At 39.6% G+C, this 106,279-nt stretch overlaps 7 protein-coding genes and 1 long non-coding RNA gene across 9 annotated transcripts; 3 read left to right on the top strand and 5 right to left on the bottom strand.

Annotated features, from left to right (window-relative positions):
* Positions 1-10,703: 10,703 nt before the first annotated feature.
* Positions 10,704-13,209, top strand: gsx1 (GS homeobox 1). Its single transcript, XM_080866811.1, is given in 3 exon segments — positions 10,704-12,047; positions 12,050-12,493; positions 12,600-13,209. Coding segments are annotated over 3 exon segments (969 nt in total). The 5' UTR covers positions 10,704-11,875; the 3' UTR covers positions 12,953-13,209.
* A 5,623-nt stretch (positions 13,210-18,832) lies between these two features.
* arhgap31 (Rho GTPase activating protein 31) lies at positions 18,833-32,782 on the bottom strand. The gene is made up of 12 exons (XM_080866597.1): positions 31,919-32,782; positions 28,495-28,597; positions 27,975-28,119; positions 26,685-26,767; positions 26,453-26,560; positions 26,216-26,352; positions 25,919-26,126; positions 25,699-25,820; positions 25,426-25,473; positions 24,585-25,217; positions 24,337-24,485; positions 18,833-24,027 (listed from the first exon to the last, which is right to left on the bottom strand). The coding sequence occupies exons 1-12, from the start codon at positions 32,016-32,018 to the stop codon at positions 22,027-22,029; spliced, it is 3,837 nt and encodes a 1,278-aa protein (XP_080722723.1). The 5' UTR covers positions 32,019-32,782; the 3' UTR covers positions 18,833-22,026.
* A 5,300-nt stretch (positions 32,783-38,082) lies between these two features.
* b4galt4 (UDP-Gal:betaGlcNAc beta 1,4- galactosyltransferase, polypeptide 4) lies at positions 38,083-47,955 on the bottom strand. Of its 2 annotated transcripts, none has more exons than XM_080867303.1 (7): positions 47,814-47,955; positions 46,010-46,554; positions 44,806-45,038; positions 41,773-41,960; positions 41,495-41,617; positions 41,300-41,404; positions 38,083-41,221 (listed from the first exon to the last, which is right to left on the bottom strand). In XM_080867303.1, the coding sequence occupies exons 2-7, from the start codon at positions 46,269-46,271 to the stop codon at positions 41,086-41,088; spliced, it is 1,047 nt and encodes a 348-aa protein (XP_080723429.1). In that variant the 5' UTR covers positions 46,272-46,554; positions 47,814-47,955; the 3' UTR covers positions 38,083-41,085. The 2 variants fall into 2 exon arrangements, with proteins under 2 accessions (XP_080723429.1, XP_080723430.1); XM_080867304.1 differs by lacking the exon at positions 47,814-47,955 and adding an exon at positions 47,553-47,789.
* Positions 47,956-49,070: 1,115 nt separating this feature from the next.
* On the bottom strand, positions 49,071-55,947 carry casr (calcium-sensing receptor). The gene is made up of 7 exons (XM_080866938.1): positions 55,815-55,947; positions 54,585-54,905; positions 54,200-54,506; positions 53,177-54,016; positions 52,854-53,084; positions 52,152-52,275; positions 49,071-52,069 (listed from the first exon to the last, which is right to left on the bottom strand). The coding sequence occupies exons 2-7, from the start codon at positions 54,767-54,769 to the stop codon at positions 50,934-50,936; spliced, it is 2,823 nt and encodes a 940-aa protein (XP_080723064.1). The 5' UTR covers positions 54,770-54,905; positions 55,815-55,947; the 3' UTR covers positions 49,071-50,933.
* Positions 55,948-57,075: 1,128 nt separating this feature from the next.
* On the top strand, positions 57,076-63,280 carry LOC308387061 (cationic amino acid transporter 2). Its single transcript, XM_080866939.1, has 12 exons — positions 57,076-57,209; positions 57,854-58,223; positions 58,342-58,497; positions 58,710-58,866; positions 58,956-59,089; positions 59,360-59,582; positions 59,764-59,900; positions 60,038-60,140; positions 61,306-61,439; positions 61,525-61,691; positions 61,881-61,989; positions 62,099-63,280. Exons 1-12 carry the CDS (start codon positions 57,138-57,140, stop codon positions 62,239-62,241), a joined length of 1,905 nt encoding a protein of 634 aa, XP_080723065.1. The 5' UTR covers positions 57,076-57,137; the 3' UTR covers positions 62,242-63,280.
* Positions 63,281-64,469: 1,189 nt separating this feature from the next.
* LOC308386803 lies at positions 64,470-66,239 on the bottom strand. The gene is made up of 3 exons (XR_013969852.1): positions 65,910-66,239; positions 65,618-65,758; positions 64,470-65,482 (listed from the first exon to the last, which is right to left on the bottom strand). It is a non-coding gene; the product is annotated as an uncharacterized lncRNA (long non-coding RNA).
* A 137-nt stretch (positions 66,240-66,376) lies between these two features.
* On the top strand, positions 66,377-74,491 carry kif20a (kinesin family member 20A). The gene is made up of 19 exons (XM_080866598.1): positions 66,377-66,533; positions 67,604-67,781; positions 68,392-68,502; positions 68,596-68,715; positions 68,915-69,053; positions 69,174-69,349; positions 69,577-69,670; positions 69,912-70,124; positions 70,508-70,619; positions 70,713-70,787; positions 70,894-71,037; positions 71,335-71,503; positions 71,598-71,750; positions 71,926-72,065; positions 72,256-72,358; positions 72,473-72,671; positions 72,758-72,849; positions 72,954-73,091; positions 73,578-74,491. The coding sequence occupies exons 2-19, from the start codon at positions 67,614-67,616 to the stop codon at positions 73,953-73,955; spliced, it is 2,724 nt and encodes a 907-aa protein (XP_080722724.1). The 5' UTR covers positions 66,377-66,533; positions 67,604-67,613; the 3' UTR covers positions 73,956-74,491.
* Positions 74,492-74,529: 38 nt separating this feature from the next.
* cdc23 (CDC23 (cell division cycle 23, yeast, homolog)) lies at positions 74,530-83,597 on the bottom strand. The gene is made up of 16 exons (XM_080866599.1): positions 83,442-83,597; positions 82,941-83,013; positions 80,311-80,448; positions 80,132-80,174; positions 79,936-80,041; positions 79,699-79,831; positions 79,308-79,485; positions 79,109-79,206; positions 78,823-78,904; positions 78,501-78,654; positions 78,253-78,372; positions 78,065-78,140; positions 77,901-77,962; positions 77,695-77,773; positions 74,997-75,116; positions 74,530-74,913 (listed from the first exon to the last, which is right to left on the bottom strand). Exons 1-16 carry the CDS (start codon positions 83,552-83,554, stop codon positions 74,761-74,763), a joined length of 1,728 nt encoding a protein of 575 aa, XP_080722725.1. The 5' UTR covers positions 83,555-83,597; the 3' UTR covers positions 74,530-74,760.
* Positions 83,598-106,279: the final 22,682 nt, after the last annotated feature.

The following is a 106,279-nucleotide window of genomic DNA, read 5'->3' as shown; positions in this document are numbered from 1 at the left end:
AAAAAAAGTTCTATCCTCCACAGGTGGGCTTACTGTTAAAAGTAAAAATAGAAAATAAAATAGAACACCTGAAGCATATCCAGCCTGATAGTTGTATGGAAACAAATTAAAGATATGTGGGAGAAAAACAGCTTTAAAAATGAGCGTCACCCAATATGGCATTGTTCGTAGACCACTTTAAAATATTATCAACAAGTATGGGTACACAGGGAGAGTGAAAAGCATTGATGGGTTCAAAGGCAGGTAGGATTACGCTTTCACAGGAATATACACAGAAACACGCAGCTTTTGAGATGGAATTTGAGAGTTCAAAATCAACCTAAATGGATCTGATGGTTGAAAGCTTGGGCGGAGAAAGTGGCACAACCCACCCCAGCTGCATTAAGGGTGTGTCAGGAACAGCAAAGTCTGAAGCTGTTTTCCTTCAATAGCAGGTGAACTTTTGTATCGTTAGAATGATCCAAGTCAGGGATGCACTGAACTGAACTGAATCAGCAGATGTCAGTGTGTTTTTAATTCAATTCAATTCATTTCAGTTCAGTTTTATTTATATAGCGCCAAATAACAACAGCAGACGCTTCAGTGAACTTTATATTATAAGGTAAAGACCCCACAATAATAGAGAGAAAACCCAACAATGACCAATTTTGAGCAATCACTTGGTGACAGTGGAAAGGAAAAACCTCCTTTTGAGAGGAAGAACTCTCCGGCAGAACCAAGGTCAGGGTGGGGCATCCATCCGCCGCTTTCAGTTGGAGGTGAGCGGAGGAAGAGAAGATAAAAGACACACTGTGGAAGAGAGATTAATAATTACTGATAATTAAATGCATAAACACATAGTGAGTGTAAAAGATGAGTGAAGAAGCAACACTGCCCCACCAACTTTAGCCTATTGCAATGTAAGTAAGGGAGATACAGGGTTACCTGATACAGCCTTTATCTAAAAGGAAAGTTTTAAGACTAATCTTGAAAGTAGAGGATGTCTGTCTACCGAATCCTGTTCTACTTTTAAAAACTCTTAGACCTGATTATTCAAAGCCTTGTGTGTGAGAAGAAGGATTTTAAATTACATTCTGGATTTAACCGGGAGCTGATGAAGAGAAGCCAGTTTGTTAGAATATGCTCTCTCTTTCTAGTCCCTGCCAGTACTCTTGCCACAGCATTTTGGATCAGTTGAAAGCTTTTCAGGGAGTTTTAGGACAGCCTGGTTATAATGAATTACAGTAGTCCAGTCTGGAAGTAATAAATGCATGAACTAGTTGTTAAGCATCACTCTGAGACAGGATGTTTCTCATTTTAGAGATCTTGCACAAATGTAAGAAAGCTGGCCAACATATTTGTTAAATATGAGCATTAAAGGACATATCCTGGTCAAAAATGACTCCGAAATGCCTCACAGTCTTACTTGAGGCCAAGATTTGGCCTCATGTAAGGGCCGATCATGACTCAAGAGTTAGCAATTCGTCTTGTAATTGGAAGGTTGCTGGTTCGTGCCCCGGCTCCGACAGTCTCGGTTGTTGTGTCCTTGGGCAAGATACTTCACGCGTTGCCTACTGGTGGTGGTCAGAGGGCTCTGTGTCGCCAGTGTCCAGCAGCCTCGCCTCTGTCAGTGCGCCCCAGGGCAGCCGTGGCTACAATGTAGCTTGCCATCACCAGTGTGTGAATGTGTGGACGACTGAATGTAGTGTAAAGCGCTTTGGGGTCCATAGGGACTAAGTAAAGCACTATACAAATACAGGCCGTTTATTACTTGTTATTTCTGTTTGTTAAAAAAAAAAAACACCAACTATTTATTTATTACTTTAAAAAAAAATCTGTTTCTTCATTGTTTTGTTTCTTTTCGTTCCAGGACCGTGTGTACATAATTTCGTTCCACCTCATGTTAACGTGTTTCGAATGACAATAGAATCCTTGAAATACTGACTAAAAGTACACCCAACTTCCTGCAGTAGCTTTTTAACGACCACAGAAACATTGAAGTGGCATTATTTTTCCCTTATACAAGAAAATAAATTAGCTTATTGAAAATTATTCCATTAAGGCTGAACAAAACTGCAAATCTTTTCATTGTATCACATTTTTTAGTGGGAGGAGATAACATTGCATTCATCTAGATACTGTAGATACATTCATTCATACATTCATCTATAACTTGTTGCTTGCATCTTGGCTTATACGCAAACATGTAACAGTGCACATATTTTCCTAAACGTGTGTTCATCCAAAAATGGGGCCACTTTATTTTTTGTTGTTATAGCATTTTGCTGGCAGCTCATTTTGTGTGTGAGCTGGGTACAAATGGGTATTATTCTGTGTGATGAGATCCATTTGGGGTTTTGTCAAGACTTCGAGTGGTGTGAAAGTTGGTGTCAGTGGACCCCTGGCCTAGAACAGCTGAAAGCCAGTGTGTTAGTTTCTATGGTAATGGAGAAATAGTAACTAACTCCCAGCAGCGTCCCGCCGCGTGTCGCCTCCTCAATAGAGCGCATCTGCAGAAAACTGGGGGACCCCATGAGATGGGCAGTGACCCGTCATCACACTAGCTCTCACATATATGGTTATATTATGGACATTGAATTAGCCTAAATCTCTTTTTCACACTGCTTACGTCATAACTCTTGAGAGACGTTAAGACGGAGCCATATATTCCCAGTTTTTGTCAAAAGCAGAGTGTCAGACTGAGTTAAAAGCCATTGCAGAGGTCATTAGAATGAGGTGGGGGGTGAGGGGTAAGACTAGCGCAACCACAACAACCACGAAGTGGGACAGAAAAAAAAATGAAACAAAAGCTGACTCCAAATCACAATGTTTACAATGGAAATTTAAAAAAAATAGGGGGGGGGGGGGGGGGGGGTACTCAGTTATGAAAATCACGCAGACGTCTACTCTCATTCATGCAAATGTTCTTCACTTTCTCGCTCTTTGCCCCGAAAGTATGCCTGCCACTCAGGAAACTCAAACAGTTAAAGTGTAGTTACAGTTGAAAAATCTATTTTTCCTTAAGGTTTTAAACAGAATCATTAAAAACTTTTCCCTCTGTTTTCATTACACGTCTAAAACATCATGTGCATAAAAAGTTGTACCATCAGAGTTTGAAAAAAAAAAAGTAATTGAAAGTGTCGACACTCAAACCTTTGTATCCTAAAAAATGAAAACAATTCCAAAAACAATAGTGACTCTTGAATGGAGGCTAATGTGAGATGAATGGAGAGGAAATGGGCCAAGCTGCAGGAGGTCATTAATGAAAAAAAAACAAACTTTAAAGAATCACAGTGGCTTTAGTCTCTGCTTCCTCATCTTGCTCCTTTAGAAGAAAACGCTGAGATGGGGGTAATTATAAACTGCTGAGCTAAAACTGAGTACTTAATGGTAACATGGGTAGTTTTGGTGGGTGTCTATTCCCCCTCTTTTTGCTGCTCTAAGTCTCTGACCTCCCTCCACCCAAACACTTACCCCCCTCTGTGATTTCCCATGGGTTTCCAATTGATTCAATTAAGTGAACACTCCAACACCGTATGATTGCAAGATTGTTTTTTTTTCTGCCAAGCGAAAACCAGCCAGGCAGCTGCATCAAGAAAATGCCCATCAATACACGGACATTTTTAAAAAGTTAAACACAAAATGTAAAATAGTTGTTAATTCAGTTGAAAATCTTCATCTCTAAGCTGTAGAAGAAATCCCACTGGAAACATCAAAGGATCAAAAATCAAATCTTAGAGAAAAAAAAGTGAATGAGGGGAGAGAAAGAGGGGAGGATCAGAAAAGTAAAGTGGTGAAAAGGAGGGAGGAGCAGCCCGTCACCATCAGAAGTTGTTCTGCACCGTAATTCAGCTTTGTTTTCTCTACAAAAAAGTCTCCAACATGCGCGCCTACAGCATAACATTCGGCGAAGAGAAATGAGGCAAACACAACATCGCAAAAGACGCTTTGCATTCTTTGGCTTTTGTACTTGTGGGACTTGTGAAAGCGCAACGGACACAAAATAGGGAACAAAGGGAGCAGTGTGGATGAAGGCACTATCTCTGACATCCCCAGCACTTTGAACAACTTGTCAGCGCAGACACTGAAGCAACTGCATTCTGTCACATTTGTGTACAAACCCCTTGAAAGGGCTTGCTGACCTGCCCATATCCCTTTATTGGGGTTCAAATGGCAAGAGGCATTCATTGTGTCTGGGAGAGTTCATTAAATTCATTGGTTTGACCTGTTATTTCTAGGCCAAAAGTCTGCTGATTTGGAAAAATGTGAGTCAGCCATACGTAATAGCCTACTGACCTCCGCAGGGTAACAAACCCTTTTGAAGAACATTTCAAGGCCTTCACATGAATAGGGTCAAAGGGAACGTTTGAGACATAACTATAGCAGAACCAATGGATTCACATCAAAAGGAAATTTGAAATCATCCAAAGATATTTAGACCTCTAATGGTTTGTCTAATAATAATTCTGAGCACAGCACGATTTCTAATTATTTTTCATTTATGAGGAGTGAGTGCAAGGACTGGGGCAACTTTGACGTTAAACAGCACAATTTGAAAATTCATTAGCGAACAAATGCTTTGTATACTGGAACGAACGGCAAAGTCGGTAGAAGTCAAAAAGTTCAGGGAAAAGTGCGCTTGACCATTTTAGTTCCCATAGCGTCGTCACATTTAGATGTAAATGGGCTCATTACTGAGGCCAGGCTGCCAAGTTAGCATCTATTTCTCATTTGTTTTTTTGTCAAAATAGGCAAAGGCCCCTTTTTCCTTTTAGCTATATATGACATTGAGTGAGAAAAATGCCAAAAGCCCCAGGCTCGTGATTAAATTATATGATCTGTACAAGTCTTCAATATGAAACAATACTATTTAATATTCACTGGAGGAAACTGTAAATTCTTATGGATTTTTCTCATTGTTTTTCCAGTGATGCGTCAGCATTAGTATACAAAACTAATCACAATGCTAAAAATAAAAGCTACACAAACCAGGGATTTTTGGATTGAACGGTATCAAAATTTGCAACCTCTAGTTAGTAAAGGGCAAAAGATGATGTACAGTAATTTTCAGAGGCTCTATGATAACATTTAGGTATATTGAATTTTTACCTGTATGTAAATTTGTTCATCATTTCATTCACACACACTCATACAAGCTTATTGTTGACAGGGAGGTTGAGCATGTCTTAGTCTTATGGGGTTTTTGGCACTTCTATATCTTCCTCTGTTTGATTTTTGGTCCACGTGTATTTCTTTTTACCTTTAACTGCCACGTTCTCAGCCAGGACAGAAAATGCATCATAGCTCACTTCATCCACACATTCATGCAAAAGATAAATCTAAATAACCACTTATTTTCATTTTTAATAGTTTATAAATAAATAGGTTATTCATCGCTGGTTATTCATCCATTCAAAACATTCCAAGGATCTGTTTTTGTCATAATTAGCAGTAATTCATAACTGCACCAGTCGCTGGCACTCACAGTGTGGCTGTCAGCGAGACGCTCTGTGTGGCCAGCTGTGTAGAGACAGACATAGCTTTGACGATGCACCTAGCAACAGCACTTGACCTGGACTCAACCAGATCAGAGAGGCTCTACATGTCTGACTGAGGGATCGATGCAGCAAGCAGATTCACCGTCAGGGAAGAGCCAAACTTTTTAACATGTCATCAACACATCCGCTGGTTTGCTGCTCATTCTAGAAACACTTTAGATTTGTATTTTTAGACCTATGTGTTCATACCTTCTGTATATTTTTATGTTCATCCCAATATTGATTCACTGTGAGGTTTTCAATTTGCTGGATGCACCTCTGTAAGTTAGTTTTTCCTGTGCCCCCTATGTGTTTCTGTGTCATCTCCTGTGTTAAGTCACTTTTTTCTTTGTGGTTTACTTTTTCCTGTCAAGTTCCTGTATCTTAGTTTCTGTATCAGTGTGCTTGTCACTTCCTGCTTTACTTTGACAGTCATTTGTCCTGTGATCTTCATGTTCAGCCTTGTTCCTGTCTCGTTAGTTAGATTACGTTCAGCTGTGTTCCCTCCTGTGGTGTGTTACCCCGTTTGTCAATAGCTGTGTCCCAAAACGTAGGCCGCATCCTCGCACTTCCGGCCTTCTCTGTCTTCGAAGAACCTGGCCTTCGCGGTCTACGTGGGCCGGGTCCTTCGAAGACCGAGAAGGACAGAAGTGCGAGGCTGTGAAATGGGACAGTCTAGCCTTCAGATTTGCGTCACCGCTGTCTCGGTGAAGTTTAATAAACTCAGCCGTCTGCTCCTTGCTATCTAAAATATAACAGGACACTGGCGTAAATTCTCGACCGTCTCAAACTTCTGTTTATTCAGTTTTCTGTTTGACGTTTATTCAGCTGTGTGAAAATCCTGGAGAAACCCCCCCAGAGGATTAATAAAGTTTTATTTAATCCAATCTAATAAGTTTGATCTCAGCCAAACCGATTTATTCCGCAACAAGTAAAACACCGAAAAAAGCCAAACAAGTTATCCGAGTGACTTATATATCATGTTTAACCTGAGTAGCGAAAGAGCGGGGGTCTGAAAATGACGAAGCCGGGAGTCCGCTGCTCTCGCCGGTTCGAGTGACCATTGAACCCCCCGGCTAGCTATCGAGCGGGTGGGTAACAGACGTCTCCGAAAACGTCGGAGCACTTTTGCAAATATGCGTGTCTTGATAAACCAAGCAGATATTTGAAGTTTACACGGCTACTTTCTCGCCTGAAAATATTATTTTGTGACCCGGCTGCCATTGTTGGAAACTGGAATTGGCTGGGCCGCGCTATGAATTCTGGGATATGGTGGGACACGAAGGAAACACCCGACCCATCCTTCAAATTCGGGGAAATGAAGGACGCATTTGTCGGCCGCATTTGAAGGAGTTGACGAATTGGGACAGCCTTCGTCGCCTGGCTGTGACGTAATCGGCCTTCAAATGCGGCCTCCGAAGGATGCAGCCTACGCTTTGGGACACAGCTCTTGTGTGTATTAATGTCTGCGTCTTCCTCTGTCCTGTGTTGCAATCTCCATCATTCCCGTGCTGTGTGTGCTGCCTGTTTGTCTAGTTTTCCTGTGCCTCATAGTTTAGTTTTGTATTTTTGGCATTCCAGCAATAAAGCTGCTTTTAAGTTAAGTTTTCTGAGAGTCTGCACTTTTGGGTCCAATCGACTCTTCCCTTTTCACACCGCCTCATTTGACACAAATATATATTTTAAAATTCTCAGCAGATTTAATTGTGAATATTAAATATATTAGCGAGCAACCCAGACATTCAGGCTCAGCTTGTGGTCAAATGTCAGACATTTATCCTGCAATTTGTGAACCTAGTTACAGTAATAAAAAATAACTAAGTGACAAAGATTCTGCTCATGTTACTGATGATTAGAGAGTGTAGTTGAGTATTTCAAGCAATCAGAAAACATTTGAAAATTACAGAAAAATGAATTAAGAAGGGAGGGACAACAAGTTATACACGATTTTAAAGGTTTTATTAAAACATTAAAAATGCTATATATTTACTTGGGACTTTGCTAACAGCTAGGACAGCAAGATAAGAAAGCAATGCTTCATATCAGGATGCAGTGATTTCTGATCAGTTATCAGCCAATAATGAGGTTACATTTAGACCACAAATGCCACAGTCTACTCCAAATACATCTTCACCGCTTGGCTGATCTCATCATCATTTGACTTGTTTATATTTTTTACTTCACTTGCCTTAATCATCAGTCCTCTTCATCTTTAGAGAGATCTGAAGCTACAATAAAAAGTGTTGTGCATGGTTTACACAAATCTAAGCTTTGATTTGTGCTGAAACAAAAGGGTTGTGTACTTGTACTTGTTTACAGATGAAAACTGATTGAGAGGGAATATTGTGGCAGAGCATTTGGATTGAATGTTTCTGGAAATGTTACATTCATATCAATAAAAATGGTCCAAGTTATACATATCAGTGTTGGGCCAAAGACGAAACTCCAAAGAAAACCTGACGTATTCCACTATTTTCAGAATGGAAACAAGAATGGAATAATCAGTTTTAATCACATTTCGACACATTTCTGATCTTCTGAATATGATTCCTTTAAAAATCAGTTTTACAAAAAGGCAAACCATAATGCATATGTTTTGTAATGTACTGATTTGTAAAATGTTGCTGGTTTGCCTGATCTCCTCTCCTGATGCAGCAACATTGAAACAGGGAATGTAAAAAAAGTTCATAGACATGGTATTTTGAGTTTTTCTCATCAGTAAAAAGGCAACCAGATGTCAACAAATGTACAAACCCGACTCAAGGACAAAACATTCATTTTTGAGACTATAAAAATTTCAACAAAAAAACCCAACATTTTTTAAGAACTGTACATCAGAAGTGTTGAAAATGTAAGTCTCACTTAGCAGTTTCTTGAAACTGTTAAAGCTTAAATTTGATCTGTTTAATTGTGAGGCCAAGCTGAGTTAAGTTGTGATTATACATTTTCGAATTTTTCCTCAAATCAAAATAATCACTGACATGCCCCTAAAAAAAGCTATCTATCTATCTATCTATCTATCTATCTATCTATCTATCTATCTATCTATCTATCTATCTATCTATCTATCTATCTATCTATCTATCTATCTATCTATCTATCTATCTATCTATCTATCTATCTATCTATCTATCTGAAATTTTCATTACAGATCTGTTTGAATGTTGAAAACCCATAAAAACATGACACTTACATTTTCAACAGAATATTTAACACAAAACTTCTCTGGTCTGCTCAAGTCCCAATTCACCTGTAGAGCCTTATATCTGTCACATTATGGTACCTTGACTGACAGCTTCTCTTTGTCCGTCTCCCTCTCTCTTAAGGATTCATTAGTCCCTATAGACTCCAGCAGCCTAAACATATTGCACCATTCAGCTGGTACTTACGTGTCATCTGTTATCTATTGGACTGGTGTTTCTGGTGAGCATATGAATGATAATCAGGCCTTTGTGCGTCCATAGAGGTGCAGCAGGATCTGCAGCCTGTGATGTTGCCTCAGGGGGAGATTAGGAGGGGCAGCCGGCCCTCTGTGTCACGTCGACAGTCACAGCGCCCATCCGCGGCTGGGCCAAACCCCACTGGGACCTTAAATCCTGTTACACTGTCAGCTAAAACCATCATTTGTATTAGAGATGTGTGGGTGTTTAAGTGTGTGTACATATTAAGTGAGGGAGGGATAGTGTCTTAAACTATGAATTATTCATACCAAAAAGAAAAGGAGATATTGACTACATCTCCATAAACAGACTGCTCTCTTTATGTCATCAGGCACGAGATCTTTGGGTATAATTGCGTAAAAGCCCCTGAAAATGTGCTTCTCCAACAGCACAGCAGGCACTGGTCAGTGTTATCATCAGGGATGAATTTGAGTGATGGCAATTGTTCCAACTTAATATCTTATAAATAATTTACTATTTCAGGGGTATGGCTTCCCCTCCCCATCAAACATTAATGTTAAGAAGCTTTACCAACCCACAGCTGCTAGTTACTGAACGCATGAAGCTATGCTGAATTAGTCCGGCTCACTGGTTTGTTACAAAACATTAAATAAATTAACAGAAAAAGAAAAGTGCATGTGGATGTGGAGGTGATGATGCATAAACCTTATAAGTGCCTACAGGTGTATTTTTGTAGCTTGGAACTAGTGCAAAAATGAGCCGTTATAATGTGAGCAGGCTATTTTCCCTCGATTACTTATCTCAGTAACAAGTGATTATGGAGGATGAGATTCTTTGCACTTCTGGCCCGCGCCTCCAGAGGGAGGTCAAAACTATTTGTCAGTCTCCAGTTGGGATTGCAAATTAGGATAAGCCTCCCCTGCGAGAGGACCCATGAAACCTCTATTCCTATCCACGGGATGACTGCTGCACATAATTTGAAAATTAGGGCCTCTGATAACATCTTTATGTTGAGCAATGCGTCAAGCTGCCACCGCGTAGGCTGCATATCTGAGAAAGCTTGATATGAGGCATAATTCTTTTCAAATCTGAAGCGATTAGAGGCCTGAATTGAAAAAGAGAGAGACGCGTTTTACCCCTCCTTTTTCATCATCATCATCATCATATCATCATCATCATCATCATCATCATCATCATCATTATCATTATTATTATTATTATTATTACTATTATTATTTTATTTTAGGGGGGCTTTAGCGCACAAGCTGGCAAGCTCTCGGTGAGTGTTTTGAGGTATGATGAAAACAAGTCATTAACGTATTAACTAATTAGGAATCGTAATAAAAGCGGCAGATTCGTATTTACAGGTTTCAGAGATTGCAGCAAGATTGACAGACTAGTTAATGGCTCATTCCTGGCAGGAAATGAAAGGATGGACTAATGCAAAAAATAAATAAATCTGAAAATGGCTCTCGCGCATATAACAGGTTTTTGTCCTAATGACGAGATCTCGTTAAAGGATTTAACTGCTCCTAATTTGTAACTACTTTAATGGCGCCACCTAATTACAGGTCTTGTTTTTTTTATTTTTTATGGAAGATTAGCGGTGTGAAGCTGAGCGCATTAAGCCTCTTTTATGAGGAGAGAACAGATAGCATCACACCGTCATGTGGCTGTGTTGTGTGGAGCTGAAGGACTAATTCCCTGGACGTGACAATTTATGGCAAATGATGCTTAAAGCATAACACGTAAACAATAAAGCGACAACGAGGAGCCTTTCTTACATTAAAAAAAAAGATGGCCTTCGTGTCAAGTATAGGAACATCAGAAGGAAAGAAAAAGAGGGGAAAACAAGCGTCGAGTTTCGCCTTTTATGTCACGTCTAGTCGTACTTTAACGTTGTGTGCTTAGGAAAGAAGCAGCTCTGCAGAAGAAGAATCGCATTCCACTATTTACTCACATATTACGGCTCCAAGTCTCTTTGAAGGTCTTGTTCAGAAAGCCTTAAAGTGAAAGAAAATGTTTTCCTATTACTTAATTCAATCAGAGCGCGAGGCGGGGGCTTCACGCACCGCGCACTGGGCTCCTCTATGACAGAGTCGCCTTTGTTGGGTCTATCCGCCGCTGTCACACACTTTAATTCGACTCTCTTTCTCTCTCATTGAAAACCCTCCACAATGACATTCAATAAGGGCCGCGGAGTGAAAACCTGGTTATTTTTACATATTCTTTCCCCCGACTCGGCAGGGGCCCGAGCAAAGGAATTAATCACTGCTCTTTAACAGCACTGGCTTCAGGCAATGACTTGTCCCTTTTTTTGTGCCCAGAAATGACACATTAACCCTAAAATGGATATGCATAAACTTTACATTCAGCTGTTGCGTTTATGTTTTTTTCTTATTCTTTCTGCACTGTCAGTAAAGTAGACACACGGACCTGCCGGGATGCAGACGCAAATAATGAGGAAAAAAGAAAGAAAGAAAAGACGTAGGTTTTGGAATCATGGGTGTTTTCTGGTGTTAATTTAAAAAAAGAAAAACTTTAACAATACTTGGCGGCTTTGCCTTGACAGCTCCACCAAATATAGACGCGATTAACTTTTGATTTTTAAAAGCAACTGCGGGGAAATCGCTCTCTAATTTACCTGCTGGATTGAAATATTTGAATAAATGTAAATGTGTGCCAGCGACTCTCCACCTCTACCTCTCGCCCCGGGACACGCAGACCTACTTTAGACTTTAACTCAGACACACTGGTTAATGTCTAAGACAAAACTTGAATGCACGCCGGCTCTCCAAATGTGACAGAAACGTTTTCTCTCGCAAATTTAAGCTCGTCTCTATGATAAAATGAGAATGATGATAAAAGGGAGAATGGGCTGTGCCGCCTCTTGCGGCGTGGGTGGGGCTGACAAGAATAGACTACATTATGCAGTTCATTTAGTTAACAAGTGAAATAATGGGGAAGCGTGCAGTGGGAATGCCGAGAGAAAGGCACAAAACCCTATTGAGAGCTCTTGGCCGCTTACAGCGTAACCGTCACATGGCCGAACCGAGTCCACGGCAGCTATTTAAGGAGAGGCTGTGCGCCTTCAGCACCACTTCGCTGTCCACAGTCCCGGAGAGAGCACGCTGACGCAACCAAACGAGCACGAACGACTTCAACTTTCGAGCACGCCGAGCAACAAGTTTGCAAACATGCCGAGATCTTTTCTCGTGGATTCCTTGATTTTAAGGGAGGCCAACGACAAAGGGAACGAGAACAACCCACCTTTATTCCCGTACGCTGTGCACTCGCCGCATCACGCGCACGGGCTGCCAGGCTCCTGCCACTCGAGGAAAGCCGGGCTTTTGTGCTTCTGCCCGCTGTGCATGACCGCCTCCCAGCTCCATCCATCTCCACCGACGCTGCCGCTTCTCAAAGCATCGTTTCCTCCCTTCAGCTCACAGTACTGCCACTCGGCTCTGTCGAGGCAACACTCTTCATCCAACAGCGTCAACCTCAGCCACGGACCGGGGATATACCAGGCTGCCTACTCGGTCCCAGACCCTCGACAGTTCCACTGCATCTCCATCGGTGAGTAGAGGCTGTTTTAACTACTGATCGAGTTCAGAAAACGCTTTATTAAATTTGTTTCCACAATTTCCCCCCCGTGGCTCACAGTTTATGTTTGTTTTCTCAGAAAACAGTAACAGCAAACTTCAGAGCAGCAAGCGCATGCGCACCGCCTTCACCAGCACGCAACTTTTGGAGCTGGAGCGAGAGTTCACCTCCAACATGTACCTCTCCAGACTGAGGCGCATTGAGATCGCCACGTACCTGAACTTGTCCGAGAAGCAGGTGAAAATCTGGTTCCAGAACCGCAGAGTGAAGCACAAAAAGGAGGGAAAGAGCAGCGGCCAAAGGACTGGATCACATAACTGCAAATGCTCGTCCCTGTCAACCGCCAGATGCTCGGAGGAAGAGGATGATGACATTCCCATATCTCCTTCCTCGTCCGAAAAGGAAGATGTGGACCTGTCCGTCTCCCCCTGAACGCCCCCCTCTTTGATCCCCCCTTTCTGAAAGATTTTGCTCCTGGTGATTTTGAATACAGCCAAAAACAAACAGACTGTTCCACTTGTGTTCAGTCGACTGTACATAGACAGAGAATATTTTAAAATCAGGGGACTGCCCTGAATTATTGTATAGCTGTATACATGTTGTACGTTTTGTATGTAGTTTTTTCTGAAAACAGTCACTTGTTGTTGCCAATCCGATGAATATGGTAGGCATATTTGTAAAGATACCCCCCCCCCCCCCCCCCAAAAAAAACCCCCCCCAAACAAACAATAGCAACATTGTTAATGAGTATTTTGGGGAAGACAGTATTTTGTACTATACTTGGTAAATACTGGTTAGATTCATTCTATGTGGATGGAACTGTGACTTAAAATATGGAAAGCTGGAGAGAAATCCGCCGACACCACTCTGAAATTATATCCTCAGTGTAATTGAAAAAAAATATTTATTTATTTAAAAATGTTCATACTTAAATAAAATATTTCTGAGCGGTAGACTGCGTTGTCTTGTGGGTTATTATTTTATGTTTTTTTGCGCACCACTGAATGCGCACGGGGACAAACATTCTGTATTCTGTTTTTCGGCTGAAAATATTAGTTTGGGTATTAATTTAAAAGGAAAAAGCCAAAAAGGTACAATTACAAATATTCGAAATTGTATCTAGTATCCTTTATTTAAACTAAGAAATAAGATATAGGGACATTCACATATTAAAACTTTGGATAGCTGCGCTTACGTGAAAACGTTCGCTTTGCTCGGCTTTTCAGAACTTAGACTGTTTCTGTGCAAATTAAACACGCATATTTTAAAATTCCCTCACGAAACGTTAAAGCTGCTGGTTGCAGGGTGTGTTGGTGCTTTGGGGAGATTTTAAAGGTGCTTAACAGAGTTAATTTTCCCCCACAGAAACCCAAAACAAATTTGGTGTTACTATTTCCCCCCGTGAGATTCCCAGACTGCCCTGCGTCGTACACACAAATAAAATGTTCTTTTGCATCGAAGAAGCGCGTTGGATATTACGTGCCTAAGAAGGAGTAAATTAAGTACTTCATAATCTTTATCACTCAGAAGCGATAAATGCATTATCGTGGACACCTCTTACGCGCTTTCCCTGGGGGGCACTCGACCCAGCTATAGCTGCCTGGCCCTTCTGAGCTTTCCCCCCCCAAAGTTTCATCCCAGCTGAAACGATCTGTCTCGTGTGACCGAGTAAATAATCACTGTGGGTGTATAATGGTGCATCAGGAATGCGCATAACTTAAGATATCGATCTAACATGAAAATAAATGAGAAAAGGACGCAGTTTAGTGTCCGTGACCCAGATTGTTCTAATTGTTAACGGAGCACTGTGCACAAGATTGTTGTCGGTTTTATAAACTCTGTGTGCTTTAGCCCCATACAAACCTATTAAAACTCGACACGTGTAACTTGATAACATAAAAAAATATTAATTAGCATAGCATTAAAAAAAAATTGTTAATGATTTAAACCAGCCAAATGAATTATTTGTCAAATAATACGCGGCAGCCCTTAAAAAAAGAAACCCAGTCTTCTAGGAAAAAACTAAAATGCTCTCCTGGTGAAAAACGAGTGTAAAATCAGTGTATGTGTAATTTTCTTTTTATTTCAGTTTAAAATAAATATTATGTTATAAATAAAAAACGTCCAAAAAATCAAACTATGAGTTAGGTGTATAGTTCCATATTTCTTTGCCCGTTTTACGCACCGCAACAGCGGCTGTTCTTTAGAGCCTTTGACTGCCCAAGTCATATTTATTAGGCTGAATAGGCTTTAAATTATATTTACTCCGTATAAACGTACTGCTAGAGTTTTCTAAAGAGACTAAAAACTGTTCCTAAATTGCGTACAGCACGTTATCTGCATCAGCGTGCCTTATTTGGATGTGAAGTTCCACTTGTAAACTTTCATTTAATTGTTCACTTAACCATTTTAACAAAACTCTAATATTTGCATTTGTTAAGATATGGGATTAGACCATTTTGTTAATTGCACCATAGAGCTCCATTTTGCTCACAACGTCCTCTGCAAAGCGCCCTTTATCCATTCAATAGCCCGGGGGTATGCGCCCTGGGGGAGCTTATACGCTCGGTGCTTCAAATGCTCAATTTATTTATTCTTAATTTTGTGCCGATCAATTCATTGAAGCAAAAAGGACTACGGTGTCTTTTTAAAAAGAAGAAAAGGGAATTGTGGACGTAACCTTGACGGAGCTGAGGAGAGGGCTCCCCTGACGCTGGAGAGCCGCTTGAGTCAACAGGCGCCCATCTAGCAGACTCGCCCTTGTCTTTATTCTGGCTAATTTTTTATTTACGGCTTTTCTTTGACATGTCTCTTATCTATCAGATTAAAAGAACAGCTTGTAACAAATCAGTCTGCACGATTTACAACAGCATTAAAAGGGGACAAAGGGAGCAGGCAGTCAGTACCTGAGAGTCTGGTAGACGGCGCGGCGCTGCAGCTGATTCGATGGTTTGAAAATACGCACGAAACAAAATACTTGAATCCTGAAAAAGAGCCTTTGTACGTTTCTTTAGAAATCAAGCAATTCTGCATGACAAAGGACAATTAATAAGCCGTCTTTTCACGACCAGCAGCTGGTTTCCCCGTCAAGGAAAGTTGGAAAAAATTCAGACTGAATGCGCGCAAAAGCCCTTTGCGCGCAGACAGCAACCCAAGGTGACCCATTTGGCACAGTTAAAATAACCAAGCCGAGGTAAAAGCGAGGGAACTGTCAAAAACATTTAAGCTGAAATATCTTGAAATTGCAAATCCCTTTATGTGGAGGGACGCTGCCGATGTGGGTTAGTCGTACAAAGGAGGTGGTTAAGTTGGAGAGGCTTTGGAAACGGACACGTGGCTTCTCAATGAGAGCTCTTTTGGACCCGCGTGGCTTGCTGTGGCACTGCACATTCAACTACTTTAAACTTATCCAGCTTAGTAAAAAGTGTGTAGTAAATCTTAACAAGTTAACTCACTAACTTTTTACAAAACAGTTTGTAAACTTTTACACACTTTAAGGTGTTTATTTACTCTCGCCTTAAGAAATAAATACAAGCTGTTCCACACTTCCAACTTGGTTTATAAATGCAGAGTCCAGACTTACTGCTGGAAGGGGGGAAATGACTTCCAGTAGATAATTTTCAATCAGGACTTTAGTGATTTTAATACACTTTTAGCTTAACATTTCATCACTTGAGGATGTGAGGCGTTTTTAAAAGACTTGTAACAGTTTTTGTCAGTAAGCCTAAGGAACGCGTTTACTGATAAAACTATAGTGGGTTTGTTTGTGTGGTTATAAATGAAAAAAAAAACGGTTTAATTTTGCTTTAACATTTAGAAGGCAGAAAAATATTATCCCCGCAGTCTGCAGTCTATCACGGTTATCATTTTATATTTCGCTGCAGCTTCAGCTAACATCTCGACCTGCACTGATGGACTGGAAATGGGTTCAGCTGCTCACGCTGTGTTATAAAATGAATGTTATTAAAAAAAAGACAGAAAAAAAAACCCGCAAAAGCAACACGTTTCATTACGGAGCTGTTGTTGGTGACAAAGTGTGTTGAGCTTGCTGAAGTGGCAAGGAAGAAAACCGCTCGTCATTGCCTTGAACTCCGGCTGCATTCTGCTGCAACATTTGAACCTATTCAACTGTATATAATCTGTTTAACAGCTAATCAGCAGTGTAAGATGAAGGACTGGCACGCAGCTTCACTTTTCCTCAGTCGCCCCTCGCTAATTGAATATTCAATGCGCGCACTGTGCTCTGCTTGCCTTTTTCAGTGTGCTCAGAATACGCCTTTTTAATTCTCGGCCCATACACAAGCAGTGTCAAAGGTTGAGAAATAATGAACTGCTCAGACATGGAAGAGACCTCTGCGAGCGCCACCACTGACGCAACCTGAATGCCTCCGAGGATGATTTGTCTTTTTTTTCTGTCTAAATAGGTATGAGATTTGACATTTGGACAAAGAAACGTATTTGTTTTCTGTCGGCGTTTGACTGTGGCACCTGCACACAGGCCACTGATGTAAATATCAGACTTAGACATAAAAACTGGGGATAACAGAACTGTGCCGTGCGCACTGAGATGCGAAAAAGAAACATGTTGGTGTTGGTGGTGGCCTATTTATTGTGTCTAGGTTAGAAAGAAGAAAAAAAATCAATTACAGAGTTTTCATTTGCTTTTGATGGTGTTAAAAAAGACTTGTGTGTCATTGCGTTTTAAAGCATTCTGTCAGTTTCTGTTCCAGGTAGTAGCAGAATTGTTGCTGAGATGCTGCTGCAGTACGTAGACCTTATGCTGTTACTGTGTGGGCATGCAGAAGGAAACCCTTTTTTAATAATAATAATAAAAAAAGGGGGTCAGGAGAGAGTACAAGCGGTTGTCTTTCCCCTAAAGACGCACAAACACGCGCAAAGTACACGCACTAAAAACACTCTGGAACCAAAGTGACAGACAACCCGAGTGATTCTCTCGGCCGACAGATAAAGGGCACCACACCTCTACCATCTCCATCGCCTTGTATGCCAAGCAGCTGAAACACTTTCACGTGCCTGGAGCGCACACTTTCTCCGTTTTCAGCGCGTTTGTCTGTTTGTTTGTTCCGCAGCTGGGTGGCTTGCGCGGATGTGCACTGTGAAGCAGGAGCGTCACCTGGTGGCAAAGCACAGAGCCAGGAGATTAAAATGGAAGCGTGTGTTCCACCAGGCTTACAGAGTTTTGACATGAAAAATCTCGGGGGGGCCCCTTACAGGAATACTTCTTATTCAGGCAGCAGCACCGGTCAGCTCTGTTATTCTCCTTTCAGGGAGCTGCTTTGAAAAGGAGAGGAAAACAGAGAATTCCTATCTAACCATCTACTTGTGAAGATTGGCACTAAGATCCAGATACATTTTTTAAGAAGGGCAGAAAAACAGTCAGGAGGGCACTCTTTAAAAACCTATTAAACTGTATTCAGCCTGCATGTACCTTTCAAAGTGATAGAGAAGCAATGGTGGTCTCTTACTGTAAAGTAGAAGATGAAGTTATCACCAAAAAGTTACAAAGTTAAAGATGAAGCGTTTGTTTCAATATTTAAAGCGAACTTGGTGTACTGATCCTTTGTGCCATGTCAAAGTGGTGAAAAGGAGCGTTACACAAAATATGTGCAGCACTCATGACTTTTACCAAAATCTCAGACTTGAATCAGCTTTGTATGGGTGGGCCTTGTTACAGTCATCACCGAAAACTTTGATGATGAAATAAAATAAACAACAAGCATCTGAAAATGTTTGGTGGGTTTTTTATGGAGTCTGTGAAGTTTTGAAATGAAAACAGAATTTGCTGGTGTTGCAGCCACTGGGTCAGGGGACAATTTACTGGATGAGAAAAGAACAGACTTATATTGGATATCAGCAAATTCTCGAGTATGTAAAAAAAGAGAAAACACCAAAGACAGAAAGGGGATCATTTCCAAATGTTTACCAATATAAAACAGCAGTGGTGAAAGATCACAGAGCTAGAAGCCTTTTGAAATAACAAAGAGCTGAAAGCTGTGATTCTGAGGGGAATTATGACTAAGAACTTAAGGAACCCAAACTTTTTCTTTGGAAAATATAGCCAAATGAAAAGTTTTCTTCCTTAAAATATTTAGAAGTATTTCTTTCTTTTGCATTTTTGGGATTGGTTGCTTTCATTGTCAGGGGGTACCAAAAAACTTCATGCTGTCAAAGTGGAAACGTCAGTAAACTAATAATTAACAAATAATTAAACTCTAGCTCTGAAGTGGTGAGCTGGACATGCCGTGATTTAATAACAGTCATTGACACGCTGATTTATGTAATTTTTTTTTTTGAACATTTTATTTTCATAGCTTTCTGTTGTAACAAAACTCATCTTATGTACATTACTTTAGGTGCCATAATCAGATAATTAAGGCAAAGCTCATCTCGAAGGCTCCCCCCACTCCATGATTACACGCAATTCAATCAATAATTTTCAGTATCAACAAGTATACATGAGTTACAAAGTAATTAAACACTATGACACGAATCACACATCCAGGCTGTCCAAACTACAGTATAAAAACACCGCAACTTTTAATTACATGAAGGACATCTTAAATACAATTTAACATACAAAGTGATTTAAAAAAAAATTCTTCTTTTTTTGGGCTGTTCACTCAAAAATAGCAGAAAATGTAAAACGGAGATGGTGTTATTCGACTTTTACACAAAGCACCATTAAGATCCAAGCACAGTGAATACAGTCAGCACGCACAAACTCAAGCTCCAGTTTACTGTCTGACGAGCAGCGCTGATCACATCATCAGATGACCAAATAAAACCCTCTCATTAAATCCAAAGTGAAATCCATTCAATCATATTACAGAAAAAAGTGACACAGGAATTAAAGCTCTTAATTCATGTGCTGATAGAAATTTCCTTTTAAATACTTCTTTAAAAAAAACAAACAGCCACCAGCTCTTCACTAAGCCTGTCGTTGCATGTGTAATATACAGTATCAGGTTTACGTAAAGTCACGTGAAACTTCATAAAGGAATAAATAAAGTCATTTTCCTGTAAAGGATCAGGCTTGAGAGCTGTATTCAGGCTATTGAGAACAAACTAGGTTGACACAAGTATGTAAAAAGGTCATAATCTCATGCGGTGCCATCACATCGCTCACGAGTATGGGACAGGTTTCTTTCCAGTGTCTGTATTCTGACATTTTTAGAAATGAGTGTACCAGAATCCAGACAGCGCTCCTGCAGACTCAGCTCTCTCCATAACAAATGACTAACCATCAGTGATTAGTCAATGCAACCCGTGGAGCTTGCTTACAGACCGCATAGAGGAGCAGAAATCGTAAAGGTATGCTCATCTGCTGTGGGTCAATTTTTCTTCAACCTTCAGCACATTTCTGCCTTAGAGTTAAATCAGCAAACTATTCGAACAATTTGGCCTCAATAAAAATCTTGTGGGCTGGATTCTTGACTTGCAAATTGACTGGATGCAACTAACGGATAACTGAAATGTCCATATTATTATCTCACTGTTATTGTTTATCCCATGCAAAAACATGTGACAGGGCGGGTATGAACACAGGACAAGTTAACGTATCCAGATGACTGTGGTGTTGTTGGATGACTCCAGGATAATGAGACCGATCACAAGCTGGTACATTGATGATTTCATTATATTCTACTATTTTTAAAAATTGAAGATAATTATTATGATCCATGATTTTAGAAAATGTACTCATACACAGATGTTTACATCTAACATCCATTTAAATCCTGAAAAATGAAATGATAGTAAAATATTCAACTTTATGGTGGAAAAAAGTGTTTATTGACTTAACTAAACAAAAATGAAATATGATTTTGCATAAATGAGCTCTCATTTGTTTTAATTTGCTTTTTTTGTATTGTGCAATGTATTTTTCTTTAATTTTACAATTCCCCAAAACTCATGCATCAAATATCCATTCACTAGGGGTTAAGAGGGAATATCTTCAGTTTTATACATTTCTTGGAATAATTATTGATTTAAAGCTGATCTTAATAAACTGTAAAAAGCTGCGTGTAAAAAAAACAAACCCATATTCTATCATCTGTCATATTTGCACATTGATAAAGCCACCTTGAGTTTATTGTATCATGCTTTTGTTGGGGCTGCTTTGCCCTTTTCCTCAGTGTCATATTTATCTATAAAGAACAGAAACTCACTGAATCAAATGGTCTAACGGGCTGACGGGTGAGCCGCGTCTACGGCACCGCTTTGATCGTGAGTTTCAGTTTTTTTCTTCTGGAGAAAGGCTCCGCGTCCCAAAGTGCAGAACAGCATTGTTTTAAAAAACCCAGCTTTGTTCCTGCAGCGATAACTCATGTACGCAAATCATAGTATAGTTATTTTAAAATCCTACATGCTGCTGTGTGGATCCTCTAGTTTATTATTTATGTCGTCACTATGGTACATTGTGCTTATCTGCTGTCCATGTATTTCTTTAAATATGCGTGTGAGGATGGATTACCTACTTACTCCATACCAAACCTTCCTAACCTGACCATTTTGAACTAAGTGTACCTGACTTGAATATTTCCATTTCATATCTTTAAACTTCTCCATACTTCTACTTTACTGAACTACATTTCTGTTATATCAGACAGATACAGCTACTAACCCTTTTATGCACAAAAACATCTACTAATCAGTGCAACAGATATTCCCTTCGTTTTCTTTCCTACTTCGTTAATCATCTCCAGACCCCTCGGGTTTCACTTCTAACTGTGGTAGTAAAATGTGGTTTAGACACTGCTACACCAAATGACTCCATACAAGTTTAAAAGGGACATTTTTTTCAGAGGTCTGTGTTGCTGGTAACATTTTACTTTCATGTATAACTTGGATTTTGAAGCTGTGTATGGTTAAAATGGTACTTCAAGCCTCTGGATAAACAACCAGTTTTTCAACCCTGAGTTAAGATTTTGTTTTCCTTTTTTTGCGGTTTAAAAGGTCAATAGTGATTTTTCATTCATCAGAAAATATTTAGCACAGCTCACTATTCCATCTATGACAAAAGCTGCCCGGCAGCCAGTTTGCAAGTTGCAGTTTTAATAGCAAAAGGATGCTTTTCATACTTTCCAGTCTGGCAGTGATTCTCTTTGACAGGGTAGGATATATATCATAACATGCCTTGGGAATGAGACAGAATGTCTGTTATCCTAAAATGAATTTTACATAAATTTCCTAAATGAGCTAAAAACAATTAGATGACAGCAAATCAATCTCTAACACAATAGAGACCAAAATAATAGACTAATGGAGACTTAAAAAAAACATTGGTTGCAGATGTCACTCAAGGATAAATGGCACTCAGGCACATCGTGGCTTCCTTTTCCTCTTTCCCACTTACTTCCTGTTTTTAAACCGCCTTTCAAGGAATGTGTGAGTCATACAATTTACAACAGGTTATCATATCATCTTCCTTGGGATCTTGATGTATCGCATCTATTTACATACATGGTCGCTGAGTGGATCTCCAGTCACTCAATCTGCCTGTGGCTCCTGCTGTCAAATATCATCGACCTTCTCTGTGGCTGGTAGAAGCAGCTGGTTGACGTTTCCAGTCTCTGTCCGCTTTTTGGGATAGTCATTTTATTCTGAAGAGCGATCCCCTCTGTTGTCCTGAAATTTTCGGCCATCTCTTTAGAAAAGACATTCGCTGCTGACGCGTCATTCAGGCTCTTGATGGGTGAAAGGAGCTTGCCGTCATCCCCCGACGTCGGATAGTCCATGATGGGAAACGGAGGGCTGAGCAGGATAAGACTTTGAGGTCTCTGTCTGTTCCTAAAGGACGGTCTTTGTAAGAGGTTCCCTCTGCTGGGTCTGGGACAATCCACAAACACTTCCAGGCTGGGTGTGTGCCTCCTGGTTATCACAGGCAATTCTGGAGTGGATGAGATCTTCAAAGACTCGGCAGATTTCTCAACACTTGGCTGTTTTTGGAGTATGGGGGCTGGCTCTTTATTCTCCAGCTCCTCCTTTAGGTCTGACACGCTCGGAGGAGGTGCAGCATTGCTTTTCTCCGTGCTCACTTTAGGATTCTCCTTTTCTTGTTCCTTCACCCTGTCAAATTCATTCTCGGGTCTGCAGTGAGGTATCTGGCTGTACTGCACCTTTGGGGGGATGACAGGGACAGCTTTGGCCTGGCACGTTTTTATCATGAAGGCTGTCCGCACAGAAGACACGCTGACCGGGGCCGAGTTTCGCCGGAGAGGCGCCTGCCGATCGTTCAGAAACAGCTCCAACTCTGAGGGCAGCCCGTTGTTCACAGCTCCAGATGAGGCCATTAGCCCCCTCTGACAGGAGGAAAACTCTGATGAAGTACGGTTTTGCTGATTAGAAATGTCTCTGATATACCTATGTCCCAGATCCAAGTTAAGCGAACACGGCCTGTGTTTAGAAAAGCATTTCTCCTCTCTTTTCTCTGAAGCTGCTGCCTCATACGACATTTGTCTATTAAACCTCTGAGATGACGCTGTGTTCTTCGATTTTGTTGTGCTGCACTTTTCCGTTTGAGGTTGTGTTGTGCTATTGCTGTTCAAGCTCGACCGTGTAGGTGCCGAAGGAACGTACATCCACGTTGTTTCTGGTTTGCTGTTTGTAGTCTGAAGGAGGTTTCCTGGAGAGCATTCGGTGCTCCTGAAGAACTTGTTGTTATCAGCTTGAGGAGATGAGCTCTTCTCCACCTCTAAGCTCAAAGTTTCCCCGTGTGAGCTGAAGGGTGACAGGTGGTTAAATAAGTGCTCCAGATCAGGTGAGTGGAGTGGGCTTGTAACCCACTGCTTAGTGGAGCTAATATCCTCCCAGGGCTCCACCAGGTCCAGCTCCTCTGAAGTCCCTCCTTCATCATCGTCGAGGTTCGGCAGCTCCAGTGTGTTACGTTTCTCCTCCAAACACACTGGAAGCCTCTGAGGGATCTCCAACTCAGGAATCATAACTTTCTTCGCTCCATCACTGAAGGCATTTTGGTTCTCCTGAGGAATTTCGTGTTTGTGAGATTTGCTGTCTATATTATCTGCAACCACAAGAACATCCTCAATTCTTAAATGATTTATGACTTGGTCTGAACTGGCTTTCTTTGGACAAAGCTGGCTCTGCTTGGTGTAAACTGAGTTATCTTTGTTTAAGGGTGGGATTTTAAGATTCAGTTTCTTCTCTTTCTCATCCATCGTGTCAGTAGGCGGTGCAGTTTTGTGAAGAGACAGTAAGATGTCTGATTCTGAAGGCTGCTTCTTTGCGACGACTTCACAATCACTCCGAGAGGTATTTGAAGACTGCTCTCTACATAGCAAAGACAGAGATGGAGAGCTGCGGCTGCGCTTCGCCTTAACATCCATTGTTAACTTAGTGTTCACACAAGTGCTTGTTGAGACGTTAACTTGTTTAACATTTTCATCCAGCAGGTCAAATTCGGGTTCAGTTATTTTCAGTTCCTGGTTTAGGTCAGACCACAGGTCTTTGCCAGTAGAAGATCTCTTATCCTGGGAAGTTATAAGGGATAAGCAAGCAAAGATTAGCAAAGAGTAACAAATTACAGCAAATGTACATGAGCAAGAACAACTGGGTTACCACACTAAAACATTTCTGGTATTTTAAAGCAGTGTTATTGGGTCTGGTTAGTTCCTTTTTGTAAAAAAGGCTAAACCTGAGTAAATAACGTGACGCAAAATACTAATAATACTAGTAAATACAGTACTTATTCCTTAAAAAAAAATTAATTTCACAAATTATTATGGAGTGTTACACCTGAACTATAATAAAAGACAACATCTGTAATCGGAGATGATTACCAGTTGCTTCTCTGTGGGCAGGTTGTGCAGTTCTTTCCCAGAAGATGGCGCTGCATCTTTGCCTTCTCTTGCATTTGCAAGGGACTGCAGTTCCAGTTGAGAAATATTCCTCTCTCCTTGACCGTCTTGGACCATTTCTTTCCTTATATCTGAATAAAACATGTTTTTTGTTTTCATTGCAACCGGTTACACAAGTATGACTTTAGATGTGAGCAACAATTCACACAAAAAAAGGAAGATGGCCTTACCTTGTGACGATACCCTGGACGTCACCTCCTCTACGTTATTCTTCTCTGCTCTTTCCTGCCTCTTCCGTTCCAGTTGGGGGAAAGTGTTGCTCTTTCCACTGTTGCCGCTCTGCTCTGAAGTCTCTTTGCAGGGTTTCAGAGTAGCTGCTTTTTCTTTGCCGTGCCCTCTGCATGGCGTGCTGTTAGAGCTGATAACTGCTGACACACGCAGAGGTACAGACACAGCAAAAGGCTCAGATATGTTGACGGCTCTGCGCTGATGCCTCGGCGAAGACTCCAGTGGGAAGAAACTTCCTGGAAAGGAGGGTCGGGAGGAGCTGTTGTGTGAGGAAGCCGAGTACAACATCCTCCTGTTTTTTGGGGAGGTGGGCTTGTAGCCACCGAGGTCGTCACCTTTAAACACCTTGAGCTGCTCTGGCAGGTTTTTCTGAGGGGGCTCAGAGCCCTTCTGGTTCTCGCTGACATTCCAGCCACCCGTTGCCCCCCCAGTGTTCTTCCCTTTAAACTCCCAGTTTTGATCATGTTCGCTGATGTCACAGAGCGAGTCGGATCCCAGCGTTCTGGATTTTACATCCGGAATGAAAATACTGCCTGGTCCACCAGCTGGACTATTGCTTCCTGTTCTGTCATCATCTGCAATTCAAAGTCCAAAAGTGATAAATATTAGCATAAGAAAATGTCATGCCCTTTTACACACACGATTTCTGAGAACTACAGTATATGCAATGGTACTCTCTTATAATGAGGCAAAGAGAAAGTCTTTTGCTAAATTAAAACATCCAAAATTTATGCAGTTTGTTTCAGTTCCATGCAAATAGTTACAACAAGGTTTAAGCCCCACCTGTGTACAAGGACTCCATGCTCCTGGATGGACGGAGAGCAGCTTTTTCTGTAAGAAAACAAAAAAGAAATATTAAATTAACACTAACTAGCATGGGCTGGATATTCACTTTAAGGCCTGCATAATTTTGAAACATCATTAAAGAAGGTCAAAGGAAAAGGCAAATCATGTTGTCCAACTGTTTCTAACTTGCTTGGCTGTTCATGTTGCCCGGTGGGGACGTATATTTAGCTAGTTTCCCTTTAAATAGTTCTCTCCTGTGGGAATCTTTACCTGTCATTCCCTGTGCTCTTATGAGCACACTGCCATTCCGGCTAAGTTTTCCCTTTGGGTCCAAAGACCTTCCGATGTTAAAGATAGACTTCCACTTCTTCGATTTCCCAGAAAACTTTCTCCTGACAAACGAAGAGAGAAGATTAAGCTCACTGGCATCTGTCACATGTCACAGCATCACAGCACTTTAAACACACGTGAGGCTGAGGCCAAATCTTACTTGTTGTCTGATATGTCTATGACGGTGTGATAGAGCGTGGCCGTGCTTGTATCAGGCAAACTGTTCTCTCGCTGGCGTTCTTTATGGAGAGGGTGGTCTGGACTTAAGGAGCGAGCCTGAGCTTCTTCCAAACTCATCAACTTCATTGGCCCACACTGGCCACTGATGGGGAGCGTGGCGTACTTTTCCCCACACTTCGAAACCGGTCCTGGAGAAATATAAAATGTTGTTTTTTGCGCTGGTAACTGAGAAAATGCTTCAGCTCAACATTTCTCCTCAGCAAAAGAAGTGTCATACCTTCTTTGACTTGAATTTGTTCACTGCTGAAGATCTGATCTGCGTGGTTTAAAATAAACTCAACCACCGACTGTTGTATCCGCACCTCCTGGAAAGCCATGTCTCCATTACCAGATGAAGCCTCAATGTCTTTAGATCTAAAAAAGGAAATACAAAAACAAGTGTTGAAACCCAACAGTAAAAACTTGCATTGACACTGGATGGCGTATAATGTGTCTCAACCACATCTAAACGCACCTCAGCAGATTTGGAGCCCACACCAAAGCAAGGTTACGTGTATGCATGTTTGTTTGGGTGCTCAGGGTAGCGAGGTGAGACAAGTGCTTTGCAAGGTACTCCAGAGTCCTAAGGATAGGTGAGAAAAAATGTGTTTTCACACTTATTTAAACACGATTAGTCAAACACAGTAAAGAGTTTGTCAGCAGGACGACTGTCACATCCATTAAAGTTTAAGAAGTTAAAGGTTCACCTGAAGTGAGCAGTCGGCAGTTCTTTGATGACCTTCTGAATGTGTAAAAGTCTCTCATGATCGTCCTGGACTGAGACCACTTCCTGCATGCGAACCGCACAAAATAATTCACGTCAGCCTAATTTTGTTACTTTGAGATACATGAACGCCAGCATTCTTTTAAGTATATGTTAGAGGAAGTACATTAGAAGATTGTTTGAATTATAGAGTACCATTATATTTTAAAAAAAGCATTAGCGTTTTCTCTGCAGCTCTCTAATCATTAATCAGAGAAAACCTTAATATAGCTGCAGAACGACTAGATTGCCCTGCACTAAAACAACATTGAACTTTCTTTTTCTTTTTTTTTTTTTTATCTTAGATTACACTCGATATGATTAATGTTATAATTATCTGTAGGGTAATAAAAAAATCTAGCTGTCAGGGCTGTTAGCCCTGTTAACAGACAAGCATAGGTTGGTATGTTTGCTGTAAAACTAATGCAGTGGAGCTTCAAACAGCTGAGCTTTTGTAAGTTGCATTTAACTCAAACAGTCAAAGTACAAACCGTCCACCTAAAAATAACGTTTTATGCAAAAAAAGGAGCAACGTTTGCAATCTGAAAGCAATTTAGCACCAACTTTGTTCTTTTAAAGAAAACAATAAAGTTTTCTAAACTGTTCTTATGATGTTTTTAGTGCACCGTGCGAAGGGCAGATTTTTCCTAAAACACTGGAGTCCTGCAGTTTTTCAGGAACCAGCGGCACGAAATGTACGAATGCCAAGGTATGCAAATGCCCCGTGAAAGTACACAGAACGCTGGGCAGAAAATATGATCCTGATCTTAGAGTTTGATATTCCTGTTTCCTTCTTTCCTACTTTCTTGCCTGCATTTTATCCAGAAAATTCACAAATGTTCAGTGCTAAAAATCTGAATTTATGAAGATGTGATTACACTTTAACTGTGTTTTTCTAACTTCGTTGTGCATCTTATGCAACAGTGAAACAGACAAGATGTTTTTCATCTTTAAATTAAGTTTTTTTCACGAGTAACACATTTTTTGGAAGTGGTTATTGTTGTCATTACTGTAAAATTACAGCTGTTATAAACATGAAAAACTCTTTATGAATAGTGTCATTAGGTCAAAAAATACCATTTAAATGCAAATTAGCCAATATGAAGCTGATATCTGCTAATTGTACCCTTGTGAGTGACATATGACCAGCTGAACGTGCAGTCAAACCACTTCTGTGTCACACAGGATCCCCCCTCCCCCATCACGACAGCAGATGTGACTTGAATGTACTCACGGTGAATTTGCTGTAAAGCTCATATGTGAGCAGAGGATTGGGTAGCTCCCTGAAGTACAGCTTACATAAGGAACCCACACAGTGGATGTCCTGGAGGTACACTTCCTTTGTAAGGTCAGGGCACGCCTCAGAACAAAATTCCTGCCTACACACAAACACACACACAGACTTAGCTGAATGCTTTGATTGTTTAACACCCCTGCTAACTACGATTGCAGAATGTAGCTGGTAAGATTTAAGTCTATTCAGTTGACTTGTGTTATTTTGGGGGGGGGAAATCACCAGCAAAGATGCAAAAAAGATGCAAAAAAGATCTAAGGAAACACTTGCATAACGCAGATGATTTATGTGTGTTGTTTCTTTCAAGAAGAATACATACACCAGTAACTGTTCAGAGAAGCTGCATATAAACAGAGGCGATACATACAGACCATCAGGATTAGTCTAAGATTTTAAATCGTAATTCTTAGCATGTCATGTCTAATTGTTGCAAATCTTCAAAAAAGTATGGTAGGAGTACCTGAGACGCTGGATATTTGAGGTAACCCCCGACAGTCTGTAGATCCCATCCACAATCCCATGTTTCTCAATAAACTCTGCACATTTCTTCAGGACCTGAGGAACTTCATTAAAGAAACAATGTTAATTGTAGAGAAACCTGAACAATTATATTTCATTGTGTTTCACCTTTTTTTTTTTCCTTTACACATATCCACATTGCATTAATCGGAAAAGCAAGGGGAGGAAATTGCTGTACGTTTAACTTTCCACAGTAACAATGCATACGGTCGACTTCATGGTATGTGGTTTGTTCCACTATGACCGTTTTCGACTCCTTGGGGCTGGTGATTGTAGGTGGACAGGAAGTTAAAAATGGTTTGTTTGTTTCAGAGGAAAGTTGACACACCCAGTCCTTGTGGCTGGGATTACTTACGACATTTCCTCTAATAGAAAACGGCTTTTGAAATGTTACCACTGACCTGCGCAGCTTTCTAAACGACGGCACATCACCTTCTGAACACAACTTTGTCTTGCTCCACTATTTTAAAACCTTATGAGAATGGACTGCAACCATACGATCCGATCGCAGCTTCCCTTTAACTAATTATGAAAATAAAAATTGACTGCAAGTCACTTCCTGGGTCAGCTTACTCTTGCTTTAAAAAACTTCTGAATAATAGAAATGACCTCCAACATTTAATCAGATTTTTCATCTTCCGAGTTTCACGCAGATCAGCAAACTGCTGTCATTAATTATTATCATTAATTAACTGTGCATTATGAAGGTTTATAGAATGTATTTGACATGTTTATTTGTCGTACTTAAAGATGAAAGAATTTAATTAAGGCATTATTATTTTAAATGAGTATTTAAGGTTCCTATACTGACTTACAAGTCTTAAAAGTATATTGCTACTTATGACTGAATGTCAGTCCCCAACTTATTCCATTTGTAGTTATATTGACTGTACAGTAGTGTAAACGCTTGCTGATGTTAGCCTATCAGAAAACGTATGATAGTGGCAGGTGTTGAACTGTTTAACTGTGTCTTGTCAGTTTCATAGGCTAAATAGTCAAAGTGTGACAGGAAACTGAAAGCAGTGTCCGAAATCAACTTTTTGACTTACTGCCAAAGGAACTGGTAGCTTGGAAAAAAGCCATGCATATTTTTCACCACCACAGTTCCTGAAGAATTTCTTTTTCATAGATACTTACATATACACACTTGCCATTGCTGCAAAACTACGTTATTAGGTTGAATACAAACTTAAAGAAGAGGCCATAATATACTTTATTACAATATTGTGACATTATTGTGTTATGTTGTAAAATAAACACACTGCCCCATAGAAGGACAGACTTCTTTAGTCTCTACAAAGTTTAGTCTTTATACTTATCTTTATACTCACTCATTAACTACTTCCATATAGCTTAGAGAAATTAGCATTGGAAAAAAAATGCAACTTAAACATAAACACAGGTCTCAGGAAGCTAAAGGTTACATTCCAAATTAAAAGTCTACTCATATCTGTTGATTGGAAGGTGTTCTTTTAGGACTCTGACTGATAAGGGCTGAAATAGTAAAAAAAATAAAATAAGCATACCATGTTTTTGTTTGCCTGAAATAAAAGTTTGAATATAAAACAAATTAAAAAGTTTTAATCAACATTTAGCTTTTTTAGATATTGAATTTTATGTAATGTTTCAGTTTTTTTCGTACAAAACGAATGATCTCGCAAACAAAACATAGACTGTGTCCTCAACAAAATGAATGCCTGAATATTACTTGCAGGAGTTAGTCTCTCATTCATCACCACAGACACCAACAATCTGCTATTTAAATTCTCTTCCTTCTGACTTAATTGGACTTTTAATAGCATGCTTGTGGTTAAATTCTGGACGATGAGGCACTCTGGAGTTTCCATTTTGTGCCTCCGCGTTCCCCGACTTAGAGAAGATTTCTGCCTCTCGCAGAAGGACAAAACGCAATTTGATTTTCATCTGTTTTACAAAGAAGCCTCGGAAACAGGATTTGACTGCATGTGGCAACAAATCAATACACGAAACTTTGTAAAAAACAGGTATTTGCACGTCTTGCTACTGTCATCTTAAATGTTTCATTAAACACTGAACATGTTACAGAAACAGTTGTACGTGGACCAAAGTATTTGATGCTGTTATTTTACAGAGCCAACATCACATTCCTAATGTGAAAAACTGAAAAAAACCTTACTTCATCTAGACAGGAAGTGTATGTTTTAAACTTTCTTGGCATCAAATCAATATTTATTCATTAAATATTATCAACTATTATTTATCATTTGTTTTTTTTTTGACAGTTTAGATTAAAGTTAATCTTAAAAATGCAAAAGTTGAGAGTATTTTCTGTCAAATACCATTTATTGTAGATGTACAAGTGTGCTGAATGCATTATTGTCACTTGTGCACAACGCTGTGCTTTTAAAGCTGTTTCAGCACTTAACCATACCAAGAAGAGCAATACAGAAAACACTTTCAAATGCGTCAAAATATATAGGTTTTTGAGCCTTTACTCAACTTATCATCTATGTTGTGTTGCTGTGAGTTTGCCGGTTGCTCTCAGGGGTGTTCAGCTACTTTCATGGAGAGTCACTAAGAGTACAAAAGCCCAATATGCTTCCATGACATAGGAGTACAACCTATACCTCCTCCCTCACTTCCTGTGTTGAATACCCCGCCTTGCAGTGTGTCCACTGTAACAGGTCATCTTTAAAGTTACCCTCTGCGTAGCTATTCATATCTGCACGTGGGAGGGTTTTTTCTTCACTCTTTTCATATTTAACATATGATGTCAAACCTCGCATATGACGGTGGTGATAAAAGAACGAGGATGACATAAACGGACACGAAAAACCCCAGAAAGCTAATGAAAACCCGGTTAGTTGAACAATCTGTTGAATGAGTCGGGAAGTCTTTGTTTCTGGTCTGTTTTTCTTGGCTCGTTATTTTCTCACAGAAGCAGGGAGCCGCAGTCCTAGCAAGTCTTTTGGTAGGCACAGAATTACTCATAGGAACTATAGTCACCATAGGAAACTGACACAAAAATGTAAGAGCCACACCCAACGTCGCAAATGACCATTTAATTTAGTCAGTGGGTGAATGAATGACCTTACTAAATGTAAAAAACTTGGATACATACAGTGTGTATATGTAACCGCTGAACAAAGACTGTGTTTATTACATGAAGGAATGTTTTGTCTTCTACTCATACAATTTTTCTGTTAAAATAGCTACAACAACATAAGAAACGACTAGTAAAGCCTATTACCCTCATTATCTTCATTAGCCTCTATCTGTATGGGAAATACTTATTAATAGGAATAGTTTGAAGTTTAGCAACAGTTCTGGTAAAGTAGAATTAGATTTCAAGGAAGCAATTTTTAAAAAGAAAGAAAAGAGTTTACCATCTTGTCCTGAATTCTGGAGATGTTCTATCAGGTCACAGCCGAACGCATTTTCACTTCCTTTCTTCTTGGTCTTCTGCTTCGTCCCTTTATTCTTCATGTGGATCCAGTTAGTAGTCCAGATGATTAAAGCAAAAGGTTCCTTGAGAGCACACCGAATGATCCATATGACCTCAAGAAAGTTGAGTTAGTAGATCAAAAAGCAGCCACATAGAAATCCCAGCAAACAGCTCCCAAAAAATCTGCATCCGCTCACATTCTGTCTGACCACACTGCTGGAAGAGGAGAGGAGAAGTGACGTCACTTTTTAAACTTGAAGTCCTTTAGAGTGTTGTCACTTTAACAGAAGACCAAACACAAAAAAGACACGGTGTGACTGTTGGTTCTCTAGAATGTGGCATTATCTCTGAAAGCTCTGCAGAAACTGCGTTAGGATCCGTCGGTTTCCTGTCGTTTTTCTTTAACCCCCAACCAGTCTCGCTCTGCTCCTTCTTTCTCCTCCTCTTTTCCTTCATTCCACACTGTCTCCTTTTCTTCACAGATTCTCTGTAGCTAAGACGAACATGCGTCAAGAGGGGCAAGAACCCCCCCAATGAAGAATGGCCCTAGTTTTACACAGATTTCTCTAATTTCACAAATAAATACATTCACGTAAACGTGTTGATTTGTGGCAGTGGTATGCCTGGGATTTTTTAAATGCTGAGACTATGCAAGGGGAGGGATGTGAAGTTAAGGGAGTGAGAACAGCTGACACTTGTGTTTCTCTCCTAGTTTAGTAATTACTCTCTTCTTCTCTGTATTTTTTTTTGATGTGCCCAAACCTGGAGCTAACGGGAAAACTTCTCTCTGCCTTCCTGAATGCTCCCAATGTATACAGTTTCCTGTGCAAAGAGCTCCGGCTCGAAAACAAAAACAGACGGGTTCTGAAGGAAGAGGGAAGTGGGAGTTGACTGAAGTAAGGGCCTGAAGGGCACAGATGGGAAATGGGGGGAAATGGGGAGGGGTGGCGTGGCGAGATGGACAACACATGGTTCTTGTTACTAACTGCTACATATGTAATCTTTGTCTTTTTCAGTTCAGTTTCTATTCAAACAAATAATGAATTAATGGCTAAAACACTGAGTCGTGTTAGTTATAGAATGTAAATGATTTCTATGTAATATTTTCCATGTAATACAAACACAATTGCAGGGGTCATTATGCCCAACTCCATAAATAGTGAGTCTATACATTCACCTGCCACAATATAAGGTACACCTTATATGTATTGGGTTGGGCCCTACTTTTGCCTTTAGAACTGCCTTAATTTTTCATGGAAACATTCCAGGGTTTTGTCCGTATAAATATGACAGCATCACACAGTTATTGCAGATTTGTCAGCTGTACATCCATGAGGTGAATCTCCTGCTTCTCTCCAGACATCAGAAGATGAGTACGCTGTAGCCCTAAAAGTATGGGCATGGTCAGGATAATATTCAGGTAGGCTGTGGTGTTTATGCTCAGTTGTTACTAAGAGGCCCATAGACCACTACACCACTGACATCATTATGAACTCTAAATCCACAATTTCTTGTTTTTCAGACTATTCTCTGTAACCCATAGAGGTGATTGTGTGGGACAAAATGCCAGATCAGCGATTTGTACAACAACCATTCTATGTTCAAAATGACTGAAATCAGCTGCTACCCCATTCTGATGCTCGGTGTGAACTACAGCAAATCATCTTGACCATGACTACATGCCTTAATGCGTTTAGTCACTGTGATATGATTATACCTAATAAAATGGCCAGTGAGTGCATTCTTGAGCGTTGTGGAACTCTGACGGTTTAACAGGGAAAATTACAGACCCCAAGAAACATATTCCGCAAATGAGGCTTGGAATTTTAAAGCCGTGAAAAACTGAATTTTCCATGAAGTGACATTTTTGGACATAATCGCCGATTCCCCCTGACAAACCACCGAGTGCAATGATTTATTAACTGTAGACATTTATCGAATTAAAACCATTTACTCCTGCCAGAAAAACATGCATATGCAGACACCAAAGAGCATGTTAAACCAGCCTTACGTAACTTGAAAAACTGATTTGGAGTAAAAGCAACTTTTTCCTATACAGAAATAAAAAGCTATAAAATAACAAGCTGCAAACCAAACATTAAAAACATAAGCCTGGTATCACTTTTTAATGGTAAACCAGATAGGGAGTAGTGCTGCCTTTTACACGTCTAGGAGATATGCAGTAACGTTAGCATTAATCTAGAGTTTTGCTTTTTGTCCACCCCATAACTTAAGCCTAATAAGTCTAATAATCATGCTTCTTTTAGCTGTGTTCTGGCCTCCTCCTGCTCCCTGGGGAAATATCTGGCTCCTTGGCTGTTAAATGCTCGGCTCTGTTTACCAGCTCATTGCTGACATTGTCTGCCTCCCGCCCAGTCGCTAACACAAGCAGTGTGAGTGAACCAAAGTAAAATAACAGGCCGGAAAACCAAAACAATGAGTTGACAGAAGCTCGAATTCTCAGTAGAGCAGAGAGAAAACGGCAGACTTGGGTGATGATTCTATGCGGATTCTTTACATACAAATAATCCTTTCTTTCTCTAAAACATTAACCACCACTTTTTACTACAGCTGTCAAAAATGCCAGTTTCCATGTCTTTCTTTTTTTTTTTTTTTCCCTCTGAGAACATTTTGTTAATCCATCCATCTGTTCTCACTTCTACGTATTTATGAAAACAAGGAATCATTTTCCCAGGATCTATTTGTTCTAAACAGACATGGCTGATACTGACATCCAGGCACAAACACACCTACACACACACACACAAAATTCAGATTCAACTCATCTGACCTGCGTAACTGAACAGTTTGAAACAACTGGAGCAAAAAGAGGAAACTTCCACGTACTTAAATGACTGTTCTGCTACAAATAGAAATGAGAACATCTGACAAAGGAGCTCTTACACAAGCCATATAGTATTTAAAAGCAAGAACAACGAGGTACACACAGCAGGTAGCTGTGGACCTTTTTTTTAAATATCTGCACTGTGTGGTTTGTTGAGTAGATCACAGCTCGCAGAGTTGATATTTTTGTGAGTGTTTTGTGAATGTCACATGTGAGCTACATGACCAAGCTTGGCCTCAGCAAGACAAAGCTTTCATTCTGCACCATAGGAAGAGGAGATGACATCATGCTGTTCATACAAAGCCTCAGACATCCCGCTCTTTCTTTGCACTGGTTAATAATAAAAAAAGTGTCTATGCTAAGAGACCATTTCATTGTGTGTGCGACTAATAAGGAGTTATTCTTGTCCTTACTTTGAGTCTTTTAGAACAAGTTCTCCATGTTCTCAGAGTGATGCAATGCCTTGGTAGATCTGCAGCACAATTTGGCTCCAGCTAAATGTGGAAGAAGGGAAATGACACAACTAGGTAGAAAATGTTCTTTATATATACAAAAAACTGTTGATTTTGCATGAGGATATAAGGTTTTCAAGACAGAAGATTGATATTTCAGCTCTATTTGATGCGAGACAGGTGGCTATGTTGGCTTTAGTGATTTAAATAGGCGTGAGGTGCTATGTCAATTTGCTTAAACTATATCAACAGAGAGTCTAACCCTTTGTTTGCATAGCCTATTCACGCCAAACCTGATTAGGCCATGTTTTCTAACTAAGCAGGAATATTAGAATCCTAGAAAATAAGATATAAGTTTACATTATTTGAACATCAAGAAAGATCATTTATTGTTTTATTTTCTTTTATTGTTCCATGTCTGAGCTTAATCCTGTTATTATTATTATAATGAATTGAGGCCACTGTTGTCCCAGTTGTTTGGCAATAAATGCAATTTTCTTAAATACCTTGAGATGTCCTCTTTAAACTGGAAGTTGTGCTCTCCACGCCCTCCTCTGGTCAAATCTTTGCACTACAGCAAGTTGCACAGTGAGGTTGTGCTTCTTATGTAATGCACAGTTACAACAAATATGCATAGGGGCGACCGTGGCTCAGGGGGTTGGGAATCGCATCTGTAACCGGAAGGTCGCCGGTTCGATCCCTGGGCTCTCTGTCCTGGTCGTTGTGTCCCTGGGCAAGACACTTTACCCTACTTGCCTACTGGTGTTGGCCAGAGGGGCCGATGGCGCGATATGGCAGCCTGGCTTCTGTCAGTCTGCCCCAGGGCAGCTGTGGCTACAACTGTAGCTGCCTCCACCAGTGTGTGTGAATGTGAGAGTGAATGAATAGTGGTATTGTAAAGCGCTTTGGGTGCCTTGAAAAGCGCTATATAAATCCAATCCATTATTATTATAGATATGTACAAAATTGAATGCGTCACAAACAGCTGGACATTGCACGTCTTTACTGAACACATTCAGTGACCGTTCACTGTGTAGGGCAGTGATTCTGGCAACTCAGACCTCTAGTAGCAATAACCTGCATTTTCTTTACCTTCTTATTAATTATGAACATTAAGTGCCTAATAGTACTTTGACTTGACCGTTCCCATTTTTTTTAACAAGTGCATAAGATCGGGGTCCTGTGGTAATCACAGGAGGCCCAAACAAGGACATTTTGGTATTTTGTGTTGATGTGCAGTGCACTTTTCCTCCAGATATGACGTTAGAAATCATTTCCAAAAAGCAAAGCTTCCTTCCTTCGTCCTCTGAGATGAACACTTGCTTTTGGTTAATTATTTTCCACAGTTGTTTTTCCTGTTATCCTCAGGTTCAGCTTTTCATTTCTCTCAGATGTGCATGGCGTGCACTGCATAAGATCTTTGCAGACTGTTGTTACTAAATAATTTAGAGCAGGCCCAAGTTCCCTTCATTTGTACATAATTTGTCTTATTGTGAAACTGATAAACACTCTGCTCTCCTGACGTGCCTTTGAAGTCTTTTCCAGCTTTGTGCATATTTATGGTGCGGGAAATAATTATTTGATCCCCTGGTGAATTTGTAAGTTTGCTCACTTAAAAAGAAATAAACTAATACAAAATTAGAGACTGTTTAATTTTAATGGCAAGAAAAATAAATAAACCAAATAAACTAAACCAACTAAAAATCCAGAAAAAAACAAACAAAAAAACAATACATAGAAGTTATAAGTTGGTCACCAGGTCTGCACACATCTCAGGAAGGATTTTGGTCTACTTCTCTTTACAGAAACTTGAAGTCCTTTAGTTTTCTTAGCCAAGCTTCAGCTTCCTCCACAGATGTTCTATAGGACTGAGGTCTGCAGACTGGCCTGGCCACTCCATGATCTCATGACCTCTTTGGCCTTACCCATGAAGATTGAGTTTGGACTGGAATAAACTGATTCTATAGGAAGCTGTGCTTTATAAACATAAGTTAAGTTGAGATCAGAAGTATTGTGATCGATTGATTGTATTCTGTGTGGCAATGTGGGGGAGCCATAATTCTAGCTAAGACTCAGAATCTTTCATTCCATGCACACAAATCAAGAGTATCTAATAAATACAACATAAAAATATAAATGCATGCGTGTTTGAGTAATTGTTGATTGAACAGGTTAGTGGAAGGGGGACAAACGGATGTTCATTAATTGTTTACTTACTATTGTAACAACCCTGGCAAATGTACTTTTTCCCCATTCTGTTTGTTTTAGTTTTTATTGTATTGTACTGCCTTCCTGGAATAGGTGCATGCTGGGGGATGTGTCCTTCTGGAAATCTTTTCATAACCTTGGAATTTTGGGGGAGGTATTTGATATTTTCTCTCTCTTCATTAAAATAGAATTACCATAAAAAATATTGACATAATTTCTAAGTTCTGATAAATGAATCACTCTTTCCTTCTGGCTTTCCGAGCAGACAGTTTTTTTTTTGTTTTTTTTTTTATTGCTCCATTTAGAGTAACTTGTCTATAACCCATACCTCCACTCTCACAGCCTTATTTGACACACTTCCTTTTTGGAAATAAACAACTCATTAATCTGAAGGTTTTAGAATTTTTCAGCCAGTAAATGATAAAAGAGTGTTTTTAGTAAAGATGAGAAAACTGGTTTTGTATTATTAGTTTAGCCAGACTGTATTTTTTATATTAAAACAGAGAAATACCTTTTCCCCATAAATTAAACAATACAGTATATTGTACAAGATGATCCCAAACTGTATTTTAAACACTGAAACACAAAATCATAAAACTGTTCATAAGAGAAAATATTTTTATTACGTTGTCTAAAGAGAAAATACCATTTCAAGTCAAATTGTATCCCTTTTCTTCTTCAGAAATCCCATAATCCAAAACAAAATTCTAAACACAAAAACTACACAATAAAACTACTTTGAATTTCAAAGTATAAACTGAATTCAAGAGAATTTAAGTTTAAGGTTCTTAATGCTACAATATCACAACATGATTTTGTCAGTCCTGATCAAGTTACAGTTGAAAATGTAACTACTTCAAATGTTTCAGTCATATAAAATAAAAGATTTTAAACCACAGTACATATAAAAACAAACAAACATACATAACATTCATCAAGGAGTGGAAATAGAACTACAATAACAGACAGTATGGCCACCAACACAGAGAACTTGTATTCATAATGGCTACAACACACCGCAGATTTAAAGAGTAGTTGGTTCATGAGCAGTGCAAGAATTCACACACACACACACACACACACACACACACACACACACACACACACACACACACACACACACACACACACACACTTCATTGCGACCTGTAACTCACAATCGTGTAACAGCAGAAGTAATCTATATCCCAGTATAGTTACTAATATTGCTCATTGAAAAAGATACAAATAAGAACATATCTTAATAGCAAGTTCACAGCTATACTACCTTGCGTTCAAATAAAAAAAACATGACAAATTTGTGTATCAAACAATGCAATGATCAAAGCACGTATGCAATTTGCTCCAGTCTGAGATGCCAGTAAATAATAATAATAAATAATCCACCACCCAACATTTTCTACTAGATAAAAATCATGTTAGTCGTTATAAGAACCATGCTGCATCACAAAACATGGCTCATGGGGCTAATTTTGTAGTTGTGTGTATTAATGCAGCAAATCTGTTTTTCATAGCAATTTTAATGTAGGATGATTTACTGTGATCCTAGAGGAGCTTACAGTGTGCACTAAAAACACTACTTAAGCATATTTGACCTTCTAATTGACCAATATTCACAGTATTATGGTGTGAAAATGCACAGGTTTCACCAATAGCAATCGTGATAATAAGGCAGCTTACTGTCCTATACTTGTTTTCAGAATGACTGGTATAATTAACTCTTTGAATTCCTTTATTACATCACCCTGTTTTTTTTTCCTAACTCCTAACTCTTAAGTCCTTTCATTTTCAAAATGACATATCTGAATGGAATCCTTTATATATTATTGCATGAGATTTTAATCTTTCTGCTTAATCTGATGTAGTAGTGGTGAAAAAGACGATTATCATGCTGCACTTAAAGTGGTTGTTTACCACTCACTGAACAAAGCAAGCATAAAAAGCATACAAACGCTAGAATACTGCTGCCAAATTTAGAATAAGGAAGACCTTAGATAGCATCATTACTATGATTACTGTGATTTTACTAACATTCCAAACATGTCCTTGTTTTTGCTAGAAAAGTGAGAAACCAAGTGTTGAATCCCATAAATACAGGTGTAATTTATCTATAAACAACTAAATGATGATTTAAATGTGTGCTGTTTATTAGGCACTTTGTGCTTTTGTATTCAAATTACTTTTTAAGTAGTAATTTAAGCTAGTTTGTAGTTTGGGGATGTATCAAAATTAATAATACAGCTTTAGTGCACATTACATTCATAATCCAATAATCAACCGCTATCAGACTTGAACACTAACTGTGTCAGATGTCTTCTCAGTTATCTGACTCATGAGCCAGTTGCTCAAGTTAAAGTTAAAGCTGGGGGAAAATATACTGTGACGTGCTGGGTTAGTGGAGTGGAAAAACAGAAGCAAACATCTAAGAGGTGTTAGATTGAGATGCATGTCAAAAAAAATCATAACAATCGTAACTGCCAAACTGTAACTGTAGGAAGAGTTATATGATATTGCACTCATAATAAAAACACAAGATACACTCTGTTAACAAATGTTAAGGCAGGAACGTAAATTAATCAATGTTTGGCAGCTGAAGCCCTATCAAAATATTTGAAATTGCCAGGTAGGGTGAGGCAGAGCTGCAGATAAGAAAAGAGGTTTATCCAGCAGTAGCAGCACATTATAAGCCATCAGTTTGTTTTCTGTGGTTTACTTTACTTGCACCCCTCCTCTCCACTGCTGCACTGTGTATGTGTCTCTGCTGAGCTCGGCTTGTATTACAGAGACACGGATAAAGCAGAGGGTAGGCCAGACAGGTGAAGAAAGTGTTCCTCGAATTGATGGGAACTTATTACATGTAATAAATGTGTAATAAATATCAATGACTGTAAATCCATCTTCACAGTTTAGTTTAGTTTAACCAGAACCAAGCAGTTATCCAGTGTGCTCCTGGCACTGTCAATACTGATGTCCGCCATGATATTTTCTCTCCCCTAAGCATTTGTTTTTACTCTGCTTCTTAACATGACAGACTGTAGAGGTGTGGACCCGAGTCGGGTCTCTCACAAGAGCAGAGTTGAGGAATGCTCATAAATCAAGAGTTAGCCAACTGCCAACCTAGCAGCCAACTGTGAAATGCCGGGGTCGGGACTAAGTTGCATATTTATAGTAGATAAGCTCATAAAGGTTGATGAGGAAAATGTGTAGTTAGCCATTGTAAGGCACAAAGATTATTTAAATGGAGAAAGAAAAATGTGCACCGATTTTAACTATCATATATGACTTTTTAATGCTTTAGACCATTTCAAATGAGGGATTTGGATACTTTTCTGACAAAAGCTAAACTTTCCTTGTCAGAAAAATCTTTTGGTTTTTTTGCATGCTGGTAACACCATGAAGATTGGACGTAACTCAAATGTTTCAGCTAACTCTGAATGCAGCTGCTGGTTTAATTTGATTCTAGTATTTAAACTAAATCAAAACAATGTGCATTTTGCATGCTCAACATATTGTCTTCTGCATGTGTAGCAGTTTTCCTGCACTCTGGTATCTGTAAATATAGCAAAGTATTTTTGGTCACAGGAAGGCTTTCTATTTAAGACTTCAACTTAATGGCTTGCCAATGTCCACAGTAACATTCACATAGAGAGGCATCCTCTCAACTGATAAAGTCTTATATGAGCAGCTGTTGAGTCCATCTTTCCTCCATGACTGTGGTGTTCGACCCAACAACCTCATCCTGAAAAGCACAAATCCATACTATGAAATGACCTGTAACATGCTACACACACGTTATTGCCATCTCTACACTACTGACCTGTCCCGGTTTACTTCATTGCCACTGTCTCGTTTGTGAAACACCATCGTGTAGCGAGCTACGTCAGCGGGCGGCCGAACGATCTTCATTTTCTGTAGCTCAACCCTGCATGAGACAAAAACATGCATGCTGAATGAATACGTACTACCAGCAATGTTTAAAATGTAGTCATGTTTTCACTTATTCATGCCTCACCTGATGCGAAGGTCATCATCTTCTCCACCCCAGCCCCAGTATGCATTTGAAAACCCATTCACTTTAAAAAACTGGTCTCTGCTTAAGGCAGTGACTCCTCCAAAGTAGCCTTTATAACGCAGCCTGAAAGTGAACAAACATGAGAAAAAAATTAAAGACAATAAAACCTCTGAATGTATCATCATAGGAAAGAGAATGGCACATGTGGAAAAACAAAGCATTGCTTTTTTCCATGACTCTTCATGACTTACAGTAAATTTCCTCTTAGTCATTCTTACCTGTATCCCGTTACATTGCGGCCAACCACCAAGTGTTTGGGCTGCATGTCACAAACATATAAATTATGATCATTTTCAGGTACCAGGTCCACATCATGGAAGATGAAGCAATCCCAGTTGTAGTCTTTTAGTGCCTCCAAGTATCCAATATTTAGTAACTTGGCACGATTAAAAGTTACATCACCAGCCTTTAAAAAAGAAAAAAAGAAAGTACAAAGATTACAACATGCAAGACACTGTGGAAAGTTCAGAGCTTGTTGCAGATGTCTGTGTTCTCCTGGTGTATGTGATGGGCTGCATTACTCACTGCAAAGAAAAAAAAAAAAAAAAAAAAAAAAAAAAAAAAAAAAAAAAAAAAAAGGCTTTTACATGTAAAAGTGATTAGGGACAAAGTATGATTTAATGCTGCATATCTTTCTTTATCAAGAATAAAGCTATTCATTACTGAAAGTCACCCTGAAAGTGCCAAAAAAAAAAATGTGTTCCTCTAGTCCAGTTTTGGGTTCCTCCTGTACAGAAGCCATAAGGTGGGTGCATTCATTTCATATCTAGGGCTACAATAATTCACTGACTAACTCAAATAACTCCATCCATCCACTTTCCTCCGCATATCAAATACAGTGATCCGGGGGGGTGGAGTCTATTCCCAGCTACCATAGAGCAAGAGGCAGGGTACATTACTGGACAGCTCGGCAATCTGATGCAGAGCTATCATAGAGAGACAGATGACCAGTCACACCCACATTCAAATCTGTGGTTAAATTAGAAACACCAATTCACCTAACCCCACTAACTGTGGAGTGTAAGAGGAAGCTGGAACACAGAGGGTTAGTGTTAGGCTGAACAACAGAAACTTTGCTCATAAAGCCCCCGGCCAGATGGTGGTTTGAATTGAGGGCCTTCATGTTGTGAGGAAACAGTGTTAACCACTGTGCTGTCCAACTCCAGCTCGAACTTAATCATATAAAAAAAAATAAAAAGAAAGAAAAACCCCATACATAGGCCATAAAATTTTAATCCACTGAGTGGGACTATTAAGTTGGACAGCGAACTATTATTAGCATTGATAAGATTAACATCTTTACTTATTCTTAACTTCTCCGCAAGAAACTTTGGAGACATGAGAGAACAGATGATATCTGACATACTTGCTTTTCCTGTTTGCAGTCACTACATACATGCAGACACACCCACCAAATCTATGTCAAGATGCCAGTCCCTTTTGGAGGACTTTTAATGGAATCAGTTAACAAACACTACAGCTTGCTGTGTGGTACTGACTGTCCAAGAGGTTTGTGCTTCAGTTTTAGTGATTGAAATTCTAGTACTTTACTAACAGGGGTGCCTGTAGTATTTTTTTTTATTGGGATGGGCACATGGGGCCATTCGGCTGGCACATCAAAAACAGAATTTCCAGTTTAACTATGCTGTTGTCAAATATAGGTTACTTGAAAAATATGGCAAAAAGAGAGAGAGAGAAAAAAAGAATAAAAAAAAAAGAATATGGCTCGTTAGTTTCTTGCTATTAATATGTATGTGAGGACTCAGGGCTGTGTGTCGGACAGGGTCGTCTGCAGTACGGGGGCCCCACAGGGAACGGTTCTGGCTCCGTTCCTCTTCACCATCTACACTGCAGACTTCTCCCACAATTCCACCCAGTGCTTCCTGCAGAAGTTCTCTGATGACTCTGCAATAGTCGGCCTCATCACTGATGGGGACGACAAGGAGTACAGAGGTCTGACCCAAGACTTTGTGGACTGGTGCCAGCTGAACTACCTCCAGATCAACGCCAGTAAAACCAAGGAACTGGTGGTAGACTTCCGCAGGCACAAGCATTCTCCACTGCAACCACTGAACATCCAAGGTATGGACATTGAGGCTGTGGACAGCTACAGGTACCTTGGTGTTCATCTGAACAATAGACTGGACTGGACTCATAACTCAGACGCCCTCTACAGGAAAGGGCAGAGCAGGCTGTACCTGCTGCGGAGACTCAGGTCGTTTGGGGTGGAGGGCCCACTCCTGAAGACCTTCTATGACTCTGTTGTGGCTTCTGCTATCTTTTATGGTGTGGTCTGCTGGGGCGGCAGCATCTCTGCTGGGGACAGGAAGAGACTGAACAGGGTGATCCGAAGGGCCAGCTCTGTTCTAGGATGCCCTCTGGACCCAGTGGAGGTGGTGAGTGACAGGAGAACGGCGGCTAAGCTGTCATCACTGTTGGACAACATCTCCCACCCCATGCAGCAGACTGTGACAGCACTGAGCAGCTCCTTCAGTGGGAGACTGCGGCACCCACGGTGTGGGACGGAGAGCTTTCGCAGGTCTTTCCTCCCCACTGCTGTCAGACTCCACAACAAAGACTTTAACTGATCAAGCACACACATCCATACATATGCAATAATACTAAGTGCAATAATCCTTTCTGTCATCGTTGTATTTTTACTCAGTTGTATATAGTATTTGTATTCTATTTTTATCTTATTGTATATTTATTTTATTTTATTCTACTGTATATAGTATTTTATTCTATTCTGTACAGTTGTGTACTGTATTTATTCTTATTGTATTCTAATTTTTGCCTCATAACTTTTGCACTGTCCACTCCTGCTGTGACAAAACAAATTTCCCACGTGTGGGACTAATAAAGGTTATCTTATCTTATCTTATTAAAAGTGGATATCACTGAAAATAGGTACATATGAAAGCAGAGCTGAGAATCATTAAAGCCATGAGCAGAGGTAGTTTAAGATTCACTCTGCCAGTTAAGTTCAAGAGCTAAATTAAAGTTAACTCCAAATAAAAGTATTAGATCATGTAAGAGTGTGAACTGTTGCCTGTTGGTTTTTCAGAACACAGTTCCTTCAGTGTTACCGGTTATATTTTTCCTTTATAGTGTTACAAAGTAACACTATGTATGTAACCAGGAAGTTTCAACAGCTTTATGCAAAATAAAACAGAAATGTCTGTTCCACAAGCATAAGAACTGAATTAGCATGACCTTATATAAAAACTGTGCACAAAGGTGACAAATACCTGCTGGATGACATAAATGGCATAGTGTAGTTGCTGTCTCTGCAAGAAGGGGTGCAAGTGATGCAGGAGGTAGAGGAGGTGTCGCTCTCGGTTGCGATGAGGGATGAGGATTGCTACACTCTGCCTCGCTGTGCAATCCGAGGGCTCATACTCGCCTTCATTTACTTCTTTGTTGTCTTTCTCTACATCCTTCAGTTTCAGAGACGACTCAAAGGACAGTTTCACAGCCCCCACTAGAGAAACAACATTCACATTAGGGCTGCACGATTAATCGTTAGAAAATCGCGATCTCGATTCATACTTATGTGCGATCTCATTTCCAAATGACAACGATTTAAAAAAAAAAAAGAAAAAGAAAAAAAAGAAAGAAAGAAAAAAAGACGACGACGACTGTACCGCGTTTTGATCCGGGGCGTAATCTGCATGAAAACAAGCGCTCACTCTTCCTGCTCAACAAATGACAAGCCTTATACCACGTGATACAGAAGCTGTGCCATGTGATGCTAAAATTAGCAGGGAAAACACAACGGAGAGCACGTCAGGGATGACGAGAAAGTGACAGGAGAAAATCCGTTCCGGTCAACCACCCAAATATCAATATCGGGAACCTTATACAGCGCTTCCCTATACACGTCGAACTCCCGCAGGCACAAAGAAATTACGGAGGCTATTACTTATCACCTGACCAAAGATATGGCTCCCATCAACACTGTGCTAAACGAGGGATTTAGGAAAATGATCAACACCCTAGACAAACGCTACACAGTGCCGTCCCGCAACTATTTTTCTATTGTTGCACTACCTGCTCTATACACGCAGTGTCGAGCAACGGTGGAGACGGAATTTCAAGCAGTACAACAACAAAACGTGAGACATTTATTGTTTTTATGTTCAGTCTCAACTGTTACGAAGTTGATGTGCAGTTATTAAGTGCAATAAATATTTATACTGGAAAAGAAAATCGTGAGAGAATCGTGATCTCAATTCTAAGCCAAAAAAAATCGTGATTCTCATTTTATGCAAAATCGTGCAGCCCTAATTCACATGTTTAACAGTGAACATTTGTTTTAATGTGTATTAACACTTGTTAACAAACTAACATAAACAAACTAACATAAAGGGTTGATTGATGGATTCCTTGAGTTACATGGTAGTTCTTTCATCTATACAAAGGCATCTAAATAGCATTTTGTTCTATACTTACTCAGCAATGGTGACTCCTGAGGGCACTTGGTTTTTTGTGGTGGTGTATTTATTTCATTAGCTGCTTCTATCTGCAAGTCGACCTCGTTCCTCTGACTCTCTTCTTTGACATGAGTTTGTTGAGTGCCGGGGTAATGCCAGATAGGTTTCACCATCTCTCTTGAAAATATTGCTATCCATGCCAGTACTGACAGCACAAGAATCAGCAGTATGACGTACTTGCTCTTGCGTGAAATCTTCCTCGAACTTGAACAATAGCCCATGGCTATGTGACTTTGCTGATGTGAAGGCAGAAAAAGTGAATGTAGATTCTGTAAGCTATAGTTTACACTACTTCTTTCACAAAGAACGTTTCAGCAAAAACAGTGACAGCCATAGAGTCGCTGACCAGTCATCCCATGCTGATGAGACATGCTCCTTGACTATATAGAAACTAATTATTATAGTCACTATAATATAGAGCAAGCACTTATTTGTGAAATTCCATTGGTGAATCAGAAAACTCCACTTTTAGACGGGGGGCCATAAGCTTGGGCACTCCACCAACTGGGAATAGATGAACAGAAAATAAAAATGTTAGAACCAAAAAAAGGGTGCATTTTTGCTTGGAAACATGCAACACATTTTGAGGGCAGGTTTTAGCTAACAATATGTGACACATTAGCAGGAAAAGCCACATTAAGGAACCAGCTTACTGTGTTACTTGAACTGATACGTGTACTTTCTGAACCTGTACTACCACTTGAGCAGATTATTGCTCAGATGGTAGTTTCACTGGTAAAGTATTCATTACAGAAAATGACTGCATAATAAAACAAACTATCCCGTTTCAAAAACAGAAAATGCCCAAAGATATAGAAACAGCTGATAAGTTGATCAAAACTGTGGACTGCTTGTTAATAGTAGAAATTTTCTTTAGATCCTCCTGAGAACCGAGGAAAAAAAAAAAGCTGAACCTTTTTTGTGATTTCCTTCCTCTTTCGAACTAAAAGAGCCCAGCCAAACACACGAGAGACCAATTGAAAGCCCTGGATGGCCTCCATTGAGTACATCAGGATTTAGTAGGGTAGCTCAAATAAGTCAAAAGACATAGACCAAAAACAAATGTCCATTACAGAGGAGATTAATGAATGGGCTTTTTTTTCTAGGTCTCCTATTTAAACCAAAAACATGTAAAACAGAGTAACACTCCAGTTTCATTGACATACTACTATAATAATACACTCTCTCCATTAAATCAAACACAGATGCCATCAGCTGACATAACAATTAACGCTAACTCTTTTTCCGTTAACATTATTATGATAATTTTTTAACTCACAACCAGCGACAAACAAAACACATGAAAGCCATTATGCTATTGCTAGCATGGTTGTCCTCTCTTGGGATGCTAGCAGGATCGTTAGCAGGAAAGCGTTTTACAATTTAAATATTAATGTTCTGCCATTTTTAGTAAGATTTCTCTGAGTTAATTTTGAGAACACAGTCAAGCTAACGTCGACTAGTTCGTCCATAACACGAGGTGCAGATCAACGAAACAGTACCTTTTTGTTTTCCTTATACTTGTGCCAGCTCCTCTCTCTTTTGACTGCAGTCCTTTTTATGATTGCAGAAGCTCACAACTTACACGTTGACGCCCTCACATAAACGCTACCTGTATTTATAGCTTACCTGCTAGCTAGCTGACGAATGCGGATATAACGGCTATTAAAAATAAAACATTAGCATTAAAAGAGACACGTGTCTTGGAAGCCGAGTACAGTCTGGCCTTATTTCAATTTAGCGCAAAACACCAATTTCCTTACCTGATACTTAAGTAGCCTTTCATAGACTACAACATCGCTGTAATTAGCCCGTCTACAAGCCCACCAGTCAAGTAAACGTAAATTAGTAAGGACTTCCGTTCCACGCATTTCATAATAAAGTTTTACCTTTAAGACCTTGAAGAGATCTCGGGCGGCGGGGGTTTAACGGTTATATTATTTATTATGAGTAAATCTTCTTTAATTTCTGCTTTTTATATTATTTGCTTATGCCTCATGAACGCCGTTTTTCTGTTGAGGCAGAAAGTCTGCGAGTTGATGATGATGATGTGCGTCACATAAATACTTCCGTTGTGAAAATTTCAAAATTGAAGTTTGCGATCTGTTGATGACACCAAAAACTACTGGAGGACAAAACTCACGGATACATTTTTAACTGTTGTTACGTTAGTTTATAAATTTTCACTACTATGCAGTCATTGCTCTACACACAGTGCTTCTGATTCTGCTCATATTTCTAAAAAAAAAAAAAGCAGAAGAATCTCTAACAAGATTAAAAGGTTTTATCTTATCTTTATTCCCACTTAAGATGTCTTATAAATGACTTTAGCTTAATTTGTGTCTATTCTACCTATGCAAATTGGTATAAATTGACTATAATATGGACTTGTTTATTTATTTGAATTTGGATTTTGTACTCGGGGTTTTTAATTTGTTTCTATTTGTTGTTGTTGTTGTTGTTGTTTTTGCTAATTCTGAGCATTGATGGAGAGTCATAAGTAAACAGCTTGTAGAAAAGCTAAATGCAACAGCACTACAGCCTTTGAAAGTTTGCTTTCCAGTCTTTTCTCTTTCCACGTTTAATTTTGTGAGATTTTTATGTGAATAAAATATGAAAGATTTAGCTTAAATAAACTTTGTGAAAGGGTAAATTTCTACTCCACTGTAGTTAAAATTCAATCAAATTTCCTATTTCCACTTGCAGGTGTGCCAGTGTTTTCCATTTGAATAATTACAGTACTTTGACAAAACCCTCTCCTTTTTCAGCTAGGGCAAGCTTTGACAGATGTGCACAGCATGCAATGCTTCCTGGTTATTTTGCTCAGTCTATGGTTCATCCCACCCTAGAGTTCAGATGTCAGCAACATGCTGGTCGTGCTGCAGAGCTATATTTGAGCCTCTACAGATAAAGCTCGTTTCTTCCTGTCAACAGAGGAGTTGGTTGTCCAGCTGCACCTCAGTCAGTTTCAGGTCGAGTGTGGTCCTGAATAACTGAGCACACTGACCTCTTATTCAGACATGTGGGAGGTCTGGTGCTTGTGAGATGCCCTTTTACCTTATTTTTGTAACATAGTGTACATGTATTATATTATATTAATATGCTATTACATAGCTCGTGGGATTTTATTATATTTTGAGACTTGGATGTGGGGTTGTGGTTTTGACTTCAGTTGTAGAGGGCACTGAAACAATAGATGTCACTACTTTTCAGAGGAATATTTCCTTGGCTGTGTTCCTAGATGGTGGTGTTGAGCTATAAATTTTCCAAGTCTTGGCTTTCATGTTCACACAGTGTGGGCTATATAATTTCTGTTTTAATTAGTCATAAAATATGACTGGACTTTCATCTAAGTCAGAAAAATAGACAACGTCAGTGTACTGACACTAATAATATGTAAACCATCGTGGCTATCTCCGCCTTTATTAAATACACACATTAAACATTCACAACAGGAGAATTAAAGAAACAATTTCATTTCATAACTGGCCAAACATCCATTAACAGTATTCATTTGAAACATGCACTTCCTTCTGGTGTAGCTCAGACTTGATGAACTGACAAGAGACATTTTTGACTATATATTCAGATTGAACTGCTGAAACTCAACTATATTGTGGTTTGTCATTTACTGACCAGTTGAGGTCATTCCAAAGTAATAATTTTGATTAAATGTGGGGTACTCTAAAAAACTGGATTTGTCCTTTTTTAATGTCTCCCTGTATTCATTTCTTTTAAGGGTTGTAAATGTAATTTGTTGTATTGAGTTTCAGGAGATTCTGCACCATCAAAGAAGTCTTACATTATGATACCTTCTCTATTGTATTTCACTTTTGTGTTGATAATTTCATATACATGTTAATACTCAGTTCTCTATCCTTTATCATTCTTAAGGAGTTAAACCTTAATTTAAAGTAGAAAGTTCACAAAAAATATCATTAGCTTTGTAAAGGTACAAGGTGCTCTTTCACAATATTCTGGTAACAAATGATGGGATGTTTTTGAGAGCAGACTCCACATAGCCACTATTATACTATTATTTGTGCTCAGTACACCCACGAACATGTACATTTATGGGTGTACTGTATCGTCTGTTCAATAAACGTTCAGTGATTTGTTAAACAGCTTTATATGTAAAAGTATCTCTGCAGCCCTGAAATAAACACGTACCATAGAGTTTAGAAAAGTTACAGATTTTACAGTTGGCAAGCAGATGGCTACTCCTCACACCACCATTGTAAAGAAATGACTGCAGGGCAGGATTACTGCACGAATGACATTAACATGCGAGACAGGCCTGCACTGTTTGCAGTTGTCAGATACTTGTGATAAGCAAACCACAAGCAGAGCAAGTTCTTAGAAAGACCAGAATCCCCTTTAGTCAGTGTGTTCACCAGATTTTCTAGTAATAAGATCTATTTCCAAGAGAATTTAGGTAATTTTTACTTGCATCTTGGTTCATTTTTATTATATACATAACATTATAGGTAGTTAGTTTGTATTTTACAAGCTCATAGTGTCATAACAAAATACAATAGAGGGAATATAGGAGGATATTTATCAGAGGAGGGAACATTGTGCCACAAAACAGTGCGAACGCCTTTTAGAAAGTGGATAATCCTTTAAAGAACAGGCAACAATTGGAAATTTTGCTTGTATTGCTGTGTTTTACCATATTAGCAGAGTTAACATTAATCAGAAATACTAAAAGTAACAGAATTCATAGACAGTATATTGTTTTGACTGATCATTCTGATAAAATATGGAGAGGGAAAAAATTTAAAGAAAAAAATCTACATTAAAATAAATTCCAAAACAAAGTCTAAAAAAATACACTCCTACTTAATTTGGATCAGTGAAGGTGACACATCAACACCTAGCAATCACATCAGAGAACTCCTCCTGGACTCCTCGAAACTCAAGGACAAAGTAACTGTTCCACTCCCAAAGCTCACCCTTGGCCTGTGCTTTCCTGAGGCAGTGTCGTAGTCATTGCCATTGGTCTTGACGCTGATGGATGAGGAAGGAGTTGAGGCAGAAGACCCACCGAGGCTGCCGGACTTTTTTCTTGAAGTTGTGCTGTGTTTTAATGTAGCTTTGGCAGCCACTTTGAAAGCATGGGCTGCAGTGCTGCATCTGACTTCCTCAATCGTGTTCCTGGAGGGTTTGAAGAGGATGATGTAGACCTTGTTGAAGAAGATACAGGCTAGCATCCCAAAGCTAGATGCCAGGATAGCAATGACCTCCACAGCTGAAACAAACTTGCCGTAAGTACTGTAGTATGCAGGAATAAAAGAGATCCAAACAATAAAGAATATGAGCATGCTAAAAGTAATGAACTTGGCCTCTGTAAAGTTTTCTGGAAGTTTCCGTGACTTAAATGCAAAGAAGAAACATATGGCTGCCAATATGCACGTGTAGCCAATTAAAAACCCAAGAGCCATCACAGAGCCCTCATTGCATGTGATAAAAATGATCTCATCGATGTCATGATTTTGGTAACTAGAAGGAGGGGCGTTGTAAAGCCAGACCACACATATCATGACTTGGACAAATGTGCACAGAAACACCAGGAGAAACTGCAGATTCAATCCCCACCATTTACGATGGAGACTCGTAGGAATCTTGGCCTCAAATACCAAAAGGACTCTGTTAGTTTTGACAAGGATGCAGGAGATGCAGAGAACAAAACTGACCCCAAAGGCGGGTTGGCGTAAACGGCATGTCCAGTCTTGTGGCTCTCCAATAAAGATGAGAGAGCTGGAGAAGCAACAGATAAGTGAGAAAAGGAGCACATATGATAGTTCTCGGTTTGTGGCCTTCACAATTGGGGTGTTGCGAAATCTGACAAAGACTCCAATCACAAAGGCTGTCAAGACAACACCCAGTACTGCACATATAGCCAGAGCTATCCCAAATGGTTCTGTCCAGGAGAGAAACTCGACTTCCTTGAGGAAACAGAATGTGTGGTTCCCGTTTGACCAGGAGTTATTTGGACACTTGGCACAAACACTGGCATCTGTATAAGAGAAACTGTGTTAAAACTCTATCATTCATCAAGTCTAACATTAACAGAGAGTGTTTTGCATCTACCTACATACCTTTATGATTACTGTATTCACCATCAGAACACTCTGTGCATTCAAAGCAGCAAGTAGGCATGCTGTCTATGATCCCCTTTCTTGTGCCAGGTTCACAGTCCTCGCTGCAGTTAGAGAATGGCACCTTTAGAAGATAAAATAACAGGAAGGTTAATGAGAGGGGTTGATTTAGATGGGCATTCAAATGTAAAATAGAAATAAAGAAATCCCCCAGTACTAATTTAAAAAGAAGTCTACGTTACAGAAGCGGAAGGCATGGGACTTCACACACACCATCTTACATAACAGAGACTGAAGCAGACACCACCTGACTTATGGATGTGGAAACTATACCATACATGTGAGTCTCAAATACTGGCCCTGTAAGGTGGGCCATACACTGCATTTCCAGTGGTGGAGAGAAAGGAGGCCAACAGGGGGACTACTTCCCAGATGGCAAGGGCTAAAATGCAAAACTCGGAGCTGAAAAATGGTAATCCACAACCACAAAGGTGACATCTGTATTTAGCTTCACATAAAATCACAACTTTAGTTTTGGTTCACTCTTATTGCTCCGATAGTACTTATGCAGGCAGCTGTTTTACCTTAAAAAGTACCATTTATCAGCTGAGACACTGATAAGTCAGAGCCGCGTTCCCTTGTTTTTCCTCAATGACAAGAAATAACAGTGTTTTAATGGATATACAAAAGAGTTTCACTGACCTCTGTGCTATAGCCATTCCAAAGAATCTTTGTCCTGTCAATGAACAGCTTGGCTCCTCTCTTGGCATGCATGTTGTAATATCCAACCTCCTCAAAAACCACAGAGCCATCTTCAGTAGACCTGTGCCAGTTTATAATGGTGTAATTTGCTTCCATATCTGAGTTCTCGTCAAAGCGCATCTTTTCTCCCATGCTGTTGGTGTAGTTCAAATGCCTAAGCTGCTTAAGGACCTGAGAAATAGAAGAACATGCTTTCATCATTCACACATTGGCATATCTAATATTTAACTCCTTTTATTAAACATAAATTAAATACATTGTACCTGCCATGCTTCCATTTTTTTTATATCTGCGCAGGAATTGTTTGCAAAAAGTCCACGTCCAGGTGTGCATGTGAGTATGTCCTGTAGCGCCTGTGCTATGGAATAAACTGCAACATAAACGTTATAGGAGATACGAAGGTGTTTGTAGTCCAGGTATGGTGTTTCAACACTTGCGATGTCCTCCTCACCACTACACAAAGGCCTGAAACTAGTGCTGCCATTCTCACTTTCTTGGAATCTCGGGCTATCTTCTAGATAGCAGTTGAAAGTTTCTTCCCAAAACTCTCTGACAAATTCATTATGACTGTCTTTCTTTGGTTGGACGTGCCGTAAGAACTCTCTAAAGCCAGGTATACGACCTGCCTTTAGAGCAAAACCAATAGTCCCTGCCATAACATCAAGATATTCTGGTTTAGCAACAAGGGAGGAGATTGCCCAAGCTTCACTGGCTAACCAGATCCGATCTGTGATGTTTCTCCTAACCATCTCTTTGATTAGAGGTTCGACATCTGGGCCACTGGCGAACACAACGATTACTTTAGCTGTGGAATTTTCAATCCTGTCAGCCAGTGCTTTGATTTCGTGATCCTCAAAATACTGAGAAATAAGTTCATTTAGATGAATGCAGATGTCTCGCTCTTCCATCTCCTTCTCAAACTTTTCAATCCCTGGACGCCCATACTCATCATCGGAGGCCACAGCAATGACCCAGTTCCACTGAAAGTACTCAATAATGTCTGCCATGGCTGTGGCCTGGTACTCATCTGTAGGAATGGTTCTCATGAAGGACTTGTACTGATTCTTGTTGCTCAGTAGGCGGCTAGACGAGGCATAACTGATCTGAAACAGGAAATTGCTCAGTTAATCTATCAGGTTTTCATTGCATCTTCTTAATTATCTTTAACCACTTTCAAATCATTTATTGAACAAACACGAAAATCATTATATGTAGACTTAATTTTTATGGATGTAGATAATGAAGTAATGATGTGTTGTTGACATAGCTATTACCCAGCAACTCACCTGAGGGATATAAAATAGACCCAGCAAGTTTGCAACTGCTGTGGAGACAGCAGATCCAGCAGCTCCTACTACTGCAATGGTTGATGGTATGTGATCAGTACAGTTGCAAAACTCATCTAAATTTAAAGAGTCGATCTTATTTTGGGCCACAAAACTTAGGGTGGCTTCCAAGGCTTTTGACACAGTGTTGCAAGTGTCAAAAATCCTGTAGCCCAGCGTGATGTTGGGAAGGAGCGTACTGCTGTTGTTAATCTCTTCAATCGCGAAAATCATGGCCTGGAGCCAACGAAAACCACGGAAATTGAACCTGTGCAAAGAAAAAAGGCATGAGTATGACACACTTGGTTTGCAAAAGGGTTTTTTGTTACCTCAGAGCATAAATTACCTGACACACTGAGTGGATTCTGGCCGGGCTGCAAGGTCTTGATCTTTGGATGCAATGCCAAAGTGTAAGGGGAAAAGACCTCCAAGTAAAATATCACCAGTCATCTGTGCTCTCTGGTGGGGTCCGTACGTTGAAATCACATAACTGGACCCCAGCAGTGTCAAATAATACAGAAGCAGTCTCATCTTTTTTTGTCTTTGATTGGATACGATTGTTTTCTGTGACTTCCTAGGGTGAAGAAAATTTCAATATTAACTTCTCCCATCAATCTGCCTGCTGGGTTGTTTTGTGTTATTCATGTTTATGCTGATGAAGGTCTACCTGTTTGAAACACAGAGATGAACAACTCATTGGTTAGAAATAAGTACCACTGGTGAAATCGTTAGAGTTTTCTGTTTTTAATTCAGAAAAACACAGGAATATGCCGAGTGTGTAATACTGACTTAACTCCAATTATTGAGTTCATTTTCCAGCTTAAGCAGGGACAAAATATTGTAATGAGCCATCATGGCCTAAGGCTATATTTCTTGCTTGAGCCAGACCACTCAGATACAGAAGTTTTCTAAGAGTTAGGATTTTTCTTAATGAGCTGACTTCTTTAGTTGTAATTCTAAGAAGAGATAAATTTAAACATTTCACACCTCACTAACAGTGTCATAGTGTTCTTGAAATATCCTAGATGAACTGAAACAAGCACAGGATATACATGAGCCAAGAGAGAAGTCACACTCTAATGACCTTCCTGCAAATGCTATGGCCAGTGAACCCAGTCACCATGGAGAAAAGCCATAGCGGCCCTGCTGCAGCTGGTTAATACTGCTGGAAAAATGCTGGGGCAGAGCCGTGATAATGAAGCAACTACAACCCCTAGGAGCCATTGTTTGCCACATTACGGAGAAGAAGAATTTTTATTGCACTAAGGAGAAACAAAAAAAAACACATCAATTTTCTACAATTAGGATTTATTACATCTTGCAGGTAAATGTTAAAAAAACAGAAAGTAACTCAGTTAATTCAAAGAACAGTTTTAACTAAACTGTGATTAAAAATCGATTCAAAAGTGTTTTAAAATCAATAAAGCCAGTAACCATGGTTTTATTACTGGTTTCAAATGATTAAAAACCTAAATTAGAAAGTAGTTATGGGTCTATTGGTTAAAATAATGTCCTGCTTTTTAAACATCCATTTAAAACAACAAAAATATGGCATATAAACTCAAATAAAACTTACCTCCCAAATTCCCGAGTATTACTTAAAGACATGTGAAACAGTCAATTTGCAGCTATTCGTCGATTTTAAGGACTTTTTCCAAAATATCCTGACTGCTGAATGATTTCGCTAGACAATGCTGCTGGCTTCTGAACCTCTTTCTGCAGATGAATCATTAACAAAGAGAAGGATAGGCCATTTCCTTCAGCTAATGAAGTCAGCTCACAGTTCACTCCTCCTGAAAGAAATCACATCTAAAGTGGCAGAGGATAGGTTGGGGCTTAAAATCTATTCTTTTGTCTACGCTATTACAAATGAAAATTAATGTATTTCCTAGTACACAGCCTCATTGTTGGATTAAAAAAGACGAGTTGTGGAGATTGCCTTTCTGTATGGGCTTTGATAAAAATGGTATTTTAAACTGGATTTGGAACAGGGTTCTGTGTAATATTATTAATAGTAGTAGTATTACTATTTTTATTATGTAATAACTAAGTGCCTTTTTCACGTTTACATTTTTATTGTATTTCATCTGCATTGTGATTCCATGAACTCCTGGAAGCAATGGATTGTACCCTTATGTTCAACTAATTGTTCTCCAAACAATTAGTTGATTCCCGCTCTGATGAACAAGTCAATTTGTTGCTGAGGAGATGTCTCCAGTGAAAACCATTTCACTTTACAACGTGTTGACTTACCAGGGTCCCAAGGCGACTGTGTGTTCACGAGACATCAGGCACACAGAAGCTCTCCAGAGGTTACAATAAGTCTAATAAGTCTGTTCTAAGTTTCAGTCAACTTCTTTATAGCTAGAGGAAGGTCGTCATACTACATGCAGACCTTGGTATGCTAATCAGCAGGCGTATAAAGTACTGTGAGAACCATTAACAGTAGCATTTGTTAAATGAGGCCAATAATCTTACAGCAAATTAGTGCATGCTTAATTTGTTCACATATTATTGAAAGAAATGACAATAAATGAGTAAATGTGTTTCTAGATTTGAAGTAAAAATAAATTATAAAGTGAATTAATAAATTCACCAGCACGTCTTTATGACCGAATGTATGAATCAGTAAGAGCAATTCATCATTAAGGTTTCAATAGCTTTTTTTTTATAGCATTCAGTTTAATTCAAATGTAAAAACATGTTTAGTATAAGTGTCATCTACGCACAAAAAACAGCTAAAATAAGTTTTTTCCCGCTTGCTCCCACCTTTATAAAGTCTTGATATGTGAGTGCTCACACAAATCATTCTGATCCCCTCTTTTTCAGAAATGGCACATAAGTCTGAAATGTAACATAATGTGTAAAAAAATGTTGGGCTGTGAAGAGTTCACGGTGAATGAATTTATTCTCATACACAGTGTGGAGTGGGACAGATCAAAACAGACTCACACAGAGTTTAGCTAGAAAGGTAGGAATGCCTCTCTTTTTTTATTGATGTGACTTTAATATATCAGCTGTAATCTCAGTTTGTTAGTTTGTGTAATTAGTGTGCATGGCTTATTTTGTAATGACATCTTATCTGAGTCACGGTGAATCATCGGTACATTATATAAACACTGTAAAATCATAAATTTATAATGATAAAGCACTATCTGCCCTCATTTACTCAGCAAATAGACCATGAAATATACTTGTCAAATTCTTGCATGAATAACAAAGTAAAAATTAGTGCTTATAGTCTCTACTGTTCAGTAAAGTCTCTGTATGTGTAGTTGTAGCTTACTGTTGATGGTATGAAACGTGAGCTTGTTCATTTGTGAAGTCATATGGTGATTTATACACTAATAATAATTATTATTAAATGCATAAAGGCTTTGAGTGCTCAAGTAGAGCAGAACAGTGCTACGTAAGAACTAGTCCATTTATCATTTACCAACTCGGATTAAATGAACTGTAAAACAAAACAAATTTACTTTGTTTGATCAGATAACAGCATAAAAATAATTAAAATCTAGTCCTGGTTGTATTCACAATTTTCTCACTGCCAGTTCTCAAGTTTTGATTTTCTTCTAGTACCCACACAATTAACTGAATAATTCCTAATTATCACAGATGTCCGGTGCAAAGGTGCTGCAGTTTCTGCAGAATATTTCACGTAGAAAACCTCTGGAGCCTGAGGGTGAAGTGTCCAACTTTCGCCGGTGTCTGACTACCCTTGATTTGGTGGCTCTTGGGGTCGGCAGCACACTGGGGGCCGGTGTGTATGTGCTTTCAGGAGAAGTGGCCAGAGCTGTGGCCGGGCCTAGTATCATAATCTCCTTCCTGATAGCAGCAGTGGCCTCCATCTTTGCAGGACTGTGTTATGCTGAATTTGGAGCTCGTGTTCCCAAAACTGGCTCTGCTTATCTCTATAGCTACGTGACTGTGGGTGAGATATGGGCTTTTGTCACAGGCTGGAACCTCCTGCTGTCTTATGTCATAGGTAACAATAAGGCCATTGAATGAATATTAATCCTGGAAAAATCATAGATTAAAATAATATTTGTCAAGTGATTTTAAGTAACACTGGGTATTGTTTGCTAATGGCTTCTGTTGTTAAGGGACATCAAGTGTAGCCAGAGCATGGAGTGGGACCTTTGATGATCTCATTGGAAATGTCATTGCCAACTCTTTAGGCAAACAGGTTGCAATGGATTTACCTGGATTGGCTCCCTATCCAGACTTCTTTGCAGCAGGTATCATTATGCTCTTGGCAGGTAAGTTTCATATACTAAAAACCTAATTATTTATTAACATAATACAGGTACTCTTAGTTTATTGTAAGTTTAAAAAATGATTAAAAAAACCAAACAAACACAAGAGGTTAAAGTGTCCTACATATTTTTGACTAAAGTAAATATTTGACAAATGAGTTTCCACTAGGTTCATTGACATGGTGAAATTAATTCTTATATATTTTTCTTTCTAGGGATTCTTGCATTTGGTGTTAAAGAATCGGCCACTGTAAATAAAGTTTTTACAGCAGTTAACATCTTGGTGTTGCTCTTTGTTATCCTCTCTGGGTTCATAAAGGGGGACATCAACAACTGGTACAGATATGAAGACACCCTTCCAAACCAATCCGAGTATGGCCTCCCCCTGCCCCGTTATTTTGGCTTCTGCTGTATTTTTCTTTCTTTTTTTTAGCTGCTTGACTGTTGATCACTGTTTACAGGAACTATACGACCCTGAATAAAACCACCACATATGGCAGCGGAGGATTTTTCCCTTTTGGTTTTGAGGGGACATTAGCAGGAGCAGCCACTTGCTTTTATGCATTTGTTGGATTTGACTGCATTGCAACAACAGGTAACTTTTAGAATTTAAGTGCAAAGCCAGTAATTATAATGCACTGCATAAGGAAAGTGAAAATTTGATCACAATGACATCAGAAGATGTTTGTGGCAATTTCAATTGTCCAGAAAAACACAGAGATCTTTGGACACTAGAATATTCTCTACAGCATATACATTTTGTAAAATAGTTTATTTTATAGACATGGTGCTATGTCATAAAAACGCATCTAAAGATTAAATGATGGCATAAACCACACTGGGATAATTTTGTGTTTTTCTTTAGGAGAGGAGGTTCAGAACCCTCAGAAGTCAATCCCACTCGGGATTGTGGCGTCTCTCCTTATCTGCTTCTTGGCTTATTTTGGTGTGTCTGCCACCCTGACTCTTTTGATGCCATACTATTTGCTCAGCGTTCACAGCCCACTGCCTGTAGCCTTTACATACATCGGTTGGGGCCCTGCAAAGTATGCAGTTGCTGTGGGATCACTCTGTGCGCTCTCAACAAGGTATAATGCATGAAGTATCACGTATAAACAAACCTACAATTCTTTATACATTACAATACCCCTTTGGTGACATTTATAGCACATACACCAAATAAAATCACTGGGATCATTACTAGGAATTAAAACAGGGACACGAGAATAACTGAATTGCTGTTAATGAGCTATGAGCTTTTTTCCGAAGCCTTCTAGGATCAATGTTCCCGATGCCTCGTGTTCTCTTTGCCATGGCCCGGGATGGACTGCTCTTCAGACCTCTCAGTAACATGAGTGACAGACAAAGTCCTGTCATTGCTACACTGGCTTCAGGGGTCGTAGCAGGTATAACTAACTTTAGAAGAGATTATAATATAATTATTATTATTAATTATTTGATTTTGTTAAGGCCATCAGCTACTACGCTGATAAAATGGTTGCAGAATTTATAAACATATTTAATTTCTCCTACTTCTTTGCAGCTATCATGGCTTTATTGTTTGACCTGAAGTCGTTGGTTGACATGATGTCGATTGGAACCCTGTTTGCCTACACACTTGTTGCCATTTGCATTCTCATATTAAGGTACAGATGATCACAAGTATGCATGTTGGCACTGCACTTATTACTGCTTATTATTGGTATATTTTGCACCTAACAAACAAGACTTTCTTGCGTTTTTTAAAAGTGTTCTTCACCATTAGTTGTCCAGCTTTCTGAAGGTCTTTCAAAGTTTTTCTTTGCACACTGGCTGTTTTCACTCAGTTTTAGTTCAGTCCTTGTACCTGACCATTTTCAGAGGAATGTTTTTTGTTTGTTCAATCACTAACCTATGAATCCTTCAAATATAAAAGGGTTTCTAACTGAAAGGATGAAATGGTAATATGTCTAACAGACAAAGCATCAGTTTAAAACTGTATCTTGACGCACTTTGTTCCTAGCAGCCTGTCAGACCCCCCCCCCCCAAACATCATTGGTTGCTATTTTTTTCCAGTTAATGCCAAAGATAACACAAAGAGCTATTAGCCAGAAATTGGCACATCTTTGTCTTTAACCCAGTATTACAGTTTGCTTGGACTTGTTAGTTATTTCTTTGGAGAAGTATAAGATGATTTATGTATATATGGCTAATGAGTGTATTGTTCTCTTGTGCTTCTGAGTTTGGTTATAGTTCTTGATTTCTCGTTATGTTAGTCACCCCTCGTGTCCTCTCTCTCTCTCTCTCTCTCTTTCTGTCCCGTGCTTGCTCTCTCTCCCTTGTCTCAGTCATGCCTCTGTGTTTGTTTACCCTTTCCTTGCCTTGGGTTGTATGTCTTGAGTCTGTGTTTCCGTCCCTGTGTTTATGCTTCCTCTCTTATTTTGATAGTCTCACCTCCTGTGTCAGTTTTGCTCTGTCTTGTTTCCCTGATTTAGTTCAGCTGTGTTCACTTACGTGTTTCATCTCCCTGTTTGCCTCAAGTGTATATTTAAACAGATGAATGACTCAGGGTTTGCTTGTTTGAAGAGTTTATGAAGACATCAGGTTTTCTTTACTTTAATCAGTCGCTTATAATTACAAAAGATCATGTAATGAAGTGCTGTTGACTTGATGTGTGTTGTTCAGACATTAAAAATAGACTCCAGGATGTGAACAAGAAAAAAAAAACAGGAATATAATAATTTGGTGCTTTACGAGAATATTATAAGTAGAAATAACTAAAAACCTTAAATGTTTTCACTTTTTTAAAATTATATTTCCTTAATTTTACAGGTATCAAACTGACCTCAGTGATGATTCTAGTCTAAGCAAAGCAGAACCTTTTACCATTGGAGGGATATTATGTCCTCCATACCAAGCCACTACAAGGACATCAAAAAATGTGTCCCTTTTAACTTTTGTTATTAGTGAGTCATCATCTTTCTGTTGTACTGTACTTTTTATTGATTTAATTTTTGATTAATAGAACTCAAACGTATTGATTCTCCTCAGTCTTTTTAGCAGTTGTTCTCAGCGTCTTCGTATCTGAGGCTGTAGATTACCTGCAAGCCCTGGAGTGGTGGAGCATACTTTGTCTTTCTGTGATAGTAGCAATGATTTTTTTAATCATCCTCATCGTCTGGAGGCAACCGCAGAATACAGCAGAAGCTGCTTTCATGGTATGAAAGAAAGACAGTGAAGACTGATTAATGAAAGCATAGAAATAGAAACAGAAATTTAGCCAACCTGTATTATCATTACATGTTTATTTATTTTTTAAGCTCCAAAGTTCTGAATTTTGGGGGGTTTGGGTTTTTTTTTTTTCTTTAATATCTTTTAACAATGCTTCTCCTCTTTTATATCCCCAGGTTCCTTTTGTCCCATTACTTCCTATTTTTAGTACCTTTGTCAATGTCCATCTAATGGCTCAGCTTGGATCAGACACTTGGATCCGCTATACAGTGTGGATGGGAGTAGGTATGTGCAGCACATTTCTGCTACAGAATACATAAAAAAGATTATACATGTGCAAAAATATCTCTTTTTATATGTGTGACCGCTACGTTTCTTTTAAAATTTGGAACAGGTTTGATCATCTACTTTTGTTATGGTGTTCGCCACAGTGTGCAGAAACAAAGGCTTGAAAATTCACACGATCGAGTCAGTATTCACAGCATCGCTGCTGCTATGGAGCAAAGCACGAAACCCGGACAAGACGTAACTGGATAAATACATAGTGTATTTAATGACATAAATTTTAAAAAGAATACCTGATTTGCATAAATCTCACAATGGTGATTGTCTCAGGAATTCACAAACTTTTATTTGGCAGCATCCAGCAATGCAAGGCTTTATGCAATACTCTGCTTTTATATTACTGTTTCTTATAAGTATTAATTAAAGGAAAGAATGAGGAAGGATTCAGCAAGTATTTCAAGTATAATCACATAGTTATTAGTATTATATAACAAAAAAAACCCTAAAACATTTAGCTTATATATTAAATGGTAGAAAATCTAAAGAAATTTGGATTTTGTGAACAACAGAGTTTAAGATGACAATGTTTTTAGTAGAAGCGACCAGAATGGACAGAAGGACAGCTCAGGTTGAGCCATTTGGACACAAAGTCAGAGAGCCAAGATGGCCTGGACATGTGCAGAAGAGGGATGGTGGATACACTGGACAAAAGATGTTGAAGATGGAACTTCCAGGGAGGAGGAAAAAAGGAAGACCACAGAGAGGGTTCATGGAAGGTTCATGTAGTGAAATAGGAGGACAGAAATGTATGCTAGGGACAGGGTGAGATGGAGGCAGATGATCCCCTATGCTGAGCCCTGAAGGGGGATTTTGTGATCATCCTGTCACAGTTGTTCAAAAGGAATTGTACTCACGATGCCCATTTCTTTTATGTGACAGAGTCATATTACTCACGATTCCTTCATGTTTAAATGCAATTCAACTCTTTTATTTTTCTGTACAGAATACATTGTAATGGCATGGGTTTAGTTTGTTTGCCTTGTACTTAACTGCCAATATAGCCAATACTGTGTTATTAAATGGACTTTAAAGTAATAATTTTCTATTGCTGTAAACATTTGATATGCATGAAATTAAAAAGGCATTATAAGTTTTGAATGAGATACTCTGCACTTTGACTCCTGTCTCCCTATTTTCAGTTTTTTCTTTCTTACATACCTTCCCTATGACAACCTTTGTAAACATGCCCATACACAGCCATGCTGCCTCCACGCTATGATCAAATGCCACATTTACTTACAGCACGTGATATGAGAGGAACCAATGAAATGTGTGCTTTGTTTAAGCAGGCACCGTTTTTAAAAAATGCTCTCGATAAAAACATAAACAGGCCGTCTGTAGTGAAAGGCAAAAGAAGCCGTCCTCAAAAAAGAAAAATTCCACCTGCTACTCTGGAGGAGTTGTCACTGCTATTGGATACACTGCTGGAACACAGTAAAGCTGTGGGTTTGTCAGGAACTGAGAAATATCACACTAAATACACTGTATATTCACCTACATTACCCCAGTCTCTGGCATTTTTACACAACAAAGGCACACAGTTCCTTGGCCTTACAGTTCTACAGCTGCACTGTGTAAAGTGTCTAAATGCTGCAACAGTGACTGAAGAGCAGGCAGAAGCTACTGAAGGACACACAAGACTTCAGCACAAGAAGTTGGTTTCGATGGTGTGCAGGAAGAATCACAGCTTCGGTGATGCACGCTGTATTTTCCACAAGTTTGGAAACACCAGCCCAAAGTGTTGTTAATTGTGTGAGCTACCCTGAAAACTGTCTGTTACACAAACAAGATGGGGAGTGGAGCATGAAGAGGATGCATGAAAGGCCTACACCCAAAAAATTGCAGCACATCACTACAAACTGCAGGTTTGTTTATGCAGTTTTATTGTGAACACAATTTTTCTTGAACTTGGAGCATCTCACAATGTGTGACTGTTGTGGGGAGTGGTGCCTGGAGATTAAGTGTCCTTTTAAATACACAACGGACAGCATTAAGCAGGCATTGGATGCACAGGATAAAGACTTCTGCCTGGAGTCAGCTGCAAATGGACTTCACTTAAAGAGGGCGCACCCCTACTACTTACAGGTGCAAACACTTTGTCACCAGCTCCAACCACTGTGACCTCGTTGCATGGACTCAAAGAGACATGGCTGTGGTACACATCTTCCCTGATGTAGATTTCTGGGAACCACGTTTGAAGAGAGCACAAGAGTTCTTCAAAAAAAAGAAAAAAAAAAAAAAAGTGTGCCTTCCAGAACTGGTGGGAAAATATTTCTCCGAGCATAGTTCTGTTCTGAATGCCCCATAACTTTTTATTTAGGGGGTCTAGATTGATGCCTGAAGTGCATTGCCATGCAAATAATTTTCATTTACTGAATATGTACTTACTAAGTACCACTGTTTAAAAGATGAATAAAGAAACAAACAAATTTTTGCCTGTTATTAAAACCACTTTATAGAACATCAAATCAGTTACAATGTAGAATCAATGTCGTTTATGGTTTACAACTGACAAATTTTTTTACATAAAATATTGACAGCATTTACATAATAACACTCACTAACATTCTGTAAATTTACTGTATCTTTTGAAAAATTATAACTACATATACACAGCACAAGACTTTTAATAGTACTTAAGAGCAAGTTTCATTTTCCCTTGGTTTTACTACCACAATGGGGCACATGTTCACCAAAACGCAGCAAACCTTTACTATCTTATCCTGAAGGGCCTCCTCTTCACCCTCACATTAAAGAAGTAATCTGATTGGCATGGTGGTATGCAGCATTTTATACCTGTTGCGTAAACTACCTACAACTCGCTCGACATGAATTATTAGGTGGGCAATAGCTCTTGTATCTTCAATGTCCTTGGCATCAAGTTGACAGAAGCCTTTTGTAAATGCGGGGATCTTAACCTCTGCACACAAAGATGCTGGACAGGAAGATCAAATGTAAGGCGGAAGAGTGAGTAAAAGCATTTGGAAATGCCACGGTTTCTTTGATGCTGGCAGGAAAGCTTTTACATTGTTGAATAAGGAGAGTAAAATAGCAGAATAAGGAGAGTAAAATAGCAAAACAAGGTATTCCAGTATAATATTTTACTTTTTTGGTGTCATCCTTTAAAACATTTTTCATTCAGCTGTCTTTTTCAACTGTGATTCAAGCGTTCTGTTCTCCTCCAACAGCTGGTTTATTTCTGCTCTGTTCACAGCACACACAATCCATCGGCTGTCTTTTAGCTTCTGCATCTCTCTCTGTCCCATCTCCATTTTCTACATTTGTTGCTACTACCTCAGCCTCCACTCTTGGCCACAGCCTCCATCACGTGGTGATTAAGGTGTCGGTCTTCTGTCATGTCCATCTCTGGCAGCTCTTCATGTAACGTCTATGCAGGCCTCACCTTCACACTCTGCTCCTCCATTACTAAAGCCTGTCAGATACAATGAGTGCATAAGGCAAATGTTCACCAGAAGCCCACTTAAAAGTGCATGACTCATCAAAAAGCTATGAGCTGATTACCGGACAGTGAGAGCATTTTTTTTATGTTGGTGGGAGTTGTATTTACCTCCGACTGCTGCTCTTTGCTGCTTCCGTCGCATTCGTCGTCTGTGACGGTCCAAGTTTGAAGCAGGGATTTCGGAGTGCCCCATGTATAGCGTTGGAACCCAGTCAGGATTTGTTTCATCCATTTCATAGGCTGGTTTGCCTGCAATTATGCTAAGTAATTAGCAACTCTATAAATAGAACGCAGTCCTGCAAAATCACACATTGAGATATTTGTTCTAATTTGCTATGACTTCAGAGCGAAATAAAACTAATAGGCTATACAGAGTAATATGAACTTATTTAGAACTTACCCGAATGAAAATGTCTGGAACACACCAACAGATATCTGGGGATGGTAGAGAACTGGATATCAGCTCGTCTCACAGCTGCTATCCAGGCTATACGCCTTCTTTTGGTAACATCCGACACATGAGCTCCCTGGTTTTGCTTCCAGGTGGGGAAACAATGAAAAGACAGCCCATTTTCAAGCTTATTCCCTTGCCGGTCGTGCGATCTAACGTTACAACCCATCACACAGCAAGTACGAACCATAGCGGATATTATTCGTGTGCTTTCGCTCGCTTTGTTTGGCCTACTAAAATGGCACCTCGACCAAAAATCCTGGCCGCACCCCCTCTCGCGACGTCATATTCCAAAGCCCATGCGCCATGCGAGGCCCTGTTAACCAATCAAAGGGAAGACGGCGATACACTTTAACCAATCGGCGACTCTCCCTGTGGGGAAGCGCATTGTTCAAAAACCCAAAAAGCAATCCGGTAAAGCGGCTCAGCTGGTGCTAAGAGCTCGAGACGAGGAGGGTTTGTTGAACTTATACAGTTTTACCTCAACGTTGGCTTTTGGCGATCTATCGTAAACATTAAGCTAACGAGCTTACAGGAAACCAGGCACATTTTGGACATTCCAGGAAAGTTAAAGTGAGTTTTACTTAAACGTGGGCAATACGACGTTAAACAAGATAACGTAATAGTTACAAAAATAATATTAGATTGTAACTATAACTGTTTGACGGAGTTATGTAAGTGTGTGTTAAGCTAAATGCAATATCTACGTTTTTTGTGTGCTTGTTTTTGGTTTTGAGTGACTGCACGATTTTCCCATTTAAAACCAGGAAGCAAGTCTCTTTGTTAGCATATATTGGTACTTGTAGTAGAAATCATTGTTATTAAATGTATGTTAGCTAGTATAAACATTAAAGTGACTCTGTTTAATTCACTGCAATATAGGCTCCGTTTACTACGTGCTTACTGGAGGCTAAACATGGCTACTTGCACATGTAAAGGTTCAGCACTGAGGTTTTTATTTTAGTTGCACTCAGTGCTGAGACACTTTTTGAAAGCACAAAGTCTTCTTGCTGTAACAAGCAGTGAAAGGTGAAGATGGCTCGAGTGATTTTTTTTTTTTTGAATGCTAAACGTGGATTTGATACTTTTTAAATGCTGCTCAGTGTAACACGAAATACCATTTGGATTAAAAAAAGGGAATGAAATTGAAAAACCGAGACTTCTAAACTCGCTCATCGTAATAGCTACAAAGACTAAGCATGACAGGACCTGCTGTAGAGCAGTTGTATTGATCAGCACTAATGCCAAACTTGCCTGGTCTGGTGAAAGCCTGGGAAATATTTCCTGTTTGACTACTTAAGCAGGTTCAATTTGGCTTTAAACAGTAAACTAGTGTTCCTTTACCTGTCAGCTTGTTTGATGACGACACACCCATGTTTAACTAATTCATAGCAATGAAATGCTTGAGCAGAGAATAACATCATTACATCATTATTACAAACAACACAGACACTTGTGTGAGTGTGTTTAGTTTTTCATCTTTTATGTTGTATATTGCTGTTTTTTTTCCAACACAAGCCTATATTATCCTTTCAAAGTGACTTGTGCACACGCCCTAAGTCAAGCCCATGTTTGAAACGTTTTGTAATCCCCTTTTAATAGAATTACTACATACTAATGAAAACGTGTTATCCTTGGAACAGATAGACGGGCATGGCGCTGTCTTTGTCATCTCCGTGTGGATGCCCCTCTGATGAGGAGGAGGAAATGGCTGTGTTTGAATCTACAGCAGCAGAGCACGGAGGTTTGGCCAGACCACGTCTACCAGAGATCTCTGTTATTTCCCCGGGCCTGGACACCAGGCCATCCATTACAGGGCCGGTAAGAGTTCCCCAAAAAAAAAAAAAATCATATGTCCCTCAGGTATAACAAAACATGTTCAGAACAAATCTATATGAGATTTTTTTGTTTTTTGTGTATATGTGTGTGTGTGTGTATGTGTGTGTATGTATATATATATATATATATATATATATATATATATATATATATATATATATATATATATATATATATATATATATATATATATATATAAATAAATAAATAAATAAATAAATAAATAAATAAATAATTGATCAATATTGCCAGAGGTGTAACTGTTTTTCAAAGCCATAATTTCATACCTCGCTTTTCCTTCAGAGGAGATGAATAACAGCCCCCCCAAAAAAGAAAGGGAGGCAGGGAAACATTCTGTTTAAACTACATCATTCTGACACTTTTCCAGTTCACTTGCTATACCTCTCTGATTCTTAAACACAGCTGCTTTCTTCAGTCTGGCAGGCTTAAATAGGCATTAAAAGCCCAGATGGGTATTGCAGTAGAGCGAGATGCAATATGTAAAATTCTACACCCTGGGATTGCAGTTTGGTGGTGTTAATATTTTTCCATTCTACCATCAAAACATTTACAAAGATGCTTGTGTGTTTAGAAAGTAGCAGTGAAATCTCAAAGCTGCGATGAAGGGGCCACCGAGAGGGTGAAGGTTTTCCTGCGCATCCGACCACTTACTGACACGGAGAGATCCAGAGGGGAAGAGCAGGTAAGACATTAAGGTCAACATTTTTGTTTCTTCTAGGATAAAAGCTTTCAATACTCTGAAACTGTACTTGAGTCTATTTTGTTTTTCTTTTAGGGTTGTGTGGCTATCCAAGACGAAGAGACCCTGCTGCTTAAAGCTCCAAATGACTCTCAGAACATGAGAGCAGCAGAACGAGGCATCACTCCGAGTATTCACAAGTTCAGTTTCACGAAGGTAGGAGAGTCGTATGTGTAGCTCCTCTTTACTTAAACATACTGTTTCCAAAACTGAAAACCCATTCAGAAAAAAACTGTAGTAATCACGTAATAATATTTTCAGAGAAGAACTTGAAGAAAATGAGAATGCTGGAGTGAAACAGACCAGTGAAGATGTTTTTTTTTTTGTTTTTTTTTTTCTTTAAATGTCCCCTTAGATATTTGGTCCTGAGACAGCGCAGCAACAGTTTTATGAGAGCACAATGAAGGCGATGATAAACGATGTGCTTCGAGGAGAAAATAGACTTCTCTACACTTATGGTGTAACCAATTCTGGAAAGACGTACACCATTCAGGGTGAGTTATTTTCTGTTCTGCAGATATTACTTGGACACATAAATCCCAGGGTTAATTATGAGGTTTGTTCGTTATGTAATCGCACAACATAAACCATGCTTGTCAAACTTTGGCCTGCAGGCAGCGGTCGAGAGGCAGGCCTGCTGCCCCGGGCTTTAGTGTCCCTGTTTAGGAAACTGCAGGGCCGTCTGTACGGTGGCATGAACCTGAAGCCTGTCTTATACCAGGATGTGAGGCAGCTCAGTGCCAATGAGGTCAAGGCAGAGGAAATCCGCAGAAACTCTCTGCTCAAAGAGGTAAACATAAATATGACTTTTAAAGGCCTTACAGCATTACTCTGGAACACATTGTAGCAACAAGGTGAATTTTAGGATGGATTTGGACATTGTGGTGCTCCAAACGTATGTGACTACACTTTGGTATATTTGGCATGTTCTTTTCCTTGTAGACTGCTACTTGGTTAAATGTTTTCCTGCAGATGAATTATGCATCTTCTGATTCTCCTTCCTCTTGTGGATTTCAGGATGGGAATTCTCGTTGCACTGGCACCACCACAAGCTGGGATAGTGGCATCGGAGGACTGTCTGCTACCACTACCTTTGGCACTCAGCTGGAAGGTGAGGATTTTCATTCCTAAATGGAGTCAATTTTCTGCTAAACGCACCACATGCTGTATTTGGAGTAGAATAGTTGGTGTTTGATGAGTACACAGCACTGTTTACAATATAAGAAGTCAACATCAGCGTTGTTTGTGCAGCACATACCAATTTCCAGTTTAAACACTGCTTTCTTTATATTAAAATCATTACTGCCTTAAAAAAACAAAACAAACATGTGACTTTTAATTTGCCTCTGCAGACACGGACAGTGTTTGTCTGGAGCCGGACAGCCTGTCGCACAGCGGAGGGGAAGATCTCGAGGAAGGAGTGCAGTTTTCAATCTGGGTGTCCTTTTATGAAATCTACAACGAGTTCCTGTACGACCTACTGGACGCCTCGCCCTCCCAGCAGCCCCGGAAGAGAGTCACATTGCGGCTAAGCGACGACAAGCAGGGCAACCCCTACGTGAAAGGTAACAGTGGCTCATTCACAGGAATGGAGTTAAAACTAGATCAAAGTATGTTGGCCTGAACTTCCTGAGGCTCATTCCCACCAGGCAGCCGCTCTCATCTGATGTATGTTACGCTTCATCAGGCAGGAAATGATGTTTAAAAACTGTAAATTGCTTCTTTCATTTTCCTCAACTCTACCTGCAGTCTTTGTAGACTTTGTGTTTGTGGGAGTGCAACAACACACCACAATGAATGAGTGCATGAATAAAGAACTGTGCAAAAGATGGTCACGACTTTGAACACTACGTTAGCTTAATTCATGTGTTTCCTGCATAACAGCATGTGTAACTACTGCTGCAGCTCCTTCACGTGCACCACATTGTGCTTCTTCCTGTTGTATCAGACCTGACCTGGATCCAGATCCGCAGCGCCGAGGAAGCCTGGAGGATTCTGAGAGTTGGGCGTCGCAACCAAAGCTTCGCCAGCACTCACCTCAACCAGAACTCCAGTCGCAGGTAGGAGCATGTTAAATGACGTGTTTACCTATTGAAACCTTAATTTGAGTTACACTTGTGGACACTCTGCTCATAAACGTATCACTTACACAGCCACAGCATCTTTTCCCTCCGTGTCCTGCACGTCCACCCTGGAGCAAATTCAGGCCAGGCCATGCACATCAGCGAGTAAGTTGGCTTTTAATTACCCAGTCTTGATTTCAGTTTTGGGTCATTTTAACTTATATTGATTAGAGTTTGTAAAGGTGATAATGTAAGTCTGTCTCCTTTTTAGGCTGACTGTGTGTGATTTGGCTGGGTCCGAACGCTGTAAAGATCAGCGTAATGGTGAGAGGATGAAGGAGGCCAACAACATTAACACCTCCCTCCTAACACTGGGGCGCTGCATTGCTGCCCTGAGGCACAACCAGAGCAATAAGTACGTTTTAAAATGTTTAGGTGGTGTAGTAAATTAGAGAAATGGTTGAAACAGATCATCTTGTGGAGCTTTTTACTGCTTTTCTGCTCTCAAGATCGAAAATGCTAAATTGCTATAAATTTTCTTCACGTCAGCTTCTGCAGTAATTAAATTATTGATCCGCTAATTTATGGCGTGTGGATTTCCTGCACTAAATCAACTTTTACAGCTTTTAGGGCGTTTTTGTTTTTTGCTATTGTACATATAAAGATTTAATGACCAAATGGGTTTTAATATGTTTTCCTACTGCATCAACAGGTCACGGCCTCCTCAAGTGGTGCCTTTCAGGGACAGTAAGCTGACCCGTGTCCTGCAGGGTTTCTTCTGTGGGCGAGGAACCTCCACCATGGTGGTCAACATCAATCCATGTGCATCCATCTATGACGAGACCCTCCAGGCCCTCAAATTCTCTGCTATTGCTACCCAAGTAAGAAACTCATTTGTACACGAGTACCTGAGTGGCTGGTTTAGTTTTGCGTCCTGTGTGAGATCAATCAAATGTGCCGTTTCTCTTCTTTAAGCTCGTCCACGGCCCGTCCACGAAGACCAGAGTGGCCTACATCCTGTCTTTACTTCGTGATCCAACAGGAAATGGTAACGACAGCACGGTGATGGAGGAGGAAGAGGATGAGAGTGATGTCGACGATGGAGATATCACCATGTTAGATACTAAGGTAACATCCTCTGCTTTTTATGTAACACCTAAATATTAAGCACTTTTATTTCACTGACAAAATAAATCAACCTTTTATTTTGAAACACTACTTAAACCAAGTAACCGTAACATCTTAAATGTGTCAAAAACTGTCAAAAATCTATTGTTCTAACAGCCGACTGTTCTACATTAAGGCTTTGCTGCAGGCCATTGATGTTCTGAAGAGAGAGGTGCAGCGCCAGCGGGAAGAGAAAGAAGTCCTAGAAGCAAATGTGAGAGAGCAGGTGGTCTCTGAGATGATGGAGGTCATCTCTAGAATGCAAGATGGTTTCAGGTGTGTGTGGGTGCTTGTTTGAATCTGAAATGCCAATTTAAAGGCTTTTTTTTTGTAATACTTTTTAGTGGTAAGGAGCAGTAGGCACATCTAATAGTGTTTTCTTGGCAGGGATTTGGGAGAAATGTGTTGTTTAACTGTTTTTGTAATGACTACATATAGCAACATTTTATATCTTCTCACCCTGTAGTGAGACACTGGATGCTGAGAGGGCGCTCATTGAAGAGAGGTATGAAGACAAGATAAATAGCCTGCAGAAACACCTGAAGAAATTCTACACCCAGGAGCTAAAGGTCAGTTAATGACTTGAAAGTTTGTAATGCTTTGCATTCTCTGCAAATTAAGCATTCGCAACTGTTTGCGATGCTCTCGCTGAATCTCTACCAAATTTATTTCCGTTCTCCCAGGAACGTGATCAGGAGATTGAAGCTCTGTCTGCTGCTCTTGAGGAAAAAAAGAAGGCAAATGAAGCAGCCCCCATGACGGCGCCACCTGGAGACTCTGAGGGCCCTCGCCGCTCTCAGCGCGTCAGTACGCAGAATGAGCTCGGCAGACTGCGCACTGAACTCGACCAGTGCCGCACTGAGCTGTGCACCAAGACTCAAGGTACAGTCTGACTGGAAGATTTCTGATTATATGCACAAGGATATTGTTCATGATGGCTGACTGATTTGTTCTGTTTGTCTGTGCAGAGGTGACAAAGCTTAAGATGCAGCTAGAAGTGCCAGGTAGTGCTGGCACTCTCACCTCTGCTGCTGACCGCAAGCTGGAGGAGGGTCAGCGGGTCAGTACATGCTCTACACAAACTCACTGCTGCATGTGAGTCTCTGGACTGTTTGAAAGATTAAAATTTGTATGTGTGTATATATTTCTTGTTTTTTACAACAGAACCTGCGTCAGCTGCACCTCAATCTGCAGAGGCTGGGGGTGGACCTGCAGTCTGGTGAAAGAGCCTGCTGTCGCAACACAGGAGGGGAGAGGCTGCGCCACGCTTTAACAGCTGCAGATGAGACTTTAGCCAAACAGGTAGAGTCAAGCAATGTGCAGTGTGCAATTTGCACATTCAGTTTTACTTGTAAACTAAGATTTTCTTTAAATTATTTAACAGGGTGCTCAGCCCTCTGTGTTCTGCAACAGCTGAGAAAGTATTGAACACATTTTGCAAACTGCATGTTAAATTTCCATCAGTGCAGAGTTTAAAAGCGCTTTTTCCTCCTAGTTAGAAGCAGCTTGTGAGGATAAAATGCATGAACTCTTTAAAAAAAACAAAAAAAAAACCTGCATTATATTATGAGCAGTTCTCATTTTAAACTGTCGTTTTCTTCTCCTAACTCACTTGCACCGGCAGATTTTAAACTAAAACAAGGTTTCTAACATCTGCACAAAGCTGTCAATGAGCTAGAGCATGTTTAGCTGTTGCTTTTTGCCTCACCTTCTGAAACTAAACAGCCCTCCCTTCTCTCTCTGCTCCTGTCTAACCTCACCCCCTGTCAACTGACTTCTTCTTCTCAGGGCCAGATCCTTATGGAGCTCCAGAACGACCTGATGCTGGTCAAAGCCGACTTGAGGCGGAAAGCGCAGACCCTGGCCCAAACACAGTCCCTCCCTCCCCAGCTGCCCCCGTCTGGCTTTGCTGCCCCCAGCATGCCGGGCTCCTGCAAAAGGAGAGGCTGTGGCGCCGGCGCACCGAGCGACCCCGAAAACCGTCCGCCGCAAAAACGACAGTTTTTCCAGTCTCTGTTCCCATCTCGCACCCCAACACGTAAATACAACACCCGTGCTGCCGAGGATGCAAATCTGACCCCCTCCTCAAGGATTTTGCGGTCCCGTCAGCCATCTCCACTTCCTAGTCCGGTCGTCACCCCTCGTAATCTCAGGGGGAAGTACTGAACTTTAAAGCAAACTAAGTTGCTGTTGTCTTTATAATATTTTTTTATGTTTTTCTACTTTAACTATATTATTGGCATCAACTGAACTGTTAATGCTTTAAGCTGAGGTAAAGCTGCTTAGTGACTGTATGGTTAAAATAGTGCATGTGTGTTAATCAACCTGCTCTGCCTCTGCAACTCCACTTTGTGCCTTTGTGCTGTACTCTCCCTCCACCACTCAATATAAATCCTACAAACACATTTGAGCAGCCTGAATATAATCATGCTTTAAAACTGTAGTAAATTATTTTACCCTTTCCAGTCAGTCCCTGCAAAGACTGCTGTAAACTATTTACACATAAACCGTACCGATGAGCAATGAAGTGAGAAGTCAAATTCCCATTTGTATGCTCTGTGCTGTAAACTTTAGACTGTGTGTGTGTGTTCGTTCATTCATATATACATGTTAATCTTGTCTGTTTGCTCTTGAACATTTTATTTGGGATTCTTTTTGTAGTATTGCACTATTGACCATTAAACCTTACCAAAAACAAGAAATGGGTATTTACTGTATGCGATGCTGCACCGTGCATACTGACCTGTCCAGTGCTTACTGCAGGTACGCTGATTGTTTTCACATTTCCAGCAAAGACAATGTCATGGGCTGGACAAAAATGGTCAGGATTGCTAGTTTTACAAAAACAAATGCAGTTTATTATGTAAATTCCAACGCAGCCCTCGTCAAGATAACCTTCAGAGCAGTTTCATGTCACAAGATAGGTAAATTGTCCATATTTTTTTTAAGCCAATGAAGAAGAGAGTTGGTGTCAGGGTGTAAATGAGATGAGATTCAGGGGAGACACCCTCCTGACTGGAGTGTTGTTGTTTGAGAGTGGTGCAAACAGGTCTGCTGAAGGTGTCTCGATTTGATCTCTGACCTGTGAGATCTGCCGCAACAGAGCCTTTCCTTCCTCACGTGCCTGCAAGACGAGGCATGACCGATCAGTACCGACCACACAACAGCAACTAAAACAAGATGCTCAAATCGTACAGGAACACTTACGTCATTGTAGTCACAACAGCGCTGAGCGCAAAGGGATGCCTCATCATAGAGCTTGTTCTTGAAATAGTACTGGCCCAGGTACCGCAGGGCTGTGCTCACCTCAGCATGCTCCAGTTGTTCCTGACAAGACTTAGTTTGGTTAGAACTAGAGATGGCACGATACCACTTTATGTCCGATACAGATATCATAAATTTGGATATCTGCCGATACCGATATGAATCTGATATAGTGTTTTTTAATCAACAAAACTGTTTTTTAAAATATCTTGCTGCATTTTGCAAGTCTGCAAGTTCATACTCAAGTTTAAAACAACAACTACACTAAAGCTATTCTGTTATACCTGTATACAAAAAAAATATTTCATAGTTCAGCAATACTGATCAATCTAATAAACTTAGACCTACACCATCCTCCCTATTCTGGTATTTTAAAGAGTACTTAGCGTAAATATTAAGCAACCTAACTAATAGGGTTCCAACTCCCAGCAACAACAAAAATAAATAAATAAAAAAATAGGGAACCACCCCTCACGCTCCACCTCATGATGCTTAATCGACGTAATCAACCTTAATTTGATGCAGTGTGAAAAAAAAATGCACAGAAATCAATTCTTTTTCAAGAAATATTAAATAGATTCAACATCTTTCTTCAACAAAATTGCAGACTGCACAGATGGTACCTTCCCAAAGTAAAAAGTACTATAGCTTACTAGGGTATATATATTAGACTTAATAGTCACTATATACAGTAATTGACTTCTATTCATTTTACATCAAATTAAAACTTTGGGTGTCAGATAATTATTTATTAAAAGCTCGACATTTTAAATGAGAATAAGAAAGAAAAGTATGTCTTTGTGCCCCCTTTTCCCAGTTAATGCCCTATCGGCCCCCCTGGCTAAACTTTGCTAGATCCGCCCCTGCACAGTTACCAGCCGTCAGCTACGTAGAAAAAGATCCTGGTGTAGAAATTAATATTAAATAAATTCTAACAACAGCTTATCAAGCTTAAACGTGCTGCTGTTGTTCAGCCGCTGGTTTCCTCTTTCTGGTGCAAAGTGGACCAAAAACAAACAAGAGAGACAGACTCGCGACAGAAAAGCCGATCAGCTGATCATTTAAGCAGTTTCACGATTGAAGTAGCAGCCGGAGAGCGAGAGGCAGTCGCTCGTTAAGCTTAACGCAGGAATGCTTTACAAACATTCAGAGATGGACTTACACACGTGCTTTACTTCTCTCGGGGATAACTTTGTCGGAGATGAAATGCCAGGTTGCTAGCGAAGCTCCAAATGCTATCCAGACCACCGACAGGTCCCGCATGCCACAGCCGCTCTATCACGTGACGCATACTGCTCCGACGTGCTAACGTTCTGAGGTGAGTTACGGTGTGTTGCAAGTTTTGTGAGGTGCTTTCGTGATATTTAATGGATCGGATTACATTTTTTATTTTTCTCCGATATCCGATCCAGTAATTTAGGTCAGTATCGGACCGATACGTAATATCGGATCGGTCCATCTCTAGTTAGAACTATATTCCTTTATATTAATGCAACACATGACCTGGAGCACAAGTGGGAAAAACAGAGCCAGAGGGCTGGAACCTCCAGCCACCGATGTCATCCTCTTAATTGTTCCCATTTGGCTAATTAACACACGAGTAAAACAGCAGAAAATGAACTGATGCAATGATGCATTTCTGTATTTCATTGGTATTTAAGTCTGTTTTTGCTTGCAGAGATAACTCAATCTGCTGGCTTTGGCCCTGGGGGGGCAACAGCTAATTTTGGAGGCCTTCTAATAATTTAACCAATACTTGGGTCAAGATTTTCATTGCTCTGGACATTATTTATTAATACACACAAAGTATTAAAAGCTAAATTGTTGCAGAACAATAGCTAAGTTATGTTAGTCATGTGACACGTTCCTCTACACAGGCTTCACTTGCATGCAACTGAAGCCTGTCCAAATGTTCAAAACACTGTCAACAGTTTCTCTATATTAAAGAATCTGTTTATAGAGATCACCTAGATAACAGCATAATTGGATTTCCTTCATATTTATGATCATGTATTGTAAGGGTAATGCTGGATTTTGATGACGGCTGAACAGTTGTCTGGAGTCAATATTTACAACATAAAACATTGTGTTAAATCAGTTGCCTGCGCAACAGTGATAATCAGACAGACACTGTGTGGATGTAGGCTAAAGTTGATATAGCATTTAAAGGGATTATTTTATTTAATGAACCTTTTCACTGTAAACCAGACAGTTTAAAAAAGTGAAATGCCTTTTTCAAGATCTGGCCTTTGTTTACCGTCTAAAACTCTGTCTGGTCCCCAGGAAAAGAAACATGCTGGCCCATTTTTGTTTGTAGTAGATAAAATGAAACCCATTAATGATTGCCGATTCCAAATCCACACGCATTAATAGACTGGATCTAAAGCCCCTTCAGTTTGGGAAGAAACATGAAAGGATGCTGCATTCAGTGACGCTGGGAGACAAAACCTGGATTACAGTTTACCAAGTCATCTTTGCTTGCCAGTCAGGCTCTATCACATGAAACAAATTAATAATAATGCATAATAACTAATACATAATAATAGCAAGCTGAAGCATCGTGATCTCACTTGAAAGAGCAAATCATCGCAATCCTAGACCCTGAGAATATGAGTGTCAGAGCTTAATTTAAAGTGCTTACCCCACAAGAGAAAATGTCTTGAATGTAAAGCATGTAACACTGGGCAGCATCGTCAGACTCATTCAGCTGTTCGTGGAGCCTGACAAAAATAACAAACAACCAGAAAAATAAATATATAAAAAAGGAAAATAAATATCGAGCAGCAGATCAGAGCCTCGTTTCTTCAGAGCACTGTTGTTCAGCTCAATATAGTGATAAACACTTACTTTGCCAGTTTGAGCAGAGCCATTTTCTCTACATCTCCGACAGAATATGCTCTCCAGTAACACTTCACAAAAATAAATCCATGACACAAGTTAGAATCAAGAAAAAAGCTTTGGAACTGACTACAGAAACTACTGTTAATTACTGGCAATGGGTAGATGTGTACCTTCTTGGCTTCGGCTTGCTGTGACAGTTTTTCGTAGCTTTCACCCAGTGCGACCAACATGCGAGAGTCATTCGGCCTGAGAAAAAAAACCAACAAGTGTTTATATATATGTATAAGTTTTCTTCCAAAAACCGTCCATTCTTTATAACAGCAGCATGAAATATCATCTGCTTAGCTTAAGTCCAAACCTGAGCTGGTGAGCCTTTCGATAATAGTACAAACAGTAAAAGGGCATCTTGAGGATCTCGTATGTCTGACCAAGACCATACCAGGCACGGTAGTCTCGCTTATTCACTTCAATGGCATGTCTGAGGAAGAAAAAGGACACGAGACTAAAATCATAAATCCGTTTAAACCTCCAGACCTGTGTCACCTGATAATAAATACATCCTGATGATGCAGATGCTGAGCGCGACTATGAGATATCCAGACTGACCTGTAGGCTTGAATGGCAGCTGAAGTGTTTTTCATTTCCATGTACTCGTGTCCCATGAGTGTCCAGGCACCGAGACAGCGAGGGTTCAGTTTGAGGGCCCGCTGGAAGTAGAGAGCTGCTTTCTCATGCTGAGAGCGTAAGCTGTAATAGTTACCTGTGGATCAGACACACGACTTACTGCAGTACAGGAAACACTAGTTTTCTTTTACAACATATATTATGGATTACATGTACATAATGAACGATCCATTTGTTTTAAAACTAGCATAAGTAACGTCCTCTTGCAGCCGGTGACCTCTAATCTCATTAGTTCAATGCTTACCGATAACGCAGCACGTCTCCACTCTGTACTTGTCAATCTCCACCAGGTTGTGGGCCAAATAGCTCAACTCTGGCTTCATGCTCTGTGGAAACATGATTACAATCAGCAACACTACTAAATTTCAGTTATGATACTGACTTTCCTATTTTCTACAATTTTTTTTCCTTTGACCCCTCACTGAAAAAATACAGAAACTGGCCCCCATGTCTTTGTGCAAACCACATCAGTCATACTGATTATTGACTAATGTTCTTCAGATCTCACATTGCAATTGGCATACACTTACTTTGACATAAAGCAGATTTGAGAATGTGTCCATGTTGTCGATACGATACGGATCCTGCTCCCTCAGCTCATTGAACAGAGCCAAAGCTTGATCAATATCTGAAAGAAGGGGAGACAGCGTGCTGTAAGACTAGGCCCGCTTACATGCCATTCATCAGAAATTCAAAATTTCCACTGAAAAAGTAGAGAAAAAAACAAACCTCTGATATTGTGGTAGGCCACAGCAATCTGTGAGATGATGTAGGTACTTTTCGAAAAGCCAGCCTCTATTAGGTTCTGGTATTTTTGCAATGCTTCTTTGATCATCTGCATCTCTGTGTACATGTGGGCCATGAAGAAGTCTTTAATCCAGCAGTCTGGCAGAGACAGTGACTTCAGCTGAGGGGAAGCGGTAGAAGCAGACAGAGTCACTTCAAGGTGAAATATTTCTGAACATTTACTGAATATGTGGACCCTGTATTTTAAAATTATTTTTAAAAAAGGAGTGATTTTTTAATTGAAACTGTTGCTGTGGATTTGGTGAGTTAGCTTATGGAAATAAATGCTATCAGTTTCCACAGTTTCTGTGTGTCAGAACATAAGGCTTGTTACCATTTCAATATTGGTGACAAGGTTACTGAGCTCCAGCCATGCGCCCCAGTGCAGTGGAAGTGCATGTATTCCCTCAACAAACACGTCCACGGCCTCTTTCGGAAGATCCAGCTTTCTTAGAACCACCCCATACCTGTGTGTTCACACAGACACAAACATGATATCATCTGTAAGTAATCCACTGTATACGTCTGCATAATGGCAGTAATGTGTTTCACTATGGAGGAGCAATCTTACAGATAGAGGGTGAAGCCGTCCAACTCTCCTGCAGTATGCTTCTTACTGAGCTCGACCCTTAGCTCGCGCAAAGCTTCATTGCGCACCTGACCCTTCTCCAGAGGGCCTAAAACACAGAAAATATATAAATAAGCTATAAAGACTAATACAATTCCTCATTTTTATCTTTTATGGGTCTAAAAGAAGAATTCCTCACCCAGGCTGTCCACAGTCTCATCATCCTTCTTTTTCTCGCCCGACTGAAAAAAGAAAAAACAGAAGGACAATGACAAAATGTGTTACAAATGCAACGATCAAAGTAAAATCGGGCTTCCTATGAAATAAAAAGGAAGGATCAAAAGGACGTGGGCATGCTCGACATCTACAGAATCTTACCAGATAGCGAGAATACATATAGAGGAAATAAGCTTTCTGACTGCGACAGCCTTTCAGAAAGTAAGCAGCACGATCATATTCTTTCAGGTCAAAGTATGATTTGGCCAGTGTAAGTGCATCCAGGTCTTGTGCATCTTCCTGCATGATGACAAATAAGAGCCATTTGAATAACATCATTAAGTTATTACAAGATCATCTTAATATCTACATTGCAAGAACTGTCAACAGGGGGCAATATACACATGTGAAAAATAATATTCTGCCACCTAGGGCTGGGCCATATTATACCGTTCACGGTAATACCGGTATAATGTTAGGCAACGATAGGAAAATGAAATATCGCGATAGAATGGGAGTAAAACGCGCATGCGCAGTGCCTTTGTTTTCATACGCACATGGCCGATTGTTGAGTGAAACAGATGAACCAGAATTGGTTTGTAAAAATGGTGCAACTTCCGTGATGTGGAACTGGTTTGGTGTTTGTCCGTCAGATACACAACAAAGCACATTTTTTTGCAGAACATGCAAGCGGCCGTTGTTATTGTCATATTTGTCGGATTAAGATGCTCTTAAATCTGGGAGTAATCTGGGTCCTAAACTCCGTATGTTCAGGTCAAACAACACTGCAGCATCACTTAGAGTTAAAAACTGTCTAAATTCTTTCATCTTTAATAAAACGATCAGCATTGCTGCTTTACCAGGTGTAACTATAAAGTTTAACTTCCAGGCATCCATGAAAACAAAAGTTATTACATTTAACGGAGTTAGAAGTTAGCAGGAAGCTAGCGGAAGTTAGCTCGCTAGTTTCGCTAGTTACCTAAGCATGATATAGCACGTTCTGACGGAGAGATTTCTGAAAAAAATCAAACGTACAGCTCTGCTATCACTTCCAACATAAATGAAGACAGGAAACTAAACAGCAGTGACGTTTGTAGGGTTACTGAAGTTGGGCTAGCTGGTATATAATGATGTGCTACGTGATCGCTAGCGACACAGCTATGTTAGCATAACATAAACGGTGAAGCTGGAGGACGAACACTAACACTTTTCCACTTATAAAAGTTAACGTGAAGGTTCTTCATGGTTAGAGACAAATGCAATCGCATGGCAGGATACTGTAAACGGACCAAACTTCAGTCAGGAGAACAACTGAGATAATCCATCCACAATACGAGGTTAGTCATTAATATACTGCAACAACATGGGAATAGAGCAGCTGCCAGAGAATTCAACATTAATGAATCAATGGTACAGAAGTGGAGGAAGCAAGAAGAATGAGTTTAATAAAGTTTGATTTATCTGACTGCTTTGTTTCGCTTAATGTGCCTTATAATCCCGTGCACCTTATGGTCCGAAAAATACGTACTGCACACTGCAGTTTAATGTTGCAAAGCACCTCTTTTTAACTTCAGTGGATATTATACATGGTTATGCTCAGGATATGTCAGCCCATTTCTACTGGAAATGCCTTTTGGTTAAACTTTCAGCAAGGAATTTGCATTTGCACTGTTACATTTTTATAAAGCTTTAATGTACATAAAAACCAGCTTCTTGTTTAAGTGAAAATAAATTGAAGGTTGTCTTTTTGCGCTAGTAATGTTGTGGAGTTGTATTTTGTCTCGCATCAATTATATCGTCGGTTATATCGTTATCGCAAATTTTCAAATATATATCGTGATAAATATTTTTGGCCATATCGCCCTGCTCTACTGCCACCTGCCAGAAAATCTGTCTGTCTTTATTGTCTTTTAATTCTTATCAAACTTTAGATAAATTCCAGATCATTATTTATTCATATTATAGTATAGTATGAAAATTATCACCACACCCATATCCACATATCCTAAACGATCAAAATTAAAGACAAACACATTTTGAAAAGATTGTGTGCGCAGACAAATCTTGATATAGCCAATTCCTGTTCTACACACCTGTTAACTAAACAGTAAAACATCAGAGTTCCCACAATGCCACTGAGTGACTTCTTCCTTTATCACAATAGACACTGGCACTGGGGTTTATTTGGAGATTCTACACCTTCAAGTGTATACACAAACACGCAAGTGTCATTGATGAAAATACAACAAATACAACACTTTAATTACTAATTGCTATTTCGATCCATTTTAGTAAATGTACTAACCTTTTAACACCCAGTTAAAATCTCGATTATACTCCAGTGGCATTAAAACTCACTGATGACCCAAGAGTTCAATTTTCTTGCACAACCAGGGTGTCGATTTTTCTATGAAAATAATACTCCAGGGAGGTTTGCACGACATCGGACCGGTTTGTGCAAAACCTTAAGCACTCTGGATCTGCAGTTCACTTGCACTAGTATTTCTGGAGGAGTCCAAACATAAAACTAGACCTGAGCCATAAAGCATTAAGGGTTGTCCTCCACAAGACGGGAGTCATGCCACAGGTAACATATCAGATTCCAATGTAATGTAGTAATAATGGAGCTATAAAACACGTGTTTACAAGTGACAATTTTGCACCGTTTCACAGACACGAATGAAGAACTGGAACAAACTGTACTGCATGTGAAAGAACGAAGAAATAAGAAAAAGAAACATCAGTAACAACTGAAACCCAGAAGGGTCCTCAGTCATGACAGTTTTACAAACCTCTGTTAAAGGGGATGTTGGTGGCAGTTCATCCTTTGGCAGAGGATCCAAAGCAAATGCCAATTCAGAAGCCCTAAAATGTAAAGGAACAACCGCAATTTTAATATTAACACCTAAGTGCAACATTTAGCATTAGATTTCTTCCTCATCTGACATCAGTTCGTTTATTTCCATTCATCTAAACTCCCCAGTTTTAATTTACTGATCAAAAACAACTGACTAGAGAGACGACCTGAACCAAGTTATACCTCAGGCACAGGCAACACTGACGTTACACATAGTGGACTTTGTCAACACAACTAGTAAATCTACATATACGGTCTGCTTATGTTTAAGGTGACACTGACAGCAAAGTTAACGGCAATAAACAGCTAGCTAATACAGAGACTGATTTTTTTTTTATCAGTGCTAACGCAGCTAACACGTAACTAGACGTCAACGCTTACTGTAAAGAGCAAAAAGACAGCCAGCTAATGGCACATTATTCACTGGGAGTCTCACCACTTTGCGCTGTGTAAAAGTCCTCTTTCTTTGCAAAGCGATATCACCGATATTAGCTGTTTTTTGATTTGTAACAGATCCCCAAACTCACTACAGAGAGCCGCCATTTTCATATTTTACCAAGCAAGTACGCTATTGGTGGAAGTTTCAAAGAGGCTGTCCCTCTTCCTCTTCCGCTTTTCCTCCAAAATAAAACCCTCTCTGTCAATATTCCGTCTCAAAACTAGTAAAAAGGTAAAAATTGGTAAAAAGGAAAGTACACCCTCGTTCATTTCTAAGATTTTGCATAAAAGGACTGTAACAGTTACTATCGTAATGCAGTGTATCACCACATGGCGGCGCCTCCTGTCTCACGACTGGTGTCACCCCCTTTTTGTTCTTCTTCGCACTCCTCCTGTAATGGATGTTCCCGTGTGTACGCGGACTAGTGTGCTCTTTAGTAATGTGTGGTAGAGGTAGCACTTTTATTTTTGATATTGTAAATAAATGAGTACTTTTTGGAAAGTCAGAAGCTGTTGCTCATTCGCTATACACCTGCACACCTCCGCGGCTGGCTTCATCTCCACCGCACGTTACAGGACATAAAAAATGGATCTGTCCTGGATTTTAAAATGAGAAAAATTCAATTCAGTTTTATTTATATGGCTTCAAATCACAACAACATATAGTCTTTATAGTGCAAGGCAAAGAAGAATTGAAATTATAGAGAGAAACCCTTAACAAACACACTACCCCCAGTAAGCCAGCTCTTGGCGACAGTGGGAAGGAAAAACTTCCTTTTAACAGGAAAAAATCTCAGGGAGGGACAGCCATCTGTCTCCACCGGTGAGTTGAGGAAGGCAGGATAAAAGGCACTCTGTGGAAGAGAGTGAAAGATTAATGATAACAAAATAAAATGCTAAATGCAAAGCGGTATTTGAAAAACTAATTACACACCATGGTTTTATAGTTTGTAGTTCAACTTTTAGCAGCAATAGCAAATTAACTTGAAGAAATCTTTTTCGGTATGACTTAATCAGTCTCTCACGTTATTTTGAAGGAGTTTTAGCACACTCGTTCCACCACTGTTTGAGTTCATTGAGGTTTGCAGGCATTTGTTTTTGCACAAAGACCACCCTTACTGTCTCACCACAACATTTTCCTGCGCCATTGCAACACCTTGATTCTTATCATTTTCTGCCATTCAGTCAGATGACCTCACAGTTGACACTAGAATACTTTGGTATACAGAGGAGTTCATGGTTGACACAGTGACTACAAGGCACACAGGTCCTGTGGTTGCAAAACAATTCCAAATCATCACTCTTCCACCACCGTGGAGTTGTTATGAGATGTTTGTGCTGATATGCTGTGTTTGGTTTTCATCAGACTTGGCACTGTATTATGGTCAAGCATTTCAGAATGCATTTTGGCAAACCTAAGCTGTGCTTTCATGTTCTTTCGCAATCAAAACCATACTTGTTCAGTCTTTTTCTAATTGTACTGTCATGAACTTTAAAGCTAATGGCTTTAGCTGTAGCCTGCTGTAGAGTCTGAGGTGTAGCTCTTGTTTTTTTGTTTTTTAATTTTTACAATTTTTTTTTTTTACAATTTCTCTGACCATTTCATGGTCTGATCCCGAATTTGCTGGAACATTTAGTCCTGGGAACATTGCCATCTGTCTCGAATGTTTTCCACTTGTGAATAATCTTTTTCAATGTAGAATGATGGAGTTCAGATTGTTTGGAAATGGCCTTATGACCCTTCCCAAATTGATGGGCAGTAACAATTGCTTCGCTAAAATCACTGCGGAGATCTTCCCTCCTTGGCATTCTGTTAACACACACTGAATGCTCAGCAGCAAACTGCCAAGACTTGATTTTTATAAAGGTGCTCACACTTGCTGATGATTAATCAAGAGTTAATCAAGAGCTGATTAGAAGCACCTGGATGCTATTTAATCTCTTAATTTCTGTGGAAGATCATTTACTCTGTACCTAGACATACAATATTTCTGCATTTTGGCAACATTTTTGTCAAACAAATAAAGAAATGCTGTTACATGTCATGTTATGTAGTTCATTTCAGAATCAGAATCATATCAGAATCAGAATACTTTATTCATCCCGAGGGAAATTAGGGGTTACAGCAGGCAGCACGCTAATGGCGCATGCGCACTCACAAAGGAACCTTCTGACCAACTTTACACAAACATCACATTGGGCAGACATGTCAGAAGGTAGGCTGATAGGAAAAAAACAACGAAAATACACTACATGAGGTAAGAGGAGAAAAAAAACTCCACTCAGACTGAGCTCCTAGTGGGAGAACAGTTTGATAAAAGAAAAAACACCTCAGCACAAAAGCACATGACTATCAATACACCATAGAAACACGAGACAAGCAACAGAGGCGGGTAAAGGGTAAGAGAGAGCCGGCGTAGACAGCGCATCCGGTCCTGCAGCATCTGTGCTGGTCCAGTTGACTGCTATCATCCCCGGTAGGGCACAAGCATCGAAGGCGTTGGAAAGGGAGGGGGATGAGTGAGTGCTTATCAGTGTAAGTGTGTGTGTGTGCGTGTCCATAGTTTAGCTGAGACAGTGTCCTTCGGCCTATCAGGCTAAGAGCAATCATTCAAAATAATATTACCGCTGTTATGTACAGTGTCATTAGAGGACCACGAATAAATTGTTGCCCTGGGGTCTTTCGGGAGGTAAGTAAAAATTTCAGGTTCTATTTCCTGCTTACGTAATTTTAAGACCTGCTAAGAACTGGAGGTTTACCAAAAATTGAAATCACATGGCCCTTCAACTTGTTTCACAATCCGTCTCAGTAATCATACACATATCACCACTCCTCACAACATCAGAGCATGGTCTGGTTGAAAACGTGGATGGTGTTCTGAGGTCTCTCCATTCCTGGACAGTTTGTGGGACTATTTTAATGTGTTGGAGGCACCGATAAGTAATATCAGAGGTTCTCAGCTGGATTCTTGTCTGATGAATATGAAGACTAGTCAGTGGCTTGAACACCTTCACTGTCCTGGAACTGCCTACATATTCTGGCCACATGAATCCTGGCATTGTCTTGTACCAGCAGGACCCCAGGGCTCACTGACAGTGGATATGAGGATTTAATCCCAGCACCTAGAAACTGTGAGGATATTGCTGGCTAACATGTTGCAGAGGTGGGACCAAGTCATTGTCTTGCAAGTCTCAAGTAAGTCTCAAGTCTTTATCCTCAAGTCTCAAGTCAAGTCTCAAGTAATGTCAGGCAAGTCAGAGTCGAGTCTCAAGTCACTGGTGTAAAAGTCCGAGTCAAGTCACAAGTCTGAAACTTTGAATTTCAAGTCCTTTCGAGTCTTTAAAAAAAAAAACGAAAAAATAATGTTGCAGTTATATGTTAGGTGTAAATAATAGACCATGTGTTCTTTTTTTAAATCTGTATTGATCTCATCACCTGATGAAACAAGTAACTTACAAAATATGCACAAACTAATTCTGAAATTGCACCTTGCACAGCTCAATTAAACTTTGCTGCAAGAATAGTCTTCCTCTAAATTACAAATTCACAGAATAAACATTCAGTGAAAAAATGCAAAAGCAGAACTTCCTGTTGAAACAAAAAGTGCTGAGATTTCCGTATGTACAAAACAATGAATGAATGATATATATATATATATATATATATATATATCTCTATATATATATATATCTCTATATCTCTATATATATATATATATATATAAACAATGAACAAGAATGTGCACTTTAACTTATTTCAGTTCACTATTAACTATTCTGCATTGCATTTGCAAAAGACCAAATTGGCCAAAAGTCTGTCAGTCATTTGTGCACGATGAGGCCGTAGAATGATGCCACCATAGCTGAAAACTCGCTCCACAGGAGCACTACATGCAGGTACTGCCAAAACTCTGGTGGCCACATGAAACAGAGAAGGAAGAGTCTGCATGTTCATTGCCCAGAACAAGAGGGCGTTCTGTCCATCAGCAATATCCAGGTAGTGACTTAGCTGTAGAGCTGGACTCTTCCCCACATCCTTCTTCTGCCTCTTACAGTAAGCAGCAAAGAGTCCTCCATCTTCACAGTCCTCTTGATGTTCCTCACCAGGAGTCACAAGTTGCTCTGACTTTGCAGGATCTGCCGCATCTTGCAGGATCAGATCTGGCAAAACAAATTAACAACAGCAAAAGAGCCTTTATTACAATTTTAGACAAAAAAAAATACAGAAAAAATATAAACTATATTCAATCTTTACCTTTAACTTTTTGTGTCACCTCTGTCTTTATGTCACAACTGCCCAACACATGGTGTTCCACCCACAACAGAGAAAATGCTGGATCCAAAGCAGCTGCTTTAAGGTACACTGGATCTGAAAAGGGGGCAGTGATCCCATCTTCGGCTCTAGCCATTTGCACACTGATAAAGATTCCAAGAAATCTTTTGTTCAAAGATGCTTGGAGGCTCCTGACCAGACCATTCAGGAAATGGACTTGAGGCTTCAGTTTCTCCAGGTGGTGATTGAGGGACAGCACGGATGGAACAACAGCACTAATCGTGACTATTTTCTCACCTTGTGTCAAATCTGTTGCTTCTCCAAAAGGCTTCAAGATGTCCACCATCTCCTTCAACAGGTTCCACTCTCGTGTTGTGAATAATAACTCCTTGTGCCCAGTCATTTCAAGAACAGCACAGAGTTTTAGATGTTCACATTGGATAACTGCCTTCACTTGTCTCAGTGTTGAATTCCATCTTGTGATTACAGCAGCAGGGATCGCTTTCTGTTCACCAAATTCAGCTTCAAACACATCTTTGAATGTTGTGCTTGTGTGCAGTAGAGAGCTGAGCTTAGATAACTTTGAAAGTGAAGGAGATGCCACTTTGGTCTCTGACAAACCATCTTTCACCACCAGCTGAAGTGTGTGCGCAAAACACTGCAGGCGCTGTGTCTTTGCCATAGCAGCACCTACTGTTTCCTGATCTTCCAAGGTTAAGTCATGCCAGAGCTCTGGGTCGTCAAGATGATCACCATCATCATGTTCCTCACCTTGCTCAGTGGGGAAGCACACAGTGAATGCTTTCCGCATATTGGCAGCATTGTCACTAATAATATAGTCTAGTTTATCTTTAATGTTGTATTCGTCACATATAGCTTCAAATTTCTCACAGATTCTTTCACCAGTGTGTAATCCTTTGAAGCGGTCAAAGGCCAGCAGTTTGGATTTTAGCTGCATCCTCTCTGTCTCTTTCTGTATCCAGTGCACAGTGATACCAAGGAAACCCCTCATCCTTCGGTCTGACCAAATGTCCACAGTGACTGAAACATGATCAGTCTCGCTCAACTGAGTTTTTAACATTGAACGTTTCTCAGCAGCAAGGTTCTCCATTTTTGATATAATTGTTCTGCGACATACCGGGCTGTATTTTCTGTCAACTACCGTCAGAAAGTACCGAAAATTCTTGTTTTCCACAATAGAAAGGGGCAGGTTGCAACCAATAATCAAGTCACTTAATAATGCATTCGTGATAGCTTTCTGCTGTGGATGAGTCATGCTGTACTGTCCGGCACAAGTGTCCATAAACTGTGATATGGAAGGCTGTTGAGGTTCATTTGTGATCCTCTTTTTCATCTGGTATTCTTCAAATCTGATAGAGGTAAGCATATTAGACTCATGTCAGAAATTCCATTTCAGCCATTCATGAATTGCATTTTACTTTAAGTTGATCCTAATAATCCTAAATAACTATTAACACTTAAACTCTCATAGTTTTCAGACAATAAAAAATATAAATGAAAAATATATAAACAATATTTATTAAAACACTTTTCTCAAAACTCTGCATACAGTTCCAATAAGCAATGTTTAGCATCCCTGTTAAGAATAACTGACCTTTGCAAATAAACAACAGCTAATAACATAAGATCAAAGTATTTTATTTGATGTATTGACATAAATGACAGAAGAAAAAGGCCTTATATAGCAGGACTACTCAATTACACACTAAGGTGGGCCAGATTTTCTAACCAAAATTTTTTTTCCCTGGCTCAGACATGCAAAAGTTAAACACGACCATATGTTACCGGCACCAGACCTAGGGGAATCTGGACCGGCAGCAAGCAGCACACAGGCTAGAGAGCACTGCGTAGCCAAATATGAGCAAACTGTGGATTAATAGAGAGGACACCGAAGTTAGCGTCTTGCTCAGGACGGAGCTCATTTATTTCTGAGCTGCGCGTGCACAGAGCCTATTGCTAGAGTCTCTCTGGTAGTTCCACAGCAATGCAAGAGCAGTATCTACTGGCATAATGAAATATAACCATGGTCTGGCAACACATAACAATGTCAAAATAAGTCACAATAATAAACAAAAAATAAGGGTGTAATTGGTTTTCTTACAAAAATAAACATGTAGCTCTACGGGGTTAATGATGAGGAGGAGACGGAGAGAAACTGTCTTCCCTGAGTACAGCTACAGAACCCACTTTCTGAAACGGACCCTGCTCACCATTCACCGACAATTCTGAGCGAACAAGTTGCGTATTATTCTTGGATGCGCTTGTAGGACCGGATTTAAAATAGCATGACAAACATATCATACCTGTTAAAGCCAAACAGTATCATCAACGTAGCCCGGAGAACATTTGCTAATAAGATGAAGTTAGCTAAGTCGCTATCTCATCGTAGCAAAAAAAGGCAGCACTTACCGTTCTTTATGCAACTTCAAATGTCGGACAAAGTTGGAAGTTGTTCCATCTCCGTCTGTAATTCTCTTCTTGCATGTTTTGCATGTTGCATTTCGTTTTTTGTTGACTACTTCGTAGTTTATGTAGCCGAAAGAAATTACTCTTGGGAGCATTTTTGGCTCGAGCGTTTTTTTTTTGTTTTTTTTTTAAATCTGGTTAATTTGATTGGCTGTGCTACAGCTCACGCTCACATACATACGGAGTGTGGTAAGAATGAATGAATGAATAAAGTGAATTAATGGTCCACACTTTTTATATAATATGTATGTTAAATTTTAGATTTGGGTAAAATATCAAGTCTTTTCAAGTAAACAGGTTCAAGTCCAATTCAAGTCCCAAGTCACTGGTGTAAAAGTCCAAGTCAAGTCACAAGTCTTACAACCTTTTTTCAAGTCAAGTCTAAAGTCATAAAATTAATGACTCGAGTCTGACTCGAGTCCAAGTCATGTGACTCGAGTCCACACCTCTGACATGTTGTGGTGTATGTGACCTTCCAAGAATACGAGACCACCACTAGACCTAATGCCAGACAAGAAGGTTTTGGGTTCAAGTCCATTTTTGGGGCCTTTCTGTGTGGAGATGCATATTTTCCCCATGTCTGCATGATTTCTCCCCAGTACTCCTCCCACAGTCCAAAAACATGCATGGATTGAGGTTAAATGGTGCAGGCAGCATAAAGTTTACACACTTTCTCAAGACCATTTCACATCTGTCACACGAGGGCAGTGTGAGCATGGTGGGACCTTGAAGCTCTGATGTTTTCTGGAAAACGTCAGTCAAGCTGTATGGTGCTCGGCTGTGAGCACAGGTCCCACCAAAGGACACTGGGAACTAATTTTACCCTTATGGAGTCTGTTTCAGACAGTTCAGTCTGAAACACGCACACGTGAGGGCCACTGGAGGTCATTTCGTAGGTCTCTGGTGGTGCTAATTCTGTTCCATCTTGCACAAAGGAGCTAAGCTGATGCTCTGCCCAGCTCTCCTCATGTAGTGGCCCGTCTCTTGTATCCTCCACACTCTTGACACTGCACTAGGAGAAACAGCAAACCTTTTTGTGATGGCACATATCCTGGAGGAGTGAGGCTATCTGTGCAACAAGAATGCCGCTCTCATGCTCACAGTATTGACAGAAAAAGCAAAACTAGAGAAAAATCACCCAGGATGGATAAAGAGAGGGGGATGGTCTGTGGCTACTACCTTAAAAAAACAAATAAAAACTTTCCTTTTTGCATGTTGTTCTGTTATTGCCTCTCAAGTGCACCCGCACATTCATTTCCATCAAAGCAAGTGAAATAAAGCCACTATTGTTTCTGCTTTCTACCTGGACAGATCAATATGTCTGAAGTTTGAATCTCTGTGATGATCAAATGTTTTGTATTTTTCATAGCAGCTGATGACATCAAGAAAACCCTGTGGGCTATAATGAGGGACAAGATGTTCTTTTTTAGTAAAGAATGATACACCAACAAAAAAATCACTAAAGACCTTGTCTAAAATGTGTTCGATCAATTAATTTAATAAAAAAATTATGACTCCATTTACCTCCCGAAAGACCCCAGGGCAACAATTTATTCGTGGTCCTCTAATGACACTGTACATAACAGCGGTAATATTATTTTGAATGATTGCTCTGCAGGTGAAATGATTAAACAGTCAATTATTATTTGTTCGAAAGGGCAATGCATCATTTTATAAATCTCTTAAGCCATTTAAATAATATTAATAATGTCAAGATCCATAAATATCATCTTGCCAACGCATGCACCGGAGTCATGGCAGTCTGAATAGGACCTTAACTGCGTTACCTCAGCAACTCAGTGCACCGCAGCTGTTATTTTAAACACAGTAACTTATTTTCCGAGCCAGTGCAGCTCTGTAAGGGCTACCTCGTCTTATAGGAAGCTTCGAGGCAGTTTCTTTTTTGTCTAAATAAATAAGGCTGTTTGTAATAGAAATAAAGATAATAAAAAATGAGGTATTTAAACTAATAAAGGCCCATCTCACAACTGTTTTGTAGCAATCACATTGAGTACTGCTGTCCAGGATGCTCATTGGTTTTTAAATACAATTGGGAGAAGTACCACCCTGCTTTCATGTCTGCAATCAAATACTGGATGAAGACATCGCAGCATCATCAGGACTTTTCACTCTATATTTAGCTGTTGGTTGAGACGCCTGTTAGCTCAAGGCTTACAGCTCTGTTGGCCCACAGCTTACTGCTACTTCACACTCAGAACTTCAAATATCCCCACCACCAACCCAGGCTTAACCCTGCTATGAAGTGGATTGATCCCCGATTTCTACAGGGTAGCATCCCCAGAGGATCAGAGTTAAAGCAACTGATGCGAGGGGAAATTAGAACAAAACACTGGGATGTTTGTTGTCCAATCAAATCATTATGATGAGCTCTGTGTTTTCAAATGTGAGCGTGCAATGCCTTTCTTTACTAATATGGACTGAACACTAGAGTTCAGCTTAATCCTAAAAGTCTCTGAGTAGAAGCATACCTTTATGCTTTTCCATCTCTTTTAAATATTTTCATCAAGTCACAGTGAGAGTTTAGGCCATTTGCACAACAGTGGTTTAACCACTAATTTCTCTGCTTAATGATGACCTGATTGCACACCTGTAGGCTTTTTTAAAAATCTTTCTTTCTTTTGTGTCTGCTTTCCCCTGAGAATGACAGGATGATGTTGGTTAGACTTTCTTCTACTACACAGACAGTAACATTATAATGAAAAAAATTAAAGCTTTGATAGAAATCAGGATCAATCTCAGATTAATTTGCTGTGCATCAGTTGTATTGAAGACTTTGATGGGGATATTAATGCCAAGTTCATGCTCCAGTGAATCCTGTCACTGCTCTGTTAAAATCTGCAATTTATTATAGAGAAACAATAGCTACTTATTGCAGCAATATCTAAGTCAGCAGTGAGTTTGAAAAGAGCAGAATCATTATGGTTCTTTCTTGTACCAATAATGAATGTTACTTGATTGCCTGCCCAGCTCCTGTCACTGGCATCTGTGCTCAACCCCGCTTCACTGGTGCAGAGCTGACATAGCTCATCATGTCCTTGTCTGTCAAAATCAGCAGTGTCACTGGCTTTGGGATTTCCACCACGCTGCACACGAGTACTGGCACAGAATTTTTATCTATACTACTCTTTTTTCCTAATTTAAAATCTAACGATTCACATAATGGTTTAGGTATTACACGGAGACTCACAAAATAAAAATGGAAGCTTTTTCAACTACAAATGCAGTGTGGCTTGCCTCATGCTGAAGCTCAAAAGTTGTAAGTTAGTGGAAATCTAAAGCCACTTTTTCCAAAGACTTAACTAATGACAGAGTTTTGAGCACCATCAATAAATCCATGACCAGCATGCACCCTTGAAATAGTACACCAACTCTGAGCAGCCGCTAAAACCAACATGAAACCTGCCAACTGCCCTTTGATCATAAAGAAAGGTCATTCTTCAAGCGCTAAGATTTTTCTCATGCCATGCTTTGTGCACACGGAGACGAAAAGATGCAGTCTCACGACAGACCTCACACAGGCTGATGCATCAACAGTGGGCAAGGAGGGATCGATAAACTTTCACATGTTCCTCTTTAACATTTGTTACGCTGTAATGAATAAATAGATCTGGTATTTATAAACAGCTCGTATTTCAGTTTGAAATGAAAAGGAACCATTCATCACAGACACAGGGAAAGCACGCAAACTGGCCCTGGTGGGATGATGGATTTGAACCCAGGACTTGCCTGCTGTAAGACAACAGTAGTAGCCAATACACAACTTTACTGCTCAAAAAAAATGAATGGATGGATGGACAGAAAAAAATCCAGGGCTGCAGGAGGGCTGGCGTCTATTGCAGCCCTCCTGCAGGAGGAGAGAAAGGGTACAAACTGAATGGGACGCCAGTGTATTGCAGGGTAAAGTAAACAAGGCAATCATTTCTGCAGCAAAATGATGTTTCACTGCAGTAGTTTAGTTCCTATCTTTAAGTTGAGTGTAGATCTTAGTCCTTGCATTGTTGTTATTAAATACATAAAAGCTTAATATATAGAAATATTATATAAATATTAAACATATATACATCCACACCTTTGTCCCAGTAGAACATGTGAATGTTTTTTGTGTGTCGTGGTTGTTTTTATGGTGAAACCTTTTCCCCTCTATGTTCTTTCCTTCACAAATACACTGAGTCAGTTGGTTTTGCATGGATAAATTGTACAGTGAGCATAATTCTGGCAGTTGTACGGACCGCATGAAGAAAAGTGTGCCTATTTTTGCCAAGAGGTGGCACTGTCTAACTGGATTCCCAAATTCCCAAATTTTCACTCACTGTGATGTTTAATCGTTACGGAAATCACACAAAGGAATGAAAAATACGTTTTATTTTGATTTGAGTTTCCAGGAAAGTGCTGGAGTGAAATTATCTCCCTGTATCATCATTATTCTCCTGCAATTCAGACAGCGACCGTAGCCATCCAAACCCTCCCTTTTCTGAAAGGTAGCTTACAGTTTTTCTCAGTCGCTTTGGTGCATTTCTCACAACAGAATTGAACTCTCCACCACTACTAAGGCACTTCTCAAAACAATTAGTGCAAACTGCAAAACATGGTGGATAACTTGCAAAAGTGAGTCACTCCATCAAAAAGAAAAGTCAGGTGTCCAAAATAAGTTGTCAATGCATCAACAACAAATCCCTTGAGCAAAACAGATAATACATTCATCAAAAGCAAGTACTTATATCAATCAAAGTGTCAGGGCTGTCACAATTACAAGTCACTACACCAGCACCTTTGGTCACAAAATCAAATGGTTTGAACATGTTCTCATTGTGACGGATTTCTTTGTAGGTGCTTCCCAATGACATGTCAAGTCTGGACAGCATGCATGGCATGTTGAAAACCATAAATTGTAAAGGAAAATCAAGACACTCCATATGCACTCTTGATAATATTTAATTGAAACTGTTCACAGCATTGTGCAAACTGGGGAAATACAGTAAATCAAACATTTTACAGCAAACATAAACTCACTTAGACAGTAAACCTCACTCCAGTGGTTATGAAACAAAAAAACAAAACTGAAAAACAGACACTGCTGCATATCAATCATTGATATCTAGACGCTCCCGTCTGTCTGCCCACATATTTGCATCAACATCACAGCGAATGTCAGCTCTATCGATGCATCGGGGAAAGTATCTTCTGGAGTGTCAACTCCACTCTCTGCAGGACTCTGCTGTGATGTCATCACAAGCTGCATCCATAGCTGCTAGCAGGGTCATTTGGGTATGTGGATGCCTGTCATATACCTTCCACCTCCAGAAAGAGAAAAACTCCTCAATTGGATTTAGGAATGGAGTGTAAGGAGGAAGAAACTCCATAAGTATCCTGTCGTGTGCTGCAAACCACTGCCCGACTACAGCAGAGTGATGGAAGCTAACATTATCCCAAACCACTACATACATTGTCCGATTGTCACCAGGATCATCCCTTTCATTTTGTGGGATTAGGTCCCTATAAAGAGCGTCCAGAAAAGCCAACCGGTGTTGTGTATTGTATGCACCAATACGAGGAATATGGGTGTGAACGCCATTTTCTGAGATTGCTGCACACATTGAAATATTTCCTCCTCGTTGGCCTGGGACATCAATGGTGGCTATTTCTCCAATGTGATTTCGTTCACGCCTTTTGCAAGATTGAATCCCGCTTCGTCAAGATATACAAACGTGTGCAGGGGTTTCATGGAAACTCCTTAAAAATAGGGTTTTCAAAATGGGTGTACAAAGTGTTTGACAAGATGTTCAACAATTTTGAGTGCACTGACACAAGCAATGAAATGAAGACTATTAGTTGTGAGGACAATGACTATTCAGCCGGTACAAGTATGAATAATTGTGACATTCATGATAAAAGAAAGGAGATAGTGATGAATAGGAAGTCAAACGTGACCATTCTTTAGATATTTGTACTCACTCAACTGCTTCATGTCCAAAGGCATTTGCCTTTGGACGCAGTGAATGTGAAACCGCCACAGGGTTGTGCCAAAACGACTACATGTTGTGGTGGTTGAACTAACTGTTGTGCAATGTTTAATTCTGTTGTGAGAAATGCACCAAAGCGACTGAGAAAAACTGTAAGAGTGGTGTGTTTGAGATGTCTTTTATTACTTGCTTGAATTTTATTAAAAGAACTGAACTGGGATTTGGTATGAGAAATAAATTGTCTCCGCTCCCTCAGGACTCCTTAGGGGGATGAGAAGATGACAGAACAGTTTTAACTATGGGCACAGTAAAGTGAGATTAAAGCCCTCCGCAGGAGTGCCGCGTGATTCTGGTTGCTCGGATTGATACAACGCTTATAGCACATTAAGAAGAAGAAAAAAAACTTGGCAAGGCTGAAGATACGGTGCTCACAAAACAGCAAAATATAATTTCCCTTTTTTTTTTCCCGGTGCAGTGTCTCCAGTAATCTCTACACTCTCTGTTGGACATCCTCTGTCAGACATGTCTCCCTATTTTTTTCCACAGTGCAAAAGCCACTTAAGGAGACTGACAAAGTAATAAAGCAGCACTGCAATTTACAGGACTGAGCACATGGCTCACTGAGCAGGTTGAAATAGGTGCAGAGACAGTCCGTATAGTCTATTCCTTCTACTCAGCTTTTCCCTGCTTCCACAGTTATGCACACAACCATCTCCGAAGTCTTTTCCCTGCCTTCTTGCCTCGATCCTACTTTACCTAAACATCCAAAACACCTTAGCTGCAGGTATGGGGCAGTGAGGATGATATTTGAAAGGGAATATATGGCAATAATGACTGGTTTGTTAGTTGTTTGTGCACCTTCACATTGAGACTAGTCATTTATTTATCCATATAATACACGCTTATCTAACCTAAAATATACATAATATGCAAGTCTTTTTATTTAGAGCTGAAAAGTACCAATTTTCTATTTGCAAAAAAAAAAAAAAGAATAAATAAAATAAATAAAACAAATAGCCTACTGCCTTCAAAATGTAAAGTTCAAAGAGTTCCAATTAATGTGAAGTTCTTTATGTGTTCCCACTCACGAGCTATGTATTCTTCCCCAGGAAAGAATCTATTACTTATTTCTCACTCCTATTTTTCTTTTCAGCAGGCAGTATATCAAAGGAGATGGTGGAGTAGATTTGTCTCCAGCGGTACAGAAGAGAAATAGGAACTTGAAAATATTATCAGCCAAGAATGTCTGAGGCAAGAAAAGACAACATATTGCTGGGTGAAAAAAAAAAAGGCAACATTTCTACACTTTTGTACATCTGTTACATTTATGTAAGCAAGCGTGAAAAGCGGCTTTACAGACACGCTCAGTCCCTGTGGTTTTGATCTTCAGGGTCGTGTGCAGGACCTTGTGATTGGCCACTGATGATGCTGTTTCACTGGACTGAGAACAGCCAACAGCCATGTCTCATCAGGGCAGCCACCACCTGAGCACTGAGCACTGCACCACATGGATATAGTCACGCACTGGTTTTGCTCTGGGTCTTTTTTTTTCTTTCCACAAGATAGTGAAATGCACACTTTCCAAAGAAAGAAAAAGAGTGCTATTCACTTCATGATACCAAAGCAATTTCAAGGTCTTATTTCTCCCCCCCTTGTTCCGTCTTCAAGTGCCGTGTCATGAACAACTCTCAACAACATTTTTCTATGAAGAAAGTGTTTTGAGTGAGGTCATATGAGGAGATAGCTGGTGTGTGTGTGTGTGTGTGTGTGGGGGGGGGGGGGGGGGGGGGATGAAAGAAGCATCATGCATAAGATGTGAGACCAAATGCTGCAGTAACTATATCCTCCATGTGAAGGTGTCATGTGATGTATCCCAGCAACATGTCACGCCACAGATAATGGCTGAGACAGATGTGTCATGTCTGTGCACAGCAAGAGAGAGAGGGATATGTTTTGGTTGTGGGATTAATTTGCCTTTTGGGACAGGTGCTGTGAGGGCCAGGAACAGACACAATAACTCTAGTGTTACATGCAACCACCTCTAAAGTCCCTCCCAAGTCCCGCCCCCTTCCCATTTAAACAACTCCACAAGGCCACTGGGAACATGTAACTGACAAAATTCATATGGAAAGTCTCTGTCAGTAATGGGCTTTTACACTGCTGTTATTACATCCTGTAACGTGATACCATTTGTTCTCGTGGTCTGTGAGAAACTCTACTTTAGCTGGTGGCACCGACGTAGCCAGATGGTCTCCACAAATTATACTAAACCAGTCTGAGTCACCCCTGATTTAAACCACACGCTACCTCATTTTTTAACCACACAGAAGAACAACTGTGCTCCTCTTCAGTGAGTAACGGTTTTATATATTCGGGTTTTAATAATTTTACATGAAGGGGTCCTTGGTCAACTCAAGGATTATGTTGTGCAGATGAATCTAGACATGTAATAAGCCCCTCAAATATAATTATCAGCAGATGTAATTCAGAAATGGCAGCACAGAATGTGGATGAGATGATGGGTTGCTGCGCCCAAGGCTATGTATATATACATTATTTAATATTTTATGACGCATGACTTTATACATGAATTCTGATATCAATTCTCTTTCCTCCATAAAACCCAGAAGAAATATTACTAATTTATAATTGGGCTATGCTCTCTCTCTCTCTTCCCTCCGCTAAGTGGCACAGTGCTGATAATTAATAAAAAGAGATCAACAATAATATTATTACTATTAATATGATCACCAGCCCTTTTCTTGCTGGTTAAAAGCTACAAAATTAACAGATTAAATTCTTTTATCTGTTAATTTGAATGTTTAAGTGTTCCTTTTCCACTGCTGAACTAGACACCGATGAGGATCTCAGCTGATAATAAACTTAATGTTCGAACCAGTATGTGAAATCACCAAACATCAGTAAACGAAGGGCTTAAAGTTTTGTTTTTTCATCTCCTCCTGAGGCACTCGGTGCTGTTAGAGATCTGACTTTTCTTGTTTCAGCAGCTGCGTCTTTGACCCCTTCAACCTCACTGCTGGTGTGCCACTCATTAGCGATCCTAAGCTGGACGCTCCCAAACATTGTTCAAATCGACAAGGCTTTCCTCAAAATTTTGGCAAAGCCCCAAATAGACGAGAGTGAGAATTAAACACGAAAGGAAAAACATTTAATATCCAACAAGTGTAAGCAGGACTACTTGCAAACTATTAGGACTGAAAACCTGCACCAGAGCTTACACTCCGCCATTCCACACTATTTTTCATGTTGACAAGTGACTTTAATTTTAAAGGTGAGGTTATTTGCTTCGTGGTTATGCACTGCTGCTGCCGTTTCTCCCTTTCCTGCCTTTTACAATTTTATTCCCTTGACTGGAAGCACAAACAAAGTCCATTCTTCCTTTGGGGTTCATTCCCATTGTCGTGACCTTTGTATACATCCTACTGGAAGCCGCTGCCTACTTTTGTGAAATGACTCACCTCATGTCCTCAGTTGCAGTCACTGTTAACATACGTAGTCATATTAAGCACCCCAACCCGCCTTTTAAGTTCCCTGGCAAGCCACAGATGACATGTCCCTGTGGACAAAACACTCAATCTCGCTTCAGCGAACTCTGCTGGGACTGTCTGACCATGTCATGCTACTCCTCGCGGGGACTATTTTAAGTGTATAAAATGGGTTATGTTCACTGCGGCTCAACTGGGACACTTCTGATGAGTTCTTTGGCAACAAGGCGTCAAATTGCACATCGTTGTGCGTGAAGATATGTGCACCGCCGCTGACAGTGAACTGCTCTTTTTTTTTAAGAAGAAGAAGTCCAGAAGTAGCAGCATGGTGTAGACCTCATCAAGGTTCAAGGAGAACAGAAACATCGCAGAGTCCCCATTATGCCACTATTTTATCCCTCAAATTCAGACTGCTGCTGGGGTTTGTAATGTGGGTACATGGTGAGCCACTGAGCTTTTAAAGGCTGAGGAAGTTTTCTTCATTTAGAAATCAAAAGAACACCCATCCCTCTTTCTATCTCTCTCCCACTTTCTTTTTCTCTCTGCGTTTCACACTTTGTTTCATTTTCTTAAATGCACACAGTGGCCTTGAAACAAATTAATTAAAAACTTAGCAGAACAATTGAAAACTGATGTGAATGAGGACAAAAAGAATCATTAAGATGACCAAACAGCTGATTTCACAGACGACGCACTTCTATGTATGTGTGTGTTTTTAAATTTTTTCAAAAAGCATTTGATCTACAACTGCACATAAAGTCTTTTTTATTATTTTGAATGGCATCTTTCATTTATTAAGGGAGTTAAAATTAATTGCAGGTCTTCTTCACAATGATGTGGTTATTAACAAACCTATGCAGTACTATCGGGAAGGGGAAATTTCTATTCTCCTGTTTCTGTTTTCTGCATTTACAATGTGTTATTGTTACTCAAGATGAATCGACAGCACAAGACTGAGCTTTTGTTGTAAATTCTGATTTAATTATTGCTCAATAATGACTTGCAGGGTTTTTTGGTAGGGCATGAGTGAGAGAGAGAGAATTGTATTCATTTTAACATTATGCATGTAGAACTTGTCAGTCAAATGAGCTGAGGTTCTTGTCCATCATCTACATGCTGATTTTTATTTGTTAAAGAGTAAGATTTGATTAATTAAGTTAATAATGCTGATTACCTTGTATCACTGGAGAATGATGCTACGCCTCCAACTTTGGGTTAAAACGCAGTATTATGTACCACATCTACTTGAAATTAGTAAATATATATGTAAGCAGTGGTCCATTTAAATCCATCCATCCATTCGCTTATCCTTTTCAGGGTCACAGGGGGTGCTGGAGCCTATCCCAACTGTCATAGGGTGAGAGGCAGGGTACACCCTGGACAGGTCGCCAGTCTGTCGCAGAGACAGACAACCATTTGCACCCACATTCACACCTATAGGCAATTTGGATCGATCAATTAACCTATCCCCACAAACTGCATGTCTTTTGGACGGTAGGAGGAAGCCAGAGTACCTGGAGGGAACCCACGCAAGCTCCACACAGAAAGATGGTGGAATTGAACTCAGGACCTTCTTGCTGTGCGGCAACAGTGCTAACCACTGTGCTGCCGTCCATTGATTGATTGATTGATTGAATCTTTATTTTGAACACGTTGAAAAAGTATAAAAAAAAAAAAAATAGAATTAAAAGAGACAAATGAACAAAGCAAACAAAAGGAAAACGAGCAACCACAACTCCAAATAACGTCCATGTTCAAAAAGAAGCAGGAAGAAGCATAAGCTTATTTAATCCCACCCCTTTTCCACTATCTAGTATCAATAGACTACAGAAATACCTCCTTGTAATTACATTATATGTTATGTGTAATTTTTTTTTTTTTTTTTTTAATATATACACATATATGTTTCTATCTATCCATACCTACGTATATACACACATACGCACATATACACATTTTCAATAACCCCATTAACACCTGAAGGATACACAACCTACAATTTTATATATATATATATATATATATATATATATACATACATACACACATACATACACACACATACACATATATATACATATACATATATATATATATATATATACATACATATACATACATATACATATACACATATATATATATACACATACATACATACATACATATACACATACATATATACCCATACCAACAAACCCGTGCATGCGCACACACATGAAAATATTAGACAAGAACACCCTATCAAATCTCTACCTTTTCCCTGTACCCTGTAAAAACCATATCCTTAAACCGCTTTTTAAACTGCGCCATGCTTGGACATTGCTTCATATCTTTACTTAGTCTGTTCCACAGTTTCACTCCACACACAGAGATGCAAAAACTTTTTAATGTTGTACGGATACGAGGATGTTTTAAATTTAATTCCCCCCTCAAATTGTATCCCCGTTCCCTTTTAGAAAACATTTTTAGAATATTGTCAGGAAGCAGGTTATTTATTGCTTTATATATAATTTGTGCTGTGAGAAAATGAACCAGATCTGTGAATTTTAGAATTTTTGATTTTAAGAATAGTGGATTTGTATGATCTCTGTAACCAGTTTTATGGATTATCCTTATGGCCCTTTTTTGTAATATAAAGATTGATGATAGCGAACATTTGTAAGTATTGCCCCAAACCTCTGCACAGTAATTCAAATACGGTGCAATCAGGGAACAATAGAGAATGTGGAGTGATTTGTGGTCCAGAATGTGTTTTACTTTACTCAAGATTGAGACACTTCTTGAAATTTTGTTATGTATATGATTTATATGAGACTTCCAGTTTAATTTATCATCTATAATCACACCAAGAAACTTATGTTCAAGTACTCTTTCAATTTCCACACCATCTACATGAATCTGCACTTGTGCATTTCTAAGGGAATTCCCAAATAAGATAATTTTAGTTTTACTTAGATTTAGCGATAGTTTGTTCCTGTTAAACCATTTTTTAATTTTGCACATTTCTGAAGTAATTGTATCCAGCAGCTCCTTTAGATTCCCCCCAGAACAAAAAATATTTGTGTCATCTGCAAATAATACTAATTTTAATATATCAGATGCCTTACAAATATCATTTATATAAATAATAAATAATTTTGGACCCAGTACAGAGCCTTGTGGAACACCACAAGCAATGTCCAAGCATGATGAGGAATGGACACCCAGCTTCACAAATTGTTTCCGGTCACTTAAATAATTTTTCACCCATTGCAGTACAACCCCCCTAATCCCATACTGTTCCAGTTTATTAATTAATATGTCATGATTGATTGTGTCGAATGCTTTCTTGAGATCCAGAAATACTCCAGCTGCATACTGTTTCTGATCTATAGCATTCGTAATCTCCTCAATTGATTCGATTAATGCCAGAGATGTTGATCTTTTTGATCTGAATCCATATTGACTGTCAGAGAGTAATTTATATTTATCTAAGAATTTGTCTAATCGTTTATTAAACAGGTTTTCTAGGATTTTGGAGAATTGTGGTAGTAAAGAAACAGGCCTGTAATTTGTGAAGTGGCGTCTATCCCCGGTTTTATACAGCGGCACAACTTTAGCTATTTTCATTTTGTTTGGCACTTTTCCCGTCTGAAATGATAAGTTGCAAATATATGTTAGAGGTCCTACAATTCCTTCAATGACCTTCTTGACGATTTTCATGTCAATATCATTACAATCAGTGGATGTTTTATATTTACACCTGTGTACAATGTCAATTATTTCTTTTTCCTCCACTGATGTGAGGAACATTGAGTTAGGGTTCCTATCAATCAGGTTTTCACTACAGTCTACTGATGGCAGTGACTCAGGAATTTGTTCTGCCAGTTTTGGTCCAATATTTACAAAATAATGATTAAAGCTGTTGACCTTATCAGCAGTGTTTTCCATAATATTGCCATTATCGATAAAGTATTGTGGATAACTTTGTTGTCCAGAATTATTTTTAATGATACCGTTTAAAACATCCCATATTCCTTTCATATTATGTTTATTGTTGTTCAATATTTTACTATAATACTCCTTTCTACATACACGTATAATATTGGTCAACTTATTTTTGTATTTTTTATATTTATTTTCAGCTTCTTTTGTTCTTTGTTTTAGGTATTCCCTATAGAGTGTATTTTTCTTTTTACATGCATTTTGTAAACCCTTAGTGAGCCATGGTCTATCTGAATATTTGTGCTTTCTGTTGTATTTTATTGTTGGACAGTTTTTATCGTACAACTCCATGAATATTCTTAAAAATATGCCATATGCAATATCAATATCAGCTTCTTTGTACACCTTGTCCCAGTCCTGATTTAATAGATCGTTCTTAAATGCAGTCATAGTTTCTTCTGTCCTTACACGTCTGTATCTCAGTTGTTCTTCATGCTGATTTTTCTTATAATTAGTGTCATAAACTGCAAAAACTGGTAGGTGATCACTGATGTCATTAATTAATATTCCGCTCACAATGTTGTTTTCCATATTGTTAGTGAAAATATTGTCAAGTAAGGTGGCACAATGTGGTGTAATTCTGCTAGGCCTGGTTATTTTAGGATGTAAACTCAAACTGTACATAGTGTTTAGGAATTCGTCGGTCATTTTATGCTTTTTTGGATTCAACAGGTCAATATTAAAATCACCACAGATAAACATAACTTTTTGATTTGTTTTAGAGAATATTTCCTCTATGAAGTCATTAAATACTTGAATACTAGAGCCAGGTGTTCTATATATACAGCTAATTATTACATTTTTTTTCTTTTTCCTTATAAATTTCAATTGTTATACATTCTAGTAAATTATCAATTACAGTTGTCATACTTTCTACCACCTTGTAGTTTAGGTTTTTATCCACATACACAGCTACTCCCCCTCCACTCTTGTTCCATTTACATCCCATGGCTTAAAAGACAGGTCTTTGACTCCAGCAAGGAAATACAATGCACTACTGTACTACTGCCAAGTTCATTGTCTTAAATTACAAACAAGTGCTAAAAGTGGCTGTAAGATATGAAGACATGCTGTCATCATTACACAAGCGAAACTCACTGTGTGACCTGCAATCATATGTTGGCTCTCAGTCATCAAAACTAAAAATGTATACTTATTTTGAAACTGATGCTAGCAACATGTTTTGAAACAGTTTGAACAGGGAAACAAAAACCCGAGGAAGTTTTCTAATTCAAAAAAGAAAAAAAAAGAAAAAATCCTAGTAAATCTCAGTTTTTTCTTCTTGCAGCAGCTCCCTTTAGCAGCTGCCACATGGGATTATCTACCTCCGTCTGACCCCATCCCTTGCATCCATCATCAGATCTCTGTATGTCCTCCTTTCCTACATCGTGAATCTTCTCAGTGCTCTTCCTCTTTTTCTCCAGTCTGGCAGCTCCACAGTCAGCATCCTTTGTTTAATATATCCACCATCTCTCCTCTGCTCATGTCCAAACCACCTTTGCCTCTCTATCTTTGTCTTGGAATTACTTAACCTGAGCTGTCCCTCTGATATATTCAGTTCTAGTCCTGTCCCTTCTGCCACTCCCCCCAAAAAATAAAAAATGTTTTTACATCTTCAACTCTGTCACCTCCAGCTCGCCCTCCTGTCTTGGAAGGACAGGGGATTTTTGCCCGAATAAGACCTCAAATCTCACCAGTCATCCTGACTGATTTTGCACTTTCCTAACTTATATTAACCTCTTTCTTTTAAAGACGTTTTATTGTAACTTTGTGCCATCATATTCAAACACACAAATCATAGCAGGTCTCAGTATCTTGTAAACCTTCTCCTTCACTCATGCTGCAATATTTCACAAATCACTGAAACTTGATTCCATCTACTTCACCATGCTTTTGCTCTGTCCTTCACCTGTCTTGTACACTGTCTGTTGCCTTGGATGGTTGACCCCATGTATTTAAACTCAACTGCTTTCAGTATCTCTACACCTTGCTGCTTCACCGTTACACCTGTCTCCCTCCCATTCACACAGATTTATTCTGTCTTGCTCTTCTCTCCTGAGTATACCTCCAAAACTCTCTTCTAGCTGCTCCCTTTCACTACAGATCTCAATGTCATCTGCAAACATCATAGTCCACGGAGACTCCTCCCTGACCTCATCTGTCAACCTGTCCATCACCTGTGCAAAGAAGAAGGGGCCCTGAGCTGATCCCTGATGTAAACCCATCTGTGGCTCCTACCATACAAATCTCCACTTTCTTTCTGTCCTTCATTAATGTCTGGCACCACCTTCACATTCTTCTCTTCAACTCCTGACTTCCTCATGATACAGTTCCTCTCTTGTTACCCTATCATATGCTTTCTCTAGATCATCAAAGACACAGTGCAACTCCTGTCCTGCTCTTTCTTCATCAGTAGTCTCAAAGTAAACATTGCATCTCTCGTGGTTGTTCTCAGCATGTAGCCATACCGCTTCTTGCTGATCGTCAGTTCTCTCTTCAACAACTCGTTGCCATAGCATCATTATGTGGCTCATCAGTTTTATCCTTCTGTAGTTACAGCAGCTCAGCACTTGTTCTTGAAAATCTGTACCAGTACACTTAT

The sequence above is a fragment of the Rhamphochromis sp. 'chilingali' genome, assembly GCF_963969265.1.
Source record: "Rhamphochromis sp. 'chilingali' genome assembly, chromosome: 19".
NCBI classification, from domain to species: domain Eukaryota; kingdom Metazoa; phylum Chordata; class Actinopteri; order Cichliformes; family Cichlidae; genus Rhamphochromis; species Rhamphochromis sp. 'chilingali'.
Note: the sequence above shows the minus strand (reverse complement) of the source record. Positions and strands in the feature narration are given on the sequence as shown.

Coding starts and splice junctions, on each gene's coding strand:
- b4galt4 (XM_080867303.1), bottom strand. CDS start 46,271: ATGGGCTATTGTTCAAGTTCGAGGAAGATTTCACGCAAGAGCAAGTAC. Junction 41,961..44,805: donor CCATTTATGTCATCCAGCAG/GTATTTGTCACC, acceptor TCTTTTTTAAAG/GCTGGTGATGTAACTTTTAA. Junction 41,618..41,772: donor CGCAATGTAACGGGATACAG/GTAAGAATGACT, acceptor GTTCACTTTCAG/GCTGCGTTATAAAGGCTACT.
- arhgap31 (XM_080866597.1), bottom strand. CDS start 32,018: ATGAAGAATAAAGGGACGAAGCAGAAGACCAAGAAGAAAGGAAGTGAA. Junction 26,561..26,684: donor CTGCCGACTGCTCACTTCAG/GTGAACCTTTAA, acceptor ACCTATCCTTAG/GACTCTGGAGTACCTTGCAA. Junction 26,127..26,215: donor ACAAATTCAAGTCAAAGAAG/GTATGACACTTC, acceptor ATATTTCTCCAG/GACCGGTTTCGAAGTGTGGG.
- cdc23 (XM_080866599.1), bottom strand. CDS start 83,554: ATGAAAATGGCGGCTCTCTGTAGTGAGTTTGGGGATCTGTTACAAATC. Junction 78,373..78,500: donor GCTGCCATTCAAGCCTACAG/GTCAGTCTGGAT, acceptor TTTCTTCCTCAG/ACATGCCATTGAAGTGAATA. Junction 75,117..77,694: donor AAGACATTTTCTCTTGTGGG/GTAAGCACTTTA, acceptor AAGTCTTGTCAG/GAACAACTGGAGCATGCTGA.
- kif20a (XM_080866598.1), top strand. CDS start 67,614: ATGGCGCTGTCTTTGTCATCTCCGTGTGGATGCCCCTCTGATGAGGAG. Junction 68,716..68,914: donor ACAAGTTCAGTTTCACGAAG/GTAGGAGAGTCG, acceptor ATGTCCCCTTAG/ATATTTGGTCCTGAGACAGC. Junction 71,751..71,925: donor TCACCATGTTAGATACTAAG/GTAACATCCTCT, acceptor TTCTACATTAAG/GCTTTGCTGCAGGCCATTGA.
- LOC308387061 (XM_080866939.1), top strand. CDS start 57,138: ATGAATTTATTCTCATACACAGTGTGGAGTGGGACAGATCAAAACAGA. Junction 59,583..59,763: donor CTCTGTGCGCTCTCAACAAG/GTATAATGCATG, acceptor TTTTTTCCGAAG/CCTTCTAGGATCAATGTTCC. Junction 61,692..61,880: donor CAGCAGAAGCTGCTTTCATG/GTATGAAAGAAA, acceptor TTATATCCCCAG/GTTCCTTTTGTCCCATTACT.
- casr (XM_080866938.1), bottom strand. CDS start 54,769: ATGAGACTGCTTCTGTATTATTTGACACTGCTGGGGTCCAGTTATGTG. Junction 52,276..52,853: donor GGAATGGCTATAGCACAGAG/GTCAGTGAAACT, acceptor TATCTTCTAAAG/GTGCCATTCTCTAACTGCAG. Junction 52,070..52,151: donor TGAATACAGTAATCATAAAG/GTATGTAGGTAG, acceptor TCTCTTATACAG/ATGCCAGTGTTTGTGCCAAG.